This window comes from Lynx rufus, unplaced genomic scaffold (genome assembly GCF_022079265.1).
Source record: "Lynx rufus isolate CCGP_SWC_20201006 ecotype Redwood Valley unplaced genomic scaffold, mLynRuf1.p SCAF_15, whole genome shotgun sequence".
NCBI lineage: Eukaryota > Metazoa > Chordata > Mammalia > Carnivora > Felidae > Lynx > Lynx rufus.
The window spans coordinates 24,102,513-24,246,691 of record NW_025814829.1 but is presented as its reverse complement, the minus strand read 5'-3'; the positions used below and the strand labels follow the sequence as shown (position 1 = coordinate 24,246,691).

Genomic DNA, 144,179 nt, shown 5'->3' with positions numbered 1-144,179 from the left:
TACTTAAAAATAAAATCTTACGGGGTGCCTGGGTGGCTCCGTTGGTTAAGCGTCAGACTTAGGCTCAGATCATGATCTCACAGTTCATGAGTTTGAGCCCGCTGTTGGGCTCTGTGCTGACAGCTCAGAGCCGGGAGCCTGCTTTGGATTCTATGCCTTCCTCTTTCTTTGCCCCTCCCTTACTCACGCTCTGTCTCTGTCTCTCTCAAAAAAATGAATAAAAAAAATTTTTAATGAAATAAAATTTAAAAAAATCTTAAAAAAATTTCAGTTTTTCAGTAATAAAATAGCTGGACCATGAATCAACAATGATTCATTTCAAAGACTTAAACAATGTAAAGAAATCCTTAACTCAAGGTCTTCTTCAAACTTTAGGTTGAAAATCATATCCTAACTTCCATTTTCTGACTTTTTTTTCTCCACAAAGAACCTTGTGTGCCCTACGACAGCAGAAGGCAGTTTAAGCACAAAATCAACATTTGCTTCCAAAAGAAGCAAGTAGCCATAGTTTATGTTGAGAAACTACTACTGTATGGAGAAAAATGAAAGATGATGAGATAATCTAGATCATTCAAGAAGACAAGCCCAGAAACTGAATTGTCCGGATTATCTGTCATCATCTGAATCTGCATTGGTTTATTTCACGGATCAATCAGCCAACCCTTCATTTTTCCCCTTGGTTCTTTAAAACCAGTTTAGAGTGTCTAGAGCAATATATTTTTCACAGAAATAGAACACACAGTCTTAAAAATTTGTGTGGAACCCCAAAAGACTCTAACAAGACAAAGCAATCTTGAGAAAGAAGAACAAAGCCAGAGTCACCCTGCTCCCTGATTTCAAACTGTGGTAATCAAAACAGTATGGTATTGGCATAAAAGCAGACTCATTGATTAATGGAACAGAGTACGGAGCCCAGAAATAAACCTACGCATGTATGGCCAATTAACTTATGACAAAAGAGCCAAGAATTTACAATGGGGAAAGGCCAATCTCTCCAATAAATGGAGCTAGGAAAACTGGACAACCAGATCACCACTTATCTCACAATATTTAATCCCTTTAGATACTTTCCAGTCCTGATTTCACTTGAGCCCTTTGCAGTGCTGAATACCACTGACTGTGCTCGTTTTGAAATTTTCTCCTTGCTTAGCTTCTGGGGAGATAATACAGAGCTGTGGTTTAAAAGCCAGGCTCTGGAGCCGGACTACCTAATTGTGAATCTTGTCTACACCTTACCAGCTGTGCCACCTGTATCAAGATTATTGAAACGTCCTCTGCCTCCATTTCATTATCTTCACAACAGAGATAATAATAAGCGGCTCCCTCAAAGAGCTGCTGTGAGATGTCATGAATAAATACGTGTAAAACACCTAAAATAACCCTGGCACATACTAAAGAGCATGTGTTTGTTACGATTAGTCTATTCATATTTCTGGTTCATCTCTGAACCCCTCGTTGGGCCTCAGTTGTCCTTGAAGGTTCCGCCTTTTTCTCCCCAGTTCCCCAAGGTTTTTGTTTCCTATGATTCTCCGCTGTGCTTCTCCTCACTCTAGACACTCTCCCCAGGGCAATAGCATCCATGTCTCTAGATTAAGTGAGCATTTACATGGTGGAGGCTCCTTAGCTTCATTAACCACCCTGATCTCTCCTGGGAGCTCCAGAATTACATTTTGTAACTGATTACTGAACAGCTACATCTACAGGTACCACAGACACCTCAAACTCATGATATCGAAAAGTGAATTAATTCCCTTCTGGCCTCCAGCTTCCTAAGCCTTCACAAATTTCCATAGTCAATGGAGAAATCTAGCAATTAGGGTAGAGCACTCTTCATTGTTAATAGCAAAGGGTATTGCAATGTTAACCCAGTCCAGAAAGAAGGGCCAGGTACCATTTAAAGTGTTTCAGTGGTAGTCATCCCTCATAGACCATATGAAGGGTTTTGGAACAAAATGTGTGTGTCTTCAAGATAAATTTTGAGATACTTAGAGAAAAAGCATATGGCAGTCCAGGGCAGGGAAACTTCCTCTTTTGTCGTCCCACACTCATCTGAGCTAAAGCTCACTCCATCCCCTGTACCCAGCGGCAGAATACAGACAGAGAAGAGGAGGACTTGACCTGGAGCTTAGATCAAGGCTCTACAATTTAACAAACACATGAGAAGACTTGATTTTTTTAGGAAGAAGTGGCACATTCTAGAAAGTGGGAAGGAAGTAAAGACCATCAGGAGGGGAAAGAGTTAGACTAGAGGGGGCTGAGGTGGGGAGGGAGCAGGGTAACCTCAGAGAAAGTGGGAGTTCTCAACTGGGGACACTGCGAGGATCTGAACAGCAACGCCCTGTGCTCTTACTGCCTAAAAGGGGCTGAACAAAATGGGTCAGGGGCACAAAGCCTGTTTTTCAACCCACTCCAAACCCAATATGGTTTGGATTTATCACTAGTGGCTTTGTGTAAAGAACTATTTACAGGTTCTTCAGAGCTTAGTGTTTGTTTATTTCAGGAAGCAATTTTCCAAAACAGAGTCTGGAATAACGGAAGGGACCACCTCCCTTTCGCCTGAGTCACCAGCAGCAGAGGTGTATTTACCATGAAGATAATGAAGCTTCAGCTGTGGGGACACCCTTGAGCCCTTTCCAAGGCCCTTGGAGAGGCAACATACGCACCTGGTCAAATGTTTTTGTAAAATGAAACAGGAACATATATTTGTATTCTTTTTCCCTCTCCCAACTGCCTACTTCCTGTGCCTATAAAATTATAGAAGCTTCAAGCTTCAAGCAGCGTAAAACCTGAGTTGTCTGACTCTCTCGCTGCCCACCCCCCCCCACCCCCCTCAACAGACTTTGAAAATGACTCCAATATGGACTATGGAACTGTAAGGAATTAACAACTCCCCTAGAGAAACAATAACATTAATCACTAAAAATATTTCCCTTCTGAGAGAATGACTTATAGACACATCTGTTTGGGGCAAAAATAAAAAGCAGAACACCTGTTTATCACATGGGGTTCACTGATATGGGTTAATGGCCCCACATTCCAACCAATCTCCCTTAAAGGCCCTCTTCCTCATCTCATATCTGTCCAATTGTTCGCTAGGTTTTATCCATGCTACCCTAGAAATTTGCTCCCCTCTCTCCACCTCCATCAGGCTAAGAACAGTCAGAACTAATATAAGAGCTCATCATTTTTCCCTATGCCACTACCTTGGTCTCCACATGTATCTTCTTGCTTTCAGAATCAATACCTTGATACTCCATTCTCTAATATGATCTCTATGTCTAATATGATCTTTCCAGAAGCAACACCTGATTATATTACTCACTTGCATAAATATGTTCAGTGACTACCATTAACCACAGGTCAACCTCAACGGCCACTCTGCCAAACGGTGTTACGTTTCAGCTAATGCCAAGATTTCCCAAGTGCATGTAGAGGATGTTAGGTTATTTTAATTATTTGTCACGTGGATGAATTATTTCATTTTAATAATCATTTTAATGTGTGCTAGGAAACTAAAACTAGCATATCAAAGCCATGATTTCGTGGATATCATTGCTTACAAGGGAGTTAAAGCAGGCATCGCAGTGGTAACCTGCCTGTTACAGAAATTATAGACCTGGCACTCAAGTGCCAAGGAATAAAGCTTTTACACCAGAGGAAAATGAATGGATGTTCATTTTTTATATTTTTTATACTCATATATGTATTTACCAGAAGTCCCCCCACAAGATATGCATGATGACCCAGGAGAAGTACATCGTGAAGCAGCACAAGTTGTAACATTAAGATATAACGGCTGAGAACTTTCACTACCAAATAATGAAAGACATGAATCCTCAGATTTGGGCATCACAAGAAGTACCAAGAAGGTTAAATAAAAATGCATAGAAACACACAGCACACCCTACACATAGAAAAGATGTTCAGGGGTGCCTGGGTGGTTCAGTTGGTTAAACATCCAACTTCAGCTCAGGTCAGGATCTCACAGTCCGTGGGTTCAAGCCCCACGTTGGGCTCTGTGCTGACAGCTCAGAGCCTGGAGCCTGCTTCAGATTCTGTGTCTCCGTCTCTCTCTGCTGCTCCCCGCTCACGCTCTGTCTCTATCTCTCAAAAATAAACATGAAAAAAAGATATTTCAAAAAACACAAAGGAAGTGGAAGAATACATAGAAAAAGCAGAGTAAATAGGAGGCACAAAGTAAGATGGTAGAAATAAATCTAAACATAAATGGAGATAATCTGCTCAAATAGCAGACATCGATTGTCCAGTGAGACTTCAAAAATCAATTTGAGGGGCGCCTGGGTGGCGCAGTCGGTTAAGCGTCCGACTTCAGCCAGGTCACGATCTCGCGGTCCGTGAGTTCGAGCCCCGCGTCAGGCTCTGGGCTGATGGCTCGGAGCCTGGAGCCTGTTTCCGATTCTGTGTCTCCCTCTCTCTCTGCCCCTCCCCCGTTCATGCTCTGTCTCTCTCTGTCCCAAAAATAAATAAAAAACGTTGAAAAAAAAATTAAAAAAAAAATCAATTTGATACAGCATATAAGTGTTGGGCAAAGTAACATGGACACACGTGTTATAAACTGAATGCTGTGTCTCCCCCCCTCCCCCAACCCAAATCATACGTGGAAGTCCAACCTTTAGTGGAAAGAATAAGGTTAAATGAGGTCATAAAGGTGGGGCCCTGGTGTAATAGGATTAGTATCCTTAGAAGAAGAGATAGCAGAGAGCTTCCCATCTCTCTTTCCCTGTGTTTATGTGTGTGGGCATGCACACACCAGGGAAAGGTTGTGTGAAGAGACAGCAAGAAAGCTGCTGGCTGCAAGCCAGGAACAGAGCGCTCACCAGAAACTGAGTCAGCAGGAGCCCTGATGATGGATAAAAAAAAAAAAAATAAATACATAAAATAAAATAAAATAAAATAAAATAAAATAAATTTTTGTTGTTTAAGCCAGTCAGTCAAGTGTTTTGTTATGGCAGCCCGAGCAGACTGATTAGACCACTAGCTACACATGACGTAAAATTAAAGTATTGTTCATTGAGGAAACGTAGAGGCAGAGAGCAGCGGAGGGTACATGATCTTCCTGTCTTTCATTATCCCACAGAGACATGTGTGTAAGTGGGGGCATTGTAAATGTGTCACTTAAAATATCCAAAGACAGGGACTCCCTCTTTATCATTCATATCCTTTGTCCGTTTTAGTTTTAAGTTGTCTTTATTCTACTTCGAATTTTCCTCTGTGGATTGTGTGTGACGGGCATGGAATTTTATTTTATTTTTCACATGACTGATCAGTTTTCCACCACCAATCATTGAAAAGTTCATGCTGGGGTGCCTGGGTGGCTCAGTTGGTTGAGTGTCTGACTCTTGGTTTCAGCTCAGGTCATGATCTCATGGCTTTGTGGGTTTGAGCCTCACATCACTGCACTGGCAGCATGGAGCCTACTTGGGATTCTCTCTCTCCCTCTCTCTCTCTCTCTGCTCCTCCCCGACTCTCACTGTCTCTGTCTCAAAATAAGCCTTAAAAATTTTTTTTAAAAATTAAAAAAAAAATTGGGGCGCCTGGGTGGCTCAGTTGGTTAAGCATCTGACTTCAGCTCAGGTCACCATCTCACGGTCCGTGAGTTCGAGCCCTGGGTCCGGCTCTGGGCTGATGGCTCAGAGCCTGGAGCCTGCTTCTGATTCTGTGTCTCCCTCTCTCTCTGCCCCTCCCCCGTTCATGCTCTGTCTCTCTCTGTCTCAAAAATAAATAAGCGTTAAAAAAAAAATTTAAAAATTAAAAAAAATCATTCTACATGTTTCCAGGGAAGCTGGAAGGAGAGACATTGAACTTCTAGTTGAGGATAAAACGATGGGGGCTTTTTTTAATGAAAAAACACTTTTAAAAAAAATTTTTTTTAACATTTATTTATTTTTGAGACAGAGAGAGAAAGAGCATGAACAGGGGAGGGTCAGAGAAAGAGGGAGACACAGAATCTGAAACAGGTTCCAGGCTCTGAGCTGTCAGCACAGAGCCTGATGCGGGGTTCGAACCCACGGACCGTGAGATCATGACCTGAGCCGAAGTCAGACGCTTAACCGACTGAGCCACCCAGGCGCCCCCAAAAAACACTTTTTTAAAAGTAATCTCTACACCCAATGTGGGGCTCAAACTCACAACCCCCAGATCAAGAGTCACAAGAGCCAGCCAGGTCCCCTGGGATCTTCTTGATTGGACAAATGAATAGATGAGGAAGAGAAGCTGGCATTACTGAGGAGCCGGCATCAGCCTGAGCTCTCACTGAGCTGTTTGGCTGAGCTGTCTTCACAGCAAGCTACCTCACGTAGGGAGGTAATGAGCCTCAAGGGTAGCCTCCTTGTCTCTTGTCAATAAGCAAGAAACTTAAAATATAAGGACACCAAGTTTGAAAAGGTAAGATGAGAAAAGATATGCCAGGTAAATGCTAACAAAAAGAAAGCTCCACAATCCAGCCAAAAAGCGTTATTGGGCACAAGGAGGATAATTATCCAATGTTAAAAGGAAATACTTTTCCAGAAAGACATAATAACTCTAACCTTGTGTGCGCCTAATAACATAGTCTCAGATTATGCAAAGCAAAAAGTGGTCCAAACTACAGGGAGAAACTGAGAAGTCAACAAACACAGAGGAGAAATTTTAATATTCTTCGCTCAGTAATTGGTATATAAAGCAGACAACAATTAGAAAAACTACAGATATTTGAAAAACCCACAAAACAAACTTAATCAAATGGATATATGAAGAATTCGTCACCAGTTATTATGGGGCATCCCGACCGGGTGGAGGCCGGTGGCGTGGGTGGTGAAAGAATTCACTCAGGGCAGAACAAAAGAGAAGTTTATTGGATACAGTGAGGTGGGCAGGACAGCAGAGGAAAGACTGTCTGTGACAAGGTGGTGGTGAGGGGCCACAGTTATAGGGTGGCGTGAGGGAATATGGGAACATATAAATTTTCCCCTTTTTGGTAATCTTAGGAACTGTGCCTGGTTGTACCTGGTCAGTTCAGGCCTACAGTTATCTCCAGGTGGGTTGCTTAATGAGCCTGTTTGCATGCAGCTTGGTGGTCAGCTCAGGCCCTTCTGCCTCGATCAAGTTTCCATTGCTCAAGCCTGTTGCCTAAAAATGGCCTCTATGATAATTAGATAAATTTCATTCTTTCCAAGCATATGTGAAACGTATATAAAATACATCGCATAGGAGGCCACAAGAAAAATCTGAGCAAATATCAAACCATCAACATCATACATTGGATGTACTCTGAACACAAAGCAGTTAAGTACACATTGTTAATAAAACTAACAACACCACAAAAGTACAAATCTCATACATTTGGAAATTAATCAATGTTAAGATTTTATTCTTTTTTTAAGAAACTTTTTTAAGGTTTATTTTTGAGAGAGAGAGATAGAGTGCAGGACGGGGAGGGACAGAGAGAGAGGGAGATACAGAATCTCAAACAGGCTCCAGGCTCTGGGCTGTCAGTACAGAACCCAATGTGGGGCTTGAACTCAAGAACCGTGAGATCATGACCTGAGCCCAAGTCTGACGTGTAACCGACTAAGCCACCCAGGCGCCCTTTAAAGATTTTATTCTTAAGCAATCTCCACACCCAACATGGGGCTTGAACCTGCAACCTCGAGATCAAGAGTTACATGCTCCATGGACTGAGCCAGCCAGGCACCCTTACACTTGGAGATTTAAAAACACGTACCTATATGTTGGGCAAAATTTTGTTAGACTTTAGATGTCATTGTTCTTTGTATGTTAAAAATGTTTCTTAATAAAAACACCCTTCTAAGTAATTCCAGGGTCAAAAAAGTAATAACATAAAAATACAATTCTTATAACTGAAAAATAATGAATATATTACACATTGGAATTTGTGGGCCAAAGACTAGGGAGTTCTTAGAAAAAAATTTATAACCTTAAATAGTCATATTAAAAAAGAAAAAAAATTAAAAGTGAATGAGTTGGATTCAATGAATAAAGAGAACAATAGTGTAAATCCAAAGAAAGTAGAAGGAAGGGAAAAAAAAAGAACAGAGATTAACAACACAGAAGACAAAGAGACAATAGATCAATAAAGACAGAAGTTGGTTCCTAAAAAGATTAATAAGATGTCTATGTTTCTGGCAAAATTGATTAGATAAATAAGAGAAAAAGCACAAAGAAGTGTTTTGGAAACAAGAAAAAAGACAAATACTGAGAAAGACTGAAATAATGAGAAAATGCTATGCGGAAGTCCATGCCAATAAATTTAGAAAACATACATGAAATGGAAAATTTTCCCAGAAAAACTTAACTGATCAAAACTGATTCAAGAGAAGTAGAAAGCCCGAGTAGACTTTCAACCTTTAAATAAATTGACTCGAAGGTTAAAATTCTTCCTGTAAAAACAGTCAGTCATGGACAGTTTCACAGGAAAGTTTTACGAAATCTTCAACAAGAAGATAGTTCTATTTTACACAAACTATTTCGGTTACTAGGAAAAGACAGATGCATATGAACACAATTTATAAAGCTGAGATCACCTTCATGTCACATTCAGACAAAGAAAGAACGAACATAAGGAAAATGTATATAATCTCAATCATGAATATAAATGCAAAAATATGTAAAAGTAGCCCTTATAAAAACGGATAATGTTCAGTCATTCTTAATTAAAACAAATCTAAACTACAAGCTCTTGAAATAAAAAGGAACTTCCTTGATCTGATAAAGGTATCTAGCAAAATTCTATGCCAGCATGGTCCTTAGCTGTGCAGTGAGAAACATTACTTTTAAAGTCAAGAACAAACCAAAGATACGAGCTATTACAGCTTACAGTCACCATTGTACTAGAAGTTCAAACCACAGTAGTAAGGCATGAAGAAAGAGAAAGGTAAAAAAATTTTAAAAAGAAACTAAACTATAAAAGACTGCACGTGATTAATTATCACAGTTATAGAAAGTTCAGAGCATCAGTAAGTTATGAGAACAATAGAGTTTTAAAAAAGTGAACTTTATTTCTCTGTAACAAAAAAAAAAAAAAATAGTACCCAAATCCCTGAGATTCTTAGGAGTAAACCTTGCAAAACATGTTAGGGACCTTTTAAGAAAATAATCTGAAGCTAATTGAAAGAAGTAAAAAAAGACATGTATAAATGTAGAGATATATTTTACTCATTAAAAGATTCAACATTGTAAAAAAAAAAAAAGTGTTCATTCGTTTCCAATTAATCTCTGAACTCACTGTCATTCCAACCAAAATCTCTATTGTGTTTCAACAAGTAAATCCTAAAACTTACATGAAGAGATGTTTTGAGGCAAAAGAACAAAATAAAGTAAGTTTCCCTCCCATGTATGAAAGTGTATTATAAAGCTACGGTAAGAAAGATTGTGGCTATTAGAGTTAATGTTAGTTTAACGATAGGAAAATAGATAAATAGCAAGAAATAAAGACTTGCAAAATAGAACCATTCATACATGAAAAAGGTATAGGGCATTACACATGAGTACATGAGTAAAGAAAGCACAAACTTTTTTTTAAAGTTTATTTATTTATTTTGAGAAAGACAGAGACAGTGCAAGTGGGGGAGGGGCAGAGACAGAGAGAGAGAGAGAGAGAGAGAGAGAGAAAATCCCAAGCAGGCTCTGCGCTACCAATGCAGAGCCCGATGCTGGGCTCAAACCCATAAAACCGCAAGATGAAGACTTGAGCCGAAACCGAGAGTCTGATGCTCCACCCACTGAGACACCCAGGCGCTCCAGCGTGAACTTTTCAATAATTGGTGGAGGAAAAACTGATCAGTCATATGAAAAATAAAATAAAATTCCATGCCTATCACACACAATCCACAGAGGAAAATTCCAAGTGGAATAAAGACAACTTAAAACTAAAATGGGCAAAGGATATGAATAGGGAAGTCAAAGGAGAAATTCAATTACGGTGAACCAAACACACAGAAAACTCACTTGTAATCAGAGAAATACAAATGGTACAAATGCAAATTATAACCAAGCTAGCATTTTCACATATTAGGTCAGAAAAAAAAAAAAAAAAAAGTGAAACCCTGTGCTGGTATGGATGTGGAACAGGAGACACATACCCTGCCGGTGGGAGCCTGGATTCGCATACTTCTGAGAGCAATTTAGAAATGCATATTTAGGTTGAAGGGTGCACCTTCACAATCCTCAGCAACTCTCATACACATGCCTGAGAAAATAGGCAGAAGAATATTTATTCTAACACCTTTTGCAACAGTGAACAATTAGAAATCACCTAGATATCCACAAACAATAAAATGGATAAATAAATGGTGGTATATTCATACAAAAAAATGCCATACAACAATCAAAATGAATGAATGTGAGCTAAGCAAGTGAACATGGGCAACTCTCAGCATTGAAAGATGGCATGATATCATTTATATAAAATTAAAAAATGTATGTCAGTACTGTATTTTATTACATATTCATATGTAATAAAACTATAAAAAGACACAGAGGAAAAACAGTTGGTGTGTAACTGCATCCGTGGGAGGCAGAGGGTGAGGATGAAATGGGGATAGAATATATAGAAGGTTTTAACTGCATCTGTAACATTGTATTTTTAAAAAGTTGAATCATGACGTGACTGGCTGGCTCAGCCCAGGAAGCATGGGACTCTTGATCTCAGGATCCTGAGTTTGAGCCCCATGTTGGGCATGGAGCCTACTTAAGAACAAAAGTTTTGGGGGGTGCCTGGGTGGCTCAGTCTATTAAGCGTTCAACTTCAGCTCAGGTCAGGATCTCACAGTTCGTGGGTTCAAGCCCCACATCGGGCTCTGTGCTGACAGCTTAGAGCCTGGAGCCTGCTTTGAGTTCTGTGTCTTCCTCTCTCTCTGCCCCTCCCCCGCTCATGCTCTCTGTCTCTCTGTCTCTGCCTGTCTCTCTCCCATCTGTCTCTCAGAAATAAACATTAAGAAAAAATTTTTTTAAAAATTTTAGGTTGAAGCAAATATGGCAAAATATTCAAATTTGACAAACATCAGTGGTCAGCACTTTATGGTATTATTTTCTGTAACTTTCTGTTATATTTGCTGTAACATATTCCTTAAAATCCAGTAGAAAAATATTTGGAAATAAGGAATTTTTTTATATAGTAAAACCAATGTTGCCTGATTTATAACTTTGAATTGTTATGTTAGTTACTTAATATGATAACTACATATTGCATGATGTTAGAAATATTATTCTAACATTTTGAACTTGAGTAACGATGCCTCTTATACATTGATTTCATAACAGTGTTTTCTACTTACAGCGAATGAAGAAATCCTTTAAAATCAAACAGTGCCTTCTGAAATTGCTTCACTAGGGTAAAAGAGTGAAGACAGCAGTATTTAATGAAAATGAGGGAATGATAAAGGAAATTCAAACAGGCTGGTGTAGAAAATGGGGTTAGAGAAAGAGGAATCTGCTAAGGAAACAGGAGAAGACACAAATAAGAGGAAAGAGGAAAACAATTTAAAGACCAACAATAAAGGGAGTAAATTGAAAAGTAATGGAGTGGGTAATTCTTTATGTAATTATAGAAATTACTTGAACAGGCAGATTTAGATGCCAGATGTGATTTAATTTCACTGAGGCCACAGAATTTTACAGTTACTAATGTCTTCTTCAACACCCTTATTTCAAGATGGGGAGGGGTGCCTGGGTGGCTTAGTTGGTTAAGCTTCTGACTTCAGCTCAGGTCATGATCTTACGGTTTGTGGGTTCAAGCCCTGCATTGGGCTCTGTGCTCACAGCTCAGAGCCTGGAGCCTGCTTCAGATTCTGTGTCTGCCTCTCTCTCTGTCCCTCCCCCCCCCCACTCAAATATAAATAAAACATTAAAAAAATAATAAAATGAGGCATGTTTCTTCTGCTTTAGGTATTTTAATAGATAAGTGACATGGGGAACATAAAAATGGAGAGTTGAGAACTATTGTATTAATCCATTCTTGTACTATTTCTATTTCTGCTTTTCCAGCAGAACATTCTCTGTAACACATTCCTTAAAATCAAGTAGAGAAAGTATCAAAGAAGAATCTTCTCTAATTAGGCCCTAAAATAAGCTTGCAACCCACAAAGGAGGAACTTGCCTACACACAGTTCCATTGCGATTACTGTGATTTTCTTTTTTTTTTTTTAATTTAAAGTGAATTATATCACAGTTAAACAGGAAACCGTGTTTTGTTTTGTTTTTTTAATGGTTGTTCGATTTGTCTAGTCAGGAGGTAGCTAAAGAAAACCAGCAAACAAAAGTCAGCTTGGTTGGGGGATACACTGAGCTTGAAGTTTCTTAGTTTTGCTGAACTGTAAATGCACATTATTACCTAATGAAATAAAAGTGCCGAAGTCATGTTGGAGTTTTCCAGATAAACTTCACGAACAGCTCCGGGAACCTTATGCTTAGCTGGTGACAGACTGGAACATTAAGTGGCTGACAAGACTCATGAATGCCTCTTTGTTTGCACAGAGTTGTGCCGTAGTGAGGACGCTGTCCTGCCCAACACTTGCCATTTAAACCTCCCTTTGCTGAGGTTTATAACTTGGCTGGAACGCTTTATTCATCATACAGCCTTCTGTCAAGGGATTAGGTTTTTTTTCTTTAAATATTTTTAAACAAATTCTGAAAACAACACACACCAAGTAAAAGAAACCACACATTTTATGTAGAAACTGATTTTCTTCCTTCACGAATTATGTTCTCACCTTTTATTCTAAGACTTTTGGGGAACGGATGCAATTGGAAAAGTAGGTGCTTCAGGAAGATCTTTGATCAAAAACCAATCATACTCTTGGCAAGTATTTGTTGCATAGTGTAGTTTTAGTTCTAGATTTGGAACCTAGGAAGAGCTAGGACATTCCCTTTGGGAAAAGTGTCGTGATTTGTTTCCTTTTAGAGAGTTTTCTCTAAGAAAAAGAATCTGGGATCCTAGAGAATCAGTTAAAAAAAAACACCTTGTAGTGAAAACTGCATAATGTTGTTCTGAAACTACAACTATTAATATATACGTTTTAAAAGATGATGACAAAATAGTTTTTTAAAAGTTCCAGGAAATTGTGCATAATCACGGAAGTGTCACAGAACTCAAAGATTCGACAAGGCTTCTGAGGCCACTTGGCCCATCTTTCCTCCAGGCAGGACTGTTCCCTTCATTCTTTTACTCAGCACTTTCTCCAGTCCCTTTGGAATGTCTAAAGAAACACAATACAGTCCTTTGAATTACAATTGTTATTTTAGCATTTCATCAACTGGGGCAGCTTTGAGTAGAAATGATTTTTCTAAATTGAATGTTGCTTCTAATCTTCATTAGATTTAAATTTAAGGCGGTGACACTCTTTTTAATGTTGGAATTCTGTCTGGGGATGCTTATTAGCCTGGAAGGCAATTTATAGACTAAGTATTAGTTCCAACATTTACTGTGATTAGTTACCATGTTTCAGAAGAGACAGTTCTGTGTAGAGTCATGCTATAATGAGGTCATCCTATTTTTGAGTTTTTATTGCTTTATCACATGCAATTATTCCACAAAATAATTTACTATCCATTTAGATGTTCAGCTGGAAGTGTCTGGTGAAAAAGAGTTTCTTGAAGGAAAGAAATTGAGGCACAAAACACGTTATAGCTGATGGATCCCCAAGAGTATTTGCCAAGAGAGCTATTTAAAAAAGTAAGAGGCACCATCACCTCAGATCAGCAGGCACTCAAACTGAGACTCTCCCTCTCAGATTCCAGCCCCTGTACTCAAATCTGTGCACAAAAGTGGGCATAATGATAACAGCAGAATGAAGCGACCCAAATGTCCATCAAGATGGTAACACTAACTCTGTGGAATATTATGCAGTGATAAAAGGAATGTGCTGGTCTGGGAACATTTCCAACAAGCATATAAAGAACAGTACATGCAGCATGATTCCAATTACTAAACGAAATGAACCTCCACCACCCCCCCCCCCCCCGCCAAAAGTAAGAGACAGTTAAAATGTTTTATTTGTGAGCAACAGGAGTAAATAAACAAACTGAAAATCTTATTATCACTTAAACTACAAACTACATCTTCTGTCTTTTATAACTATTGCTCTTGGAGAGAGAATCCTCCACGTGAATCCTGCTGCCATGTTGTGAGGACACTCAAGCAGCCTTGGAGAGGCCCACTTGGTGAACAACTGAGGCCAAGAGAGTTCTAAGTAGAATGGACAACCCTATAAGCAATTTTACCAAAATCTCAAAATGCAAACTTTCTGAAAAGTGGGACAAATAGGCTTTACTTCTGTGTTTTCAGCGATTCATCCTGTCTCTGTCAGCAAATTTTCTTCTTGGAAAAAGACATTTAGGGCTGTGGAGCCATTCTTTTAGTTCTATTCATCAGTAAAAACCAAGTATCTAATTAGACTATCTAGAATCACTGTTTTTATATTGTAGTTGTTTTTATTATTTTTTTAATTAAAAATTTTTTTAGTGTTTATTTAGTTTTGAAAGAGAGAGAGAGAGAGAGAGAGAGGGAGAGAGAATGAGGGAGGGAGGGACAGGAAGGAGGGAGACACAGAATCAGAAGCAGTCTCCAGGTTCTTAGCTGTCAGCACAGAGCCCGATGCTGGGCTTGAACTCACAAACCTTGAGATCATGACCTGAGCTGAAAAGTCAGACACTCAACCGACTGAGCCACCCAGGGGCCCCATATTGTAGTTGTTTTTAAATATTCCCTCAGCTATAAATAAAATAGCCATTTCCTAAAGAGTTCATTTGAAATTCTGTGGTGCCCATCCACAATGGGCACAAAATGAATAAACATTCTAGGAGGATTGGGAGGAGGGAGGAGAAGGAGTATCGGTCTATCACATATAAATCTGTGTTTATATAAGTCATATAAACCATGGAAATGAATATTTCTTAGAGGGAGTAAAATGTAATCCTCAAAGCTTTTTTCTTCTTACCAAAGATCCAGAGTGGTTTATATAACCCTTCCCATTGCTATTTGGGAAGATAAAAGGAGAGGGAAGGAGAGAATGTGGAGGGGAAGAAGGATAAGGATAGGAGGGTAGAGAGGTTGAAAGTAGAAAGTGTGTAGAGGGGGTTGGAGAAGCAAAACAGAGAAGAACATTTGCTATAATGTCATTGGTGGAGAGCAAATCACTCCCCAGGTCCCATCTCCAGGAAGACTTTAGTGACCCCTCCCCCAATGCACTGTCATATCCTTTCACTATTGCTGCATAATTGATTAACCCAAAACTATCTCATACAGTTTCTCAGGGTCAGAAGTCTAGGGAAAGTCTAGGAGTCACTATGGCTCAGCCTCCCACGAGGCTGTTCACTTTCTCTGATGGCCTGCCAGGGACTGGTGGGTAAGCTTCTAAGATGGCTCACTCACATGACTGCTAGCAGGCAGCCTCAGCTGTTCACCAGGTGGACCTCTTTATAAGCTGCTTGAGTGTCCTTACAACATGGCAGCAGGATTTCCCCAGACCAAGAGATCCAAGAGAGAAGAAGCAGAAAGCTGCAATGCCTTTTATGACCTTGTCTCCAATGATTAGCTTATGAACACTGTCCTTTGTGCTTTTTTCTTATTCTTTAGAATTGAGTCTCTTTTTTCCATCCCAAATTCAAGGGAAGGGGAATCAGGCTCTATCTTTTGAAGGGAAAATTAAAGAATTTTGAACATATTTTAAGCCACCATGTCACTTACTCTCCTTGGGCTGGCAAAGGCGTTCTACTCTCTGCTCTCTTGTGTTGTATGGTAGGTATTACATTTACATCACTGTGACCCCATCATTCTTTTATTCAATTCATAATGAAAATTACTAGTAGAAATAATAACACACACACACACACACACACACACACACACACACACATACACAGACTATGGCCTGGACTGCACACAGTCAAAGTTGTAATGGATAAAAAATTCCTTAGAGAATCACATCTTTTTAACAAAATTATAGGTATAAAAATGTGACTCAGGGAAATTGAACCTGTTAAAAATAATGGCCACAGAACAAAACTTACAGTAGCAAGTTGCTGTTAGAATTTGATATAAACAAGAGAGTCATACAAAAAAAAATCTTGGTTGTAAATTTACATGGAAAAGAACTAATTCTGGTGAAAATAATCTCAGGAGAACATTAAAAAAAAATCGAAACAAAATTGGGAATGGTTTAACTACAGAGCAGAGACAGTTGACCAAAGAACGAAATTAGTCTAATGACACTCTCTCCGAAAACACTATCTTCACAATCAGCATTGTTGGTATAATTCTGATTAAAATGCTTGTGTTAGTACATAGAGTAAAAATGTTCTAGAGATCAAAACAGTGGAGGCTCAATATTTCTGCAGACCACACACCTGTGACAGGGGAGCTTGGCCGGCTCAGTCAGTAGAACGTGCAACCCTTGATCTTGAGGTCGTGGATTTGAGCCCCACATTGGGTGTGAAAATTACTTGAAAACAACAAAATGCCTATGACAGTTTATCTACATTACATGTCCTTTCGGTGGGGTGGCAGTGGATGAATAGCTTTTTAAAGTTTAACATCTAAGGCAGAAACTGGAAATGAAAAGATTGACAGAATTCACTACAGAAAAACAAGTACATCCAAAAAATGCAGTAATTAACATTGCATCAAAAGAGAAGTGATTACTTGGAAAGATGACTGTATTTGACAGAAAAAGAGTCAATATGTTTAATGTCTATCTCTCAGAAATCAATATGAGAAGAAGACAAACACCCTAATAATAAATCTTTGGTACAATCTTTCTGAAGGGCAGTGTAGCATATATATCAAAAGACATACAAAAATGACTTGGCAATTCACATTTAAGAATTTATCCATACCTAAGAATAATCAGTGAAATAGGCAAAGGTATACTTTTGAGAGCATTCCTTATAGCAGTATTCCTGAAGACAAAAAATATAGAAATAACAAAAATATCCTATAATAGAGCCTTGGTTAAAACCTAAAAAGTAGAGGCGCCTGGATGGCTCAGTCCAAGTCATGATCTCACGCTTCCTGAGACTGAGTCTTGCATTGGGCTCTGCACTGACAGTGTGGAGCCTGCTTGGGATTCTCTCTCTCTCCTTCTCTCTCTGCCCCTCCCCCACATGTGCTCATTCTCTCTCTCTCTCTCTCAAAACAAATAAAAAACCTAGAAAAAAGTTTTTAAAAATTAAAAACAATACACCCATATGATGAAATTCTATTATGCATTAAGTTGATGTTTTAGATGAGTATTTATTAATATCCCTTGATATTAATATCAGGGTGCCTGGGTGGCTCAGTCAGACTCTTGATTTCAGTTCAGGTCATGATCTCGTGGTTCGTGAGTTCGAGCCGGCATCGTGCTCCAGGCTGGCAGTGTGGAGCCTGCTTGGGATTCTCTGTCTCTCCCTCTCTCTCTCTCTCTGTCCCACCCTCCCCCCCCTCTCTCTCTCAAAATAAATAAACTTCAAAAAATAATAATATTAATATCAAGGTCTATTAACTATAGTATTACGTAAAAGAAACAAGTTATAAATGGGATGTACAATACAAGCTCGTTTTAGTAAAAAATGAATGAAAGGATAAACAAAGCCTGCCTCTGGGTGATGAAATTATAAGTGTTTATTTTTTCATTTGCTTTTTGTTTTCCTTTGTTTCATTTCATGTTTTGAGAGAAAGAGTGCTCATGTACAGGAGAAAGAATATTAAGCAGGCTCCATACCCAATGCAGAGCCCACTGTAGGACTTGATCCCACGACTGTGAGCTGAGCTGAAATCAAGAGCCAGATGCTTAACCAACTGAGCTACCCAAATGCTCCAGCTTTTTTTGTACTTTTTGTATTTTTTTAATTAAATTTTTAAAAATGTTTATTCTTTGAGAGAGAGAGGAGAGAGAAAGAGAGAGAACACAAACAGGGAGGGGCAGAGAGAGGGAGACACAGAATCTGAAGCAGGCTCCAGGCTTTGAGCTGTCAGCACAGAGCCTGACGCAGGGCTCGAACTCACAAACTCCAAAATCATGACCTGAGCCTAAGTTGGACGCTTAACCAACTGAGCCACCCAGGCGCCCCCATATTTTTTTTTTTAAAGAAATGACTGGATTCCTTTTATCATGAGAGAAAAATTGTGTTTTAGGTATAAAAAATGCACTCACTTGCAATTAGAAGGATGTTTTCTACATTTTTTTTTTTGTATTGAGGTAGTGTTCCTTAAGTTATTTATGGTATTTTCCTGCTTTTAATGAAAAGAAAAAAACATACTTAAAAAAAAAGTGCTGGCCAGGATTTGGGAACAGGCTGCGGTTACATCCACCTTCTTCTGATCCTGCCCCCACATTTCTGCTCCCATTTCCCACTCCCACCCCAACTCTAAAAAGTTAACCACACTAGCTAAAGTGGCCCATGGAAGATAAACAATAACATGTATTTCCAGTGAAATAAAAACTTAAATGGTGTAAGGGTATCCAACCGGCTTGAACCAACCGCTCTATGTGGATATTCACAAAAACATACAAGACTCAGTGGGGGAGATAATTGTTTCTGTTTGCGCACATCCAGGTGGTTCCTAGTACTTCCAATTCCAAACAAATAAAATATTCCATTTTATTTACAAGTGGTCATTATTCTGAATTATGTCCACCAGTGTAATATAACAAACAATGTTTTAAAATACAGTAAGAAATAGGTTTAAGCAGATTTTAAGTGGATTAGCGAAAGCACGAGAGTATTGCTTCTATTTTTAAGGAAACCTCTTTTATTTTGGAATGGTGGACGACTTTCTGAGCACATTTGCTTTTCTTTCCTTTTCAATTCCAGCTTTCATTTTGAATCACCTAACAGTGAAATGTTTAGGGCAAAAATAACGTTTTGACTTCTCTAGCTTCCATAAAGAATACCATTTTGCATGTCACAAGCTTTTGCCTTTTCTAATTCCCAAGTCAAGCTGTAATTTTCCTCTTCTAGTTTTATCCAGAACCTTTAAATTAGCAACATAAGAAACTAAACAGGAAGTTACATTTCTCTGATCTAGAAAGTTAGGAGGAAGATGGGCAACAGATGAGAAAACTAAAGTAGGAGAAGGAAGCCACCATATCTTGTTCCCGTTAATCAAAATCATACATTCAGAATTCTCCTATTATCCTGACTGAAAAGACCGAACATCAGAAAGAAGTACAGTATATTTTTTCAGCTGTCTGTAGATCATCATGAAAGGAATGGTCATTGCCTGTGTCTACCAATAGTTCCAAATCTATTTTGAAAGAGGTCCACAAAAGTTTAAGCATAGCTAACTAGTGCTTTAAAGGAAGATTTGATTTACATATTTAGTGGCCAAAAAAACCCCCACAACAACTTAGCCTTTAGGCCATGACTTGTTCAAATACCAACATGTTTGAAAATACCAACATATTTGAAATTACAATAATAACTGTTTCCATAGCAAATATGATACACAAAAACAACAGATTTTGGCTTTGTTTTTCTGAATGCTGTTTGGAGCCAGTTTTGTTTAAGAAGCTAATCTGGAAGTTCAGTTGACTAGAGCCGTGGCCTCCAGACTTTGGGGTTTCACAAAGCAGCCAAGTTTCCTAAATGAATGAATAAATAAATAAACTGGGGAGTAATGAACATAGGGCTATTAACCTTTTATTTTACCAATGAGGATACAATAAAACACCACCATAATCAATGATCACATTATTTCACAAGAGAAAGGACATTTTAACAGGAAAAAAAAAGCAAGAAGGGACTAACCTCATAATAAAAAAAATAAAATCATCCTTAAGAGGAAAAAATTAGTTTTATGAAAAAATTATTACATTTTCTCAGTACATATTTTAATAAAACATAATAGACTAGTATTCAGGAACCCCTGAGAACCACTACAGTATTAAGGAGATCAACTTTCCGTTTTTTATTCCCATATAAGCTAGTTACGTTATATTGATCTGTTCCACGGGTCTAGAATGTGTGTTAATATGTATTTTTTTTTGTCTGTTAATTCACTGATTCTTTCAACTATTCAACAAATACTATGTGTGCTCTATTATATATTAGGCACTGAAGGAGATTATAAAGCAGAATAAGGTTGTCTCTTCTCTTACGGTACACAGAAAAAGTTTTAATTTGAGCCCAAACATACCATAACAGAGCACAAATAGATCAGGGAAACCTAGGGACAGAGGGCAGGGAAAGCTACACGGCACAGGTGGCATTTAAGGTTTAATTGTAAGATGAGATTTTGATGGCTTATGTTGGTCTGGTGGAGGGCATTACGGAGGAAGGTGAAAATTATCCAAACCAATAAGGCTTGGAAAGGATCAAATATGTTGAAGATCTTGAGAGTAATTTGGCTTGCTATGAATAGGAGAGTACTGGGGAAATACGGATAGGCTATTTTGCAGAGAATCTTCAAAGTCAAGGCAAAGGTTTAGACTACATCTAGGAAGCAAGGCATTGCCACCAAGCAGATGAATGGGGATGGAAAGACTACTGAACTTGAGATCAGGGGGGCGCCTGGGTGGCGCAGTTGGTTAAGCGTCCGACTTCAGCCAGGTCACGATCTCGCGGTCCGGGAGTTCGAGCCCCGCGTCAGGCTCTGGGCTGATGGCTCAGAGCCTGGAGCCTGTTTCCGATTCTGTGTCTCCCTCTCTCTCTGCCCCTCCCCCGTTCATGCTCTGTCTCTCTCTGTCCCAAAAATAAATAAACAGTGAAAAAAAATTTAAAAAAAAAAAAAAAAAAAAAAAAGAGATCAGGAGCTGTGACTTTCAGTGTTAGCTGTATTCTTCCCATGGAGGCTTGAGAAATTCTTTTAACTTCTCGGAGCCCCAATTTCCCATCTGTAAAATGAGATTAATCCCTATGTTACATGCTATTTTACATGCTAATGAAATTAAATATGATACAGTATTTGAAAGGTCTAGGACAGCACTGGACGTGCAGTCTGAAACCATTAAAGTGAATATTGTTGAATCATCAAAATTCAGGTTTAGGAAGATGATGGGTTTGAATGTGTGGGTTCAAAAAGAGAAACAACAGAACAAACTGATGGTTGCCAGAGGGGTGAGGGTGGGAGATGGGCAAAATGGGAGAAGGAGAGTGGGAGGTACAGGCCTCCAGTTATGGAATGAATAAGTCACAGGGATGAAAGTATAGCATAGGGAATCTAGTCAAGGGTATTGTAGTAGTGACCAGTGGTGACATACGGTAGTTACACTTGTGGTGAGCACAGGGTAACATACAGACTTACTGAATCACTATGTGGTATACCTGACATAATGTAACATTGTGTGTCATCTATGCTTCCATAAAAACAGTAAAGAGAGAGAGAGAGAGAGAGAGAGAGAGAGAGAGAGAGAGAGAGACTGAATGGGAGTGAAAGAGAGGGGATGAGAAATTTGGGGGAAGAGAAATGAGTAAATGGAAGTGAGAGCTATTTGGATGGCTTGCATGGATGGGATGAGAGAGGAGAGCTTCAGGATGATGACGTTTAAGCATGGAATGGTGCTCTTTGCAGAATTTGGGAGACTGTGGCCAGAAGCCCTGTGAGAGGGCAGTGTGGGGAGTTTGTTTTTGATTGTTCAATTTGAGGTCCTAGGGCTGTATCTGGGTGGAAATGGCCAGCAGGGTTAGGAAGTTAGGAGAGGAGTGAGAAGTTGAGACATAGATTAGGGAGTCACCTGCATAAGGATGAGTGAGAATTGAAGCCATAAAGACACCATTGCAATGGCAAGATCGGAGTGTCGAGGAAGGTGGGGACCAAGGACTGAGTTTTGAGTAGCTCCTATACTGGCTGGGTGAGCAAACAGAGAAGGTGCGAAAGGCAGCAGAGAAGCGAATAGGAAAGAAAGACCAGTGTGAGAAAGGCCAGGTGTTCCCAGGAAGGCCATGGGGCCTGAGGAAAGGTAGATTGAAGAACAAAGGAGCACTCATAAGTGCCACATGCCACGGAGGCCAAAGACACAAGAGCAGAACGATCAAAACAAGGAGCTCATCGAGGACTTTTGTGAGAGCAGTTCAGTAGTGTGGTAGGAGCAGAAGTTACACTGCAGGAACAAGTGAAGAAGTTAGCTAAAAATATATGCTAATTTATATTTTGAATAAGTAATAATGCTTATGAATCAAAAGCTACCAAAGCATAAAAACAGAAAACTAGGTCTCTCGACTACTCCTCAGTTTCTTGTGCATTCTTCTAGGAATATCCAGGGTAATTCCATGAATACATATGACTTTTATTTTTTTATTAAAAATTTTTTTAAATTTTTTTTTTAATTTTTGAGAGAGAGAGAGAGAGAGAGACAGAGATGTCTTGGAAATCTCTCCATTTGTTGCAATGGATCCTTACGTGAAGGGTTGCTCCCTTCCTCTACTGATGGGCATTCAAATTTTTTCCATCAAGAAGTTGATAACCCAACCCCAAATCTTCCTGGTTGACTAGGTGATACTCTACAACTCTAGATCTTGATGACTTAAGTGGTAGGACTCCTGTATTTACTAACAAACAGCTACATCCATCCTCTTCTCTATTCCCAGTGTTGATTCGGTTCTTGCGTTCATGGAAGGATTCCATTTCCTGCTCTGTAACCCCTCCTAGCTTTTCCCAATAGTCTCATCATAAAGCTTTCTGGAAATAAAAAAAGTCACCCCTGCTCAAAAGATTTAAATCCTGAATGCGAGGCATCTGATTGATTTAGCCTTTAGTTATGATCTCGTAAAGTATATCGATGCCAGCCTCCCACTGAAGACTGTTGGCCCGGGAAGTATCTTAGAATTTGCCCAAACCCACCTCTTTGTTTTACAGCAGCGGGAACCAGAGAGCAGAGAAGTGACATATGTTCCCCCGAATCGTATGGCAGAACAGTAACGGAACCCAGGGTCTTTACTCCCAAACCAGCGTTTGACCCCGAGCCAGACCTTGGTTTAAGTAGGGGATACATAAAGGAAAAATGTCTTTGGGATCTGGGAAAATATAATGCTGTGCCTGGGAACATGAGAGCCAGCATTCACTTTCCAGTTTGGACTGATTCACAGTACTGATTTGGGGAAGTCATGAGTTTCAGTTGCTCAGTTACACATTTGGCCTCATACCACATGGGCCATGCAGAAACTGTTGTGAAGGTTGATGAGGTAATCCTTATAAAATTCTGTTAGCTATTCAGATGGAAGCCACAACTGTGTCCAGAAATGATAGAATGCTGGATATACAGCGTAAACTTTTCAATCCCATATTGGTTTATCAGATGCTGCAAAACTTCAGCCAACCAAACATCTTATTGTCATCAGCTTAATCTTTTCTCCCCCTCTATTTGGTCATTCATATTATATGTTTATTTACTTATTTTGAGACAGAGATAGAGAAAGTGGGAGAGGGGCAGAGGGGCACAGAGAGAGAGAGAGAGAGAGAGAGAGAGAGAGAGAGAGAGAGAGAGAGAGAACTCCAAGCACTCCAAGCAGGCTCTACACTGCCAGCTCAGAGCCCAATGCAGGGCTTGAACTCATGAACCATGAGATCATGACCTGAACCGAAGTCAGATGCTTAACCGACTGAGCCACCCAGGTGCCCCTCTTTGGTCATTAACCTGGTTGATTGTGCATCTGGGTGCTAAGAATGCATTGTTGAATAAGACAGCCGAGGAAGCAAATTTTAAATGAGAAAATGTGGGGATCTCAGGGCCAAGCAGCCCAGCTCTCCTTCACTGTCCTGTCTCTATCTCTATTGGCTAGAAGCCTTGTTTCTTCACTTACAGAAATCTTCAGTGTGTCCCCTCAAAAACAAAGAAACAAAGTACTACAAAGTTATTACTATTATTTTTTACTTATTCTAATTCCTTGAGTTTCAAAATCACACAAGGTCCTCACCATTTACTTAAATCCTCTGCACCTTGGTTTCTCCATTTGCCAAATGAAGATATGTAGATTGTGGTGAGGATTACACAAATGTAAAAGTGGGCCTGATACAAAGTACTCAGTAAGAGTTATCCTCTATCGCTGTAACCATTTGAAAGTGGGTGATAGTATATGTAAACATGCATTCAATTAAAAAATAACTTTGTAGTGCTTAATGGTTTCTTTGTTTCTTTGTTTTTGAGGGGATACACTGAAGATTTCTTTCTCTTCAAAAAAATTTTTTTTACATTTATTTATTTTTGAGAGACCGAGAGACAGAGCACACGTGGGGGAGGGGCAGAGGGAGAGGGAGAGAGAGAATCTGAAGCAGGTTCCAGGCTCTGAGCTGACAGCGCAGAGCCCAATACGGGGCTCGAACTCACAAACCGTGAGATCATGACCTGAGCCGAAGCCGGACGCTCAACCGACGGAGCCACCCAGGCGCCCCTGAAGGTTTCTGTAAGTGAAGAAACAAGGCTTCTAGCCTATAGAGATAGAGACAAGACAACGAAGGAGAGCTGGACTGCTTGGCCCTGAGATCCCCATGTTTTCTCATTAAAATTTTGCTTCCTCGGCTGTCTTGTTCAACATTGCTTTCTCAGCACCCAGGTATGCAATCAATATTAGCTAATGAATGAATGAATACATTTATGAAATCTGTCCAAAGCCAGAGAAACGGAGGATGGCCACAAAGAAGAAAGTGTGGCTCACATCATAGATTTTTCCAGGAGAAAGGAAATAGAGAGAAAGAGAATTATATATGTAGGAATAGTGTAACTTGCCTAATGGATAAAGAGTCAATTGCTGGAGATAAAAAAAATAAATAGCTGTGCAGTTGGACATGCTGGCCCAAAGAATCATTGGGTTTTGTTTTTGTTTTTAGTGAAGTCAGGTATCTTAAGAAGGTAGTGGAGAGCACTCGATTTTGACAGTGGTATTCTGCAGAGATTTCCAATTTTTAAAAGAGATCATTCTGCAGGTGTCACAAAGAACACCCTATTAGAGTGTCCGTCTCCCTGAAAATGAATCCTTCTTCTTTGTACTCAGGGTGTTTCTCTGTTAATAATAGCCTCCTACGATGACCCCAAGTTTCACAGCCTCCCTGAAAGTAAAAGCTGCTCTTTGTGTAGGCTGCCCTCCCCCCCCCCCCCAAACACACTCCTCCCCAACTGGGGTCATGGTAATGCCATTGCTACTAAATGTATCACCACTGAATCAAAGGACAAGTCAGAGCAACTGTCTTTGTTTCCTTCTCTTCCTCATCATGTTTATTTAGGTTGAAATGGTTTTCAATAAAATTTGACAAGCATTTACCCAGCACCCATTGTGAACAAAGCACTGTGCTAGGTCACATATGCAACATAAAGTCAATTAGGCATGGTTTCTGGCCTTGAGAATCTTGTATTGACTTGCAGATTATTATGACTGGCAAAATGTTTCAGTATCTCTCTTCAACATGTCCAGGCTATAGGTTTCTCTTAATTTGATTTGTTGCTCTAGAATTCAGTTGAAGGTGAATTTGAGTACATTGGATTTAACAGAAGTCTTGAAAAAAACCTTCTTGATCCCTCAGCTAGATGTTCTCTCTGCACTTTATAACTCTTATAGCACTTACCTCTTTTACATTGTATTATATTTATCTATGTACATGTCAGCCTTCATAATCTAGGGAGAGAACAGGAACCGGGAAAGGTGCCCAAGGAGTGGAGCCAGAAGACTGGTGCTTGTTTGGGAAGGCAGACCCAGATATGAATCAGCCATGAAATCTTAACCTCTATGACCCTCATTCCTGCATCTAGAATTGCAAGATAATAATAATTCCTATTTCACAGAATGGATATGAAAATTAAGGTAGTTAATGGGAATGTGCTTTGTAAACTAGTATTCACATGTTAATTTTCTTATCCCCTATGGGACCTAGCAAAAGGCCTTGCCTAGGAGGAATATGTTTTTAATATTCATTAACTTATTACAAAATGACATCAACCACCTTATGGTGGATTCTCCTTCTTACATTCATTTCCTAGCCCACATTATTAGCAAGACTTATCGGTAGTGCTCTAGTAGGTTTAGGGTGGGGTAATTGCAGGGATTAAATGGGATCAAAAGGGCCTGCTTGCTGGCGGAGCTACCCTTTTGGCTTGTGGGGTCCAACGCCCTTCCCCTCATACTTTATAAGTCTTGTTTCTATCTTAAGGGCAGGTAATGTCAGGGAGGCCCTAGTAGTTAAAACATGGGCTTTGCAGAAGGACAGTCCTGGGTTCAAATCTTGGATCTGCCAGTTTACTAGTTGTGCGTTATTGGCTAATTTTTAAATTTTTCTGAGCTTTGGTTTTCTCACCTGAAAAATGAAGAACACAGGATTTTTCAGTAATTAAAATTAGACAATGTTTTAAATGCAAAATGAGGAGGAATTAGTGAGTCACATCACCTTAAGCGTTAACTGCAAAGACATCCATCCTTAGTCCCTAAATGTTAATTGAGCAACTACTATGGGGGCTGAGCAATGTACAGGTGCTGGCGAAAAACCCTGTCACCAGTAGGAAAGACAGCCCATGAGAACAGGGTGCTCTGGGAACAGTAGGGGAACCTATGTGACAGCCCTGACTGGGATGTGTCAGGAACTGTCTGGGAAGGCTTCTTGGAGGAAGTGATCACTGTGAAGAGGCTTGTCAAGTAGGAGTAAGCCAGGTGGACAGAGGGACCACAGCGAGGACACGGAGACCTGAGAACACGTGCCCTTCTGGGAAAATGGAGAGCAGCTCTGACAAAATGAAGCCATACAGGTTTGTCGATGCCAGATCACGGTGGGTGGCAGTTTGCTGTGTGAAAGAATTTATGCTTTATTTGGAGGAAACAGACAGGCATTGGCAGATGCGCTCCCTCACCTAGAGAGAGCGCTTAAACGGAGAGCATCGAGTCAAGAAGAATATCCTGATGTAACGAAATTATCACAGGTGTGGAGCCTCGCAGGTTCTCAATCCTGGCGAAGCCCCGTCCGGGTGTGCCTGCATCAACGCAGCCAACGCCATTCATCTCTATAATTTCGTGGTCAACCAGCGAGGACACCTAACCCTGTAGGGTCACCTCGAGCTCTAAGCGGGCTTCACGCACTTCAGCTTCGCAGCAGGCTGTGTGACCCATAACAAGCATTTTAACAAATGTCAGCGCTCTTTGCCTCGCCACTGGGTCGCTAAAGTACGAGAGCTATTGCTAGGCCTTTCCCTCCCCTCCCTTCCTTCCCTTTCCTCTTCCAGCAGTGTAAGCAGCAGCCGCGGCAGCCAAACGCCAGGGACGAGGAGGATGTCCACTCAGGCGAGCGCTCCGAAGCGATGATTAAAAAACAGCCGCACCGAAGCCGGGGCGCGGGCGGGAGCGAGGCTGGGCATGCTCAGAGGGCCGGGCTGGCGCGCGGCCGGGATCTCGGCGGCCGGAGGGAAGCGGGGCGGGGGCGCAGGCCCGAGCGGCGCCGGCGCGCATGCTCAGTGCCCGCATCTGCTCGCTCCATCCAGTGCGGCAGCCGGAAAACCGCAGCGGCGGCGGCGGCGGCGGCTGACGGGGAGCGACCGAGCCGGGCGGCAGAAGGGGGGAAAAAATACGAGGGGGCATAGCTGATAAGGCAGGACTGAGAGCCCGGGATTCACGGCCTCTCGCGGGCCGCCGCCTTCGCCGTCCGCAGGGAGGAAGGCCCGGGAGGCGGCGGCGGCGGCAGAGACGGCGGCCGGAGAAGGAGGAGACGGCGACGGGAGGGGAGCGCAGAGGAGGGGCCGCGCCGCCGGCGGCCTGGGAGCCGCAGTGATTTTGACGTTTTCCTCCGCTCGGTCTCCGGCGGCCCCCGACCGGGCTGCGCTGCTGGGGGGTGGGGGGGGCGCCCACCCCGTCCCGCGCGCCCGGCTCGTCCCTCCGCCCGCCGGGGCCTGAGGGGTCTCCGCGCTCCGCGGGAAGGGAAGGGGGAGGCGGGGGCGTGCGGGCACCGCGATGGCGGGGACATTTTCCACAACGTGATTGTTAAAGCCTCCCCCCCCCTCCTTAAAATTCCGGGCCCTTCCAGCCTCCCCCCTCCCCCCCAGCCCGTGTGACTAAACGGAGACAAAGGGGAGGCGGCCTCGCTCACACGCGCGCTCGCGGGGCGGGTGGCTCGGCGGGGCGCCGGCGCGGGGCGGGCGGACGGACCGACGGACGGACGCTGCGCCGTCACATTCCTATGCCCGGGAGGAGCGGCGGCGGCTCCCGCGGGAGGCGGCAGGCTCGCGGCGCGGACAGCTGAGCTTCTCCTCCCCCGTCGCCGCCCGGGCGGGCCTCGCCCCGGCCCCGATGGTTTGAGCCCTTCCCTCGTCCGCTCCCGACCCCCGCGGCGGCGCGGCCACACCATGTGAAGGTTAGAGCCCGGACCTCCCGACGAGCCGCCGTGAAAGATGGGGGATGCTGCAGACCCCAGGGAGATGAGAAAGACGTTCATTGTTCCAGCCATCAAGCCCTTTGACCACTATGATTTCTCCAGGGCCAAAATCGCCTGCAATCTGGCCTGGCTGGTGGCCAAAGCCTTTGGGACAGGTAAGTGGCGTCTTCCCTTCCGTCTTTCTCCTTAGGATGTACACATCCCGGTTTTTTGTTTTTTTTTGTTTTTTTTTTTTTGTCTCCGATCATCGGATGCCCCCTCGGTGCGTGTGTTCTCGCACAGGTTCGGGGAGATGATGGGGGACTGGGAAGACAAGAAAGAAAGGAGAAATTAGGTTTGGTCTTCAGCCAGGTGCTCCTGAATGGTCAGGTGGGATTTTACCCAGATTTCTTTTATTGGGTAGCAGAGGTGTTTTGTTGTGTTCAGTAAGCTGTTTTATCTTGTTTTTACTTGGGGCGGTTTTGTGGTTATTTGCCTCGTCGTGCTGCGTACATTTCCCCCTCGGTCATAATTGTGATTACACCACCAAGAAATTTGAGCTGGTTTCTTTGATTATTGAAGGACGTGGACGGCACCTAGTACTATATTGATTTTGACATTTGTAATGATGGCTGCTGTTCAGGCTTCCTAGAATGTAAGGTGGCCTGTGTCGAAGTGCAGTGTTGATTTTTGTTGTCATTCTCAAAGCCTGTATCATCCTTCCCTACACATTCCAGGCTCTATTAAACCACTTATTTAAAACCAATATTCAGCTTGCTGATTGTGGGATGCTGTTTTCATTTCCTATTATCAGTGAGATATATTCCTTTTACCAACGGTATCTTGGTTTCATAAATTAAGAGAAACAAACACTCCCTACTATGGGATTTTTTTTTTTTTTTTAATAGTCGAGTTTCTTTGAGGGCATGTGCTGTTGACACAGATTGTACAGTGGGGTAGCAATTAAACATTCTCTCCGTTACCCAGTCTTTGCAAAATAACAGGAAAAGGGCCTCCTGTTGTAATTCCTTAGCTGTTGCTTCAGGAACCCATGTTGTAGAGCCCTGAAAAAATTAGAGAGCTTTTCATAGGAAGATGCTCGTGTAAGGAAATTTCCTCTGATAACTTCAGGGATCATTTTGTAAGGTTTCTCTGCCCTAGTTAATAAAGTTTGGATGTGTAAAATATTGGTTGAAAAGTTTCTCAGTTTTTGCAGATATTTCTCCAGATGTTAAATAAATCTAAGTTTGGGTGTTTTTTTTTTTTTTTTTTTTAATTTTTTGTGGGAGGAGAATGACTTATTTCCACTCTGAAGGCTGTGAAAATATGGGGGTTAATGCTTTCGTTCATTCTTCTTAAACATCATCCATAGCTGGATGTTTTCAGAGCTGCACATTTTAGTTAACTAGCAAAGGAATCTCAGTGTTTGGGAAATTATTTTAATTCATTTTGAAGGAAACTTTAACGTGATTTTATGTTTATGACAACTTTGTTTTATTTAAATTCTCATATTTTGATATTGAAGTAGAAAGATGTTAAGGTTTTAAAACTGGCATCAGGAGTAAGTGTAATTGAAACTCATCTTGAAATAATTTACATTTTAAAGATTTATTTGGAACTAAATGTGTAGAGTAACACATAGGAAGGAAGAAGCACAAAGTGTCCGTGTATTTTTATTTTCTGGCACCATTGATATCAGCAATGAGAATAATAGATGTATTTTGGTTTTAACGTAAGCAGCATGCTGAGGCTGATATCCATTTGGAGGAGAAATGAAAGCTATTTAAGTATTTTGGAAAGACAGAAGGAAATTTACGTGGTGACCTGTGTGGAAAAGCAATGTGTATGAAATGGAAGGTAGGGGAATAACACGGATACTTTCTTTCCTTCTGAAACTGAGAGGATGCTCATAGTACAGATGTCAGAATGTTGCCCTCGATTCACAAAGGCTACTAACCAGAAAATGGCCTACTTTCGGGATATATGTCAGGCAAGTTTGCCAGATTCTGGACCGCTTGAGGAACACATATTGAACACACTTAAAAAGAAAGGAAGTGAAAGGAATCTAATATCAATGGAATCTGTTGTGTGCCAGGCACTCTGCTAGATGCTTTGCATGAAATTATACATTAGGGATTCACAGCAAGTCTGGGATGTAGGAGTTTGTTCCCCATTTTTAAAAAATGAGGATGCCAGTGCACAGGGAGGTTAAACAACTTTCCTACTATCACACTTTTAGTAAGGGTGGAGATACGTTTTCATTTGACTGACTCCCAAGGGTATGGCATTGGTGGGGGCAGGGTATACCTGCTGTATGCCTAGTACTTTAAGTACATTGCTTCATTTACTCCTACAGCAACCCTCGAGGTAGATACTGTTCTCATTTTACAGATGAGGGAACAGGTTCAGAGCTTTTAATTTGTTTGAGATTAAACATCTGGCAGGTGGTGGATTTTGCATGCCAGCTCAGGTCTTTCTGACTCTGAAGTCTTTGCTCTTTATACCACTGTGCAGAGTGTGAAAAATGTGCACATAGTACATGTTAGAAGTCTTATTTATTTTTTTATTTTCTTTAAAGAGTGGTCAACTCTTAACATACTCTCTGAAGGCTTAGATGAATATTATTGGTACTTGGTTACATTTGCCTTGGCAACAGTTGGAATGGATAAAAAGATCATACTCAAAATGGAATGAGAACCAAAGTTAGAAGACCTTAAGAGGGTGACTTAGTAACAGAATTTAATACGTTATTGAGAATGTTATGTTTGTACATTTTGTTTATTCTTTAATCAACAGACTTTCAAAGTGTACATTTATATGGAGTGAACAGAAGAAAAGTCACTTCATTTTTTTTATGTAATCTTTTTTCTTCATTTTCTGCAAACATTTAAGCGGCAAATGTTAACAGACAACGTATTTCAAAGGTATTACCTAAGGGTATTCAGTTAATATTTCAAAAATATTAGCCCAACTTGAAGTTGTGATTTACCAAATTGCTTCTTTAACGATGATATAAGAATCTTCAGTTATTAATTTAGTTTCTCTCTATGAGAAACTTTCTAACTTTTGATATATTAAAAAGTAGTCAATTTTAGAATCATATGTGTTGGAAAAGTCATTTAAAATGATAGCTAGAAATCAATGATGGACATAGAATGAAGTTATTGAACCATACAAAATAAATAAAGCACTAGTATTGTAATACCTAGAAAGCAGTTGGAGTTTTTACTTCATTTGAAGTCTTATTTCTGAAGCTTTGAATTATATTCTTCTCATTACATTGAAAATAGTCCAAATAGCCCAAATCTTAATAGCTTATTTTGTTTTTTTGTTTTTTTTTAATTTTTTTTTCAACGTTTATTTATTTTTGGGACAGAGAGAGACAGAGCATGAACGGGGGAGGGGCAGAGAGAGAGGGAGACACAGAATCGGAAACAGGCTCCAGGCTCTGAGCCATCAGCCCAGAGCCTGACGCGGGGCTCGAACTCCCGGACCGCGAGATCGTGACCTGGCTGAAGTCGGACGCTTAACCGATTGCACCACCCAGGCGCCCCATTAATAGCTTATTTTGTAGAATAACACAGATACAGTTTTGATCAAATGAAGAATAAGTTTGTGTAGATGAATTTTAATAAACAGATGCTCATTACTTGAAGCAAATTCCAAAAGGGCAAGTTAAGCTGTACTGTCTCTGCTGTATTTGAACAGCTTAACCCATTTAAGCAATGATATTGCTGAGTTTGCTTTAAATGTTCTGCTCCTCTAAATCTTTTAGGGAAAATGGTGGGTACAAAACCTCTTTATGAAATTCTTGAATTTGAAATTCTTAACATGGAATTTAAGGCCCACTTCCTAGTGTTAATATATCATTTCAACTTTATCAACTATCATTCTCCCTTTTTAAAAAAATTTTTTTAATGTTTATTTGTTTTTGAGAGAGAGAGAGCGAGAGCGAGAGAGAGCACAAGCAGGGGAGGGGCAGAGAGAGAGGGAGACACAGAATCTGAAGCAGGCTCTAGGCTCTGAGCTGTCAGCACAGATCTGATGAGGGGCTTGAACTCAGGAACCGCGAGGTCATGACCTGAGCTGAAGTTGGACACTTAACCAACTGAGCCACCCAGGTGCCCCTTATTCTCTCTTTTTAAAAAAAAAAATCATTCTCCTTTTCATACTGTTTAGTTTAATAGTATAAAATCATTTGTCCAAATACATTTTGCTGTCAAAATCCTATGTAAGCTCTAATTTATATACATGTGTAGGTTGTGATGACAACGGGTGTCATTGTGGTTAAGAAAGACTAATAGCAGAGAGGCCAGTTAGGGAAGTTATTGCAGGAGTTAAGGCAAGATATCAAGAAAGCTTATAGTAGAGTGGAAATGATAAAGCTGCTAATATTTATTAAGTACTTGCTGTGTATCAGGCACTTTGCATGTATTACATAATTTTAATTCTCATAACAGCTTTTAAGAGATGGAAACTATTAATCATTCCAATTTTACTGATGAGGAGAATGAAGCTCAGAGGTTTAGGGAACTCATCCAGAGCCATTCAGTTTATAGAGCTGGGGAGGGACACAGAGAGAGACGGAGACAGAAAATCTCCAGCAGGTTCCAGGCTGTCAGTGCAGAGCCCAACTTGGGCCTTGATCCCACGAACCATGAGATCATGACCTGAGCTGAAATCAAGAGTCTGGACAGACTGACTGAGTCACCCAGGCAGCCCCATGTTGCCCAAATATCTTATCTGAGAAATCCAATAAAGTAGGTAGCTAATAATGTAGATATGGAGTATGATTGGTAAGTTGAGGATAGAAATAATAATTTCAGGGTCTTCTGTGCATAAAATGTAACTGAAATTGTAGTAGATGTGAGGGTGATGGAATGTAGGGTAGTGAACACTTTACTTTGAGAGGGGGTGCTGAAGAAAAGGAGGCAGAATTAAAGCAATCAGAGAGTTAGAAAGAGAATTAAGAAAGTATAATAATACTGAGGCCCTGGAAGGAAAAATTTCAAGAGGGTGGTCTCATTAACAGTGTCAAATGCTGTAGGTTTTTATTTTGTTTTTATTTTTTTTTAAGATTTTATTTTATTTTTATTTCTTTTTTCTTTTTTTTAAGTATGCTTCATGTCCAGTGTGGAGCCCAATGTGGGACTTGAACTCATGACCCTGAGATCAAGACCTGAGCTGAGATCGAGTTGGATGCTTAGCCGACTGAGCCCCCCAGGCACTCCTAAAGATTTTATTTTTTTAAGTAATCTCTACACCCAGTGTGGGGCTTGAACTCACAGGCCCAAGATCAAGAGTCACATGCTCTACTGGCTGAGCCAGCCAGGTGCACCTATAGGTTTTTAAACCATGCATGCCGTTCTGATAAGGGAGATGTGATACAGGTTGTGACTGTAGTAGAGTTCAGGAAATATATAAGGGCCATGTAACTGGAATGGTGACATTCAGAGGGAGGGAGAGGTAGGGAGGGGGAAAGGGTACCACCAGCGTCAGTGATCTGTGAAGGAAGACCTCTGAAGTGGAGGTGGTAGTTAGACTTGATCCTGAGGTGAGTCAGGCTGAATGGAAAGTAGGCATTGTAGATGGAGGAGATAGTTTGTGCAGGCATGGAGTTCTGAAACCAACATAGACCAGTAGGATTGGGGAGGTTTGTGTAATGAAGTGTAGTAGGAGATCCAGCTTGAAAGGTAGATTGGAACAGAATTGTTTGAAGAGCCAGGTTGAGGAATTTGGTATTTATTTTGTAGATAAATTATTCTAAGCATATTGGATTGAAAAAGTGCTATGACTAATTTGTTAAACACATACTTTGTGCTAAGTACAATTTTGAACATTTTATATTTATTATTTCTTTTAATTCTGAGAATGACCCTATTAAGTGGAAACCATTTTATTTCTTCTATAACTCTAAAGCAAGGTTTCCCAACCACAGAACTATGGGCTGGGTAATTCTTTTTTGTGGAGGGCCGTCCTATGCATTGTAGGATTTTAGCAGCATCCTTGGCCTAGTTGACAGTAGTATTCTCCACCGTCATTTCCAGGTGTGACAACCAAAAATGTCTCCAGACTTTCTCAATGTCTCCTGGGAGGCCAAATGACCCCAGCTTGAGAACCATTGCCATAACGATTTTAAGATATACATGCAATTTAAAAAGGGTTTTTGTACATTAAAGTCCAAATTAATTGTAAGACATCCTGATTTCAGAAGTATTCAAATGGAACATAAGAATTTAGGAAATTGGATAGTTTGCCCTTTTTGTTAATGAGCAAACAGGTTTAGAGGGCTTAAATAACTTGCTTTTGATCAACTTGTAAGTGGTGGAACCAGAATTATAGCCTAAGCCTTTATGATACTAAAATTTGTATTTTAACCTCTATGTTATATATGCTTTCTGTAGTTCATCACAATTTTATTTTTTTAATGTTTATTTATTTTTGAGAGAGAGAGAGAGAGAGAGAGAGAGAGATAGAGATTGAGTGCAAGCAGGGGAGGGGCAGAGAGAGAGGGAGACACAGAATGCGAAGCAGGCTCCAGGCCCTGAGCTGTCTACACAGAGCACGATGTGGGGCTCGAACCCATGAACCACGAGATCATGACCTGAGCCAAAGTCAGATGCTTAACTGACCAAGCCACCCAGGAACTCCAGTAGTTCATTACAATTGTATAGTATTGGAAGTGAAGGCATGAATGCATGAAAACCTTTCAAATATAAGTGTTAAGTTTGTTTTGCGGAATTGAAAGTTTATTTAATCTGGGGCACCTTGGTGGCTCAGTCCCTGAAGCGTCCGACTTTGGCTCAGGTCATGATCTTGCGGTTTGTGGGTTTGAGCCCTGTGTTGGACTCTGTGCCGACAGCTCAGAGCCTGGAGCCTGTTTCGCATTCTGTGTCTCATTCTCTCTCTGCCCCTCCCCCACCGTGCTCTGTCTTTGTCTCTCAAAAATAAATAAATGTAAAAAAATTTTTTAAAGTTTATTTAATCTTCAACAAACCTGGTATTTGATAAATTAGTACAGAAATATAAAATATATTTAGCATTGGTCTGTCATTTCAGAGTCTCCTCCCCCTCCCTAATTTAGTGCAGAGATGAATACTTATTTCGGTTAACGGAAATTCCATCTCTTTATCTAGTTTTCCATGTATACTAGTTTATGGACCTTTTCCATTGGTACATTACAAATAATAATACTTTATTTTTAATTTTATTTTTTTAATTTACATCCAAATTAGCGTATAGTGCAACAATGATTTCAGGAGTAGATTCCTTAATGCCCCTTACCCATTTAGCCCATCCCGCCTCCCACATTCCCTCCAGTAACCCTCTGTTTGTTTTCCATATTTATGAGCCTCTTATGCTTTGTCCCCCTCCCTGTTTGTATATTTTTGTTTCCCTTTCCTTATGTTCATCTGTTTTGTCTCTTAAAGACCTCATATGAGTGAAGTCATATGATATTTGTCTTTCTCTGAATAATTTCACTTAGCATAATACCCTCCAGTTCCATCCACGTAGTTGCAAATGGCAAGATTTCATTCTTTTTGATTGCCAAGTAATACTCCATTGTATATATATACCACATCTTCTTTATTCATCGATGGACAACAAATAATAATACTTAAATGTTACATATTTATTGTAGTGACAAGCTTGGTTCTTTAGCTGAGATAAAAGTTGTTTTCATTTATGACATTGATCACTTTCCATCCTGTGCCTTGCACAGTTTTTCCTTTCCTTCTTTAACATTGTTCTTCATCAACATAACATTTTAGATTAAAGGCCTGTACAGTAGTATCTTTGCAGTTCTCATACTACCACTTATTCCCTTTTTTTTCTGGGGCATTTTCCTGAAGTACTCTTTGTCTTGGTTTCCCTACTTGCTGCATAGTCATGGTAATAAGCATGTGCATGCTGCTTTGAGTTCACTAGAAGAAAAAATTGGGAAGCGTTAGAATTTATCAGTCTCACACTTAGGCTACCTTTACATATTCTGTGCGCAGTGTGGGATTATATTTCTTATAGTAACTTCAGAGAATTATTTTTATTGAAAGTATTTTTCACTACAAACTAGACAAACTAGAGGCTGGGCATATGTAGCAGTAGGGAGGCCACTGAGCTCGTTCTGTAATCCTTACAGCTGTACTCTGCGGTATTATGCCTAGTAATGTTTGTGGAGTATTCTATTTTCTTAAGGTAAAGAGATGGAATTTCCGTTAACCGGAATAAGTGTTCATCTCTGCACTCCATATTTCATAAACATAGGTTCCTGGGAGTGTGCGTGTACGATCTTAAAAAGGTATTTTGGAAGTGCCATATTCACCAATTCCCAGCTCTCTCCTTCACACCATTTTTCTTTTTTCTTTTTTAAAATGTTTATTTCTTTTTGAGAGAGAGAGAAAGAAAGCGGGAGTGAGCAGGAGAGGGGCAGAGAGAGAGGGGAACAGAGGATCTGAAGCAGGCTCTGTGCTGACAGCAGCAAGCCTGATGCAGGGCTCGAACTCATGTGACCTGAGCTGAAGTTGGATGCCTAACTGACTGAGCCACCCAGGTGCCCCTTCTTTTTTCTTTTTCTTTTTCTTTTTCTTTTTCTTTTTCTTTTTCTTTTTCTTTTTCTTTTTCTTGTTCTTTTTCTTTTTCTTTTTCTTCTTTTTCTTTTTCTTCTTTTTCTTCTTCTTCTTCTTCTTCTTCTTCTTCTTCTTCTTCTTTTCTTTCTTTGTTTCTTTCTTTCTTTTTTAAATTTTAGAGAGAGTGGAAGCAGGGGAGAGGGACAGAGGGAGGGAGGGAGAGAGAAAGAGAATTTTAAGCAGGCTTCATTCACCCTCTTGTGTGGAGCCCAGTGTGGGACTCCTTCCCACAAGCTGGGATCATGACCTGAGCCACCCAGGTGCCCCCACACCATTTTCTGTCTCTAAAATGGGAATTGTCTCTCTCACTCTTCTCTCTGCCTTTCCCCTGCTCTCTCTCTCTCTTTCAACATAAACAAATAAACTTAAAAAAAGTAAACATTAAAAAACACCCAAAAATCTTTTCAAATGGGAATTGCATGCAGATTCTGAGTACTTTAGGCTCTTGGATAAAAGACGTTTGATGAAACATTTGAAATATTTTAAAAGATGTTTGTCATCAACCACGGTAAGTTTCAAAGTACAGTTGACCCTTGAACAACATGGATTAGAGCTGCGTGGATCCACGTATATATAGATTATTCTCAATAAACATATAGGAAAACTTTTTGGAGATTTGTGACAGTTTGAAAAAACTTGTAGATGAACTGCATAGTCTAGAAATACTGAAAAAAAATTAAGAAAAGTTAGGTATTATGAGAATACAGTATATAATACAACATGTAAAATGTTATTAACTGTTTATATTACTGGTGTGGCTTCTGGTTGGCGGTAGGCTCTTAGTAATTAGTTTTTTGGGGAGTCAAAAGTGATATGCAGATTTTTGACTACATGGCGGGGGGGGGGGGGCGTCGAGTTGGTACCCTTAACCCCCTGGGTTGTTCGAGGGTCAAATGTAGATGGTTTCATTTTTTTCTGCTGGCATTTTCTACTGCTCTCCAGATTCTCTTTTTCAGCTGTCTTCTTGTTTTCCCTTCTCTTTTTTGATGACATTCAAATAAAGGGGTTGCTGACCTTGTTAATTTTTCTCTAATTCATACTTTTGTAGAACTTTGTAATGTAACAGATTTTGAAATAGCAGAAATTTGTCTTTTTTTCCAGCCACCTCCATTTTTTAAAAATACATACTAAAGATTGTGATGATATCTTGAAAATTTACTTTTTGACCCCAAAATATTTTTTGAACAGATGAGACAGGCACAGATTGAAAACTCAAAAGGTATGTCAGGGTAGTTCTAGTGAAAAGTCTCCTTTCCATCTGGACCCAGAGTCACTGCCATTTATTTAAAGCTAGGTGCCATCATCAGAAGTCTGCTTTTTAAAAGATCTCTTAAAGTACACTTAAAATGATTAAAATGATAAATTTTATGTTATGTGTATTTTACCACATTAAAAAAAAGATCTCTTAAAAACAGTAGAAAATGTATTGAAAAGAGACTAAGATTTGCAAAGGGGAAATAAGTAGGAAGTCATAGTCCAAGTGAGAGATGATGACAACTTGAATTTGGATTGCAGCAGTGGATATGGAAAGAAGTGGGTGAATGTAAAAGATAAGACTTGGTGATTGGGCATGTGGGAACAAAGATGAGATTGTGGGGAGTGTTAAGATTGCTTCTGTTTACTGAGAAAGGGAATAATGGAAGAGAGCCAGGTTGTGTGTATGTGCAAAGAACAGCATGGAGTTTGAGGAATATCTAAAATGGTGGTGTGTGCATTAGGCCTTAAAAATTCATATGTGGAATTTAGAAGATCTTTGGGATGAGACACATACATGGTTATAAAAAGAGTAACTGCCAGTCACTTTGAAGGAAAGTACAGAGGAGAGACAAGGGGACCTAACACAGGAGAGCCAGCAAAGGAGCCAGACGTAGAGTAACCAGAGAAGAGGAAAACAAGGCAGGGAAGTATGGAATCTCAAGCATAGGGAAGAGAACACTGAAGATGAGGGCGGTATAAGGTACTGCTGAGACAGATTAAGCAAGAAGTCTCATAAAATTCCATTGAGTTAACACCGATGAAGTTTTTGATGACTTGGCTGAGGACATGTTGAGGGCAATGTAGAAGCAAAACTGTGACCATAGTAGGTTGAAAGTTAATGAGAGTATCTTCACTTGTGGTAACAGAAAATCCAACTCAAATTGGCTTACAATATAGAGGATTTATTGGCTCATATAACCAAAAAAATTCTGAGATAAGTTGGACTTTTGATCAGGTCCCATTTCCATTTCTTTGTGATTTCCCTAGCTATGCCCTTCTTTATGTGTGAGTTTCATTCTCCAGCTGTCTTCTCTCATGGTAGCAAATGGCTGTAGTAGTTCCAGGCCTCACATCCATCCACGTCCATATATCACACTACTCAGAGCTCTTTCTTAATCATTGAAAGTTGTGTACTCTTCTTTTTTTTCTTTCTCTTGAAATAAACAAAGCCATTTGATTTTAGAAAATATCAAATATGTCCAGTAACAGTAAACTGCCATGTACTTTTCACCCAACCTCCATGATCATCAACTCATAGCCAATGTTGATTTATCATTTACATTGATTTTTCTGGCCACACTGATTATTTGAAGCAAGTCCCAGACATTGTATCATTTCATCTATAAATATATTAGTGTGTATCTCTAGTCAGGAATACTCTTTTTAAATATAACCATGGTACTGGCATCATCACAGCACTGTCTGTCATACCACTCCGTATCCTTAGTATTAAGATTTCTCTGATTGTCTCATAAATCGTCTTTATTTTTTTGTTTTGCACTTCATTTGTTCCAATCTATATCCAAATAAGGGTCATATTTTGCAATTGGTTGGTATGTCTCTTTAAGGTTTTTTTTTGAAGGTTTTTTTTTTTGAAAATTTTTAAATACATGGGCTCTTCCTCTGTGTCATTTTGTCTTGCTTCCATTTATTTACTGGAGGAACCAGAGTGTTTGCCCTTTAAAATTTCCCAATTCTGGGGGCGCCTGGGTGGCTCAGTTGGTTAAGCGTCTGACTTTGGCTCAGGTCATAATCCGACAGCTCGTGAGTTCAAGCCCTGTGTCAGGCTCTGTGCTAACGGCTCAGGCCTGGAGCCTGCTTCCAGTTGTGTGTCTTCCTTTCTGCCCCTTCCCCGTGTTTGCACTCGTGCGCACACACGCTCTCTCTCTCTTTCAAAAATAAAATAAACATTCAAAAAAATTTTTTTTTAATTTCCCAAGTCTGGATCTCCATGGTATTATTTAATAGGTTTCCATAAATTGGCAGTTAGATCTAAAGAACTCTGTAGATTCAAGTTTATTTTTTGGCATACTTCACAGGTGGTGTGTATTTTTACCAGGAGGTGCTTAATGTCTAGTTGTCTCTTTTTCTATCATGATTTCATATGTTAGTGAGAAAGGTCTTTTAAATAGAAACTTCTTTTGGGGCGCCTGAGTGGCTCAGTCGGTTAAACGTCTGACTCTTGATCTCAGGGTCGTGAATTCCAGCTCCACATTGTGGTCTGTGTGGGGCATTAAGATTACTTAAAAATTAATAAATAAAGAAAGAAAGAAAAAGAAAAAGAAACTTTTAGTATATGGTTACCCTTTGTGGGAAATTACCTTCATAAATGATAGCCTCCAAGTAAATTACCAGGCAAACTACTCCAGAGGTCACAGAAAAGAAGAGCTCACAGACCTAATTAAAATGGTTAAATCCTATGGTTTGTTAAATCAATTTACAATGAGAAGCAAGGAGAAAGAGATCAGGTAAGTTAACACATTTAAGATAGAGTGCAAGCAGGAAGAAAGAACCATACTCTGAATCCTGCAATATACAGTGTTTATATGTCCATCTCTTTCTGCTACATTAGCCTTCCCTAATGATGATGGTATGGTCACAGGACCAGAGTTGAAGTTTCAACAAGGAGGCCCACAGTGACACATAGGCCAGTGATACACACTTGCTCTATCAGACAGACACAGGGAACAAGCGTGCCAACAAGCATGCCGGGCACAGCTGTGGGTAACCAATAAGCCTGATGAATAGCCTTGGACTTTGTGTTACTTGGTCAGAGGACAAGTAGGCCAGAATGGGTGTTACCAGTAGGTGGCCAAATTAAGGACTCGTGGATATTAAGTATTCATGTATATTTAGTGTTCATCGTCTCTTGTTCGTTTGTCTCATGCATATTCAATATAGCATGAGTATTTAGGGCTTTACATATATGTTTAGTATATCATGAATATTTAGTGTCTAGATACCTCATGAATATTTGGTATCTTTTGGGGTTTTTTCATTCTTTTTTTCTTTTTAAACACACATGATACAATCCACTTACCTTTATTTAACATATTTGAATTCTATGTTTAACAAACTTTTTGCTTACTAGTGCTTATCTATACTTAAAAGCTTTCACCTATATTTTACAAACTACAAACATATTCTTTTGTAGAATTGAAGAGTCTAGAAAGTGAAAGTACATTACACTGAGGTACAGAGAAGGCAGAATAAATGCTACTTCCTTCCCTTAACTGGGGGGAATTTGTGCCAAACTGTGTGGGTCACTGGCCCCCAAGAGTCTGAAAGGGTAAAGAATAGGGAGAAAGAGCATTCTAAATAGTGACCAGAATATGCAAAGACAAAGGCTCTGAAGTGTAAGAAAGTGAGATTGTTGGGAACTGAATGTGGCTAGCAGGGATGCATAATACAAGGTGGTGGGTGGAGACAGGGATCTTCCTTCTAAGGTCGGAGGGAGGATTTTAATCCTTAAAGAAGTTGGAAATCATTGAAAACCCTAGAATTCGTGGTGGCGTGTGCGACATGATCAAATTTGCTTATTGCCTATAAGCAGTGGGTGGAGAATGCTTTGACAAGAGTAGGGACAAGAGTAGATGTGTGAAGACAATTAGGAGTAAATGAAGTAATTCACATGAGAAGCACTGATTGCCTGGGCCCAAGAGATGTGAGTTGAGACTGTGAGAAGGGGATGGATTTTATTTGGGAGTTGAAGGAGAAGGAGGCATTAATGATGACTCCTAGGTTTCTGGCTTAGGCAACTAGATGGATTGTGGTATAGTTTGTCGATGTGGAGAATGCTGGAAAATGAACAAATGTGGAGGAAAAGACTGATTTGGGACATTTTGAGGTTTCATAGTGTTTCCAGCATAATTTCAAACATGTAAGAATAGTACAAGGAACTCCTGAGTACCCTTTAGCCAGATTTATCAGTTGTGAACATTTTGTCCCATTTATCATTCTCTTTCTCCCTCCCACACAAACATGTGTGTATATATATACACATAATATTTTCTGAACTGTTTGAGAATGCATGAGAGACATTGTGTCCCCTACCCCCAAATACTTTATCCCCTAAAATGAAGGATGTTTCTTATATATAATCTCAGTAAAATTATAACAATAAGGAAACTTAACTTTGATACAATATTATTATCTAATCCACAGTCCAAATTCTAATTTGCCAATTATCTTAATGTCATTATTGCAATTTTTTTTTCCCATTCCAAGATCCAGTCCAGAATCATGCATTGCAGTTAGTTGACTTGTCTCTTTGGTCTCCTTTAACCTGAAATAGTTCTTCAGTCTGTCTTCGTCTTTTATGATGTTGACACTTTTATAGACTGAGCACCCTGAGCTGCATGCTGAGCTGGGGCTCAAGCCCCTTCCTTGGGCACTGTCTTAGCTCTTGCCAAACCTCCTTTGGCCTGTGGTACAGGCAGCCAGTTATCTGCAAGGGCCACCTGGGCTGCCTCCCCTCTTTAGGTTCTTATACCCTCCTTTCGAGTGTGGGCCCCTATTTAGCAGATATCCCCTCTGCCTTTGGTCTGAATGACTGGGATGATGGCTGCTGGTGCTGGCAGTGTCCCAAGAATACCCAGACAGTATGAAGAAAAACAAAGTGCACAGAGACGTACCTTCTCCCAGGCAAAAACTGATGGGAGATCCAGGAACTAGAGACCATTTCCCAATCCATTCCTCCTCCTGCCATCTTCTTTGGCTTTCTTTTTTCTTGTCCTTTTCTCTTCTCTCCCTTGGCTGACCCACCCTTGTACCCCCTCTCATCACTGCTGCCACCGCCACCTGTCTTTCCACCAACAGATGTACCCTCCTGCCCCCTTGCATGGAACCATCTCTGCACTGCCCATAGGATTTGGGCAAGAGTGCCCGGGAGGCACCCAGAAACCAGTTGGCATCTAGGTAGCCCCCAAGGACAGATGTTTAGCCAGAGGGACATTTCCTTAACCAAGATATAGGTGCTAGGCTGATTGCTACTGGAGTTTAGCAGACAGAGCTAGGAAACACACATATGCATACATAGCATAAAGTAAATATATTTCTTTTTCTGTATACAGATGGATACATAACACCATGTGTTCATACTGACACTTGGCATTTTAGTCCCAACACCACAGAGTTCGTTCTAGTCTTTCTAGTTCATTTCTAGTCCCTTCCTATATTTGTAGCTCCCCTTGTCAGTGAGAAACTTGGCACCCATTTTGAATTTGGGGTTTCTTTGTGACATCCAAGTGAAGAGTTGGGTAGGGTAGTTGGCTTATAAGGATCTGGGGCTTGGAAGAGGTGCTTTAGTCTCACAGGGTAGTGGGAGGAGTGGAGGAGGTAATTTAAGCTCAGGAATGCTTAACAGCACTTAACACGTCATTTGGTAAGTTGAAGGGTAGAGGGAGTTCACTTTTAATTGGCATCTCATTTGAAGGCAAAGCTCAGTGTTTAGGTACTTGTCATTCTTTTAGTAAACATTTGAGTGCCTGCTGTGTTCCAGGCACTATTATTCTAGGCACTAGTGACACAGGACAAAGAAGTATCCTGCTCTCCTTGAGGTTACGTTGTAGTGGAAAGAGGCAGAAATAAACAAACATATATTATAGGATAGTAATAGCTGTTATATGGAGAATTAAAATAGGATGACTGATTGGGTGGTCAGGGAGGGTATATCTGAGGAAGTGACATTTAGCTGTCATCTGAATAGAATGAGCTATCTATGTGAAGGTTAGATTGAGGAATGTTAGAAGCAGAGGGAATAGCGAGCGCATAGACCAAAAGGCGTGAACTTGGCATGCTGTAGCAACAGAAAGACTTGGGTGTCTGGAGCATAGTGGGCTGGGGGAGGGAGAGGAAGTTGAAGCCGGAGGAGGAGGAGCTGGTATGTGTGCAAAATATGGAGAAACTTGAACTCAGGGAAGTTAATTAGTGCACTCAAAATCCCCTAGCAAGTAACTGCTAAAATTCAGACTCACCTTTTAAACTCCATTGCCCATACTTTTCCCAAAGCCCCAATTTTCCCCCACTATATCATGCTGCCCCACCCCCCCCCTTTTTTTTAAATTTCAAAGAGCAGGGGAAAAGAGCAAGGGGAGGAGAGAGAGAGAGAAAGAAAGAAAGAATCTTAAGCAGGCTCCATGCTCAGTGTGGAGCCCCAGATGGAGCCCTCGACATGGGGCTCAATCCCCACCCAGCCCTGGCATCATGACCTGAGCCGAAATTAAGAGTTGGTTGCTCAACCGACTGAGCGACCCAGGTACCCCATATCGTGCTGCCTCCTAATGGTAGTGAATGTAGGTTAACTGAAAACAGGTTTGGTTTTGAGCGTTTTACTTCTTTGCAGAAGTAAAGCGTGGCCTAGGAGATAACTTTAAAGTTTTCCAAGCAGGTGCAAGGAATGAATTATGATTATTAGCACAGAATCTGGGAGTTGAGGGGAGTTTTGAAATATTAGAGTTGTTTTAGGACAAGACTAATGACTAATATTTTTTAAAGAATAACATTTTCATTCATTTGTCAGGTATGTATTGAGTGCTTACCATGTACCAGGCATTAAGTTAGGTGCTGGGGATTTATATCCTGGTGAATAAGATAGACCTGGTCCTTGCCTTCTGGTCATGTATAAGGGTACTCATTTTAGCACATCTTTGTCAATAGTGGGTTTTAAAAATAATTTTCCATTTTTGTAGGTAAAAAATGACTCATTGTAACTTTCTCTGATTACTGGTAGTGTTGGTTTTTTTTTTTTTTTTCCATGTTATTGACCATTTTTAGGTCTTGGTTAATTTTAAGTTCAAGGTCTATGGATTATTTTCAGTTGGAGTTTTTGAAACTCACTAGTTCTCTCTCAGTAATTGTTTTAGAAATAATTTTTTAGGTTTGGAAAATAAGGCAATATTCACATGACCGAGCATTATGATAATTTCTGAAATGCATTCCCCTCTTACCTCTCTACTCTTCATTGTTTTAAAGAAATCTGTATCATTTGCTGGCATATGTATGCAACTAGTAACTAGCCCATCTTTATAGAAAATTGCCTTGAGTAAATTACTGTCTACTCCCTTTACTTGTACTTCAAGCATTTCAGGTGATTGTTAATTTCAAAACTTAGATCTAGTTAGGATTTATGATACGATTAAGGTAAATTCTGCTTAAGTCCTGGCACACAAGAAAAACTTGTCTCTTATCCTTTGCAATTCTAGGAGTGGTGATTCACTCATCCATTCCTTAAGCATTAATTTCTTACCTTTTGTGTTCTGGAGGTGAGGGAGAGGGTGAAACCTTTTATCTTTGATTTTGTCTGTTTCCTAAAATGCTGTTTCAGTTCATTTGTTTCACAATGTGCTACAGTTCCAAACTTAAAAAAATTAGTTTTGTATAGTTAGCAAAATGATAGATATTTTTGAAGTCGTCTTTTAAGCATGTTTAGTTCTTTAAGACTTGTTTTTGAAAGTGACCTATTTTATATTACTCAATATGGAGTTTTGCATTCTTTTGGGGGAGTGGGAAAATCTGTTTTTGTCATATTTTTGAAATATTCTTTGGCTTGCTGTGGATCTTTTCCCTTTTTCTTTCTTTTTTTTTTTAATTTTTTTTTTTAATGTTTATTTATTTTTGAGACAGAGAGAGACAGAGCATGAATGGGGGAGGGTCAGAGAGAGAGGGAGACACAGAATCCGAAACGGGCTCCAGGCTCTGAGCTGTCAGCACAGAGCCCGACGCGGGGCTCGAACTCATGAACCGCGAGACCGTGACCTGAGCCGAAGTCGGCCGCTCAACCGACTGAGCCACCCAGGCGCCCCAATCTTTTCCCTTTTTCTTGTGTCGGGATCTTTTTAAACTCTTTTTTTTTTTTAAAGTTTATTATTGATTTTAAGAGAGAGAGAGAGAGTGAGCACACATGTGCATGAGTGGGGGAGGGGCAGAGAGCGAGGGGGAGAGAGAGAATTCCAAGCAGGCTCTGCAACATCAGTGCAGAGCTTGTTGTGGGGCTCGAGCTCATGAATTGTGAGATCATGACCTGAGCCGAAGTTGGATGCTTAACCAACTGAGCCACCCAGGCACCCTGCCTTGGGATCTTTTTAAAACTTACACCTTCATAACTTGGGTTTGTGGGTATGCCATAATAAAATGGAAGTAGCCCCTAGCTGCACGTCTTCTACCTTCTAGCCTTGTGATGTTGGCCAACCATTGTTATTTAAAATATATATATATATATTTTGTGAGAGAGAGCTAGTGGCGGAGGGGCAGAGAGACAGAGGGAGACAGAGGATCTTAAAGCGGGCTCTTGATGGACAGCAGAGAGCCCATTGTGGGGCTTGAATTCATGAACCTCGAGTTCTTGACCTGAGCTGAAGTCTGACCCTTAACTGATTGAGCCACCCAGGTGCCCAACCATTGTTACTTTTTAAGCTATTTAGTTAGATGGCTTAGAGCTAGGACTGCATTTATCAGCTGTGTGCCCTTGGCAAGATAACCTTTCTTGGGTTCCTTATCTATAAAATAGGGGTAAGAGAATTGTTAATATTGAATGACAGAAGGCATGTTTAGGACAGTGTCTTGACACACAAAGGTCCTTAGTGTTACTATATTCTAAATATATATCTGCATATTGTCTGATTTGCCGCTTTCACCAAGTTGTTAGAAAGATTAGTAAAAGCAATAGATGAATGTTAGGTAGATGTACAGGTATGGTAGAGAAATTTGTAATCCTGATGATGTTAGTAGTCACTTTTCTTTGCACACCTAATGTTTAGATACCAAGTCACCTATATAAGTCGTTTTCTTTATTGTTACAGTAAATAAAAATCTACTAGGCCTACATTTTATAATAATTACCTTAAATAAATTCTCTTTTAGAGTTGTACTACTAAATAGCTTCTTTTTAGTTCCTATGATACTAAATTTAACTTACCAGTACTGTATTCTGTAGTTTATACTGGGCTTATGTATCATGCTGAGGCAGCTATTAAGGCTGGCTCACTACTGGTTAATGTGGCTGTGAAGGAAGAAGTGTTTTCAATTATTAAATGAGGATGATATTTTTAGATGTCACCAAAATCCCAAATTGATACATCTACTCTTGACCTCTTTCCAGAGTCCTATATCCCCAGCTGCTTTTTGGATATTTTTGCTGTCGTTTCTAATCAGCATGTCTAAAACCGAGTTTATGATCTTGCTTCCAGAATTAGTGCTTCCTGATTTTCTTTTTTCTATTAATGATACCACTGTTTCCCAGGTAACCCAGGCCTAATGGTTTTTGCCATCTTCACCCCCTCCCTTTGCTTTATTCCTGAGTCCTTTTTGGGTTTGTTTTATAAGCAGTTTTAAAAAAAAATTTTTTTTAACATTTATTTATTTATTTTAAAAAAAAAAAATTTTTTTTTCAACGTTTATTTATTTTTGGGACAGAGAGAGACAGAGCATGAACGGGGGAGGGGCAGAGAGAGAGGGAGACACAGAATCAGAAACAGGCTCCAGGCTCTGAGCCATCAGCCCAGAGCCCGATGCGGGGCTCGAACTCCCGGACTGCGAGATCGTGACCTGGCTGAAGTCGGACACTTAACCGACTGCGCCACCCAGGCGCCCCGACATTTATTTATTTTTGAGAGAGAGTGAGAAAGAGCCGAGAAGGAGCAGAGAGAGAGGGAGACAGAATCTGAAGCAGGCTGCAGGCTCTGAGCTGTCAGCACAGAGCCTGATGCGGTGCTCGAACCCAAGAACCATGAGCTGAGATCATGACGTGAGCCGAAGTCTGGTGCTCAACCGACTGAGCCATCCAGGCGCACCCCTAAGCAGTCTTTCATGTCTTTTATTCTTGTCTTCATTTCCTTATTTATGTCTGATATTTACCTCCATCAGTATTGAAGGCCAGATTATTTGTCCCCAAACGTCATATCACTCTTCTTTAAAACTAAAAGTAATTCCTTGTTAGCTATTAAATAAATGTTTGGCTATTATATATGTGTTTAAAAGAGATATTACTTTTGTCTTATCTGAACCTCCCATCACAGCTTTCCTGCTTACTCCTATCCTACATGAATGCCTTTCTCCACCCAAATTGTTCAGTTTGGTATCTCTTCACATCCTTCCTTCCTTCCTTCCTTCCTTCCTTCCTTCCTTCCACTCTCTCCTTGCTCTTCCCTTTGTTTAGATAGACTTTTGTTTTTTGACTAAGCAAATTCTGCCTATTTTTCCTATCCTATTTCTTTAAGATGAAGTCAAGTCAGCCCAGTATGATGCTTCCTGCTTTGAACTTTAAGCACTTAATTGTTCCTTTAGAACAATTGTTCATTTAGCACTTAGTTTCTTTCAGTTGGTGCTCAATCATTCATTGTTTCTGAATTGCTTAACTTTATTTGTCTGTCTGGTCTTTTTGTACATTATTGGCTTCTTGAAGGTACGGATTATTTCTAATTCCTTGGATTTCCTCAGAACCATGCTGGTATATAATATGAACATGCAATCATTACTATAATATTTGATGAAAATATTTTTCTTCTTCTTTTCTTTTTTTATTTTAGAGAGAGAGAGAGTATGAGCAGGGTAGAGGGGCAGAGGGGAAGGGAGGGAGAGAGGGAGGGAGGGAGGGAGAGAGAATCTCAAGCAGGCTCCATGCTCAGTGTGGAGCCCAATGAGGGGCTCAATCCCATGACCCTGGTATTATGACCTGAGTTGAAAGCAAGAGTCATATGCTCTACTGATTGAGCCACTCAGGCACCCCATGATGAAAATATTTTTCTAAATAATAGGAACTCTTCAAAAACTTTAGGATGAAAATTGCTAAGAAGTATACTAATACTTTGTGAATACATTTAAAAAATGTTCACTTTGATTAGTACTATGGCTTATTTTGAGCTTATATTAAAGCTGCCTATTCAGAAGACTCCTAAAATCAGTGATGGGGGATGGTTGGCCTCAAAACCTCACTTTTCAAAGAGAAGGCAGGCAAGGAAATGGCTAAGTGTCATGTCAGACTAGCCAGAGCTATCAGGTTCTATGATTGTGGCTCCATGTTAACTTTTAACTTAGATGCCTGCCTTTACTTTTGGAAGACAAACCTCATTCTTGTGTTGGCTTTGATTAAGAGCACAGCTCACAGGTAAGGAGTGGGAAGAGGAAGGCAAGATACCTTGTTAAACAGTAAGAAGTGCTTTGTTTGTCTTGCCTTTTTAGTGATCTGGCTGCCATCAGATGCAAAAGCAGCTCCTGAGGTTGATTTAGAAGTAGATGTTGGGAGAGTGGGACTTGACATTCTTCAAGGGAAATGGCTAGCAGAAAAGAAACTCAGACGAATTTGGTTTCCTTCTCATGTCCCATTTGTAGACTCTCCTTTCTGTGTCTCCACTGAATGTGTTAGTTGGGTGTCCAGGAGGGATTTTTGGGGTAAGGCGGAGAGAACAGTGATTTACTTGGTTAAGGGATTTAAAAAAAAAAAAATGTTTGTTTATTTTTGAGAGTCGGGCAGGGGGGTGGGGGGAAGGGCAAAGAGAAGGGAGAGAGAATCCCAAGCAGACTCCACACTGCCTGCCAGTGCAGAAGCTGACGTGGGGCTCAAATTTGTGAACTGTGAGATCATGACCTGAGCTGAAGTCCAGAGTTGGACACTTAACTGACTGAGTCACCTAGGTGCCTCTAGGTTAAGGGATTTAAAAAAAAGTTTTTTTTTAACGTTTAAAAATTTATTTTTGAGAGAGAAGGAGACAGAGCATGAGCCAGGGATGGGCAGAGAGAGGGAGACACAGAATCTGAAGCAGCTACAGTCTCTGAGCTGTTAGCACAGAGCCCAATGCAGGGCTCAAACCCACAAGCTATGAGATCATGACCTGAGTCGAAGTTGGACTCTTGACGAACTGAGCCACTCAGGCACCCTTAGTTTAAGGTATTTTTGAGAGTAGTTCTCCCTTAAACTATAGCTGTAACTGCCCCTCAATAGATTCATCAGGCTAAGCAAGAAGGGTGAGAGACCAGAGAGCCTGAGATAGAGGGAGAGAATAAGTTAGGCAGCTTCTGCTTTGCAAGTGATTAGCTATACAACTTCAGTTAAGTGATTTTATGCTGTCAGTTGGCAAGGCCTAGCTTCCCCTGTAATAGCCGTTAGAGTGCGTTTTCTGGTTGACTGCTTGTATGTGAGAGTATTCGCTGAAATTAGTTTTTAGGAATCTTTTATCACATTCTATGGATTTGAGTGTGCATGTGGGAATACTTTCCCCAGAGTCATTAGACTTAGAAAACTTTTTCTTTGCTTTGTAATCTTGTTTTAGAATATACTTGGAACAATATCTTCTGTAAAGCAAATTTCTCTTTTCCATTCCAGATTAGCTGCCAAGCTCTAATAAATTACCTTTTCAGTTAAAGGGTATTGTTATTTTTGGAAGGAATCTTCTGTGACATAATAATTATTAAATTGTGTTTCTTTATAAACATATTGTAAGAATTTCCCCCCCTCCCCTTAATCTTTATAGAAAATGTGCCAGAGGAACTTCGAGAACCATTTTACACAGATCAGTATGACCAGGAACACATCAAACCACCCGTGGTTAATTTACTTCTTTCGGCTGAACTATACTGTCGTGCTGGGAGTCTCATTCTCAAGAGTGATGCTGCGAAACCCCTTCTGGGCCATGATGCTGTAATCCAGGCTTTAGCGCAGAAAGGTCTTTATGTAACTGACCAAGAAAAACTGGTAACTGAACGAGATCTGCACAAGAAACCCATACAGATGGTGAGTCTTTGTATACCCAAGGTTACTTAGTTTGAAGTGTATACTTTTGAGTGTGAATTGTATTGTAAAATGGAGGAAATTATGTTTTGAGATTGGATTGTCCTCTCTGCCTAGAGTTTAAAAACTTAACATTTTCTTATAAACCTCGTTTCCAAATGAAGGAAGATTTTAATAAACTATTTTGGAATGTTTGGTGCCATTCTGATACCCAGGAGAAACAATTAAATTCTTTCTAGCTACTTTAAAGTGATTTTTGTGTAATTTAAAAATTTAGTTTTCCCATCATAGAGACTATTTAGAGGAGATAGAAAATGTATCCTTGATTTTATTCTTGTTAGGAAAGAGATGAGATTTGTGAGTGTTCATTTGCATGCTTGAATGACCTCTTGGTGAATTTCTGCATATCATATATATTTTAGTTTATTTAATGACTAGTAATACATTCTTGTGGACAACATACAGAATGACGCTCTCTAAGCTGGCCTGGGACAAGCATGCAGGAGCTTTGTCATGAGTCTCTGGAGACAAATTCAAAGTTTAGGTTCATTGTATGTTGCTTCAGTTTGGTGTGCTACTTTCGCCTAAGTTCACAAAACGCTGAGCACCATCAAGCAGGGTATTAGAAGGAAAAACACATTTGATTAAATCATGCTCTTATATGAGACTAATAGAAAGGGAGGGATATATGTAGAAGAATATATTTAGAAATATATGAAATTATGAAGTTGAAGAAGGATGAACAAAAATTAGTTTAGCAAATCTAGTACTAAATGAGGTGGTGACCTACTTTCTGCCTATTTTCCTTCTTTAAAAAAAAAACAAAACTGTTTTGTTACTTAAGAGGAATAGCGAATAATGTCCGAAGAAAAATTTAGTTAATAAATTTATGGATTCATAATAGAATTATTAAGGATAACTAAGAATGTTTATTAGCTGATATGAGATTTTCAACTTGCATTGATGACTCTACATTCACCTCGTGGGTTACCCTCTGATTTTTATATTGTGCTTTGTGTCCATATCACATATGTGAATGGTTTGCCAGCACTAGGGGTGAGCAGAATTCCACTTAGTGTCCTCGCAGTACCTCACGTTTGACCTCTCCAGAATCACTGCACGGATTGGATGCTCCTGCTATGATTGTTTCTGCTTCCATTATTTCAAGGCCAAGTAGATCATTTTAAAGCACATCAATGACTTTGTGAATCTGTGTTTGCTTAGTAGCTGCCCTTTCAGACACCATTTGATCTATCAGGTAACTTAGTTGTCCTTAGGATAGATTCTGTATTTTAGGTCCTCTTTAATGAGAAAGAAACAAACTTAACATTTTCTACATTATTTTCTTAGTGCCGTTTGTGCATGTGAAGATAAAATATGAAGGTATTTGTACAGTCTATTAAAAAATGAGGGGTTTGGAAGACTGCCAGTTGCATTACCATCAGGTTTATTTCACACTATATTGATCCTGGTGATAGCTATGAACACATTTAAATTTGATTGCAGGAAATAGTGTTTAAGGAATGTGACGTAAGTGATACAGAATTGCTGTTTGTCTGCTTTTAACTTCTCTCTGTGGGTTTTTAGGACACTTCATATTTGACTACATCATCTTGACTCTTTACAGTGTCACCTTTATTGACCTGTGTTTTAGGTGTATACTTTCAGCTTTTCTCACAATTTGATTTAAAGCTTCTCCATTGCTGTGAAATTTTGATCGATGACAGTGTAATATTACCATTTTTCTAAAATGTATGTGAGAAAATGTCTCTGAGTACTGTTAAAGACTGTTCTTTAAGAAACTGTTTTGTTTTGTTTTAGAGTGATGAGAGCAGTAAGTTTCAGTTTTCCTTCTTTGTCCTGCCTTTTGGGAAGTATAATGAAAAATGGTGTGTTTAATTGCACTGGGTGTATTGACTACCAGTTCTGCCCCCCACTTTCATCTCCAAATTATCTTAGTGCTTTTGGGATCTTTTTATCTCTGTATGTTGCTTTGCAGACTTTTGGGAAAAGAGTTGCATGGTGGTAGCAAAAGTATCAACGTAACTAGAAGGCAAGTTTGACTAAGCAGTTTTTACTAATTTTGGGTAGGTGAAGATTGAGAAAAATGCCTTTTTTTTTTGAAAAATGAGAACACATGTTGGAGAACATGTGTTTTTTTTTTTTTCTTTATCACCGTGCTTTTATAGACCTGTTTTGAGAGTATAACCTTTAAAGTGTTTTCTTCTATATTTACATCAATGGGAAAGTATTTCAGAACTGCTTTAAAGCCAGTTAATAATTATAATGTATTAAAATTCATTCAGCCCATAATCATCATCTGTAGGATTGTTAGAAGGGATTGTAGTTATGATTTGCCTGTTGAATGTTATAAATATTGTAAGACACAAATGAAAAGAATATACACAGTGTTAGAATGCATACTGTTCTGAGAACTGACCTTAATGTGTGTTTGAATCAGCATTAAGTGTATGACTGAATGGTTACCAGAGGAGGAGTTGTATACACTAAAATCATAGGGGAATATCTTTCAACCAAAAGTATTGTAGCCCAAATCATGTTATCTGTCAAATTATTTGTCAAAATAAATACTGGTATTTAGGATAATGTGAAAATTGAGGGATTATAGCAAATGGAGCCAAATGCTGAAAAAGACAACTTAAGAGTACAGAGAAGATTTTGAACTTTCTTCCATAGCAAAATTAATTTGCATGTGAATTGTATTCAGTATCGTCAGGTTGGGCTGGGGGATTTGATCAGTGTCATAAAATCTTAAATTCACAGAATTTTATAGCCAGAAAGAATGTTAGAAATCAGAAACCAGTATATGCATAAAACTTCCCAATGATGAGGAACATGAGTACCTGGGAATTTTGACTAAGTTCTCCAGTCCTCTTGTCAGAACTGCGAAATTAGGACGTTTAGAAGAGGATTTGGGATATGTATTTTTAAACAGGTGTTGTGGGTGATTTTTATGATCAAGAATGTATGTGAAATTTTATCTAACCCAGGGTCATTTTGTATATGTGATACTTAGAATTTAGAGAGGTTAAGTAATTTGCCTAAGGTAGAACTGTTATGTAAGTAGCAAAACTAAACTTAGAATCTGCATGAACTAGAATTGTGACTTTCTAATTTACAGTGCTATAATCTGAAGTAAGTTTGTACAATTAAGTATCTGAAGTCATGTTTACCTAGCTGTCTAGCCTGGTTACAAATCAAACTCTTGATTGTGAATCAGTTTTCCAACCATTTTTGCATATGTGGGAAATAAGAGTTGATATTTGCAAAAGTCAATTAAGTAAATCTGTATATAGTATGTGTGGTATGAAATAATGAGATTGATTTTCGTATGACTTGCAAAATAACATTAGTCAAATCTTGTTTTGAAACAATCATTATATAAACAAAATTTATTTTGAACTGCTTTCTTTTAAATTTTTTTTAATGTTTATTTATTTTTGAGACAGAGACAGAGCATGAACGGGGGAGGGGCAGAGAGAGAGGGAGACACAGAATCCGAAGCAGGCTCCAGGCTCTGAGCCTGACTCGGGGCTCGAACCCACGAACCGTGAGATCATGACCTGAGCCGAAGTTGGACACTCAACCGACTGAGCCACCCAGGCGCCCCTGAACTGCTTTCTTTTAATGATTACCAAAAAAAGATTGAATATTTTATTTGCCTAATGGAGATTAGAGTGGGCTGTTAGGCCACTTGATAAGTAAGGCATAAAATGTTCTTTCATGAAGTGTCAGTATTGTTATAATGGATATTTTTGGATATTTAGAAAATATAAGCTAAAAAGTTGTACATTTGTGCTACTAGCCATTAAACTGCTTTATTGTAATGGGAAGGGCAGCGAAGCTGTGGTTAAAACATAGAAAGATGATAGAAATATTTTTTTACACTAAAGAAGGATATTTCTGTATGTTAAGAGGTGTTATTTCATTTTTCACATTTTGTGGTCTGTATTCAGCTGACCATTAATGTCTCCCTTGAATGACATTGAGAAAGAAGCCTGCAGGAAAACTTCATTAGCATGAAGTAGGTGCTCTAAATGTAAGTTTAAGCAACAGGGAACTGAGAGGTGGATGCAATGACTTCTGCTAGGGAGGATCTGGGAGGGCATCTTGGGACAGAATGACTAATAGGGTTTCAGTGGGTAGGAAAAGGGATGGGGTAAGAATGGTAACTGGGTTGAAGGAGTTGTTTGACTCAAGATTGAAGTGTGAAATTAGGTTCTGTATTGCAAGTTACAGTGTTGACTGCATGGAGACATAAAAGTGAGATGAGGCTAAAAAATAGGTTGGGGTTAGATCATGAAGAGGCTATGAGCTGAAGTTAAGGATTTTTAAATTTTCTTTTTGGTTACAAATCAGGATGTAAGTTTTCATATTTTTTTCTTTGGTTTTTGTTGATGGTGGTGGTGATGGTAGTGGTGCTTTGTTGATTTGTTTTTTCTCTGCCTATAGTAAATAAATAAAACATTGCAAAACACTGTGGAATACTTTGTGAGCTCTTATAGTGTCAACTTAGTGTAAAATATTGCAGTTTATTCTCAGATCTTTCTGATTTGCTTACATCTGTCTGTATACTTGTTCACTTCTCAGACTTTCTGGTGGTTCTTTTTATTTAGTTTATTGTGTCAGGCAGTGTGATTACACTTTATATACTGATCTCACATAATTTAATTCTTAGGATAACCCTAACAGGAAAATATATTGTCTCTGTTCTACTGATGAAGAAACTGAGGCTTTGAGAACCTAAGTAAGGTCACAGAGCAATCATAGTAACCAGTGAAGGCAGTCTTCAGACCATCTCTGTTTTAACTATAAATCCTAGTTCTTAAGTACTACGTGTGTGTGTGTGTGTGTGTGTGTGTGTGTGTGTGTGTATTTTATTGGTTGATTGTCTTTACCTGGATAATGGGGAAGTAATTAGAATACGATAGTAGGAATAGGTAATAGGAAAGTAGAAAGTGGAGAGGAAGAAGGAAGTAGAAATGGTGTGCTACCAGGAAATCTGACTGGTGGTTTAAATCTTGGCTATTTGTCCATGCTTCTTTTCAAAGTAACTTACCCATTCTGTTCCTGTCTTGAAGGTTATATTAATTTCCTCTGGGAGGGAGTAACTGTAGCCTTTGACTTGTTTGACTGTTAATAGATGATGAGGCAGAGTTACGACAGAGACTGTCTGGGTGGATATGAGTGTCTTGATTTTAAGAATGTGGAAGTTACCTAGTTACCATTATTTTTGCTGGACATATGAAAGGTGTTGAGAACAGAGAAGCTGATCTCAGGAACATTATGTTGTTCCTTTTTCTTTGTCTTCCTTTCTGCCTTTCTCCCTTCCAACATATTGAACCTGTTTGGGAGCTATTCTTATGGATTTCCATGGTGGCATCATTTGTTGGAACCCAGTGTAATTTACTCACGTAGAGGCTTAAAAAAAATTTCCTCCTATTTAAGAAGATTAGAAATTGTGCTTTAGAGGAAGAGGATTATATAAATGTAACATTACAATAGTAGTTGAGATATTAATTTCTAGTCACCCTTGTATAATGCCTTGCAAAGTTATGAGCAGAACTTGTCTGTGAAAAATTATTTTAAATGCTCCTAGTTGTTGGTGAAGAGGGTGTTTAAAATTCACCTGTGGTGCTGGATCTCAATTTTCTCTTTCCAAAAATCATGTACCTAATTTGGATTCCATTATTTCTAGGTAACATATTATATATACCTTAGTTACCAATTCATGTTATCTTTTGATATTTCATAACCATGTTTATTATGTTTGAATTAGTGTTTATTTGTAGTAATTTATTTAGAACTCCAGGTTTACTTTCTTGTAGGAATAACTTGATGACTGGTGTTTATTTTGCCAGATGATCTCACAAAAACCTTTTATATTCATAATAAAACTAAAGTCATTCAGGCCTTTTATTAACTTATTTAGTTTATTTATGGAGCTTCTGCTATGTACTGTGTATTACCTACTGTGATTAAAAAGAGTTTCTGTCCTCTAGGGTCTTACTTTCTACTGGGAATTATAGAAAAATAAATTATAATACATATATTTTAGGAGTATAGAGGCAGCAAACTTGGTCCTACCCTTATGCTGAGTTTTGAAGGAATTTACTAGATAGGCACATGAAGGGAGTGTTATAAGGTGGTATATATGAAAATATAACAGGATGTTAAAAGGAAATGTGAGAGCATCATGATATGCTTAGGGAAAAGCAAGGGGTTTGTTTGATTGTAGCTTTAGAAATTGGGTACGTATTAGAGAATGATGAGAAATGAGACCAGAGAGTTAGATGGGGACAGGGCATGAATGACCTTTTATGTCATGCCAAGTGTGTACTTTATCCTGGAAATGATAGGGAGCTACCAGTATAAGGTTTTAAACCAGAAGGGATACCATCAGATTTGTGTTACAGAATTTCACTCTGGTGGTATTGTGAAAGAGATAGCACTTACGAGGCTGTTAAAATAACCAGAGACCTGAACTAAAGCAGAGGCCTTTGAGATGCAGAAGACAGTTTGATTGGGAGAAGCATTTTTAAGGTAGAGAAGATTTTTGACTCATCAGAGCTGGGAAATGAAGGAAAAGAGAAGCTAGAATAGGACCAGCAGAAAGATTTTATCCTTTGTATCAACTCTAATTGGTGATTAACTACTAGCTGAGAAAAAATAGCTTCTTGGTTTCACTCTCTTCTGGGAGGCTAAGGGTCTAGATGTTAGTTAGCTTCTCCATCCTCTGTTGCTCCTGGTGCTTTTGAACCCTGATATTTTCATATAATGATGGTAAAAACAAACAAGTAAAGGGACAGCTTTGTAGTTTAGAAATCTTAAATCTCTTATTTTTGATGAAAAAGATAGAGGTGACTCTGTTTTGTCCTGTTTCTTTTTTCTTCTTAGTGACCATTGGGGAAAAAAAAGGTTGTACGTAAATGAAAGTGAGTCTTCGTGTATACAGAAAATGAAATAAGATTGATACGCATTTTGTTAGACTATCTTGCTGTTTTTTTAGTTTATGTTATATATTTACCATGAGGACAGATAGGAATTCATTTATTTAACAGATATTTAGTTCCTACTGTGTATACTAGGTTAGACACTGGTGAAGAAGTTGGATGATCTCTGCCCTAGGGGTTATGTGGGATTGAAAGAGCTGCAGTGTGGAACTGGGATGGGACCGAAGGTGCAGATTTGTGAGGATGGAATGAGGGATTAGCAGAATTGAGCATATTTGACAAATGTCAGTTGTTAATGCAACATGTGAGAGAAGTGGCTACAAGTTGTCTAGGTGAGGAAACTAACACCCCTAAAGGTGCATTAACTTGCCCAAGGCCAAATAGGTGATAAAGCATGATGGTAGGATTTAAACCTTGTGTCTGCTGCCTCCAAAGCCATGTTTATAACATTTATACCACATGGCCTTTCAAAAAGTCCAGCCAGGCTAACAAGTAGGAAAACAAGTGAGATTGTATGTAGAATCTAAAAAAACAAAAAGCAAAACAAAGAAGCTCATAGATACAGAGGACAGATTGGTGGTTACCAGAGGTGGCAGGTAGGGTATAGGCAAAAGGGGCAAAGGGGATCAAAAGGTACAAATTTAGAGTTATAAAATAAGTAAGACATGGGGAAGTAATGCACAGCATGGTGTCTACAGTTAATAATACTATATTATGTATTTGAAAGTTGCTGAGTTAGTAAATCTTAAAAGTTCTCACAAGAAAAAAAATTCCACATAACTATGTATGGTGACAGTTGTTAACTGAACTTATTGTGATCATTTCACAATATACACAAATACTGAGTCATTATGTTGTACACCTCACCTGAAACTAATATACTATTATATGTCACTTAGACCTCAGGTAAAAAAGCTACTGTTTCTATGGTGCTTAATAGTTTATAATGCATTTACATTTTTGTTTTTTCTGTAATGGAAAAGATAGGGCAGTTACTGTCATCTCCTTTTGACAAGTGAGGAAACTTTATGGATGGATTTGTTTAATAGATCTTTTTTAAAAAATTTTTTGTAATGTTTATTTATTTTTGAGAGACAGAGAGAGACAGCACGAGCAGGGTAAGGGCAGAGAAAGAGGGAGACACAGAATCCAAAGCAGGCTCCAGGTTCTGAGCTTTCAGCACAGAGCCTGATGCGGGGCTTGAACTCACGAACCACGAGATCATGACCTGAGCTGAAGCCGGACACTTAACTGACTGAGCAACACAGGCACCCCTAATCGATTCTTATTTAGTTCCTTCTGAAAGAGGTATAGAAAGAGGAAGTGAACAGATCATGATCAAATAGCTAGTTAGTGACAGAGCAGAGATAGTTCCCAGGTCTTCCTGACTCCTAACCCAATACTTGTTCTACAGATAAATTGTGCTGCCATACTTTTCCTTGTCCTTGTCGATTATAATGTGCACTGATTCTGGGGAGGTCTGCAGAGAATGTCAGCATGAAGTACAATGTCATAACAGTGAGGGACTGTGCAGCAATGAAGGGGAATCCCAAGAATAGGAGTAGTAGGGGGAAAAGGAGATTGTTTTGGTCACGAAGGGGACTGTCTTAGTCTGTTCAGGCTGCTGTAACAAAAATACCACAGATTGAGTAATTTAAGAACAAACTAATTTTTCTCAGTTCTGGAGGCTAGAGAGTCCAAGATCAAGGATCAGCAGGTTGGGTTCTGGTGAAGGCCTCCTGGGTTGTAGACTGCCAATTTCTCATTGTGTCCTCACGTGGTGGAAAGGGCAGGGATTTCTCTGGGGCCTCTTTTTTTTTTTTTTTTTAATATTTTTAATGTTTATTTATTTTTGAGAGACAGAGAGAGACAGCATGAGTGGGAGAGGGCAGAGAGAGAGAGAGGGAGACCCAGAATGTGAAACAGGCTCCAGGCTCTGAGCTGTCAGCCCAGAGCCCGACGCGGGGCTCGAACTCACAGACCGCGAGATCATGACCTGAGCCGAAGTCAGAGGCTCAACTGACTGAGCCACCCAGGCGCCCCTCTGGGGCCTCTTTTATATGGGTATTAATCCCATTCATGAAGGCTCTGCCCTCATGACCTAATCACCCGCCAGAGGCCTTATTGCTTAATACCATTCCCGTGGGCATTAGGATCCAACTTAAGAATTTGGGGAGAATACAAACATCTAGACCATAGCAGGTACTCTTTTCTTATATAAGTGATGTATCTCATTTAGTGACCATTGGCATATAAAGTTACATATTTTAAGAAATAGAGTGATTCACTTTGCAAAATACTGTTTTTATTTTAAAAATATTTTAGGATTCATTTTCATAACGCTGGTTTAGAAAAATAGAAGTTACAATATCTAAGTTTTTAAAAACACGTGAAATGAAAAATATTGTAACGTTCAGTATATTTTCATTATATTTCAAGTTTTGTTCTTATATCAAATCCATTTTCTTTTTTATATATTGAAACATATTTTGTAGTTTCTCTTTTTTATCTAGCTTTATTGACAAAAATTGCATATATTTAAGGTGCACAACTTAATGTTTTAGTATACATATTGTATATATTTATCATATTGACCCAAGTATTGTGTCAGGTTCATAAGGGCTCAATAAATGAAGTGCTAATTTCTGGCCACAAAGAACAGATGTTTTAGATGAATGGGATGGTGGACAACTTCTTAATTCTCCAGAGACCATGTATATACTTCTGACCCTGCTCCTGGCCATTGCTGATTTATCTAAGGGTGAAGATACCTAGTGTATGGTGGGCTGATTGGATTGTTTACTGAGAATCTCTGAAACCCTAAATGGAGGGCACATCACAGCACAGTGTTAGTAGGTGGTTGGAACTACCCCGTCATACCAAGGCAGTGCCCTAGGCAGAGAAGTCTGTGAGCCCCTGCTGCTGAGTTCCTTGGAACTGCTCAGTGTCTGTCGTTCCGAGCTTAGTGGTTCAGCTCTTCTGTAGGTTCTATGAACTATTCTAGTGTCCTCTCAATAAGTCCCAATTTTTGTTTAAATTAGCATAGTTAATTCAACATTTATATTTGGTTGCTTGCTATTAGAACTGTAGCTATACGTTAAGTAAAGAAAAAGCCATTCACTGATTTTTTTCCCCAGTTGAAGACTGATTTTAGCTATAGGGGTAAAATTGAATTTTTTTTTTTTTAATGTTTATTTTGAGAGAGAAGGAGAGACAGAGCGTAAGCAGGGGAGGGGCAGAGAAAGAGGGAGACACAGAATATGAAGCAGGCTGTATCTTGGTATTTACAATATTAATTCTGTAATAAACATGGGAGTACATATATCTTTTCCAGTTAATGTTTTGATAATTCACTCTGCAATAATGAAAGTTTTATATTCTTTTTGTTTGTAATTAATGCCATCTTTGTAACTCATTCAAAGTAGCAAAAGCTAAGATACTTAGGACGTTGTCTGATATTACAGACCTGCCAGCAATAATTTTTAATGTTTATTGAAGATTAATTAAACATATATTAGCTAGGACTTTTCATTTTTTGAAACAAGAAGAAAGATAAGTATATATTCGCTGTTGGTTACTAAGCTTCAGTAGATGGTACAGTAGAAGATAGTTTATATATGATACATAATTATTACTGTGTAATTATACATATACATATATAATTGGAGCACAGAGGTTGAGATGTTTCAGCAGGTTTGATATAGAAATGTAGATTTTTCTAATTTGCACAATTATAGTCCATTGCTATAGAGCAGTGGGTGTTCATAGCAGTTGTCTGTAGGTGTCCCTTTCCCCCCCCCCCCCCCCCCCCCCCCGTGTGTTGAACAGAGGGATCTCCCACCTCAACCCTGTGATACCAATCCATTTTTGCAGCTTGGTGGATTATAGCAGTTTAACAAATTGTTTTTAATTCATGTCAGTGATGTGGATTTAAAAAGAATAGATGATCATTAAAAAAAAAACAAAACTTTAACAACTGTGCCATTTGGACGCTTGCTTATGTTCAGACACCTGGATAAATGAGCTTCTGTAATAAAAAAACAATCTTTATAATACTCAGATTCCTTCCGAGTCTGTACTGTTTTGTGGCTGAAGAGGGTTACAGTGAACTATGTTACAAAGTGAGATATGTTACAAAGCTGTCCCAGAGATCTTTCTTTTCAGGAAGTTCTTCTGATAAACTTGCAGGAATGTAAGAATGCTGATTATTTTTTGCCTGAATCTGTACATTTTACTTTATGGTTAAGCTGTCAAACAAGTAAACAAAACAAGGTAACTTTAGAGAATGGTAAGGACTATGAAGAAAGTAAAAACAGGGTAATGTGATCTGAGGGAATTGTATGCTATTCTCTTTAATTAGAATAGTTAGGGGCACCCTTAAATGGAATGTATTCAAGCAGAGGTCTAGATGAAGATCCGGTTAGGCAAAAATAAGGGGAAAGAGCATTGCTGACAGAAGGAACAAATTCAAAGGCCCTGAATTGATAGGTTGTCCAAAAAATAAATAAACTTCATGTCTGGGTGATAAGATTCCTAACTAAGAATTTCTTGGAGGAAACATTTTCAGGAATTGAAGTTTTAGGGTTGCATTTATTTACCATAAGCTTATATAATTTGTATAATATGAAGTACATGTTTCAGTAAGCATTTGTTGAAAATTTCTCGGTGTGGGCAATGGGATGTAGTAATGAGAAGACAGACTAAGCCCTTGCTTTCACAGAGCTAATATTTTAGTAGCAGAGACAAGCAGTAAAAAGCTAAACAAATCGCAACAATTTCAGATAGTTAAAATGCTGTGAAGAAAATAAATCCAGAAGAAGTGGCTAGAAGAAGCGGAACATGATATTTTCATAGGAGGTAGTTAGGGAAGTCCTGTCTGGAAAGTTGACATTTGAACTGAGACCTGAATACCAGAGGGAATGGGCATGTGACAGTCTGGGAAAAGAACATTCCAGGCAAAAAGGAATAGAGTAAGGTTAATGGCCTTGATGTAGGAGTGAGTTTGGTATGTTTTAGGAACAGAAGGCCAGTGAGGTTAGTCATGAGCAAGATTGATAGGGAGAGTGGTATGAGACCTGGTTAAAGATTGTAGCCAAAGCAGGTAGAGCCCTGTAGACCACGACAAGAAGTTTGAATTTTATTCTGAGTGTACATGGAAATCATTGGAGGATTTTAAGTAGGACGATGAGTTTGATCTTGTTTACTTTTTAAAAAGTGCTTTCAGGTTGCTTTGTAGACAATAGGTGTAGAAGGTGAGGTTGGGGGCAGCAAGAAGGGTGGGGTGAAGCATGGGGTGAAGTGTCTGGAGAATCAGGAATTGTATTTTAGACATGTTCTCAGTGCCTTTTGGCTGTCAGTACTTGAATATGTGAGTCTGAAGTTCAGAAGTCCTGGGTGGAGATTTAAATTTGAGAGTCATGAGCATTGGAAGTCCATGGGACTGAATGAAAGCACTTAGGAAAAGAAGGTGAATAGAGAATCATTAAAAGCCATTATAGTAATTATAGCAGAGAAGTTTCCTTTCTCAGGATTGTCAGTATTTTAATATAGTAACATTATAGTAAGACAAAATAATTTGAGAAAAGACTGGAAAGAAAAGACACGTGTGTGAGAACTTTAGTAAGTACATAGTACTATGTGCTAATATAAAATCACTATTTCTTATGTGGTGAACCAGTGAGTTAACAGGTAAGAACATTCAAAAGCTTCTTCCTCCTATCATAAAGTTCTCCCAAGCATATTCTTTTGAAAAAATTAGTCTTAAGTGTTGAAAATGCAAGGAGTTGGGTGCTGTTATCTTAGTATTTGGTCAGGGAGCTGAGGAACATTCATGTTGTCCTTTGAGTAAGACTTGAGATTGCTTTGTAGGGAAATACTTGAAAGAAAAGGCAGAAAAAGCAAAGCAAGGCAGAGAAAACATTTAAAATGTGTTAGCTCAGGTTTGGTTCTGGCCCCCAGTACACAATTCTGGTGCTACACTGGCCCAAGTGAAAGGGCTCTTGTCCTTAGTTGTGTTGGCCTAGAACCAAGTAATAATAAGATGTCCTTTATTTTCCTGTCACAACCAAATGTTGGACTGATTACTCCAGTAGGGCAGTGGCTATCCTGCCTGTTTCAGAGGAAAAAGAACCTGAGAATAAGAGAGAGAAGCCTGGGCAAGGGTGCAGGGAGGGCAGGAAAAAGTGGAGAACTGTTCAGTGGTGGAAGGAGTGGGAGAACTTGAGTGAGAAGCAGAAGGAGGGACAGGCAGTGAGGACTGAAGGTGGGGAAAGGAGCTGGAGTGGGGAGAAGATAGCATCCAGGCAGGTGCTGCCTCTAGCTCTCTTGGAAAATCTCTAAAGAAGAGGGAAAGAACTTGGTTTTTCTCACAGATCTTCTTCATATCTTACTGGTCATAGAGAAGAGAGAACAAGAGAAGGACGACTGGCCTTTCCTTTACAGGGAGCAGGTCCTGAGCTCATGAGCACTGCTGACACATGGGCAGCCAACAGAGAAGAGGCAGTGCATGACCTAGTGGTGACATTGATATTTAAATACACCATCCCTGCAAAATGTGGGGGCCTAGTCAGTGTTTTGGAGTGTATTTCTTACCAGTATTTCTCTTTCTTGGGTATGGAGTAAAGGAAAGGATGGGGTTGCTCAGAAGAGAAAGAATATTTCCTTCTCCTTAAGTCAACTTTATGATTAAAAGGATTCAGATTTAAAATTTTTTGCCTATATGATAAAGCTACTTCAAAAAAAAACACTTAAAATTAGTTGGGGGAGACATGGTGAAACATCTTGTGTAATAATCTGAAAGGACATAGAATATTGCATTTATCTCCGCTTTTTCTTTTAGTGTCTTGTTTTTATTGAGATGTAATTGATATATACCACTGTATTAGTTTTAGGTATACAACATAATGATTTGATATATGTATATAAGCAAAACCTTGGATTGCGAGTAATTTGTTCTGTGAGTGTTCTGCAAGACAAGCAAACATTTCTAATAAATTTTAACTTGATAAATGAGCGATGTCTTGCAACATGAGTAGTACATGATGGCGAATGTCACATGATCACAACTGAGCCAGTGGTTATTCTCTCTTTCTCTCTGAGGGATTGTGGGTGATCCTCTCCCATGCTCGGATGCTTGGTCTCAGACTGCAGTGTTTGGCAGAAATCAGTGATTTTTCAGAGCATTGGAAGGTGCCCACAACTGGCAATAGTGTATTTTTTGTCACTTCAAAGCACCTATGGACAGTTATTTGTTTCACCATGCAAGAGTAAGCTTCATTCTAGGTCATTCTGGCTACCTGCAGACAGAGACCCTTTCCTCTGCTGCCTTATTGCCAGTTACATTAAATACAGTATATGACAAGAGGTTATTAATACTGTACTGTAGTCAACATCTGTGCAAGTGTATACAATGGCCCCCATGCAGAAAAAGATTTCCATTGAACCAATAGATATCAGTGATTCTGTTAGTGATAGTGAAAGTTGTCCTACACGGGGCGCCTGGGTGGCGCAGCCGGTTAAGCGTCCGACTTCAGCCAGGTCACGATCTCACCGTCCGGGAGTTCGAGCCCCGCGTCGGGCTCTGGGCTGATGGCTCAGAGCCTGGAGCCTGTTTCCGATTCTGTGTCTCCCTCTCTCTCTGCCCCTCCCCCGTTCATGCTCTGTCTCTCTCTGTCCCAAAAATAAATAAATAACGTTGAAAAAAAAAATTAAAAAAAAAAAAAAAAAAGTTGTCCTACACAATAACCCCCTTCTCTCCTGTCTCTCTTACACCAGCCACGAAGGTTTACAAAGGTAAGTGCAGGTTAATTTGTTTATTTTTCTTTATATTTTGTATTTTCTTTATTATTTTGTGTTACATTACAGTATTGTAATCATTTTATATGAATATTTTTGGGTTGTGGAATGAATCATCTGAATTCCCATTATTTCCTGTGGGAAAATTTGCCTTGATATACAAGTGCTTTGGATTACAAGCATGTTCCCAGAATGAATTATGCTTGCAAACCAAGGTTTTACTATATTGTGAAATGATTACCACATTTGTTATTTCTCCATTATTGAGACTTTTGTTTCTGTGATAAATGAAGAAAGATGGTACTGATACACTATAAGTACTAAAAAACTTTATCTGTTAAAGCCTGTTTTTGTAAACTTCTAGAAGTCATTTTTAGGAAAGATGTATTACAGATTTCAGTTTATTTATATGTGTTTGAGCCAAGGTGCAGTTCCTCAAATCAAGTTCTTAATAGGGAAAAATGTTTACTAGTTTACAGTTGTTCCACCCAAGCAAGGCTAATAGAAAGTATGCTTTTTATACAGAATCAGCTTCACAAAGACAGGGCCATGTTGATCATTTTTTCCTATTTCCAGTACCTGGGCCATAGAAGATAACTGAATCAGTGAAGGAATAAGAGATGTTAGTGAACATTTAAATGAAGAGTTAAGTATATTTTGAAAGAGAAGTCATTTAGAATTACCACTAAGAGCAGTGGAGATTTGGTTTTGGTTTTCCTACAGATTTGAATAGAGCGAACTGTAATTATTTCTAAAGTGAGTATTTATTGAGTTTCCAGCATTAGGTGTTCTGGGGGAGGCTCCTGAACTCAGGGAGTTTATAATAGAATTTGATTAAGTGATTAGATTGTTAGCTTTCTGCTTTATCGTTTTAACATAATAAATGTCTATTCACTTTCAGATAATCATCGGTAAAAGAGTATAGACTTTTGGTTTCAGTAGCCCCTCTCTACCTTTGCTTTTTGTGTTCAGCTGTGTTGTTAGAATATAACAATTAATATGGGTGTATCAAATCACCACAATGTACACTTTAAGTTTCTTACACTTTTATATGTCAGTTATTCTTCAATGAAGGTGAAATTAAAAAAAAAAATTAACAATTCTGTTTCATATGTAACACCTGTATTTTTACCAATTTGTTTTCATGAAGTGAAGTATGCATGAGATATAATTAGGTCTATTAATACTAAGGATGTATTTTAGGAACTAAATCCAGTTACAATATAGTTTAAATTTTTGCTCATATTCTTTCATTATGTAGTTGCATTGTATTGATCTAGAACTATTTTAATTATAAAAGCTGATACAGAGTTTTATTTTTTTGGCCAGAGCCATTTTTTGTAAGCATAGATAAAATTTAAAGAGTAGTAAGTGACCTGTGGCTTCTGCTCAGTTGCCCTGCATAAGATGATGAGTGCAGCGATCAGATTCTTTACCTCAGAAATCTGAACAAATCGTGGGAGGAATTTATTTGTTAGCAAATTAGGAAATTAAGCAGAGTCCTGAGGTAGAGTTAGGGCTGGAGGAGCCATGGCAAACCATGTTGTTAGGGATAGGGAGAGTGCCTAGAAAGGCTTCATAACCATCTTTCCATATTGGTGAATATAGATTCATACACTCATTTTTGAAGGCTTCCCAATACTCTGTGGCATGAAAATACCATAATTTAGTTGCCTAATCCTTTGTTGATGATGATTTGTACTTCTTCACACCAAAAGGTTTTTAAGCAAAACAATGACATGATCAGAGTTCAGTTTTTAAAAGATAGAAATAATGAGGCTATGTTACCTAGCTAAGCAGGCTAGTGACCTTTATTTAGTGTATATATTGTAGTGACCTTTATTGAAATAGGGAAAAGAGGAGAGGAAGGAATTGAAATGGGGGAGATAGCTATGGTAGAGTGAATAATTGATCATGGATTTAGTTTTGGACAGATTTAAGTTTAAAATGCCTTCAGGACTTCCACTAAGAAGACATGCCCTATGAGGTGTGGGCTGAAGACAGAGATTTGGGAACCACCTGAGTAGTAATGGTTAGTTGAAGCCATGGGGTTAAAATTCCCAGGGAGGGGATATTTCAGAATGAAAAGAAGGCCATGGATAGAAGCACAAATATTTAAGTAATGCATAGAATAGAAGATACTGTGGAGAAGAGTCAAAAGTGTAGGATAAAAATTGAACAACCCTGAGTTGTATCAGAGTCTTCTTGATCTATATGATACCTACTTCTGATTTTTTCCCCCAGTTTGCTAATCATTTTTTGGTCTTTTTATCTCAGATAGGGAAAATATTTTAGCAACCTGTTTAATAAATACAGAACATCAGGATATATGTATAGTAATCTTACAGATTTTTCTAAAGTAGTTTTGAAATAAAAACTAACAGTACTGTTTTTTCTTTAATTAAAAATTTTTGCGGCACATAGGTTCAGAAATTTGGGGGATACTTTGACATTTTATCACCTGCAATACTGTCTTGGTACCACTTGTGTAAAATAAGTTTTTCCTTCTCATCTTTAACAAAGTTTATGTCATACCACTAGCTTCCCTATAGTTATAAGAAGAAGGCCTTGGAGAAGGCCTGAAAATGCAAGGAAAACTAATTTTTAATCTTTTATTAAATAACATTATTAAATAATAGCATCATTTGTTGAATTTTAATGATCTAAATTAGAATTTAAGTTTAATAATGTCAATATTTAATGATTCATTACAAATTAATGTTTTAATGGATTTGTATATATCTTGGTCTACCCAAATTATGAAGGTGGCATTTTATATGGGCAGTACTTGTCCACTTTTTGAAGCCGTGCTAGTCACGTGTTGCCATCCAAGAGGGTAAAACAAAACTTGAGACTTTTGATCTCTTTGCATTTTTCTTCACCTTAGAGTTCACAGAGTAAAGATTTGACAGTTCTGTTGTAGGTAGGAGCATTTCTTGAGAATTATGTCATCAGGTTATTGGGGGGGTCAAGGAAAATAGCTTTGTAGCTGATTAGCATCCATTTTAAGCACACTGGTTCATGTATTTGAACTTCTTTCAAGTGAGCATCCCTGCATCTTAGCTGGTGAGGTACCTCCCAGATCTGTAGCTCTTTGCTTTTTCTGACGGCTGTTGCTCTGTGGGCTCTGGTCAGTGTCTGTGTGTAGAGGCCATGAGACTGGCTTAGGTAAAATGTAATCATTTAGTCCCACCACTACGCCATGTTAGTCTGGGCACTACTTGCCAACGGGCATTCATCTAGAAGGAAGTGGGTGACCTCTAGATACTTGGTAGGTTGGAGGAAAGGTATTTGTGCTTTTACTATGCTGTTTGAGTTTCTGCCAGAGCTATGTTCAAATGTGGTGAAACTTCCCCTGTTGTTTCTCTGTCTTAAATTGTCTTTGCATTTTCTTAAACCTAGGATTGGTAGTTACCAAGGAAGACATCATGACCTTCCTTTTTGTCTTTCTCATAGGTAGTGTTGGGAAATGAAGCCTGACTGGGTGGTAGGGCCAAATTAGAGACAGCTATGATTGTGTTGTGTTTCTTTTTTTTCTGGTAAAGTGAGTACTGTTGGGAGCATTTTTCATACACTCCCAGCTGAAAGAAATCTGCTGACAGACTTCCTTTCAGGCAGTTTTTTCAGGGTTAAGTGGAGCTTTTATTGATGCTTATTTTCATATGATAAAGCATATTTCAGTGTATTTTATGTAGCTTGTTTTAGATTTGAGATTTGAAGCAGTTTTTGACTCAGCATCACATATGCCTGGGAAACTTTCAAATCTGGAAAGCTGTAAAGCACAAACATACTTTGAAGTACACCACATGTGACTGGTTAAAATATACTAGGAATGTCATCTTGGTTAGCAAATGAAAGAACATAGCTGTCATTTTACATTGTTGGCATAAGGTGGCAATAATTATGTTGAGTGGTGGTGGACAGGCCTGAGCTGCCATGTATAAACTATCATAAAAATAAATCTTGCCCAGGTCACTATGGTTAGGACATTTGGAAAATACATATATTCTGTACTTAAATCTGCATCTGTTGGATATAATAATCTATTCTAGTGTTTTTTTTCATAAAGACAGGGTTTTATTATCTTGGTGCTGGTTGTTTCTTTCCTGCTTACATGTCTTTGATGGCTCATTGGCAACTCCTTTATTAATGGACTAGGCACGTGAAGGTGATGTTACAGAAATCTCCTAATTTAATTCCTTAAACTATTAATGGATAATACTGTTTGTTTGGGAAAACATAAAAATAAATGATTACAATGAAGTTAGAAGATTATCTTTAAATAATAGACTATTCTGTAGGTTAATTCCGTAGTCATATACTGACTAATACCTTAAGTAATAAAAACATTGTAAATCTTTATATCACTTAGAACTTTTTTGACTACTTTGGTACACATCTCAAGTGATGTTGTGAGGGGATAAATCAGGTATTATCCACATTTAACAGAGGAAGGTGAAACTCCATGAGGTCTAAATGACTTCCTAAGGTCAGATCTTTCCTTTTAAAAACAAACCTTGTTGAAGCATAGTTTAAATAAAATAAAATATACCTGTTTGAAGTAAATAGTTTTGAGTTTTGACAAATGTATGCATTCCTGTAACTACTATTCCAGTTAAGATATAAAATGTTTTTATCATCCTCCAAATTCCTTTGTGTCTCTTTGCCTTCGGACCATCACCCTACTCCAGGATCCCATTAATCTCCTTTCTGTCACTGTAGGTTATTTTTGCCTGTTCTAGAATATCATACAGATGAAAGCATAATGTATGAATTCTTTTAAAATTGGATTCTTTTGCTCATATTTTTGAAATTCATCCATATTATGTGTAGATTGTTCCTTTTATTGCTTAGTATTATTCCATTGTGTGAATATCACAATTTGTTTATTCACCTGTTGTTGTTGGACATTGATGTTTCCAGGTTTTTCACCTATTATAAGTAGGTGAGCGAACATTTGTGTTTCTCTTAGGTAAATACCTGGGAGTTGAATTGGTGGGCCATATTTATATAAGTGTATATTTAACTTTTAAGTAGCTGCTGAGCAGTTTTCCGAAGTGGTTATGCTTTTTATATTGCCACTAGCAGTGTATGAAAGTTCCATTTGCTCCAGATCCCTGCCAACAGTTTTGGTATCATCATTTTACTTTTAGCCAGTCTGGTGTGAATTAGTGTCTTCTTGTGAATTAATTTGATTTTCCCTGTTAACTAATGTAATTTAGTGTTTTTTTAATGTGCTTATTGGGTCATTCATAAATCTCCTTTGTGAAGTGTCTGTTTAAATCTTTTTCTGATTTTCTTATTGGGCTTTTTATTTTCTTATTACTCTGAGAGTTCTTTATATATTCTGACTACAAGTCTTCTGTCAAATACTGTACGTCTATTGCAAATATTTTCTCCTAATCTGTGATTTACCTTTTCATTTTCTTTAAAAAAATTTTTTTTAAATGTTTATTTATTTTTGAGAGAGAGAAAGAGAGACATGAGTGTGAGCAGGGTAGGGGCAGAGAGAGAGGGAGACACAGAATCTGAAGCAGGCTCCAGGCTCTGAGCTAAAACTCACAGACTGTGAGATCAAGACCTGAGCCGAAGTTGGATGCTCAACCAACTGAGCCACCCAGGCGCCCCTACCTTTTCATTTTCTTAATGGTGTCTTCTTTCAGGGAATTTTAAATTTTGATGGAGGCCAATTAGTTTTTTCTTTTTTCTTTTTGTTGAGAGCGTATGTTCACATGCACATGTGGGGTGGGGAGAGGCAGAGAGGAAGGGGGGAGAGAGAGAGTTCCCACAAGGTGCAGAGAGCAGTGGGGGTGTGGGGGGGAAGCAGGGCTCACCCAAAGCGGGGTTTGTGCTCACCCAATACAGGGGCTCAAACTCACAAATCATGAGATCATGACCTGAGCTGAAGTCAGATGCTTTAACTGACTGAGCCATCCAGGAACCCCTCTGTTTTGTCCTTTGTATGAGATTTGTACAGGTTTTATAAACCTTAGAATTTTTTTCTTTTTTGGCAAGAGTTTTAAAAAACTAGAGAAGCAAAATCTTTCATATTTGTGTGTATATAAACTTTTTTGGTGCCTTCATTTCTTTGATTAGATTTTAGTTTCCATCTGGTATTATTTTCCTTCAGCTTGAAGAACTTCCTTTAACATTTTTTGTAGTGCATATCTGCTGATGTCATCTTTTCTCAGTGTTTCCTTATCTAAAGATGTCTTTATTCTTCCTCCATTTTTGAAGGATATTTTTGCTAGTTATAGAATTTTAGATTGGCAACTTTTTCTTTTAGAACAATAAAGATGGCATTCTACTTCCTGGCTTGCCTTGTTTCTGAGAGAAGTCAGATGTTATTCTTATCACCATTCTTCTGTATGTATGTGCCATTTTCTTTAGCTACTTTTAGATTTCTTTCTTTATTATTATACAGTTTGGTTATGATACGCCTTAATGAGATTTTCTGTTTGGGATTTTTTTTTTTAACTACTTGAATCTGTGAGTTTGTAGTTTTCACCAAAATTGGAAGAATTTCAACCATTATTTCTTTGAATATATCTGTCTCCCCCCCCCCTTTTTTGTACTACATTTACATAGCTGTTGTCCCCTGGGTCACTAAGGCTCTGTTCTTTTTTGTTATTTCATGCTTTTTTTTTTTTTTTTCTTTTGGTGCTTTATTTGGGATAATTTCTCTTGATGTGTCTTCAAGTTTACTTCAGTGCTTCCTCTGCTGTTAAGCTCATCCAGGAATCTTTCATTTTTTGTACATTTTTTACACCTTCTTAAAGGTTTGTTTATTCTATTATGAGAGAGAGAACAAGCGAGCAGGGGAGGGACAGAGAAGGAGGGGAGAATCCCAAGCAGGCTCTGCACTGTCAGTGCAGAGTCCAACATGGGGCTCGATCCCACAACTGTGAGACCATGACCTGAGACAAAATCAAGAGTTGGACACTTAACTGACTGAGCCACCCAGGTGCCCCTCCTCTAAAGTTCTTAACGTTCCAGTCTACATGGTAAGTGAATGTTAGACTGAAAAATGACTTGGTTCTAGAGGATTTAGGTAGAGTGGTGTTTACTCTTTTTATAATAGTAATTATTTTTCAAGCATAGCATTATATCTTAAGGTGTCTGATTTAAAAATAATTAATAATAGTCTCCAGCAAGGGGTGCCTGGGTGGTTCAGTCAGTTAAGCATCTGACTCTTGATTTGGTTCAGGTCATGATTTCGCAGTTGTGAGATCAAGCCCCATACTGGGCTCTGTGCTGGGCATGGAGTGTGCTTGGCATATTCCCTCTCTCTGTCTCTCTCTCTCTCCCTCTCCCTCTCCCTCCGTCTCCCCCTCTCCCCGTCTCTCACTCTCTCTCTGCCCCTCCCCCACTTGTGCTCACTTTCTCTCAAAATAAAGAAGTAAACATTAATATATATATATATATATATATATATGTATGTATAAAATAATTGCCTTTGTCAAAATGGGTACCATGAACAAGCACATTGTATTCAGTGTCATGGAAGAACTAGTTTCTAAGTCTTCTAGTCATTACTATAATATGTGTTTCATGCATATTCATTCAGCAAATGTGATCACTAATGTGTGTTAAATGTGGAGCTTCATCATGGGAACACATTCCTTGCTTTTAGGACACTTAGAATCTGGAAGGGGAAGCAGACAAGAAACTAGGCAGTTACTTTATGGAAACTGCTACTGTTAAGTGCTGTGGAACCTATCAGAGGGCACCTAATCCTAATCTAGTCAGAGGTAGGGATTAGTGGTGAGAGGGAACTTTCTGGATACTGTGATGTTTTGTCTAAAAACTAAAGAAATGCATAGAAATTAGCTTAAAATTTTCTCATGGGTAAAAGGAATAGTTGACTGATGATTCCATTTAAAAGCACACAAAAGAAGATGTGTATTTTATTCATTGCCACATAAGTACTTGTGAAATTTTTAAAAACATTTTTAGACTTTTATGGTTTGGCAGTTCTGTGTGTGTGTGTGTGTGTGTGTGTGTGTACATGCATGCATGTGTATTTGTGCTTATATGAGTATCTCTGAGTAGGCTGCCTCATATTACTACTTCTTTGATAATTTGAAATATTACTGCAAGTTGAAAACAAGAAAGGCTTATATTTCTGGTCTTATTCCTGTGTTCTCCTTCAAAGGTATATTCTGGGGCAGCTGCCTCCTGTGATTATTTCCTTTCCTGAAAGACCCTCACGGGCATTTACTTTGTGTATGAACTAGTTAGGTTAAAAATTAAATTAATACTGACCAAAAATAAACTATTTTAAGTAGGATCCACACCTGATGTGGGGCTCGAACTCATGACCCTGCGATCAAGAGTCGCACGCTCCATGGATTGAACCAGCCAGGTGCCCCACTATTTTTTTAATTTTAACTGTGCCTATAACTTGGGGCTCTTCTTTTTGAGAGTGAAAACTTTAATTCAGTTAAAACTTTAAACAAGAAAGGTAAATTGGGAAAATTGAGCTACCCATTATATTAAATAATTTAGTACTTCAGTTTACTATATTTAGCAGTCTTCTAAAGGTATAAGTGAGATAGTTTGTGTTGCATGTTAATGTGTAGTTCAAGCTGATGTGTTCACATTTATAAAAGTATTGATTATTGTAATTTCAAATCAGTGTTTTAAGAGGCTTATTGGAATACTACTCAGCAGTAAAAAAGGAATGAAACTATGGATATATACAATAGCTTACATGAATCTCCATAGAATTATGCTGTTTTAAAAAGACACCCCAGAAATTTCGTAGTGGATAATTCCATTTATGTAACATTCTTTAAATGACAAAACTGTAGAAGTGAAGAACAGATTAATGGTTGTTAGGGTTTAAGGAGAGGGAAGGGCAGGAGGGAAGTACATGTGGCTAGCAAAGGGCAGCAGGGAGAGATCCTGGTGATGGAAGGTTCTGTAGTTTCATTGTATCATTGTCAGTATCTTGATTGTGATACTGTACTATGGACTTGGAAGTTGTTACCATTGAGGAAGCTGGGTAAAGGGTCCATGGAATCTCTGTGTTGTTTCTTACAATTGCATGTTTTCTCAAAATAAAAAGTTAATCACAAAAATGTTTTTGAAGAATAGATGTTTAAGATTAAAAAGAAATGCCACAGTTTGGAGCAGAAATAATTTCAGTAACTTTTGGCAAATGCTTCACTGCCAGCGAGGCTGAATTGTAGTGATTGAGTATTTTGTTTCTACAGTAGGACAGACTAGGGTTTGCACAATTAGCTGTTTGATTTTGGACTAGTTCTAAAACTGGAGCTATGGTTTTTTTATTGGTATTGAAGAATGAAAATATTGTCTACCTTCTGTGACTGTGAAGATTAAATAGAATAGTGCTTGTGAAGCATCTAATGTACTTGACCTATAATAAGAGATCAGTAAACTTTAGTAATTATGATGGGTTTTTATTGCCTGACTTCTATTCCTAGGGTTTTTAAAAAGTTGAATTTATTTCTATACAAATTAATTCAAAATAACATAGCTTTGTATTGTTTTTAAGGTTATTTATTTTGAGAGAGAGAAAAAACGAGAGAGAGCATGTGCGTGAGTGGGGGAGGAGCAGAAAGCAAGAGAGAGAATTGCAAGCAGGCTCCACAGAGCCTGTGGTGGGGCTCGATCCCATGAACCATGAGATCATGACCTGAGCCGAGATTAAGAGTCAGACACTTAACAGACTGAACCACCTAGTCACCCCTCTATGTATTGATATAAGAAATGGTTACTTAAACAAAAGTCCAGGGTGAGATGGCTTTATAAGTGAATTCTATTGAACATTTAAAGAAGAGTTAATAGCTATCCTTCTCAAACTGTTCCAAAAAAAAAAAGAAGTGGAAGACTTGCTTCCACATTCGTTCAATGAAGCCAGCATTACTCTGATACCAAAACCAAAGACACTACCAAAAAAAAAAAAAAAAAAAAAAAAAATACAGACCCATATCCTTGATGAACATAGATGTTAAAATCCTCAACTAAATATCAGCAAACTGAATTAAAAAATACATTAAAAGGATCATTCACCATGATCAAGTGGGATTTATTCCCAGGAAGCAAGGATGGCTCAATATATGGAAATCAATCAGTGTGATATATTACATTAACAAAATGGATAAAAATCATATAATTATCTCAATACATGCAAAAAAAAAAGCATTTGACAAAATTAAACATCCATTCATGATAAAAACTCTGAACAGAGTGGGCATAGAAGGAACATATCTCAGCATAGTGAAGGCCATATATGACAAACCCATAGCTAACAGTATACTAATTTAATGTTTTATGTCAATTATACTTTTAAAAAATATTGTGTTTTATATTTGAAAGTTGCTGAGAGTAATTCTGTCTTCTCACAAAAAATGATTACTTGTATATGATGAAACAAAATAATAGCTAAAAGGAATACAATTTATTTTCACTTCAGATCTAAAATTGCACAAGAATAAAATTGGTCTTGGAAGGATTCCTGGAAAGAAACCTGATTCATTTGGATGTTACTGATGCCAGGACAGTGTTGTGACCTAAAAACATTTGTGTCTTGCTTTCCATATTTATGGTATCAGTAAAGTGGCTTGAATTTTTTTTTTTTTAAGTTTTATGTTGAGATATATAGAGAGAGGCGAGTGGGAGAGAGGATCCCAAGCAGGCTCTGCATTGCCAGCGTGGAGCCCGATGTGGAGCTTGAACTCACAAACCGTGATTTCAAGACCCGAGCCGAAGTCAGATGCTTAATTCAGGTGCTGCAGTAAAGTGGCTTCTATTTGTTTTGAAACCCCAATTGAAGGCATTTCATTCTTAAAGCTGTTTTTCTTGATTTTTAATCTTTTTTTCTTTTTTTTTTGGCTTATTGAAACTTTCTCAGGTACTGCATCTGATGGTAGCAACAAGACTGACAAGTATTGCTTAATTGGAACTACATTAAGGTTTTGTATTTTCCTGTACCCATCTAATCACTTCGTTTTTGAACAAATAAACATTTGAAATACATTCCTTATGAGGTATAGTTTGGGAAAAAAGCCACCAATAACCTAGGAATTAAAAAAGTAAACAGAAACAACTTATTCTGTGGATGTATTAGCAGCTCCAGTTTTAGCCAGATATCACTCAGACAGAGCTTGCTCTATAAACATAATGTTTTGGGATAAGAGTATCAGTACAAGATCTGTAAATTCATCTTTAGACCTTACCTGACTTAGGTATAGCATATATAAGGATGTATGTATAAAATGTACTTAACTGATTTCTGTGAAAAATGAATATGAGTTTTATGTTTAGCAAAACTTTGTTTTGCTAAAAAGTTAAAAAATATTTGACACTAACATTCTGCCATATTTGCTTTTATCTTCTCTCCTCTTTCCTTCCCTTCCTCTCTCTTTCTAGAGTCTCTGCTAGTGTGTGTGTGTGTGCACACACACACAATCATTCCAGAATCTTATGAAAACAAGAACATTTTTCTGCATAATCACAGGGCCGTAATTACACCAAGAAATTAAATGTTACAATAATATTATCTAACACATAGTCCATATTTTTATTTCTGCAATTATCATGCCTAAAATGTTCTTTATAGCTTTTTCTTTTCCTTTTTCAAGCCAGGGACCAATCAAAGATCATCTGTTACTTTTGGCTGTCATGTTTTTGTTCTCTTTAAGTCTAGAACAGTTGTCTCCCCCCACCTTGTTTTATTATTTCATGACATTCATATTCCATAGAATGGAAGCAAGTTAGTTTGTAGACTATACCCTAATCCTGACTTGTCTGATTGTTTCCTCCTAATTAGATTCAGATTGAAATTTTTTGGCATGAATGCTACATAGGTCATGTTGTATACTTTCAGTTGAATCTCATCAGGAGGCATATCATGTCAATTGGTCCCATTATTGGTGATACTAAGTTTGACCATATTTTCTTTTGTAATTGGGAAGCATTATGTGGAGTTGATTGCATATTGTTCCCAGTAATGCTCCACCTAGTGGTTTCATAGTCTGTTGATGATCTGTGCCAAATTAATTACAGCATTGGTGGTTGCAATATGGGGATTTTTAAAATACTGTCATTCCTTTTACATTTCTTACTTGGCATTATTCTGTAAAGAAGAGCTTTGTCTTTCTCCCTAAATGATTATCATCATGAACTCATGGATGCTTTTTGTTTTTAATTCCTTGTATTATAATTCATTATTGTCATTTATCTTTTATTTTAAATATTTATTTTTGAGAGAGAGAGAGAGAGAGCATGTGCCGGGTAGGGGCAGGGGGTGGGGGGAGACAGAGGATCCAAAGCGGGCTCTGCGCTGACAGCACAAAGCCCAATGTGGGACTCCAACCCACGAACTGTGAGATCATGACCTGGCCGAAGTCCGATGCTCAACTGACTGAGCCACCCAGGTGCCCTTGTCATGAATCTTTTTTATACCCATGTGGGCCCATATTTGGCCAGTGGGAGCCCCATGCAAGCTGGCTTGTATAATCTTTTGACATCTCCCCATCAGTCTTTGAATATTTTTTTCTCTTTGACACGCCTGTATATTCCAAGCTCACTTTGTATTTTTTTTTCTTTTTTCTTTTTTTTTTTTTTTTTTGCCTCTGACTTGGAATCAGCCATTTTCTAAAGACCTTTAGTTTTATTTTAATGGGGAACTGTTATTTAGATACCAAGATCTGGGCACAAACGTATTTATTGCTACTTTAGTAGTTATTGCTTCTAGGCCCTTTATTCAAGTTAAGGCTAGGAAAAATAGATGTATATAATCATGAGTTCTTTATTGGTTATAATTCAAAACTGAAACCATAGGGTTCTTCCATATTTGAATCTTAAAATAACTACCTGCCCCCAGGACTCCTTCCCAGAGAGGTGCACCCCCAGCCTGATGCAGCTCTTGCCTGGGGACAGTTGCATTGCCACCTGTGCCCACCTTAATACAGCTTTACCAGCTGAGATCTACCTCCATCAGCACTATCTCACCGTCCACCAGCCATGCTCTAGTTAGAGTGCCGGAAGCATTTCTACAGTTGTTTTTGTGCACTTTTCAATGTATACTGCAGCTATTTCCAGCCAGGATGAGCTGTCTGCTTAGACAATCCAGGTTACCTCCTGGTTACAAAATGGCATTGCTTTTGAGTAGTCCACCCCAACCCTATTCTTAACATAAAACCATGTTCTTTTTAGAGCATGAAATGCCTTGTACTATTGTTATCCCATTTTCCAGATGAGGATAATTGAAGCACAGAGAAATTGAGGACTTTGCCCCAAACCATATGGTAGGTGGCAGAGTCCAGGTTGAACCCAGGCACTCTACTTAAATAGCTCTTGCTCTTCTTAATTTATGCTATCAGACCATAGGGTTTAAATAAGATGTAGTAGAAGATGAGACCTGACGAGTGGTTATTTTAAGATCATGAAGAAGTTCATTAATCAAATAATTTTGGATGTTTCTGGTAGGCTCTAGGAAGTCATGGAAGGCTTTTGCTTATAGAATGTTGTGATTAGAGATGCACTGTAGAAGGTTAATTTCTTGTGGCTGTGGAGACTGTTGAGGCAAGGTTCCAGTTAGGATGTTGTTCTGGGGCCTCTTTGGGGATCTAAAGAATCACCATCTCTAAGGTTTGGGCTAGGGAATTTGTAATTTTTTGATGATAAGCCAGATTTGGAACCACTGCTGTAAACTATTTCCTTTGTTTACCATATTTATTTGACTACTGGTATGCTGTTCCTTTATATGTCCACCCAGCAGAACCTCATTTAAAGTACACTTGCTGTTAGACGTTAAACATATTCCAGATGAAGTTGATGGAACTCCTCAGGACACATAATATCTTTCATTGGTCAGGGACTTTTAATAGATGTTTGAGCCGTACTGTTTTTTTGTATATATTCTTTTTCAGTAAAGATTAGTATCAGTTTGCTTCAAGTGATCTTGAAAATAGTTCACCATTGGGTACTGTGATTGTCAAATTCACCAAATGTAAATGACAGAATATAAACCAGATGCTCATACTACCCTTATAGAAACAGATTAAAGAGAACTCTCAGCTGTTTTGCTGTGTGCTCTATTTGTTAAATTTGGGCAGAACTAATGTTGAATCTCATGAGAGGGGTATTTTGAATCCCATGGACATTGTCTCCTTTGGCATAGCTGCCGTTTTCACCATTCCATCTGGTGATAGCAGAGCAACAGTGGCACTTTTGGTCCTGACCATGTTTAATACAGCTTGGGTACAACATCAGTATGTCAGGAACAACAGTGCCCTAATAACAACTAAAATCTTTGTTGGTCAACGTACATTCCTGACTTTGTCTTTAAAGCTAGTGCTTTTTGCTCTTTGGATCAACTCACTTTTGATAGGCTGGATTTTTGATATGTGAAGATTTCCTTATACCAAAGGACAGACCTTATGATTTAGAAGCATAAATTTTTGGGCGCGTCAGTCAGTTAAGCATCTGACTTGCGCTCAGGTCATAATCTCCAACGATTAGTGAGTTCAGGCTCCACGTTGGGCTCTGTGCTGACAGCTCAGAGCCTGGAGCCTGTTTCAGATTCTGTGTCTCTCTTTCTCTCTCTGCCCCTCCCCCACTCATACTCTGTCTCTGTCTCTGTCTCTCAAAACTAAACATTAAAACAATTAAAAGGCATAAATTTTTTTCTTGAAAATTTCAATTTTCATATCAACTATAGACATCTGTCTCTAAGATTCTGGCTACTTCAAGGTTGAAGGGTGATTTATTTTTCTAAACAATGAGTTATTTTAGATATTATTAAAAATAACATTTGCTTATTTCCATAAGTTTGCATTCTGCATATCTTTAAGCAGGAAATATCTATATATTGATGATAAAAAGAAAAATAAATAAATATGCTAAATTCTATTTTCCTTTTGAAGTTTTTTATTTTCAATTTCTTATGGCTCCAACTAATCTAGATAAAATATATATAGTTTATTTTTAAAGATCTTTTATGATCTTTCTTAGACATTCCTTAAAATACTAAAATACTTCACTACCTAGAAAACTAAATCACCTTTCACCTTGAAATATTTATAAAGATACTTTGCAAACATATGGAATGGATTACTTAAAGCCATAAATGGTGATTTATGGGGTATTTATACTGAAAGCGTGGGAGGAGAGCATCAGAAATTAATCTGATTTTTTATTTTGGCAATAGCTTGTGTTATATAATTGACGTACCATATAATTCACTCATTTGAAGTGTATAGTGCAGTGGGTTTTAGTATATTCAGATGTGTGCAGGCATTTCCACAATTTAAAAAAATTTGTATCACCCTGAAAAGAAACCCAAGCATCTACTTAACACCCTTTACTGTCACCCATCCTATCTCCCCACCCACCCACCCCCCCAACCCTAAGTAAGCATCTACTTAACTACTTTCTATCTCTATATATTTGTCTATTCTGGACATTTCATATAAATGGAATAATATGATATGTATTTTTGTGTGTATGTGATTGGCATCTTTTACTTAGCATATTATTTTCAGGTTTCATCTGTGTTCTATATATCACTCTTTATTGCTGAATTATATTCCATTGTATAGAATGTATATATTTTGTATATCCATCAGTTGATGGACATTTGGGTTGTTTCTACCTTTTTGGCTATTGTGATATTTGTGAACAGTTTTTGTGTGGACACATAGTTTCATTTCTCTTGGATATATAGGCCTAAAAGAATAACAGGATCAAATGGTAACCTTTGTTTCACTTTTTGAAGAACGCCAAACTGTTTGCACAGGGGCTACATCATTTACATTTTCACTAGCAGTGTATAGGAGTTCTGATTTCTCCACATTCTTGCCAACAATTGTTATTATCTGATTTTTAAATTATAGCCTTCCTAATGGATATGTAGTGGTATCTCAGTAGGGTTATAAGTGCTGTTTTACTTTTATCTCCATGTTAATTAAAGATAAATGAAGCTTACAGTAAGCTTGTTTTATAAATAAATGATAAAGTATAATTTTCTGAATTGGAATTAACTCTGACAAACCCCAGTCTGATATGTATATGCTGTGCATATCACTTTAGCAGAACGATTCAAATACTTCATGTTCATGATTGATTTGTTAAGTCTTAGCTCCTTCTTATACCCTTCTAGGACTACTTGGACATGGGCACTTAGAGCTACTATACCACAGTAGGCCAAGACCTGGATTCTTCTTAGGAATTTTTTTTAAGGTCCATGTCTAAATCTGATATAAGAATAATAAAAGACATGCAATACTAGGACTTACATCTTACTAATTTTTGAGACTAATAAATTTCTCACCTATAACACTTAAATGCTTCTCCTTATTTAATAGCTATTTTTATATTAAAAAAACTTTTCTGTCTCTCAAAAAGTAAATAAATGTTAAAAGAAATATATTTAAAAAAAAAAACCTTTATTTTTGAGAGAGAGAGAGCAGGGAAGGAGCAGAGAGAGAGGGAGAGAGAGAATCCCAAGCAGGCACTGTGCCGTCAGCACAGAGTCTGATGATGCAGGGCTCAATCTCCCCAAAATATGAAATCACAACCTGAGCTGCTGGCAAGAGTCGGGTGCTTAACCGACTGAACCACCCAGGTGCCCCTTTAATTTTTTTTTTTTTTTTTTTTTTTTGAGAGAGTGAGAGAGCATGTGATGAGTAGGGAAGAGGGGCAGAGGGAGAGAGAGAGAGAATCCCAAGCAGGCTCCACACAGGGCTCCGTCTCATGACCTGGGACCATGACTGGAAGTGGAAATCAAGAGGTGGATGTTCAACCAGGTGAACCACCCAGACGCCTCTGTGTAATAGCATTAACTTTAATTTCTAATACATAAATGTAACTTGTTTTGTGTAGAGTCCACTGATTGGAGGTAACAAAAATACAATTTTTGTAACACAGATACAGAACCTAATACTGGCCTTTGTATGATACTTTAAGCTCTATTCAATAAATTCAGTGGAATTCTGTAGCCTTTCCTTTTTCATTGGAACTGCTTTTTATTCCGTAAGCAGTCTTTATACTGCTGATCGTAGCATATTCTGCTCTGCCCCCCGGTGGCCTCAGTGCACAACTGTTGCTTCTGCCACGGCTGTTGGAACTGCAAGATTCTGTCTTGCCTCCTGCTGCAGTATGCAGCCCCATAGAGTGGGGCACTGGGAGGAGTCTGCAGTGTGGATGTGAGATGGTTATGGGCTCTAGAGCCAGACCTCTGGGTTTGAATCCCTACATCACTACCTCCTTGCTGAGTAACCCTGAACAGGTTACATAATTTTCTCATCCAGAAAACAGGTGTAATAATAGTCCCTCTCACAGGGTTGTTGTATTAAATAAGTTTAATACAAGTGCTGAAAACATTGCATGCTGAAAATATTACATGGCACATAGTATCTGTGTTAGCTGTAGTTGTTGTTATTCTGATCTTAACTCTTTAGGTAAGAAATTAAATATGTGTGCTTTATCTAGAGATATAAATTACTGTATATTGATTGTGACCTAGAGCTTATTATTTTTTTCTTACTACTGATCTTTTCTAGATTCATTATATACTTTCTGTTTTATATAGTTTTTAATTTATCTGTACCTCATATTGTAAAATTAAAGGGTAAAAAAAGTCATATTAAAATTTGAAAGTTTAGTTTAAAGAAGTGGGTGATTATCATATAGACATAACTATAAGGACAATATGAGAAAATGTTTTTATTTTGAAAATGTATTACTAATTATACTTAGTGTTTACCATCCTAATTTTTGAAGTAAACTATAGATTTTATATGTATGTTTTGCATACTATAACAAGGTAATTTCTAAGTAAGTTTTTTCTTTGCACTTTTTCCTTTCCTCTTTTTATATATATTATATGTATATATCCATACCTGTATGTATATACATATATGTATGTGTATGTATAGGGGTGTGTGTGTGTGTGTGTGTGTGTGTGTGTGTGTATTTTGAACATTATTATGGTACGGTGTTTTTTCCACTCAGTATTGTATTGTGCATATCCCTATTGTTAAATAGTTCAGGATACCATAAATAGCTCATTATGGTTGTAACATTGTTTCCTTCCTTTTTGTTATATATAATACTGTAATGGTCACTTTCATTCACATAGCTGTTTTTTCCTCTCAAATTATGTCTGTAGAATAAATTGCCAAGAGAAAAAATCTTGGTAAAGAGTACATGAATAGTTTTGTGGCTCTTGAAATGTTTTCCCACCTTTTTGTTCAAATTATGCTTTTTAATGCTATCAAATACTGATTTCTGAGAACTTTCTTCCTTAAATCATTGTGCTAGGAACAAAGATGAGAAAGACAGTCTGCTTACTAGGGCCAGAAGAGTTGAATGGAGAGGACACATACAAATAAATGACTTGAGTGAAAGGAGGTGCTAGAAGTGATAACAGTGTGCCGCTTCGACTCTGAAGGAATAACTGGGCTACCTGGGCAGTAGCAGTCTGGAAAAGACTTACTGGAGAGAGTAGAACATGAAAATATCTGAATTTGAAACAATTATTTATGTTTATTTTTCTTTCGTGCATATGTTTATTTAGAATTCCCAAAACATATTTCTTGCCTAACTAAATAACTTAATTTCTGCCAACTGCATGATACAATAGAAAGAGCCCATTAGATTTGGACAAACTATTTAATTGTCTGAACTTCAGCTTCCTCACATATAAAATGTGTAAGTGATATTTCCTTTAGAGAGTTGTGAGGGTTGTAGAAAGTATATTATCTCTGGCTTTATTTCAGAAGAGATTTGACATGAAAGAACTAATATATTAATGACATACTTAGCACAGTATCTGGTACATAAGTTAGACTTAATAAGTAGGAGTCACCATTGGTTGTATGATTGTTGTTATTATTTTTTTTTTTTCAACGTTTTTTTTATTTTTTATTTTTGGGACAGAGAGAGACAGAGCATGAACGGGGGAGGGGCAGAGAGAGAGGGAGACACAGAATCGGAAACAGGCTCCAGGCTCTGAGCCATCAGCCCAGAGCCCGACGCGGGGCTCGAACTCACGGACCGCGAGATCGTGACCTGGCTGAAGTCGGACGCTTAACCGACTGCGCCACCCAGGCGCCCCATGATTGTTGTTATTAAGATAAAGTATCTGCCTTTCTATAAGTAGTGCTAAATTTTTGATAGGCTAGTCTACTACCTCCTAGTCAAAACCACTTTCTTAAGCTCCAGTGTAAAGCTAGCTCCCCATTCCTTATGGTGACCCCCCAGACTAGCGTCTTCCCTTCCAACTTTCTTCAGTTCTTGCTAGTTGCCAGGTACCATGTTAGGTGTAGGAAGTAAGAATATAACTAAGATAATGTCCTTGCCTTCAAGAGTCTTACTGTCTAACGAGGGAAACAGGGTTGTATACAGGTAACTGTACTATGATGAGAGAAGTCAGTGATTCTCAGCCCTGGCTTCTGGGGAACTTTTTAAAAATACCAGTGCTCATGCCCTACTTGAGATAAGTCAGAATTTAATGCAGGTATAAACACTATTTTGTAGGAACCTGTACTCATTCTATAGGAAAAATAAGTCATTTTGATTGGAAAGTGAATTGGAAAAAGCCTTTAGAATGAAGATAACAATCAGGCCAATGTCAGGACTTAGTCTAGATTATAAGGAGGACAGCAACAGCAAGGGCATGGAAACTTGAAAATTGGTGACAGATTTGGGGAATGGCAGTCTTCTCTGGCTATTTTGAAAGGAGTGTGATTTGGGGGAAGGAAATGGTAAGTTAAAAGGCTGGAGTTATAGGTAGGGACCAGCTGTTAAAGTACTTTACCTCTGTTTAAGGAGTATAGACTTTAATATAAAGTAAATGAGGTAGACTTCGTGAGAGAATGTGATATGATGAAATCTCTGATTTGGAAAAATAACTAGTCCCTAGTTTATAATATCTTCAAAAGCAAATTCTAGATAGATTTAAAGCAATAGAAAAAAATAGAGGAAAACATTTCTGTATTTGTGGGGTGGGGAAACCTTTTGCAAATGTGAGATAAGTTCTGCGTCATAAAGGAGAATAGCAAGATTGACAGATTTTACCAAGTATCTATTTAGAACTTCTCTGTAGCTAACTATACTCCAAATAAAGTTGAAAATCCAAAGGCACACTAGGAAGATGTATTTGCTATCTGAATGACACGGAGCTAATATACCTAATATATAAAGAGCTCTTACAAATCAAGAAATAAAAACAGATGAACATCTCAAAGAGAAAAATAGGCAAAAGATATGAACAGGCAGTTTTCCAAGGGACAAAATACAGGTTGGTTGCTTAACATGTAAAAAGATGCTCATTATTATTCAGCGTAATGCAAAGTCAAATGAGGGTGTGTGTGTTTCTTTTTTTTAACCTTTCAGACTGACACATATGATAAAAAGTGAATGGTACCAAATGTTGACAAAGAAAAAAATGTGGGGAAACAGGCACAGTGATAACATTCTTGGTGGGAGATAAAGGTTGCTTCAGACTTTCTAAGGAGCAGATTAATGGTTATTTATGAAAACTTAAAATGTGATTGCTCTTGGGTCCAGTAGCCCCACAGTGAAGAATTATCCCTGGGGAAATACAGTGTTGTAGAATTGTTTATAATGCCAGCGAATAGGAAACGATGTAAATGTTTATCTATTTGGTGTGCATTAAATTTTTTTTGTAAGAATACTTACCAAACTGTTCACATTGCTAGGGGAGGAGGACCGGGAGGGGTAGTTTCTACTTTATGTATTTTGTAATGTTTGGAACTTTTAAGCATCAGGGTGTAACAACACTTTTGTATTTAAAAACAAGCAAACACGCACAACACAAAAAGGCAAAGGAAAGACTGGAGGTCCTGGGTTGCTGGACGAATAGGATAAGGAAAAAGCTGGAGCCAGGAGAATCAGAGAGTCCTTTGCCTTGTTCAAGTGTGAGAAATGTTGATGGTCTGCGTGGGAACTGTGGCAGTCAGAAAGAGGAAGACGGCAGATTTGAGAGACATTTTAGAAGCAGGATCTATAAACTTTTTCTACTATGTGGTTATGAAGCTTGAGGAAAGAGCATAGTCAAAGATGCTCTGAAGTTTGTAAATTGTATTATGGGTAAATGATTACAACATTATCAAAAATAGGAAAAACAGGAAAAGGAACATTCCCTGAATAGAAGAGAATGAGTGTCTTAAAGATCCTCACTAATTACTTCAGTGATAAGTTTGTTTGGTTCAGTTAGCTTATCTCTCATTTGTGCTTTCTTGTTAAGGCTTATCTTCTGTAGTCTTTAGTTCTGTTACTTTTTGTTAGGAATTGTTACTAATATTGTAAAATATATAAATAGCAGTTTCTAAGTGTAATTTTTGAACCATGTTCTTGTTTTATATTTTCAGAGTGCTCATTTGGCCATGATAGATACCCTAATGATGGCTTATACCGTAGAAATGGTCAGTATAGAGAAAGTAATTGCCTGTGCTCAACAGTACTCAGCTTTTTTTCAAGCCACGGATTTGCCCTATGATATTGAGGATGCTGTCATGTACTGGATAAACAAGGTAGGAATATGCTCACTTGAGTAAAAATGAGTCTCCTAACCAGAAAAAGTACAATCTTTATTCATATATTGCCACTCTGCTGTAGATTGCAGGTTTTGTCTGCTCCAAATTCTTATTCTGAAATATATTTTTTAATGTTTATTCATTTTTGAGAGAGAGAATGTGAGCAGGGGAGGGCTGGGAAGGGGGAACAGAGGGTCTGAAGTGGGCTCTGCACTGACAGCCCCAAGCGTGATATGCGGCTCGAACTCATGAACCATGAGATCATGACCTGAGCCGAAGTTGGATGCTCAACTGACTGAGCCACTGAGACACCCCTCTTATGTTGAAATCAACCCCTGATGTGATGGTGTTAGAAAGTGGGGTTCTGGGAGGTGATTAGGTCATAGCCCTCATTAATGGGATTAATGCCCACATGAAAGAGGCCCCAGCAAGCTCCCTTGCTCCTTCTGCCATGTGAGGTCACAGCAAGAAGATGGCCAGGAAGCAGGCCCTCCCCAAACGCCAGACCTGCTCGTCCCTTGATCTTGGAATTGCCTGCATCTAGAACTATGAGAAATACATTTCTGTTTATAAGCCACCTATTCTGTGATTATTGCTGTTACAGCAGTCTGAACAGACTAAGGCACACTCCATTGTTGTTTTTGTTTTAAATCAAAATGAAAGCTAAAGTTGTTTAAGTTACTTAAAATTTCCCATTACCTTTTGATTAAAAAAAATCTGTTAAAATGATGAAAATAGATTTCTGTATATTCTACAATATCTGTAATTACATTTAATAATGATTTAGGTCATATCAGATTATTAGAAAATTTCCAGCACTCAGAGTAGGGTGTTCTATACACTGTGGGTGTTCAGTGAGTATTTTTTGAATCTAATAATGAAGTAATTCCTATTTCCTATTCTCTGATTCTTAGGTTTGCTTGACTGAGTTGCATAAGACTGTATTGATTGTAGATTTCTCTTGGAAATTTTTATGGAACTGTGATTAGTTATTTATGCTCTGAAGATGCTTAAATTGTCAGCTTATTACTCCCTTTGCCAAATTGGGTAGTTAATTCCTCCTGATTTTCATTTGTTTGTAACTATCACTCCAGAAAAAAATGAAACCTTACCCATGAGCAAGACCTGAGCAGATCTAAAAGAAATTGTACCTTCAGGTATCCTTCCTTGAATGCTTGCATAACGAGAAGCTAAATGTAAAAAACTTCATTTATCATCGTTATCAGTATCAAGGTAGAAAGCCCATTTAATACTCTGCTCCTGGAGTTCCTTGATTTCTTCCTCCTTAGCTCTGGACAGTCATCAGAATGTAACCTTCACATCTTATTGCAAACATCTCATTCTTTTTTTTTTTTTTAATTAATTATTATTTATTTATTTATTTTTAATTTTAGAGAGAGTGTGAGCAGGGGAGGGGGGCAGAGAGAGAGAATCTTAAGCAGGCTCTGCACTGAGCATGGAGGGGCTTGATCTAATGGCCGTGAGATCAAGACCTGAGCTGAAATTAAGAGGTGAACACTCAACTGACTGAGCCACCCAGGCACCCCACAAACATCTCATTCTTAAATAATTCCTTCACTTACTCAAATACCCCTACTGTTAACAGTGTTCAGCTTCATCATGAGTTCCAAACCATTGCGGCTGTTAATTCTTACAGTCTCAGTTAAGATTTCTTTTTTGAACTAGATTCTTGCAAGTACTGTCAGTTACTTTGCCTCCTTTTCTCTCCCTGTGATTTATGTGACACAACCCTGGTTGAGCTCAGTTACCTGCTTTCTCTCTAGGGTGCAGCTATGTATATAAAGGAGAAATTTACACAAGGAAGCTAGTTTCGCTTTAAGTTTATAAGCACAGACTTCAAATAAACACTCAGTGCTTACTGCCAGGCCAACAAGTGTGTCCCTAAGAAGTTCACTTTCCCACACTTGAAAATTATTTCATCCTTTCTTCTCTAATCCTCAGACCTTCCATAGCCCATCCCTTGTTAACTGTCAGTTGAGGACCTTGCCCCATCCTTTTTTTGAGACCAGAGATGGGAAGTCATCAGGTGGGAATTTTCTTTTTGCTACCAAATCTGTAAACTTTTCCACATCAGTATTCATTGTCTTTCTTTCTTTCCTGCTTTTAAAGTGGAGAAAGTGACCCCTCCCCCTTCCTGTCAAAGACCAGTTTCTCATTACTTATTACTCTAGAACTCTGCTTTCTTCCCTTGTCTTTGTCATTGGTCCTCTGTTCAGTTCTTGTCATGCTTCCATGTGTGTTAGAGTCCCCAGGGAACTTGTTAAAATGCAGGGTCTGACTTTATGGGGTTGGGGTTGGGGTTGGGGTGGAGAGTCTGCATTTCTAAGAAGCTCCAGTGATGCTAATGCTACTGGTCTGTGGACCACACTGTGATTCCCTCACTCTCCTGCATCATCCAGTTCTCCCTCCCTATTGGACCATTCTTACAAGAATACAGACTTACACTAGTGTTTCCCATTCTGATAAAACTTCCCCAACCCAATTTCTCCATACACAGAACTTCTCCAAAGAGATATTTCCTCATTCATTGGCCTTCTCTGCATTGTCTCCCATCCCCACCCCTATACTGAGTTGGTTTGGGAGTTGGCTTTCATCTTGACAAATCGAGTGAATACTTCTCTGTACTCCTCTTAAATTCAGCCTTTACTTCTAAATCATGTGTGACCCTTCTAAAGTTTTGGTGGAGAACCCAAGGTGTTTACCTTGGTGTGGGACTCGAGTGCCACACCAGCTCCCCCGTAGCAGGCAGCTTCTTCAGCCTCTCAGCAGTTGTTCCCCCCCCTTCCTCCCCCCTCCCCCACCACCCCCTTGACACTTTTGAGTCTTTCCTACACGTGCATAGTTCAGGGCTCAGCCAAGGATTTGAGGGCAGTTTAGATGTGCAACTGGGGTGTCCCTCCACCGTGATTCCTTCTTTTCCAGGATCTTCCTCAATATCCAGCCATTCTGACAGTCTCCGGTTTCTCCCTCAGTTCTTCAATCCAACACAACTAGTTTTCTGCTTGGTTCTATCCATGTGCATTGTGTGAATTGAGGAGAAAGCCCTTGAAAAACATAGATTTCACTCAGCATATTGCCTCCTTTCAAAGGTCACATCCTTTCCCATTTCTGTCTGCTTTTGATTGCTCTCCAATACCTTCAGCAGTTGCTTTTTTTGTACTTTGTCCAGTTTATAACTGCTGTTCTGGGGAGCTTAGTGTGATACATGCTATTCCACTGTTATCAGAACAAAATCTCAGAATATCTTTTTAACAGTGTAACCTGAATCATGTCATTCCTTTATTAAAACTTTTAGGGGCTTCATTTTACACTTAAAATGCAGAATGCACCATGGCCTACATCCTGTGCATTTCTCCATTCTCAGCTTGGGGCCACTGTTCTCCTTTCACACTTCACTCACTTCATTCTAGCTGTCTGCCTCCCCACAGGGCCTTTGATCATGATGTGTCCCGTTCCTGGGCAGCTCATCTCCTGGTTTTTGCACGGCTTCCATTCCATTGTTTCTTTCTTTGTTGATAAATATTTTTTTTTATTTATTTTGAGAGAGAGAGAGAGAGAGAGAGAGGGAGAGTGCAGGGGAGGGGTAGAGAGAGAAGGAGAGAGAATCCCAAGCAGGCTCCACACTGTCAGCACAGAGCCCAGTGTGGGGCTCAAACTCACAAACTGTAAGATCATGACCTGAGCCAAAATCAGGAGTCAGACACTTAACTGACTGAGCCACCCAGCTGCCCCATCTCAGTGTATTTATGTTTTTAGTGTTTATTTATTTTGGGAGAGAGAGAGTAAGCAGGGGAGGGGCAGAGAGAGAGGGAGAGAGAGGATCCCAAGCATGCTGCATGCTCTCCACGCAGAGCCCGATGTGGGGCTTGGTCTCTCAAACCTTGAGATCATAACCTGAGCCAAAATCAGGAGTCAGACACTTAACTAACTGAGCCACCCAGGCACCCCACGTCATTTCTCAATTTAGACAGCACTTTTTCCTCACAACCTTGTCTGAAGTGGGCACCTGTCAAGTCTTATTTTCTGCTGCAACACGTCTTCTTTGCATCATAGCACTTCCGAGAGTTTGTAATTATTTTGCTTAATTGCTTAAACAAACTAGGATGATCTTGGGGCACCTGGGCGGCTCAGTTGGTTAAGTGTCCGACTTCAGCTCAGGTCATGATCTCACGTTCATAGGTTCAGGCCCCACTTCGGGCTCTGTGCTGACAGCTTGGAGCCTGGAGCTTCAGATTCTGTGTCTCCCTCACTGTCTGCCCCTCCCCTGCTTGTGCGTGCACAATGTCTCTCTCTCTCTCTCTCTCTCTCTCTCTCTCTCTCTCCCCAGAATGAATAATTACACATATAAAAAAGAGAACACTAAAAAGAAATCTAAGTAGAGTAATCTTTGTGAGGATAGGTACAATGCCCATCTTTCTTTTTTTAGTCTTGGTGCCTAGACTAGTGCGGTGTTTGGCAGAGAGATGATGTGTAATAAATAAAAGAGGTAGGTAAAGCTACAGAATTAAGCTAGGCCTTTTAGAACTTTGGGAATTTATAGAAAGATAAAGAAATCACTTAATTAAGAATGTTCAGCACCTTTATGCGGCCATATCCATCCTATTCAGTTATTAGATAGAGGTTGAAAACATTTGATTCAACCTGAACCTCCTAGTGTACTTTTTCTTGCTCCAATCTACGAACACCAGCTTTGTTACTTATTTTCTCATCATGACTTTACTCTGGCCTCTCAGATTTAGTATGTCCTTGTTCCTTTTGGCTCTTATTTTGGGTTACCCTAACCCAGTTGCCATTTTTTCTGGATAATACACCCATAGGTATAGAAAACCTACCATAGAAAAGTGAGAATAACATGGCTAAAATAGCATGATTGGCAGAAAATGAATTTGAATTTAAAAATAAGCAAAATCACAGAATACAAGATTGTACTAAATGACTGACTCATGCAGGGGTACCCACAAGTTATGAATACATGAACCTTAACATTATTTGGTTCTACCTCTCTTTCCAGTTTCATCTTGTAACCCCTCCTTTCCTCGCCATGTTTCAGCCATACTATTTTTTCAGTTCCTCAAACATACCAGATTTTCCCCACCACAACGCCTTTGCTTATATTGTTTATTCTTTGTCTGGAATACTCTTTTTTCTATTTTTACCATGGCCAGCTTCTCATTTTTAGGTCTCAGCTTAAGTTACTTCTCATGGAGGCCTTCTCCGACACACCCAGCCTTCCTAAAATAGGTCCTCCCTCTCACCCCCATTATTTTCTTCTTATCTCTCTATTTACAGCTCTCCTATAAATTGCCTTTTTGGCGGGGTGGAGTTGGGGGTCTCTTGCCCTTTTTTTTTTTTTTTTGGTCCTATGAGGATAGGGACCATTCTGGATTTATATATATCACTGTATCCCTAGCCTCTTAATACAATGTCTGTTACATAACTAGCATTCAGTAAATAGCTGTTGAATGTGTGAATAAATGAGTGAATAATGGTTTAAAGTATCAATATATGACCGATTGCGTTTTGAACAGAATTTAGATAAAAACTTTTTAAAAAATCATGAAGACATTTCCAAACTGATAGATCAGTTGTGACTACATAGCAGTGAATTAGAAAGTATTTCTTTTTTAACCTAAAAAAAAAAAAGAAGACACACACACAGCACCCCCCAAAAACAACAGAATAACTTATAAACTTTCCCAGGTTTTAGTTCCATCACCTCTTTCTGCCTAACTCTCCCCACCACACAATTAGTAAATTGATCAAAATATGTCAAGATGCATGTAAATTATAAAGCTGCTTTGTAGCACATAAATTACCAAGACAGAAAATGTTAGTGATTTTGGCAACATGTTGGATTAAGACTACAACCTCCTGCTTATATTATAAACACCTAGACATATGTTTGATAAACTGTAATTAGAAAAGTTTATATTACAGAGGTGAGCTTTAAAGAAGGAAAAGGAAGTTCTCAGGTGCCAGGAAAAGTGGGGCCTGGAAGTTTTGGTGGCTCTCCCACTGGGCTGTCAAGCATATGCTAGAGTTTTAAAGTCATTTGGACACAAGGAAAGGCCTTGGTTTTTTGCCTGCTGTGGGAAGTAGGAACTGCAACCTCTATTTAGACCCACAAAAGATGCACAGAAAGCTGGACCCTCCGTGAAAGGGAGCACATCAGCCATGCTTTTAACTGCCAGAAAATCCAAATACAAGCAGCTTAAAGGATTTATTGTCTCACATAGCAACATATCTGAAGGTGGGACATATCCAGGGTTAGTTAATTTAGGGACTCAACAGCAGCAACAAGAATATAGGGGCTTTCCTTCTTTTCTATTCTGTTACTCTTTTTTTTAATCGTTTTTATTTTGTTTTTTGAGAGACAGAGACAGAGTGCTAGTTGGGGAGGGGCAGAGAGAGAGGGGGACACAGAATCCGAAGCAGGCTCCAGGCTCTGAGCTGTCAGCACAGAGCCCGATGCGGGGCTCGAACCCACAGACTGCGAGATCATGACCTGAGCTGAAGTCAGACGCTTAACCGACTGAGCCACCCAGGCGCCCCTCTATTCTGTTATTCTTAATTCTATACAGTGTTTCCGTTTGTGGTTGTATAATGGCACCAGTGATTCCAGGGATCATACCCAGTCACAATAATGTCTAGCAAAGATGAGAGGGTCTTCTGGACTCTTTGGTTTACAAAGAAAACTTGCCCTCAGATTGTCCTCCCACCAGGAGGTCCTGTTGTCTAAGATAGATTCTTTTGCCGGTACCTAAACCATCTTTTAGCAAGAAGAATGAGGCTATCATGATTTTCTTAGGCTGATTATGAGTTTCCCTCTAAGTCTGGGAAAGAGACCTCTTTAACTGAACATGCAGGAAGATGAGCACTCAGCTGATGATCAAGGAAAATGGGAGAAGGCAACAAATTAACAAAATACTAGTACTAGGCCAGTAATAATCTTTCTGGCACCTGTCAGAGAAGCAAATTTAAAAATACTCTGAAAGTTCACTTCCACACCCAAAGGCAGCGGGGGAGGGAGAGTCTTTGTTGCAAATTCAAAAGTACTGACAATCAAAAATTATGAAACACATGGAGAAGTGAGGGTTACATTGCAAGAACCTCAGAGAGTAAGGACAGTCTGAAAAAGACTATAAAAATAAATGTGTGGTTTTTTTTTTTTTTTTTTACATTTTATTTATTTATGTTTGAGAGAGAGAGTAAGCACAAGTGGGGGAGAGGCAGAGAAAGTGGGAGACACAGAATCCGAAGCAAGCTCCAGGCTCTGAGCTGTCAGCACAGAGCCGGACGCGGGGCTTGAACTCACAAACTGTGAGATCATGACCTGAGCTGAAGTTGGCCTCTTAACTGACTGAGCCACCCAGGGGCCCCAAAAATAAATAGTTAAATGACTGGAAATAAAACATGGAATAAAAACTATAGGAAAGAATAAGGCCCCATGGGGACATAACAGAAAAATAACCAAAATGACTTCAGAAATCAAAAATGTTGTTCATTAAAAATCAAAGTTTAAAATAGAAGATTAGATGTAAAGAGGGAATTACTTGCTGAAAGGAAGTTACCCAGAATGAAGCCCAGAGAGATGAGATGGAATATATGAAATCAAGATTAATGGAATTACTAATTGGAATTCCAAAAAGAGATTACCAGAGAGAAGCGGGGAAGAGAGAATATATTTGAAGAAATACAAAATTTTCTACAACCATTGAAAGATACAAACTTTCAAATTCAGGAATCACAATGAGTTCCAACCAGGATAAATTAATACAGATCCATACCGATACATATCATAAATCTGCAGAACTCCAAAAATACAGAGCCTCTGAAAAGAATGGCAGTTAGACTGTAGTAGCCTTCTCAGTAGTAATATTTGTGCGCAGAAGACAATGTAGCAAAGTCTTCAAAGTGCTGAAGAAAAATAATAATGAACTTAGGGTTCTAGACCTTTTATTCAAGATTAAAGGTGATACTAAGATTTGTTCAAACAAAGAAAGGCAGTTCATTACTCACCTTTGCAGAACTACTAAAAGATTGTACTTCAGTAAGAAAGAAATTGAACCTAGAAAAAAGAGGTGGGATGTAGGAAGCGATGATAAAAAGCAGAATTGTTACACATTTGTGTAAATCTAAATAAGTATTATGAAAAATCATAATATCTCATTTTGAGGCCCATAAGAAGCAAACTATAATTCTGAATGAAAAAGCATGGAGATGAAAGGGTATGATTTGATTTAAAGGCTTTCTGAGGTTTTTGTATTGTTCACGAGGAAGGTAAAATACTGAATAACTTTAGACTTATACTAAGGCAAGGATACACATTACTATTTGTATTTTAAATAAAAAAAAAATGTTTAAAGTAATCTATACACCCATCGTGGGGGTGGATCTCACAATGCCCAGATCAAGAGTCACATGCTGTATAGATTGAGTCAGTCAGGCTTCCCGACAGAACAAACTGAGGGTTGCTGGAGGGGAGATGGGTGGGGGATGGGTTAAATGGGTGATGGGCATTAAAGAGGGCACTTTTTGGGATGAGTACTGGGTGTCATATGTAAGAGATGAATCACTGGGTTCTACCTCTGAAGCCAAGACTACACTGTATATTAACTCACTTGAAATAAAATTAAAAATAAATAAATAAATGAATGAATGAATGAATGAATGAATGAAATGAAAAAAATTAAAAGCTAATGTATATTTTTAAATTAATAGATATTTTAAATCTAATATATATCATTTTAACAAATTTATTTTTACCTAATTCATACTACTAAAGCCAAATATTGTTTTTTGTTCTCTAGTTCACTAGTCCTCAGCACTTGTTCAGATGGTGACCTCCCTCTGAGTCATGATGAGCTCTCTAATACATCACATCCCTTTAATTTTTTTCCTTGAGATGTACAAAAAAATATCATGATTCAACTTCAGTAGTAGAACTTTCTAACCAGCATTTGGGAACTAATTATTAATAATTATTAATAAGCTTATTATTATATTCATAAAGCTAATTATTATAATAATAAGCTAATTATTTTACTTTACTGTTTTGGGTACCCAAGTAGGTTAAGTAGCATGTCATGTCTTGTCATGTCTGCAACATGTCTTGTAGTTTTCTTTTATTCTATTATGAAAGTTAATGAATTATCAACATGTAAAATCTTCTTATAATCATGATTTTGGTATTTAGGATGACTTATACCGTTACATCACCTTAAAGTATTTTATTAAGGTTTGTTAAAGCCCTTATAGAGATTTAACTATCTGGTATAACTTTGAGGATATATTGTTTATAAGAATCTATGGAACATGTGCTATGTATCATGTACTTGGTATATTTTATATATTATTTCTGTTGTCCTCTGTGTTTTCTCAGTTGCTTATTTATTTAATTACCTATTTATTCTAATTATTTCAGTATTATCAGTTTCTGTGGGTCACAGATCCAGGCCCTGCTTCCTTGCATTCTCTCTGAGTCCGGCCAGGTTGCAGTCAAGGCATTGGCCAGACCTGTAGTGTTATCTCAACGTATGACTACAGAATGATCCACTTCCAAGTTCATGTGGTTGTTGGCAGTGTCCATTGCAGGCAGTTGGACCCAGGGCCCCAGTTTCTTACTGTCTCTGGGCTGAAGGCAAGGTTGGCAGGTTCTTGCCATGTGGGCCTCTCCACAGGGCAGCTAACAGTTTGGCAGCGTGCTTCATCAAAGCCAGCCAGAGTTGGCTAGCAAGATGGAAATTAGAATGTTATGTAACTTGATCTCTGAAGTGATATCCCATCACCTTAGTTGTGTCCTGTTGGTTAGAAATATAGGTCCAGCCCACACTCCAGGGGATCAGTGGGGACCATTTTAGAGCCATAATATCCCAACTGCTTTATGAAATAGCTTTTATTAAAAAGTATCTAAGGCTCAGAAGTATCAAGAAATTATTGAGGTCACAGCTTGTAAGTACAGGTTTTGAATCTAACCTTGGTCTTTTCTAATTCTACTGTCTCTTCTATTTTGTTTAACCAAACCGATGATCTAAGTAAGAGAGCAACTAGGAAATCTTAGAACGCTGCAGATTCACATACCAAAATAAATTTGTTGATTAAATTCCTTACAACCCCTTAGAAATATCATGAGTATAGAAGACTGTTAGTGACTGTTGTTCATTAAATTTATCATAAATTAAAATTCTCTATTTGTTTTTAGCCACTGAACTGAATTTTAGGCAATAGAAGAGTTCAGAAAATTATTGATTTAGTTTAGAGTTATAGTGGTTGATAATGGCATAATGTTTTCCAGAGTGCCAGAATTAATAAATTTGAACTTTATTATTATTAGAGTGACCTTAAAATTATTAGCTCAAAATCCAGAATTGTTTAAACTATTCTTAAGAAATATTTTATGCAGTACATAGACTGTTTCTTAACCTTTTTGGATTATGGACTGTTTGAATAATCTTTGGGAGATAAATTAAACCTTCTGCCAGAAAAGTTCTCATACAGAAATTTTTTTCATCTAATTTAGCTGTGGCATTATGACCGCACTAAAACCCGCTCATGGTTCAAGGACATATCTATGAAATTACAGATTAAGAACTTGATTCAAAGGGTTTTCTATATATATAAAATATATATATACACACACAACAAAATATTCAGTCACTAAAAAAAAAGGAAATCTTGCCATTCGCAATAGCATGGATAGATCTAGAGAGTATAATGCTAAGTGAAATAAGTCGGAGAAAATACCATATGATTTCACTCACATGTGGAATTTAAGAAACAGAATAAACACAGGAAAAAAGGAGACAAACCAAAAAACAGACTCTTAACTATAGAGAACAAACAGATTATTATCAGGGGGGAGAGGAGAATAGGTGAAATAAGTGAAGGGGATTAAGAATATACTTATCTTTGGGGCGCCTGGGTGGCGCAGTCGGTTAAGCGTCCGACTTCAGCCAGGTCACGATCTTGCGGTCCGTGAGTTCGAGCCCCGCGTCAGGCTCTGGGCTGATGGCTCAGAGCCTGGAGCCTGTTTCCGATTCTGTGTCTCCCTCTCTCTGCCCCTCCCCCGTTCATGCTCTGTCTCTCTCTGTCCCAAAAATAAATAAACGTTGAAAAAAAAAAATTAAAAAAAAAAAAAAAAAAAAGAATATACTTATCTTAGGGTGCCTGGGTGGCTCATTCAGTTAAATGACTCTTGATTTCGGCTCAGGTCATGATCTCACGGTTCTGAGCCTTGGCTCGGTGCTCACTGTGCAGACCCTGCTTGGGATTCTCCCTCCCTCCCCCGCCCCCCCCAAAAAAAAAAAAAAAGTTTGTCTTGATGAGCACAGAGTAATGTATAGAATTGGTGAATCACTGTATTATACACCTGAAACTAGTATAACTATAATGCTGTATGTTAACTACACTGGAATTGAAAATAAAATAAAATAATGCTTTGTGCCATTTGAAAAAAAACCCTAAAGTGTTTTTTTTCTTTTCTTTTCTTTTTTTCTTTCTTAGTGCAAGCGGGGGAGAGGGGCAGAGGGAGAAAGAGAGGGGGCGGGGGGAAAGAGAGGATCTTAAAGAGACTCCATGCTGTCCGTGCAGAGCCCGATACGGGACTTGATCCTGAGACCCTGGGATCATGACCTGAGCTGAAATCAAGAGTTGGACACTCAACTGACTGAGCCACCCAGGCGCCCCTCCTAAAGTGTTTTCTAACGATAAAACATTAATTTTAGGGAAAGTAATTTTTTTTGCTAATCTCTTTTATAAGAGATTAGAAAAAATTTATTAAAAAAATAAAGTTTTATTGTTTCCTAAGCATTAAAATTAGAAGTTGTTGAGTACCCTTTTTTCTCTAGCACTCTAAGCAATTCTTGACATATAGTAGGTACTCAACAAATATTTAATAAATTAATGAATTAATTTCAGAATATCAAATGAAACACTTGTAAAATACTTTTTTCTGGTTGGGAAAATGAAACTTTCTCATTTGAATAGTACTGATATTTGACATCAGAGATCTGACCACAGGCCTTTCAAGGTGCATGTTATTTTATCATCATATTTGAATATAAATTCAAATTAGTGTTTTTATATTTTAAGGTAAATGAGCATTTGAAAGACATTATGGAACAAGAACAGAAATTGAAAGAACATCACACAGTTGAAGCTCCAGGAGGTCAAAAGGTATATATTTCAAAGAAAATAAGGTGTCTTTATGAGACTATGTATGTTCACATGTATGTGTTGTTTGGGAAATACATATATTAATTAATAGATATGTTCATTAAACTGTTTTTTGGTGGTGTTGTGTGCCCTAGAAAGCAGGTCATAAATACCAAGTGAGTAGAAGTGCAAAATGAAGGTTAATCGGGTGGAGGTATTTAGGAAAAATTGTTAATGATTAGAACTCAATTTGTGGAGTACTTGGCAGAAATAATAGACTTTGCCTTTGGCAAAACGTATGAAACAACAGAAAACATTTTCAGCGTACCAGCCTTACAATGACTTCTCTTAAGACCAGCCTTTTAAATATATTCCAGTAATTGTAAGTTGTACATATGGTTATTCTGTGAAGAAAGAAGCAACATTAATATGGATTCATTCTTTAAAAATTTGTGTGGCTTTTAGAGTTTCCTTCTTTGAAAATTTGTGTTTTTGTTATAATGAGAGCTCTTTAATCATGTTGTGTAGCATTTGAATTGAGGTGTAAGAAATTATAATTATTCAGCGACCTTATTTTCCAATTTGGATTATTTAAAGTTTATTATTATATAGTTTTTCTATTCATTTTGGGCTAATGCTCCTGGTCACTGATACCTCTGTAAGAAGAGAAAGAGAAAAAAGGAAGGAAAGGGAAAGCTGTTTTGTGTATTATCAACTTCAACAGAAAACTTTGTGGGAGACCACCTAAAATTTTGTCAGAACTTGATGTTTCCGCATCACAGTGAATTCCCTCATTTAGCTTACTGACTAGCTCCTGAAAATACTATCCATGCTTGATTCTTCATCCTAACTTTGTTGATGTCCTTTCCCCCTAAAGGTACATGAGAATGGAAATCTTTTTTTTCATCACCCAGATCACATACTCCATTTCCCTGCCTTCTACCAGCTTCTGCCTCTCTCTTCCCTCCTGCTTCCTCACCCTCCCCCACCTCCCGCCATTGCCGTCCTTTCCTATTAGTTTCCCTCCTTTTCTCTTTCTCATCCCGTAGGAGTTGAAACCTCTGCCCCCAGTTTTGTGCCTGGAACTAATTGGGAGTAAGTTAGATGGCATCATCCTAAATTATAATACTAATGGCCTTTTTCCATGATTATTTAAATGATTAAATCCTATAGTATTGCATACACATCATGAACTAAATAGGGATTTTATATGCTGGCATAGGACCCAATAAACATTATTTCTGTTGGGGGAAAAATGCCATTTGTATTCCGAACAGAGTAAGTAAGCCTTACTTTTCTTAAAAGCTATATGGAATCTGGACACTACTTGTATTATACCTCTTTGACTTTTTTAAAACTATTTTTTAAGTTTATTTATTTTGAGAGAGAGAGCATGAGTAGGGGAGGGGCAGAGAGAGAGAGAGAGAGAGAGAGAGAGAGAGAGAGAGAATCCCAAGCAGGCTCTGCACTGTCAGCACAGAGCCTGACGAGGGGCTTGAACCCACGAACCATGAGATTGTGACCTGAGCCGAAACCAAGAGTTGGATGCTCAACCAACTGAGCCACCTGGACGCCACTACCACTTTGGTGTTATAATAGCACTTCCCATGCAATTTCACATATTAACCTCACAACCAATATTTGTTAAGTGAATGACTGAGTAAATGAAGGAATGAATGTGATTCATTTTTAAATATGTGGATTAATACATATTTTTATCTTAGCACAACACGTTTTTATTTTCAAATGAATTTTCTTTTTTTTCCCATTGATAGAATCTCTGTGAAATCTATGTGAAATTGACAATGTCAATTTTACATAGTCTTACTGCAAAGTAGGTATCATCATCATGAAGAATCACTCTGTGACAGCATAAACTAGGGAAAGCAGTCTCTATTACCTAACAGTGAGATTTTTGGCATTTGAACTAGTTGATTTCGCTGGAAATTTAATCATTTCATTCTTGATTTTTATTCCTACAAAAGCAACATTCTTGACCCTGTCCTCTTTTTAGGGATGAGAGAATGACTTGCTCCTCCTTATTGCTATGCGATTGGTAGGAAGTTGCCATGCCTTCCACCTACTTAAGCTAGCTTGCCTAGTGACCCAGATGCTAGCCATGTTTTCTATGATTTATCCAGCTATAGACAGAGCCCATGGTGTTGGGTGATATTTCTTACTTTTTGTCCTTGCCCACCTATTCCCAACTTAGATGTTCAATAAAATTTATTTTATGAAACTTTTTTTTTACAACCATCTTCTTGGTAAAATACATACAAGGGATACTTGCACTGTATATTGTTAATGCTGGATGAAAAGTAGAATTCCAAAGCTATTTCTTTAGATTGTTAAATCCGCTAATGGTGTATTTCTGACTGTTGGATTGGTTGGTGTCCTTAAAAGGAAGGCATTTTAAGTAGTGCCATGTTTTAGGAAAATGTTTTGTTTAAAAAGTTTACTAATGTTATTTTCTGTTTGTTTTTTTTTTCAAGTTGCTCTTTTGCTTCTAATATTCATTTTTATTCTAAAGAGGATGCCTAGTTAAATGTGAATTTCAGATAAACACCAAAAATTTTTTGGTGTAGTTGCATGAACATCTCATATTTTTATTTGCTAAATCTGGCAACCCTACGTAAAAGATCTCTAAAGTTTATAGCCATGACATTAAGCACAACATTCATTCTCTTAAGGGGTTTGTACAGAGTGCTATGGCAAAATGAGTATAGACAAAGTAGAATAGTTCTGCCACTGATTAAATTCATGACTTTTACCAAGGCACTTGACCTCTCTGGGCCTCATTTTCTTTATCTGCAAAAATTTTAAAGTTGAATTAAATGGCTTCTAAATTCTGTGACTAAAATGATTTTCAAATTTTTCCTTCTCAGTATATTAGTAAAAGTAAGGAATTCAAAGCAAAACGTTAGTGAAAATATTAAGCAGTTGGTTATCATAAAGTTTCATATATGTATATGTTACTTGTAGTTTTATGATAACTGTGGAATACCTAAGAAGGTTTTCTAGAAGATGTGGGACTTGAACATGGCCTTAGTAGGTTTTATGATATTTGCAAAGGAGGACACTAGGTCATAGGGAATAACATAAGTTACAAGTAAAATGTATATTTAGGAATTGGTAAGTAGACCATTTGGATATTCATGGGTTTATATTCCTAAATTTACAGTAGTAGCTCTATAGAGAGTAAAGTTTGTTTCTCACAGTATTAAAAGATACATGTCTACTCGGTGCAACATTCTTCACTTTTAAAACAGAAATACTGGTGAGATATTTTATAGAAGGGTGGGAATTGGATTAAGGAATTGCCTTTGGAGAAAAGAAATTAACTGAGTTCTAGTTGCTTTTCATTTAAAGGTATAGTCTCAAAATAGACCACACTTTCCCCAGTGAAGACAGTAGGTGAATGCTTCTACATCTTTGCTTGATTACTTCAGCCTATGTGAATTTCCACTTTGACCCGAGTTCCTTAGCAATTAAAAACTATGACCAACTCTTAAAATTCTTTTTATTCAAACAGTACTTTAGATACTATTGGAAAGAAAATTTTTAAAATAACATCAACTTTTTAAGAGTTTTGTTAAATCCAGTTGTTTTTGTTGTTTGTTTTTTAAGTAAGCTCTAAAGCTCTGTGTCCAATGTGGGGCTTGAACTCACAACCCCAAGATCAAGCAAGAGTCACATGCTTTACTGACTGAGCCAGCCAGGCACCCCAGAAGAAAGAGTCTAAAGTCAAATACATTTGGGAAATGCTGCCTTGTCTGTGCCCCTTTAAAAACGTTACAACCCATTTTAGTACATTGAAGGCCTACATAAGAAGCCTGTTTCTCAAATATATTTAATCTTTGACCTCTTCTGTGAATGACTTCTACTAACATCCTGTGGAATTACTGTTATTTGCAGCATGCTTTGGGGAACATTGATTTGTAACCTATAATTTTGTGATTGATGAAGTTGCCTATTTCATATATAAATATATACAACATTTAAAGTTCTAATATAGTACATCATTCTCAGATACATCATTTGATTTGATTCTTAGACTTATTTACCTGGTTTCTTTTTCATACCATTATTTCAGTCAAATAATTTTGAAGACTTCACCTGCCTAAATTAGATCATTTTTAAGGAATTCTACCCCTAAGATTCTATTCTATAATCATAGTTTATTCTTGTGTGGACTTCTGTGGTCAGTGCTGATTCTTTCTTTATACCTATTGCCAATATACTATTTTTCTTTCATAGTCATTTACTTGTGGTTACTGGTAAAGCAACTTCCCAATCTAGAATATGCCTCTGTTGTATTATCAACCTATTTAGTATAGTTAAATGAGGAACTTAGCATTTTAAACATATTTAAAATTCAGAGATGGTACGGTGATATTTTTTCTCCAAGCAATATTTTACAAAGATGGCTTGCCCTAGAGAGATGTAAATATGAGTTAGGTATGCTAGCACTATGATTTTCATCTTTGCCTAAGAACATTGTAGAACAGATTTCTTTAACAGATATATAGGTGTTGTTGGATACGTTTGGATACAGACTCAACAAAGATTTGGACTGGTATAGACTTAATATAACATTTTTTTTAATGTTTATTTTTGAGAGAGAGAGAGAGAGAGAGAGAGAGAGAGAGAGAGACACGAGTGTGGGCAGAGGAGGGACAGAGAGAGAGAGGAGACACAGAATCCAAAGCAGACTTCAGGCTGTCTGCACAGAGCTTGACATGGAGCTCAAACTCTCGAACCGTGAGATCATGACCTGAGCCGAAGTTAGGTGCTTAACTGACTGAGCCACCCGGGTGCCCCCTTAATGTAGGTTCTTAAGAACATTTATTTTGAAATATTTCAGACTTCTGAAAGGTTTCAAGATAGAAAAGAACCCTGTATACTCTTGACCCAGATTCATCAGTCTAACATTTTGCCGCATTAATTTTCTCTCTCTATATATGTGTGTATGCAGGTATGTATGTGTGTATATACACACATACATATACATCATACACAAACACATATGTATGTAAATGTTTCTGAAACATTTGAAAGAGGGTTGCACACATCATATCCCATTACCCCTTCGTACTTCAAGGTGTATTTAAGAACAAGGCTGTTTGTTTATATAATCAAAGTACAAGTGATTTAATGTCAGTATCATACTTTGATCAGACTTAGAGCCTATATTCCACTTTCGTCACTTGTCCCAGTTGCATTCAATTGTATATTATAATTTTTTTTCAGTACAAGATCATGTCATGTATTTAGTTGTCATATCTATAGTCTTTAAACAGGACTAGTTCTTTAGCTATTCTTTTTTGCTCGTGACCTTGACATTTTTAAAGAAATCCCTCCATTTGTTTTCTTCTGATATTTCCTCATAATTAAATTGAGGGGTTGTTTTTTTTAGACTGGAATGCTATATAAGTTGTGTCCTTCTCACAGTATTATATCAAGAGGCACATGATACCCATTTGCCCCTACTAGGTGATGTTGATTTTCATTAGTTGGTTAAGATATTGTCTGGTTTCTTAACTTCATGGTTATTATTTTTACTTTTACAGTAAGTAATTTGAGATGACATACTTTGATATTTACATTTGACCCTTGAAAAATGCAGGATCTTAGGGGTGCCAACCACCCATGCAGTCAGAAATCTGATTATAACTTTTGACTGCCCAGAAATTTGGCCACTAATAGCCTACTCTTGACTGGAAGCCTTACTGATAACATGAACAGTTCATTAACACAATATTTTGTATGTTATATGTGTTTTATACTGAATACTTATGATAAAGTAAGCTAGAGAAAAAATGTTATTAAGAAAATCATAAGGAAGAGAAAATACATTTCCAAGATGGTACTGTATTTATTAGAAAAACCCATGTGGAAGTGACCTGTGCAGTTTCAAGCCTGTATTGTTCAAGGTCAACTGTACTAATTTTAATTTGCTCAATACTACAATATGTATATAATAGTTTCAGAGTCTCTATATGTATACCAATGTGAAAAAGAAACCCACTAAGGAGTTTAAGATTTGTTTGCAATTCTTTTTTCTTCTTCTTTTTTGGTTTGTTTTACCCTTACAATGCTTTTATATGTTTCCCAGTTTTATTGAAATATAATTGACATATGGCACTGCATATTGGTTAACATCCGTCATCTCATGTAGTACAATATAATTCTTCTTTCTTTAGATTGATAATATATGGTCAAAATACTGTGTTCTGAAGTTGCTTGGGTTATTCCTTTGAAATATATTTGGGTTTATTGGTTTCTGTTTTCATTTAGTTGTAGTGACTTTTTTGCACCATCCTTGTTGATTTAATGTTGTTTTTTTGAATATATAGAACATTATATGATTTCCAAATTATATTAATTCCAAAAGTCAAAACTCGACAAAAGTGATAATCAGAAAGGTATTACTCCCTCCCTGTGTCTCTTCTACCTCTTTCCTACCCCTCACTCCCTGCTGACCCTTGTAGGTAACCAGTTGGTTTATCCTCATTTTTGTTTATATATATATATATATATATATATATATATATATATATATATATATATATATCACAGTATTATATATTGTTTTATATATAGGTAACAGATATATAACAGATATATATACTGTTTTATATATATATATATATATATATGTTTTTTCTCCTCTAACAAAATATATTTAATCTTTTGCAATTTGTGTTGTTCATTAACAGTATATCCTGGAAATTACTCCATACAGTCCCTAAATACCTTCCTCATCCTTTTTTTGCAGCAGCACAGTACTCTGTTGTGTGTATGTACCATAGTTTATTCTACCACTTTCCTATGGGCATTTAAGTGTTTTCTAGTATCTTGCAATTACAAATAATACTACAAAGAATAATGTCCTTCTGTATTCTTGGATTTTCAGGGTAAATACCCTAGGACTTGGATTGCTAGATTGGAAGGTAAATGCATTTGTAGTCTTGGTAGCTAGTGCCAAAGTCTCCAAGGGGTTTGTACCATTTTACACTCCTGTTGGCAGTGCAGCATAGCTCTCAGACCTACAAAAGAGAAGACATTTCGGTCTCACGAGTCGTGAGGTGACAGGTCACAGCTCTAACTCCTTAAAGAATTCCAACTTTGTGAGGTCTCCAGGAAAGGCCTGGTCAAACCAGCATCCTCCCAAAGTGGCTTGAGAACACCTAGAAGAAGTTCAGGAATTATCCCAAATCCCAGAGAGGTTATAGATACCCGGAGGATGACATAGAGCTATTTGGGGAGTATTAATGGCAAGTCCTAAAACAACTAACCAGAATTTACGATGAGTCATACATATGTGTGTTGAAGACAGTGCAAAGGAATGCTGGAAATGGGAACTATTCCAGAAAATCTGAACTGCCCAGGTTGGCCCCTGTCATCAGTAAGGACTTAATAAAAATAAGAAATTTTTCACTTGTTGTCTGTGGCCTTTTAAAATGTTTTGGTCTCATAATTACATCTGAAAACAGGATTTGAAGTTGCTGTTTGCCTAGTTCTCTGAAAAGTAATAGGAGGGGAAGTTGCTATTCACTTCAGAAATACAGTTGTCCTTCAGCAAGGAAATTTTGCTGTATATTTGAACTTATTGAAGTATGAGTTTATAACCATGAATAGCATAGATATTTATTTGTTCTTTTAGTATATTTACTTTTTTTTTTAGTCATATTTCCTTCAAATAGCCAATCTATATGGTTTTCCTGTTCCCTTGAATACGATCGCTATCACTAAATTAGGTCCGTGGAGAGGTGGGAAGAAGGCCAGAGCAGTCTGAATTAGTGAAAAGTCACATTGAATATTTTACAAGATATATGGAGTAACTTGAACCTTTACACCTCTCCTGTTTTGAATAATTGGCAATAAATTGCTTTTTATCAGTTTCCGTATAATGGATTTTTCTAGTCTCAAAAAGAAGAAAACCCGTTTTTGAAGTTTCTGTTATCCGTTGGAATCCTGACACATTCTCAGTGGCTTCCTTCTTTTTGCTTCTGCTCTTATACTTTTTATGGTTATCATAACTGCAGTTGCCAAAGACTTGTGGTTAAATGACAGATTAAAATATATGCAACAAAATTGTTAAGGTTATTCTTCCTGATGCAATAAGAAAAACTTACTGGACATGTTCTCTCTTTATGGAAAGTTGGAATTTTTCTGAGTCTTGAGATGACATTTTTTCTGATTCTTGAAGTTCTTGAAAATACTTTATTCATATTATTTTCCAAATAGTCTTATTTTTACAGTTAATTTTATGTAGGAAAAACTTTTTTTTTTTAATTTTATTTTTAAGTAATCTCTACATCTAGTGTGGGGCCTGAACTCACAATCCCGAGATCAAGAGTCACACTGACTGAGCCAGCCAGGAGCCCCTGTAGGATAAACTTTCTACATAAAAGTTGAATATGAATTTTAATTCAGACCCCATTTAGTTTGGTTCATTCAACAAATGTTTATTCAGGGCTGTTAGAAATTGTGCTAGGAAATACAGACTTAAACAATCACAAATTATTAATTCATATTAACTGAAATTATGGGTTTATTGTATTTATCATTTTGAAGAAATAAAATTATATTCTTTGGGATACCTCCAGATAGTAAAATTAATAACATTTATATTCTCTTTATGTAAGTAGCTACTTGCCCTAGAGACTCTGTAAAAATCTTAGTAAGAATTGCCAACTAGTCTTCCGTCCATTAATTAAATGAAATTGTCATATAGTTGAAAGAAATTATGTTTTTCAAGTCTGCAATGCGGTTTGCTTTATTCGTATATTTACTGATACAGTCTTTCTTCTTTTCCCTTGGGAAAGAAACACTGCCTGATCAGACTTGCTTTACTAATGTTTAAGAATGATAATGATTGCAAATCTAGCTCTAGAATCTTTCTACTTGCCTTTTTGTGATACAGTTTTATTTTTTATTTTTATTTTATTTTTAATGTTTATTTATTTACTGAGAGAGAGAGAGAGAGAAGGAGGAGGAGGAGGAGAGAGAATCCCAAGCAGACTCTGCACTGTCAGTACAGAGCCCGATGCAGGGCTCAAACTCATGAACTGTGAGATCATGACCTAAGCCAAAATCAGAAGTCAGATGCTTAACTGACTGAGCCACCCACGTGCCCCTGGATTTATTTTTTAATATGATGTGTGATTCTAGAACTCAGAAATAAAATTCTTTGCTGCCAAAGTATACAGAATATCCTGAATATCTGAAAAATGAATTTTTGTATTGGGAGAGGAGATAAGGGGAGGAGAAGGTGGAGGTCTTTATTAGTAGGAACCTGTATATTTAAAGTATTAATTAACATTTAAAAAATACTATGAGAACTATAACTTGGAAATCCACTTTCAGAAACTTTACTGTCACTTGTTAATTAAAAACCATTCTGATGAATTTTCCCTTTACCTTTTGCTTTCCCTTTTTTCCCTGCTGCTTCCTCTGAAGTCTCCTTCCAAATGGTTTTGGAAACTGGTTCCAGTAAGTTTGCCCAACTACTTCAACTTGCTCTCCAGAAGTGTAATTACAGAATGGTATTGTTTATGTCTTGCTGGTATAATCATTTCCTGTAATTCTGTTAGTCGCTGCATAGAGATTGGATTTTATGGTATTTGATCATAATGTAAAATAAAGAGATAAAAAAAATCTGGCCAAAATTTGGATTAGAAGCTTTAAAAATAGTTGAAGGTAACCATTATTTTGCTAGTCCTACTGATATTTACAGACTGTCGGTAAATAGGTGTAAAAAAAATGTATGGATAGAGATTCTCATTAGTTTTAATAACTTTAGGAGAAAAGTGAGTATGAATTGTATATGTAAATTTTTTTGTATTTTAAAATATTTTTGAAGGAATCATTTACTTTCAGCCTGAGTTGTAGGGTACATTTTTTGTTTGATAAAAAGTGACATATTCCTTGTGGTCCTACCAGTATTGGACCTAAACTGTATTCAGTTCTGATTTGACCTGAAGGGTGATTCTTTCAGGATTAAATCTGGGTGGATAGACCACGTAAAAAGTATTTTATGCCCTCAGAAATAAAAATATAACTTAGAAATACAATATAATGTTGAAAGAGAAAATATGATGCCCTTTTAAATGCTAAATTTCTCAGTTTGTAGAAAGAATACAGAATGTCTCCATGCAGTAACTTTATAAAGCCATATAGTAAGATAAAGTGCAAAAGACTCTATAATTCTCATGAACTGCAAATGGGAGTTGTACAGGACTTGAGGATTAAGTTGATTTACCTGATACATCTTCTAGGATATAAGCTTCAGTAAAATGTTTTAGCATACCACTCATAAATCCCTGATAGTCTATTCTAAACCATTGGCATTTAGTGCTAAAGCCTCACAAGGCTTTGTGTGTGTGCCTTGTACAGAAGTGCTACTTGGCAGCAAGCAGTAGGACAAGTTACACAATTCAGTTCTTTGTTTCATGACCCTGAGTGCTCGACTCAGTCCAGTTCAGACTGTAGGCTGAAAACAAGCTACTCCTAGAGATCTGCGAAGTTTGGGAATGAGCCCAGCCAGTTTGGAGGATTTCTGAGAGGGAGACTATTTTGTTTCTAGCTGGCCAGAGAAAGGGGTGTAAGGATCTGGAACTGTGGCTTACTTACCAAATGTGAGAAGGGTAGCTTAAGGCTAGAAGATGCTACTGGTTGATGTCTTCTTTCTTTCTCTCCTCTCCCTTCACCTCCTCTCTCCTCTTTTTTCATGGTTGAATTTTAAACTGTCTACTAGCAGCAAAGTAAGGGAGTTTTCTAAGGATATTAAAATCAATAATCCATTGAAGAATTTATATAATGCATGTATGTAAATTTTTTCTGAATATAGGTACTCTGAGTTTGGAACATACCATTCAGTGTGGATGCCTGGTGTGCACTGATTAAAAAGAACAAGCTCTCTGAAAATCTTCAAAAGGAAAAAATGTTCCATGAATCTTGGGTAGACAGAAATAGGAATAAATAATTCTTCATTAATGCATATACTTTGCTGAGGGATATCACTTCACCACCTAATAGTAAATATTCTTTTTCAGTAAATTATTTTTCTGTTCTTATTCTCACAAAAGTATTTTATTTCATAATTATATTTGAATTATAAAATGTAGAGATGACCAGTTCAGATGGAGTTAGAAGAAAAGTTAGTTTTGGTTACTTTTTAAAAAACTTAAAATGTCAGTAGCCAATATAATCATACATTTTCCTAATAAAGTACTTCGGTATGCATCTTCCTTAAGTCATCAGCATTATTCTCTTGGCTTTAGGAGAGCTAATAGCTAGTAGCAGGCCAGCCTTTCGTTATTGCTGGCTATGTGCCCAGCAGTGTGCATGGCACTTTACGGGCGTCACCGTACTTCCTCCTTCAGTGATCCTGTGAAATAGGTACTATTATTACCCCATTTTACCTATGGGGAAACTGAGAAACGAGAGTTTAAATGATTTGTCCAAGATCACAGAGCCAGTAAATGTCAGAAACAGGATTTGAACCTAGGTCATCTGACTCAAAGGCTTGTTCTTGTCACCACTGAGTTCTACAGAACATCTCGGTTTTTAGAAAACTCTTGTAAAGTTGTATCTGGTCACACCAGGCAGTCTTTGGAAAACAAAGATTTCTTCTGTTTTTCTGAGGGGGAACAGAAATCCTTACATTTGCTCTGTCATTGAAGAAAACCTCACTTGGGAGGGTTTTTTCAGTTCCACAGTTACTACACTTCATTTATGTTAACATTCAGATACCAAGCCAGAATATCTTGGTGATATTCCAGTTCCTCAAAGTGATATTTCTTATTGCCAAATTTCCTGTAGGAATAGTATCATATTCTTAGACCTGCTCCCCAATTTTGAAAATTCTTACAATTCTGCTCAAGTGGCACTCTTGCTCTTCCCATAAAATAACTTGTGGTCTAAATTCTAGCATTAAAATAAATGCATTTTATTATCTGCAAAAGGACAGAACTGACAATTTGGATGCAAAGTGTTCAGAATCTATTTTGTGATGCTTTTGTATTTAAATGTTTAGGCTAAATGTCATTTCATATAAACTGGCAATATCATGTTATATTAAGTACTTTGGAAGTATAATGCTGTTGCTCTGTATTTTACTTTGGTAATATTTGGTATTATTTAGAAAAGAAGGATGTTGGTGAGTAGTTTTTACTTTTCTTGATTTGTATTACTGATATAATCTACAATACTGGTTTTTTTTTCCTGTATGTTGGCTGCTAGTTACTGATTTTCATCTCTCTCTTTTTTTTTTTTTTTTTTTTTTATTGTAGGCTCGTTATAGGAAGGAGCAAACATTGCTCAAGCAATTGCCTTGCATTCCATTGGTAGAAAATTTGTTGAAAGATGGTACAGATGGCTGTGCTTTAGCTGCTCTTATTCATTTTTATTGTCCCGGTGTGGTCAGATTAGAGGGTAAGTGTTCCAGTGAAATATTGCTGGACTACAGAATGATGGTAACAGATATTAAGACAACAGTAACAGTATTTAGTAAGTAATGAAGGCTCTTAAAGAACCTTCTTACGTATCACCCTGAGGAAGATAGTTGAGTAGGTGTGGTAGTGCTAAGTCTTTTTGTGGAGTGACCACTATGTTTGTATGAGTGTGTAAACCAGATTCCACGTAATTGTGTGTTTGTTCTAAGCCGCTAGTTACAAAATGAATATGAAATGTATATTATCAAATTAGCCCCAAATCATCACCTTGCTCTTTTCCTATTTGAAGATATTTGTTTGAAAGAAACCATGTCTTTGGCCGATAGCCTGTATAATCTGCAGCTGATTCAAGAATTTTGCCAAGAATATTTGAACCAGTGTTGCCATTTTACCCTGGAAGACATGCTGTATGCTGCTTCATCCATAAAGGTAATTTGTTCTTGGGTTTTTTGGATGTTTTGCTTCAAGTTTTTGGAAAAAAATATAACTAGATATATAAATGGCATAGGTTAGAAATTAACTGTAATATTAGTCAAAAGAGCTTTTGAAAAAAGTTTTATTTTTCTGTTTATTTTATGTCTGTGTGTGTGTGTGTGTGTGTGTGTGTGTGTGTTTAAATACACTGTTAGCTATAGGTTTCTTTTACAATATAAAGCTAAACTTAAAGTTATAGTACAAAATTGATCTATTGCCCTAATGTTAGCACAATGGAGGATAAGCCACTACATGTTTCTGAGTCTTAGGTAGATGCTAATACAGCATAAAGGAGGGAGCATAAAGGAGGTTCTGGTCACTTTCACCGCTCAACAGGACCATAGAATATGTCCAGAAGAAGGAATCGTTCAGGTCCCAGGACTTGAGACAAAACCTAGGGAAAGAAAGAAGGGAAGGAAATGTGAAAATAGTCTGGAAATGAACCTTTTAAAAAGGACTTCAATTTCATGAGTGTGTGCTTTGCTTCAGAATATCATACACACACTGCCTGTGAGTCTTAGGCCACTGCTTACGGCCATTCTTTCAAGAACTATTTAGTGAGCACCTAGTAGTATTCTGGGTGCTTGGGATAATTAGGTGGACAAAACAAAGATCCCTGTTCCGGTGGAACTTGCTTTGTAGTAGTGAAGAGAGATGTGTGTCAGGCATAACTGCTTCTGAGTGAGTTAAAAAGCAGCCACTTGTCCCAGAATTTCCTGAGTGAGTTAAAAAGCAGCCACTTGTCCCAGAATTTCATGATGTGACACAATACCTCATTATTCTCAGCAGCCCATAGCTACAAAGTTCTCCTATGTCTTTTATAGACCTAAATTGACCACTTCTGTTTCAGGATTTTAGGAATAAATCATCTGATAATAGATTTTTTTAAGTCTGGCTGAGAGGAACAGCTTTTTTATCATTCCAATCACAGTGTCAGCCTTAACAGAAACTGCTAATGGACCCCTCTTACCATAAGATTAGTGCCTTGGGGTTCTTTAAATTCTTATTCTTTGATACCTATTTTTTCTTTGACTCATTTCTGGATCACCACAGGTAGAAGATAGAGCCAATGGTAAAGGCATTTCCAAAATAAGCCACTATTTCTGTTGACCAAAAATAGTGCCCACTCCCCACTATCTGATGCATCAGAATAGAAACGTTAATTTATTTTGATCAAAATGGAAGTTGGGGAATAACTATTTCCATATATATTTTGTTAATGCCTTTTCTTAAACTTGTCTGTTAAAAAATTTAAATACTACCTCTGTAATCCCAAAGAAAAGAAATCATCTCATTAAATACATGGTGACATAAGATCAAGTACATTTGTTTAAGTTGTCTACCTTGGACTGCCAACAAATAACATGTAGCCCTGATGTTTAAATTAACTTGGGCATGATCCAGATATAAAGACATTTTCTTACATCAGGCATATTTAAAATATATAACTGACAGATACACCTGGCTAGAATCAAAAAGACAAGAAATAAGTGTTGGAGAGAATGTGGAGGAAATGGAACCCTTGTGCACTGTCGGTGGGAATGCAAATTGCAGCCACAGTGGAAAACAGTATAGAGGTTCCTCAAACAATAGATCTACCATATGATTCCGTAATTCCACTACTGGGTATTTAACCAAAGAAAATGAAAACACTCTGGGGCGCCTGGGTGGCTCAGTCAGTTGAGCATCCGACTTCGGCTCAGGTCATTATCTCACGGTTCATGGGTTTGAGCCCCACATCAGGCTCTGTGCTGACAGCCCAGAGCCTGGAGTCTGCTTCGGATTCTGTGTCTCCCCCTCTCTCTGCCCCTCCCCAGCTCATGTTCTGTCTCTCTCTGTCTCTCGAAAATAAACATTAAAAAAAAATTGTTAAGGGGCACCTGGGTGGCTCAGTTGGTTGAGCGTCCAACTTCAGCTCAGGTCATGATCTCACAGTTCGTGAATTCGAGCCCCGTGTCGGGCTCTGTGCTGACAGCTCAGAGCCTGGAGCCTGCCTGGGATTCTGTGTCTCCCTCCCTCTCTGCCCCATCCCCACTCACGCTCTGTCTCTCTCTGTCTTAAAAAAAATTGTTAAAAAAGAAAATGAAAACCCTAATCCAAAAAGAAATATGCACCTTATATTTATTGCAGCATTATTTACAATAGCCAAGATTTGGAAGCAGCCCAAATGTCTGTCGATAGATGACTGGATAAAGATGAGGTGTGTACACACACACACACACACACACACACACACACACGTTACTCAGCCATAAAAATTAATGAGATCTTGCCATTTGCAACAACATGGATAGACCCAGAGGGTATAGTGCTAAATGAAATAAAAAAGAGAAACACAAGTACTGTATGGCCTCACTCATATGTGGAAGTTAAGAAACAAAACAAATGAAGAAAAAAAGAGACAAAAAACCCCCAGACTCTTAGATACAGAGAACAAACTAGTGGTTGCCAGAGGGAAGGTAGGTGGAAGGATGGGTAAAATAAAGGGGCTTAAAAAAAAAAAAAAAAAAAGTAACCGCAGAGAAGGCTTTGGTCACTTTCCGTATTCTTTGCTAAATTATTAGAATCACAACTTTGACTTCCATTGAATATTTGAAGACTTCAAACCTTTAAGGGATTGCTTGGTCTATGATACTGGGCACCTTGTTGCTTGGTTAACTTTAATAACAAGTGTTCATGAGAATAAAGGGAGTGAGCACTCTCTTCCCCTCTTGGTGGATATATAAACTGGTATGGTCTTTTTAGACACCAGTGTGCCATTGTCTAATCAAATTTGAAATGCACAGAAGTCGTGTATGACTTCTGTGAATAGTTAGAAACAGAAACAGTTAGAAACTTCTGTGAATAGTTAGAAACAGTTCATCTTAGGAAGGACATAATTAAAATATTTTGTCATATAGCCGAGCTGGTTGAAAGGAAGGAGGTGTAGGTATTTTTTATTGATTCAGAAAGCCCTCCAAGATGTTATTAAAGTGCCAAACATAGTATGATGTAATTTATATATTAAAAACAATTTTTTTGTATTTGTATGCAAATCAATGCATGGAAAAAGGTCAATTAGAAAGATAAACACAAAACTGTTAACAGTGATTTCTTCTGAGTGTGATTAGAATTTAGGGGAGAGTAGTTAAAGCATACTTTAAATTCTGTGTTTTTTGTATCTTAATTTTTTAGCATTGTTTACATTGTTTAAGAATGTTAATATACAGTTGTCTGTCTTTTTTTTTTTTTTAACGTTTATTTTATTTTTGAGACAGAGACAGAGCATGAACGGGAGAGGGTCAGGGAGAGGGAGACGCAGAATCTGAAACAGGCTCCAGGCTCTGAGCGGTCAGCACAGAGCCCGACGCGGGGCTCGAACTCACGGGCCGTGAGATCATGACCCGAGCCGAAGTTGGACGCTTAACCGACTGAGCCACCCAGGCGCCCCTACAGTTGTCTGTCTTAACTAAAAGGAAAGAAAAGCTTGTTTTTTTTTTTTTTTTTTTTAATTTTTTTTTTCAACGTTTATTTATTTTTGGGACAGAGAGAGACAGAGCATGAACGGGGGAGGGGCAGAGAGAGAGGGAGAGACAGAATCGGAAACAGGCTCCAGGCTCTGAGCCATCAGCCCAGAGCCTGACGCGGGGCTCGAGCTCCCGGACCGCGAGATCGTGACCTGGCTGAAGTCGGACGCTTAACCGACTGCGCCACCCAGGCGCCCCAAGAAAAGCTTTTAAGTGAAATTAATTTGGTATCATGCCTGGAATATGGTAACAGATTTATTGCTGTTTAATTATCATAAATCCAGAAAGAAATGATTTTTTTTTTAAGCTTTAGTTACTGGGAAAACTGTCTCTTACTATGCTGACATCTTGTGGTCAAACATGGTATCTTCCAAAAAAAAATACCAAAGTATTTTTTCCCCTGAGCTTTATTGAATATAATTGACATACAATATTGTATAAGTTTAAAGTGTGCAAAATGATTACCGCTGAGGATTAGTTAACACCTCCACCACGTAACATAATTACCATTTCTTTTTTGTGGTGATCTACTCTTTCAGCAACTTTTGAGTATACAATATAGTATCATTAACTATAATCATTAGATTCCCAGTTATTCACTTAGAGTTGGAAGTTTTTACCCTTTGACCAAAATTTCCCCATTTCCCCAACCGCCCAGTCCCTGGTAAATACCACTCTACTCTCTGTTTCTGAGTTCAGGTTTTTTAGATTCTACAGATAAGTGAAATCATACAGAATTTGTCTTTCTTTGTCTGACTTAGCATAATCCCTCACGGTACATCAGTGTTGTTGCAAATGGCAGGATTTCCTTCTTTCTCATGGCTGAATAATATCCCACTGTATATATGCATCACATTCTCTCTACCCATTGATCTGATATTGACAGACATTTAGGCTGTTTCCATATATATATATGTTTCCATATATATATATATATATATATATATGTTTCCATATATATATATATATGTGTGTGTGTGTGTATATATGTGTGTATATATATATATATATGTATGTATGTATCTTGGCTATTGTGAATAATGCTGCAATGAACACAGGAATACAGATTTTCTCTTCAAGATCCTGGTTTCCGTTTCTTCAGATAAATACTCAAAAGTAGAATTGCTAGACCCATATGGTAGTTCTATTTTTAATTTTTTGAGGAATTGCCACACTGCATCCCATAGTGGCTGTACCAGTTTACATTCCCACCAACAATGTACAAGGGTTCCCTTTCCTCCACATCCTTGCCAACACATCCTTGCCAAGATAAGATTATTCTTATCTTTTTGATGATAGCCATTCTAACAAGTGTGAGGTAGTTATCTCCTTGTGGCTTTGATTTGCATTTCTCCCATGTTTAGTGATGCTGAACACCAGAGTCCTTAAAATATTAATTTCTTATCAATTGACAATTTAGTTGAACACTTAGTGTTTTTCCAAAAGATCTAAACAGCTTTCAGTTAACTATACACTAGTAGAGTGGAACCTAGGACCAATACTTTAAATATAATTTTGTACTTTGGCTTTAGAAAATACCCTGTGGAGATAAGTGTAAAGAAAAACTGTAAATCATGGTGATCTTATTCCCAGAGATATTGCCTGTCAACAGTTTGGTATTTTGCCAGGTGACCTTTTGTTATATATTTATTCATTCAATAAATATTTATTGGCCATCTATTATGTACCAGGCACTGGTTTTGTTTGTTGGTTGGTTTTTATTGTTTTTGTTTTGTTTTGGGGAGAGAGAGCACATGATCAGGGGAAGGGCATGGAGAGAATCCCGAGCAGGCTTCATGCTCAGAGTGAAGCCTGATGTGGGGCTCCATCTCACAACCATGAGATCATGACCTGAGCCAAAATCAAGAGTCCTAAGCCTAACTAGCTGAGCCCCCAGGCGCCCCCCAGGCACTGTTTTAAAAACTGAAGATGTAATGATGAACACGAGCTTTGTCCTTCTAGACTTTATAGTCTGATAGTCTGAGGAACCCTGGAAAATACGGTATTAGATGAAGCTGGAGAAATTAAAAAGGGACCCAATCAAGTACCTTCTTAAAGCCCATAACCAGTTTCCCAAGAGCAGTGGAAGTAGAGGAAGGGGTGTTATACTTTGAAAAGTTTGTTTGGCTTAATAGTCAGAAAGCTAGTGTGTTCTAAACAAGAGGTGGAAACAGTTTGAATCAGAGTAATTATGATGAATATGGAGAGGAGTAGGTGGATTCCAAAAATATTTAGGATATGCAAAATTTGCAGGCTTTGGTGATGAACTGGATATGTGGAGGGAGAAAGAAGGAGGCATCAAGGGGGACTCCTAGATTTCTGGCTTGCATACTGGGATAGTGATGTCATTCAATGAGATAAGACTGGAATAAGGTCAGATTTGTGGGGAAGATCACTAGTTCAGTTCTGGACATTTGAGTTGCCTTTGGAATATCCAAGAGAATGCTCTGTAGACCACTGCATATGTAAGTACAGATGGGAGTTATTTGGTAGCTGACGGGTGTGGATGGCAGTTTACAAAGAGGGGAGACATCAGGAATATCAGATGCTGCTGAGAGGTCAAGTAAGATGAAGACTGAAAAATCTGTTTGATTTAGCAACATATGTAAATCATTGGTGACTTGAGCAAATGCTGTTTTGGAGGCATGATGCACCTGAAGGCCAGACTGGAGTGGATTAGGGAGAAGGAAGGATGAAAGGAGATCGTTAGCACAGGCCTACCATAGAGAAGTGTGTGAAGAGGTAAGAAGGTGGGAGTAAGGAAAAACCGGAGAATGGGGAGTTACTGAGTGACGGTTTTGTTTTTCATGTGGGAGATTTGAGCATGTTTAAAAGCCAAGTAGGAAGGATTCAGTTGAGGGGAAGGATAAATATATACGAGAAAGAAATATAATTAAGAATGTAAAGTTTCTGAGGAGGTAAGCAGGGATGGGATCCAACACATAGCCTTAGGGATTATGAGCATTCTCATTTCCTTTCTAAAAATATCAAATTTTAATGACTCCTTAAAATAGTATATATTGTATATGTTTGAATATTCTGGGAATTTATAGTTCAAAGCAAATGCTGAAAGTAGGAAACTTACCAAATTCTCTTCACCAATCATGCCTGATATTGTATAACACTCCAAACTCCTGCATTTAACCACCTACCTGACAAGTCCACTTAAATGTCTAATGAACATCTAAGAATATTAACTCAGAGTTCCTTCCACTACCTATTTATCCCAATCTTTTCCATTTCATTAAATGGGAAACTATAAGTTACTGAAGACAAAAACCTAAGTCACCCTTGACTCTTCTCTTTCTCTCATTTCTTACACACATAGTAGCCTTCTGGAACTGTCAGGTAAGAGACAAATATTTGAAAGTCACCAGCTTAAATATGAGAAAACAGAGAATGGATGAACTCTAAATGACAGTATATAGAACTCTGAGGATTATTCATAATTAACAGGTAGGAGGAGGGCAAGGCATTGGAAAACACCGATATTTCCAATGACAATTTTGAAAACTGAAATTTAATATGAAATAAGATCTCATCAAATATTAATCAGTAGTAACAATAAGATGCCAAATACCCACAATTTAAAGGCATACTATTTTAAGTATTATAAAAACAGATTTTGTATAGTGCTATATTTTAAACTTGCCAGATGCCTACAATTAAAATAACTTTTCATGGTTTATAGCTTTCAGGATATATACATCTTAAAATATAAGCTTGTAGTAGAAATGTGCTTTTGAGGACCCTCTTAGTCTTTTCTTGTATTTCTTATAATTTTAAGCTATTTTAAAAGTTATTCACGTTTTCAAATATAAATCATAAGAGGCAAATGACCTTGTTAACTTACTATTACCTTTTCAAAGTTAGGTAGATATATTATATAAATAATGTATTTCAAAATTAATTTTAACAATCTAGAGGATTACTGTTGAGTTTAGCATCATCAAGCCAATAGATTAAGGTTTGGAGAAATTTCTAGGGATCTGGAAAGAGCTTAATTTTTTTTTTTTTTTAAATGATAGACACTCTTTGGTGTCAAAGGCTGTTTTTCTTTTTACCGACTTTGGATGAAGAGTATCTTACATATTAAAAGTTCTACACAGAGGTATCAATGCCTGCCACATAAATTGGACTGCAATCCTGGAAATGTAGAGAAAAGCAGCAAAGAGGTTTTGAATAGCTGTGATAAATTTTACCTAAAAGTGTTAATACTCTGTCCCAGATTTAATAACCTAGAGTAAATATAGTCCAGTGATGAATGAGATTTAAACCTGTGTTTTAATAAGTAAAACAGAATAAAATTATATTTATCGTTACTTTCTTGGTCAAGTTTTACTTATTTTTGTTTCTGATTTTCTTAACTCTCTTATGTAGAGTAATTATTTGGTGTTCATGGCAGAACTCTTCTGGTGGTTTGAAGTTGTGAAGCCATCATTTGTTCAGCCTCGTGTTGTTCGTCCACAAGGAGGTAGTAAGTGTTCCTGTAAACAAACAAAGTTTATATAACCTCACCTGGTTATTCTATTTGAGAGAATCCTATTATTGTTATAAAACAGGTAAATTTTCTGAGATACAGGTGATGTAGGAGAGAACGGCTCTGAATTTGAAGCCTTGTGTGATGGAACTTTTAGCTTCAGCTGTTTGCCTACTTCTTGTTGTATCTTTTATCCCCATCTCTAGCTTTTATTCCCCATTAGATTCTGAATTTTTAATATTGTTCCCTAGAATCCACTTAAATGATGGCTTGGCTTTAATCTAGAATTTGAATTTACCATTAAACCATAAAAAGGTTTATATATATATATTATATATAAAGCCTGGTATGTTTTATTATTACAGTATCATGATGTATTGATTGCACATAAGGAAACTAATACGGAATAAGAGGGTCACTGTAAAGATCCCTAGAAATAAAGAACAAAAAAAATCATTTTTCTAAACAAACAGATTTTCCATTGGCTTCCATTATGAAACCAGAGGTTTATTTCTATTGGGAAAAAGGAATCCTAAATTATAAGTTTAGTTCCACTAAAGAATTTTCTTCCAGGGATGCCTGGGTGGTGTCTGACTTCAGTTCAGGTCATGATCTTCCAATTCATGAATTCGAGCCCCCTGTCAGGCTCTGTGCTCACAGCTCAGAGCCTAGAGCCTGCTTCACATTCTGTCTCCCTCTCTCTCTCTCTGCCCTTCCCCCCTGCTTGTGCTCGTCTCTCTGTCTCTCAAAAATACATAAACAAAAAACAAATAAACAAAAAGAACTTTCTTCCAGCATAACTATGGGACCAGTTCTTTCTGCTGCCAGTGGGTGTCCTGCCAAACACAAAACATGATTACTGTGCATCCCAGCTACCTAGCTGCTTTCCTTGGCTCCAGATTTTGGTATTTTTCTCGCCATTACCTTGTTTTCTTCCCTGTCTCCTCCCTTCTAAGAAAATTAAAAGAAGGAGATCAAGAAGAAGGAAAAAAGATGTAGTCAAAGGAGAGGCATGTAACTCTAGTGAGTAGAATGAGCTTGCTTCCAGCTTTCCATCTCTCAGGCAAAATTCTGTGAAATACGCAATAAAAAGAGTATTTCATCTGTTCCATCTCTAAGCTGCTTAAGGCAGACTCTGAATATTAAGCCATCCTGTATCAAAGAATACCTACAGATAAACTGAGATCTTCCCTAAGGCCATGAAGTGAAGTCAGGTGTCTTTAGTAATTATCATAACCAATATTTGTACAACTTTTCACAATTAATATAGAATTTTCACATACACTGCTTTCTCTGATTTTTTTTTTTAACGTTTTATTTATTTTTGAGAGAGCACGCACAAGCAGGGGAGGGTCAGAGAGAGAGAGGGAGACACAGAATCCAAAGCCAGCTCCAGGCTTTAGGCAGTTGGTGCAGAGCCCAATGTGGGGCTCGAACTCACGAAATGTGAGATCATGACATTAAAGTGAACCGAAGTCAGATACTCAACCAACTGAGCCACCCAGGCCTGCGCCCCTGCTTTCTGTGATTTTTATCTGTGAAGCCCACTATTCAAAATACTCAACAGCTATTACATTAGGTTTCAAAGGCAGAAAGTAAATGGAGTCTTCCCCCGAGTTATTTACAAAAATGTAAACTCTACCACTGGGTTTAATTATTGACCAGTGAAATTCTGTCTCCTGATTACCAAAATACCAGCTATTTCATAAAGGGACAAAAATGACTGTATGTAACAGATTCTATAAGAGCTTCAGCAAAATTAGACATTCAGATTTATTTTTTAAATATCTGTATTTATTTTATGTTAGGCCTCTTCCCTGCCCTACCCCCGTCAGTTAGCCTTAATCAAGTGAATTTTTTTTAAGCCAGAACAGTTTAGGAAGAGTTTTAAAATTTACCTTTGAAAATTATTTAAGAAGAAAATTTTAAATAAAGAAAAATTGGGATTAATTCATGAAATAATGTTGGAACATGCTAAGTACATAATTTTGAGGCTTTTATCTTTCGTTGTAGCTGAACCTATGAACGATATGCCTTCAGTTCCTGTCTTGAATGCTGCCAAAACAAACATTGTGGACGGTTCGTGTAGTTCTGACTTCACTTCAAGGTAGATTCCAGAGTGACTTTATTTTCACTATTTCCATTCTACTTGCTAATGAAATAAAAATAAAATTTTGTTACTTTTTAAAATTTCAGTTGCACTTTGAAATAAGTTTTAATTAACTTACGGAATTATAGCCTGTTTTAAATGTAATTGAAATTTACGCAGAAATGAGTGTTTCTTAAATAGGTTTTTATGAATCACACTGAAAAGTGGGAGAATACATTCTGAGTTCAGATAACCAGCTTAAAACCATACTTTCGCTGTAGAACTTGTTTATAATTGAGAACTGCTTAAATGTAGGCAACTTTTAGGCCTCGGGGAAATTTTAAAATTGTTTGTATTTAAAACTTTTTAATGATTTTTTAAAATATTTGACATTAATTTTCTCTCTTGTTTTCTTTGCTGGTTACTATAGCTAATCAAAGATCACAATAAAATGTTTACTGTAATACTGAATCTTTATATGCAATGTTTTAGTTTTTAATATCAGGAACTGAATTCAAAGCAAAGTAAAAATTTACTATCAGGATAATCCTGATTTCTGACCCAAACATGTGGTAAAGACATTAGTTTGTTTAAAAATGTTTTTCAGCAGATCCTATAAGTAGCTTTTTATGTGTATTTATCAGAACCTAACATTTATATTGACTTTGGACTCCCTAATTTATCTGATTTTTTAAAGTTTTAAATCGATGTATTTTGTGGTGTTTTAGAAATTCAAGCAAATCCATTAAAATACATTTTATTTATTTATTTATTTATTTTTATTATTTTTATTTATTTATTTATTTATTTTTTCAACGTTTATTTATTTTTGGGACAGAGAGAGACAGAGCATGAACGGGGGAGGGGCAGAGAGAGAGGGAGACACAGAATCGGAAGCAGGCTCCAGGCTCTGAGCCATCAGCCCAGAGCCTGACGCGGGGCTCGAACTCACGGACCGCGAGATCGTGACCTGGCTGAAGTCGGACGCTTAACCGACTGCGCCACCCAGGCGCCCCTAAAATACATTTTAAAAATGATGAGTAAGACATTGAAAATACTTTATGAATTCTTGGCTTAATGTAAAAATATGAGCTTGTGCTGAGCTGTCACCCACTGCTCACACACTCTCTCAAGTGGGTGTAAATGAGTGTGAAACTGGGACCTTGACAGAACCTTCAGAACACCCTCATCCCTTTGTGAGGGCTTCTTACCTCTGAACAGGCTGATGTCTGTGAAGTACTTCCTACAAATTAAGAAAGCATTTTCCTTCCCTTACCCTCTGATTTACTACTATGAATTGTCTTACTACTTCCATTAAGTTTTCTATTCTGTAACTATGCCTGAGATTTTCCAGGAAGAGATTAAGATATTGCTGATCTAGGAGCTTCTCTATGTTTTTTCCCATGGGAAACATTTTTCTACGTGTTAATTTCCTCATTGTTTTCTTGGGTTGGTTACATAGTGACATTTCCTTTCTTTGAAAATTTAGAAGGCGTTCAGTATTCTAGGTTCTAACTCTTGTACTATTAAATCTTTAAAATCTTTATGGGGTGCCTGGGTGGCTCAGTCAGTTGAGCATCTGACTTCGGCTTAGGTCATGATCTCACGGTTTGTGAGTTTGAGCCCCGTGTCAGGCTTCATGCTGACGGCACCAAAGCCTGCTTGGGATTCATTCACTCATTTTCTCTCTCTCTCTCTCTCTCTCTCTCTCTCTTCCTCTCTCCCTGCCCCTTTCCTACTCTCTCTCTCAAAAAAAAAATAAATAAATAAACATTAAAAAAATAAAATCTCTAAAACTTTCCACTTCAAGACTCGATTACCCCATAATTATTATTTCTAGGAATCTGAGTTGGACACTTTTCACATTTCTGACCCTGGAAAATGTCTTAAGACCCTCTGGAAAACTCTCTTTTCTGTTTCTCGGATAAGCTGAGTGGCTACCCTTATTCATTTTCCCTACAGATGGATGTCTAAATTCTTTTCCCTGAAGAGATACTGTGTAGCTGTCAGTCTAGGATCCTAGTAATCCTCTCATTTCCGAAAGTCTCCATGTGGTTCACTGGAGTTCTCCCATTGTAGAATTTTTCAGGAAGGAGGGACACCTGGGTGGCTCAGTTGGTTGTGTTTGACTCTTGATTTCAGCTCAGGTCATGATCCCAGAGTCGTGGCATAGAACCCCATGTTGCTTAAGATTCTCTCTCTCTCTCTCTCTCTCTCTCTCTCTCTCTCTCATTCACTCACTCACTCACTCACTCTGCCCGTCTCCCCTGCCTGTACGCTCGCTCACTGTCTAAAAAAAATAAAAATAAACCACTTTTCAGGAAGGAGTCAAGTTTCGACACTTTCTGATAATAATGCAGTCACATGTACAAACACGATTGCCTCTAAATAATGAAGTTATGAGGGGAAAAAAAAACACAAAAGGAAGACGGAAAAAGCAAAAGACATTTGTAGCAGCTACTCCACACACTTGGCTACTAAGTTGCTCAGCAGTTACACCAGATCAAAAGTCTCTATGCAGATGTGGAAGTGAAACAATTAATAGGAATTTAAAACGCTTTAGCCATTATTTGGAGAAGAAGAGAGTGAATATATTTTAATTACCAACTTGTATATTCAGGATTAGCCTCCCGTCATAGATGTAAGGGAGAGTAGAAACTGGGTGATTTTAGAGGCAGGGTTAACAAACAAACACAATGGGGCAATTGAGTATTCCCTGATAGTCCCTAACAAACGATCACAGACAAAACTGAGAGAAAATATGGTCTGCAGTTCAGGGAGGAAAGGCACAGGGAAGCAGATAAACATCTGCTTTGGAGAGAACAAAGGCACGAAAGTTCATCAGGTCTTGTTGCCTTTAGTGAGCTTCTGCTCACTGATTGAGCATTCATTGTTGTTTACTTTTGAACTTTTTGGTTGACTAGTGCATCTTCTTAGTTTACAATAGCCAAAAGATAATGTGATTTGAGGGATCTACAGAGTCACTACATACAACCTGTTCCCCCAATTTATTCTCAACTCATTGGGGGTGGGGATGCTTAACTTGTGCACTTGACTACATGGTAGGCTACGACACACTTGAAACTTGGAGAAAAATTTAGGCCAAATGTCATTATTAATTGGAGAACTAGACTACCTAATCCCCTGCGTTAGTTTGAATAGGGTGGAATTAATAGGAAGAAATAACAGGAAAGCTTCATATCTTTATAGGAATTGAAGTCTTCAAGGTGCAGCTCGCGATATTGATTTTGATGTAATTGTTAGAGATGTACAGACAGAGGTATGTGAGCAGGGAGGCTTCCAGGATCTTTTGCAAGGGTTTTTATTACACTTGTATTTTCAAGAGATTTAAATTTGACCAAGATATTTCAAACTGATGGATGACTTTCATTTAACTTCTTCATTTCTTGGTTTTTCTATTTGTAAAATGAAAATAATATGCCATATTTCACCTCACAAGGACACTGAGGTGTGTATGAAAATATTTCAGGCTCTTTGACTAAAAGACATAAAAGATAGATACATATATGCACTGCTACTTTGGTTTAAACAATATATTGTTTTCTTAATTTTTTTTATTTAGGATAAAGAATCAGAGGTGATGTTTCTAATTTCAGCCATTTTATGCAAAGTTTATATAAAAGAACTAAAACATGTTAAAACATTTTTAATTTATTTTACATTGCAGTGGGGAAGGAGCTGCATTTACACACTCTCATCATCATTTGCCTTCTAGACATTCACACCCCCAAGCTCATTCTTCAGCCTCAGGTAATATTTTTGAAAAAGCCTTGGTTAACTGGGAAATGATTGAGAATAAATGTAAATAAAAATATCCAGTCTTTTTTTTTTTTTTTTGAAGTGTTACATACACACAAATAGGTTGATCTGTTTCTCTGTACTTGCTTTCCTTTTTTTTATTTTTTTTAATTTACATCCAAATTACTTAGCATATACTGTAACAATGATTTCAGGAGTATATTCCTTAGTGCCCCTTACCCATTTAGCCCATCCCCCCTCCCACACCCCCTCCAGTAACCCTCAGTTTGTTCTCCATATTTACGAGTTTCTTATGCTTTGTCCCCCTCCCTGTTTTTATATTATTTTTGTTTCCCTTTCCTTATGTTCATCTGTTTTGTCTCTTAAAGTCCTCATATGAGTGAAGTCATATGATATTTGTCTTTCTCTGACTAATTTCACTTAGCATAATACCATCCATTTCCATCCATGTAGTTGCAAATGGCAAGATTTCATTCTTTTTGATTGCCAAGTAATACTCCATTGTGTATATATGTGTGTGTGTGTGTGTGTGTGTGTGTGTATACACACGTACCACATCTTCTTTATCCGTTCATCCATCGATGGACATTTGGGCTCTTTCCATACTTGGGGTATTGTTGATAGTGCTGCTATAAACATGGGGGTGCATGTGTCCCTTCAAAACAGCACACCTGTATCCCCTGGATGTACTTGCTTTTCTTAATAAAATGATATCTGCTTCTCCATATATAACTACTTACTTTTTAGTGCTATTAATCTGCAAATATTTGAAATCTGTTAAGTTGCTGTAAGTTAAAATTTTTTACATACTTTCAATGACTTTTTCTTTTTTGCATTTGAAGGAGGAATTAGAAGGTCTTCATCTATGTCCTATGTTGATGGTTTCATAGGGACGTGGCCCAAAGAGAAAAGGTAAACAGAGGGAATTATTTTTAGTATATTCACACTATCAACAAGTGCAGTTTTTTGAATTGCTATATTGTATACCTGCAACTAATGTAACATTGTCAACTATACTTCAGTAATTTAAAAAAGAGAGAAAGAAATGCTAATTCTGTTGATAGCTGTTGTTGATAGCCAAGTTGCAGTAGACTTTTAATTAGTACCTAATTTTGAAAAGGGCAATACAGGCAAATGGGGCTAAATTTGTTAAAGGTCGCCTGGTAGCCCTATGCTTACCTTGAGGACAATAGGATTATGAGAAATGGGAAAAGAAAGGAAGTATCATTTCAAATAATTATTAAAGGATTACCAAATCATTTCTGGGAGTGTTTAAGGATTTTCTCTTTCAATGTTTTTTTTAGATCATCAGTGCATGGAGTTTCGTTTGATATTTCTTTTGATAAAGAAAATACTGTACACAGATCCACTCCAAACCGAGGAATCACTCGTTCTATTAGTAATGAAGGACTTACTCTGAACAATAATCGTGTATCTAAAAATATTAGGAAAAATTTGTCCTTCAAGCCAGTAAATGGAGAAGAGGAAGCAGAAAGCATTGAAGAAGAACTTAATACAGACTGTCACAGTGACCTCAAATCTTACATGCCCCTTAATACAAATGAACTAAATTCTAATGAGAATATTCATTATAAGTTTCCAAATGGAGCTTTACAAAACAGAGTACTTCTGGATGAGTTTGGCAATCAGATTGAGACACCAAGCATTGAAGAAGCATTACAAATAATTCATGATACTGAAAAATCTCCCCATACATCTCAGCCAGATCAGATTGCCAATGGCTTCTTTCTTCATAACCAGGAAATGAGTATCCTAAATTCAAACATCAAGCTAAATCAGTCTAGTCCTGATAACATAACTGATACAAAAGGTGCCTTGAGTCCCATAACTGACAATACTGAAGTAGACACTGGAATTCATGTTCCTTCTGAAGACATCCCTGAAACTATGGATGAAGATTCTTCTTTGAGAGATTATACTGTAAGCTTAGACTCTGACATGGACGATGCCTCTAAATTTCTTCAGGATTATGATATTCGAACCTGCAATCCCAGAGAAGCTTTGAGTCCTTGTCCAAGTACTGTAAGTACCAAGTCTCAGCCAGGTAGCAGTGCTTCTTCTAGTTCTGGAGTTAAAATGACCAGCTTTGCAGAACAGAAATTCAGGAAACTGAACCATACTGATGGGAAAAGTAGCGGAAGCAGTTCTCAGAAAACTACACCAGAGGGCTCTGAACTTAATATCCCTCACGTGGTTGCTTGGGGACAAATTCCAGAAGAAACAGGCCTTCCACAAGGACGGGACACTACCCAGCTGTTGGCCTCTGAAATGGTGCATCTCAGGATGAAACTTGAAGAAAAGAGACGTGCTATAGAAGCCCAGAAGAAGAAAATGGAAGCCGCTTTTACTAAACAGAGGCAGAAAATGGGAAGGACAGCATTTCTTACTGTTGTGAAAAAGAAAGGGGAAGGGATTTCCCCTCTTCGAGAGGAAGCAGCCGGTGCAGAAGATGAGAAAGTATATACTGATCGAGCAAAAGAAAAGGATTTGCAAAAGGCTAATGGACAGAGGAGTAAGTCTCTGGCAGATATCAAAGAAAGCATGGAGAATCCACAAGCCAAATGGCTAAAGTCTCCAACCACACCCGTTGATCCAGAGAAGCAGTGGAACCTGGCAAGCCCCTCAGAGGAAACTTTAAACGAAGGCGAGATCTTAGAATATACAAAGTCCATTGAAAAGTTAAATTCATCTCTGCATTTCCTACAACAAGAAATGCAGCGCTTGTCCCTTCAGCAGGAGATGTTAATGCAGATGAGGGAGCAACAGTCCTGGGTGATTTCACCTCCTCAACCCTCTCCACAAAAACAGATTCGAGATTTTAAACCCTCCAGGCAGGCGGGCCTGTCGTCAACCATCGCACCCTTTTCGTCAGACTCCCCCCGTCCTACCCACCCATCTCCACAGTCTTCCAACAGGAAGAGCACATCTTTTTCTGTTAAGAATCAAAGGACTCCTAGGCCAAATGAATTAAAAATAACACCTTTGAATCGAACACTGACGCCCCCTCGGTCTGTGGATAGTCTTCCTCGGTTACGGAGGTTTTCACCAAGTCAAGTTCCTATTCAGACTAGGTCGTTTGTGTGTTTTGGGGATGATGGAGAACCTCAGTTAAAGGAATCCAAACCTAAGGAAGAAGTTAAAAAGGAGGAATTGGAACCCAGAGGGACTTTGGGAGAGCATGTACATAACCCAGAAGAAAAGGAGATCAAGCCTCTTGAGTCCACAGTTTCTGAAGTCCTGTCGCAGCCTATCACAGAGACAGTACGTCTGACACCAAATGAGGACCAGCTGAACCAACCCTCAGAGCCTCCTCCTAAACCTGTTTTCCCACCTGCTGCTCCGAAAAATGTTAATCTGATTGAAGTTTCCCTCTCAGATCTGAAACCTCCTGAAAAGACTGATGTATCCGTTGAAAAATATGATGGAGAAAGTGATAAGGAACAATTTGATGATGACCAGAAAGTATGCTGTGGGTTCTTTTTTAAGGTAATACTAATCTTCCCAGTTTTAGGCATTATCATTAGATGGGTGTAGCTTTTTTCGTTGTAGCCCCTTTTGTTACAAGCTGCCATTAACCCTGAAATACACTTTGGTGCTCCCCTTGGTGGACCATAGTAACATTAAAGCACAGCGAACAGGCCTCCTTTCACCACAGCCACCAGACGTGTGTAGATACACTGTTCTTGCTCCACTGCCTCTCTTGCTCACTTTCACAAAAGCCTTTTAAAAAATGTTCACCTATTTGGATTTCTTCAAAGATTGCCAGTTTGTGAAAAGCACATAACTTGGCATTGTATGTAAGCGTATTTTAGGTTTTGTTTTTTTCTTAATTTTCAACATCTTTCCTTATGTTTGTTTCTTAAAAATCTAAAAAAAAAAAAAAAAGATTTTAAATTGAAACAGCAAATCCTACTGGAATAAGAACCCAAGAATATTGAAGTGATTACAACTGCTAATTCTACTTTTGGTTATTTAATATTGGAAATTTGTAACTTATTTTAAAGTTGATCTCAGGGTGATTGCCCTTTATGCCTCTTTTAATGTTTAGAAATTTGAACATGAGTCATATTTTGTCTCTTAACCATGTAAAATGACTTTTTTAGTAGAATACGACTATAGACATGATTGGATACAGTTTACTAATTTTGGAGACCCTTGTTACCTCTGTTCCTTGCAGAGAAAGGAACCCAGAGGGGAGGAAATGCTTTAGTGTCCAACGGGCAAACACATCTACACCTTCATTTCCATTCCATCATTTATGTGATAGAACTGTGTAGGTAATTTTTTGGTGCTTTTTACTTGAGTTTTCTTTGTTGAGTATATATTTTAAGCAAAATTTTAATGCAGTTTTTTTTTTTTTTTAAAGATTTTTAAGTAATCACGCCCAACGTGGGACTGCTCAAACTCACTACCCTGAGATCAAGAGTCACATGCCCTTCTGACTGAGCCAGCCAGGCGCCCCAATTTTAATGCAATTTTAAAAACTGAGGGGAAACTCCCTACTTTTAAGTTATTTATTAGGGTCCAAAAAAATCTTGTCTTTATTTCCTTTTTATGGTTGTTCTTTGTGAACTTAATAGGTTTTGAAAACATGTAATTAAGTAAGTTTAATTCATTTCTTCCTCCATAATTTCTGCAATGTGTCCATGTACGGTGGGGTTGGAATAGGATAGTTAGTTCATATTTTCAGTTATAAATGTGACCACAATTGAAAATAAGAATACAGGTGCCTACAACATTTCATGTTTTTCAATGAATTCCTACTTAGGATGATCAAAAAGCAGAAAATGATATGGCAATGAAACGGGCAGCTTTGTTGGAGAAGCGACTACGGAGGGAGAAGGAGACTCAGCTTCGGAAGCAGCAGCTGGAAGCGGAAATGGAGCATAAGAAAGAAGAGACAAGGTAATAGACAACTGAATTAATGCTGATTTCTGGTGCTTTCTTTTCCCAGAGTATTGGTTGCTTGTACATTTTTATCCTCAGTTTGAGGCATTTCAAAGTAAAGTTCTCCAGAAACGTTGGTTTAAGATAACTTCACTGGTTTTTACACACAAACGTATTTTTTTTAAAGCAGTCATTTACTAATGGTATGTTTATGTATATTTTAACATTCTAAATTATCTCAAGTATATTTTAACCAAACCATTTTTTCCCAAGGTGCTGAAATATAATAATTCTCCCTTCTCACACCACATACTCTCCAGTGTCTGGTTTCTTTGGTATGCAGAATAAGAAATTTAACCATTTGGTTTCTTAGGCGTAAAACTGAGGAAGAGCGCCAGAAGAAGGAAGATGAGAGAGCACGCAGGGAATTTATCAGACAAGAATATATGAGGCGAAAACAACTGAAGCTGATGGAAGACATGGATACAGTAATTAAACCCCGTCCTCAAATAGCAAAACAAAAAAAACAGCGTCCCAAATCTATTCACAGAGACCATATCGAATCTCCCAAAACACCAATAAAAGGTCCTCCAGGTAACACAGCTTACCATGAAGAGTCTGTTCATAAAAAAAACACCAGCCTGCTCTGTCATACTAACTCAACTGTGCCTTGGTATGCTCAATTGGATCCGTTATTTGAGATGATGCATGCTCCTTATTTGGAAAACCAAAATGAGCAAAGCAAATGAGCACATTAATGACTTGATGTGTTATGTGTGCATGCATATATTCAATAGAACACATGTGAATGCTGAAACATGCAATTTAAATACTAACCTAGTAGGGAACTCTGCCCTCAGATATAATCTCTCTGAATTATTAACTACCCTCTCTATACTCGTACATTTAAGGATAAACATTGTGTGCATGGAAATATATAGAAACACACTGGTATAATAAGGAATATAAAAACAAGAGTTTATGAGTCCCTCCTTTAAGACAGAAATGGTCAAACGTCCAAATCTATAATTTTTGGAACTTAGAGAATGTGTCTTTTCTTAAAATTTAACATGCATAGACATTTAAAAAAATTTGCATTAAAACTAAACACTGTGGAGAATTTTAGAGTATTCCCATAGTGATTCTAAAACTGAGGGAAAACAACATAACATTGACTGTTTAAAGAGACCTCTTTTGTTAACTTTTTTCTTATGATTAAAGTATCAATGTATATTACCACTTTCCTTGTGGAATAAATCCTAACAACAGTTTTACTGTTATTTCTTAAAAGCTAATTTTATTTATTGCTAATTTTATTTATTTTTTAATGTTTATTTATTTATTTTGAGAGAGAGTGCATGTGCACATAAGCAGGAGGGTTGGGCAGAGAGAGAATCCCAAGCAGGCTCCACATGGTCAGCTCAGAGCCCAAGGCAGGGCTCGATCTCACAAACCATGAGATCACGACCTGAGCTGAAATCAAGAGTCAGATGCTTAACTGACTGAGCCACCCAGGCGCCCCAGTTCATTGCTAATTTTAATTGTGTGTGTGCTAATTTAATATAAATTGTGTATATATGCATGCAAGCATATTATGTGTTTAGATTAAAAGAAAAAAAAACTATAGAAGCTCAATTTTCATATGCTGGTGTTCTCTAATGAACAGACTCTTTCCTAGCTGCTCCTTTTAAATTTCTAATTTTGTTTTTATTCAGGATCACGAATTTATCGTGTTTTTTCAGTCTCTAGCCTTTCTTTGGCATCACTGAACACAGGTGATAACGAGAGTGTGCATTCAGGCAAGAGGACACCAAGGTAAATCCATAATGTGAACATTTTTCATAGAAAGAATATGTTCCCCACAGTTATGTTATATTTTATAATGAATCATAGCACAAATTTTTATAGTTTTGCTGACTGGGACTATTTGTGTTTCCGTTAAAAGAAATTTACATATAAAGAGGTCTATTCATATTTGACTGTTTTTTATCTTTTAGAATTTTAGTTCCTGACATTGATAAGGTACTTTTTATAAACTGTAAAACATTGACAGTAATTGCTGATATGGTTGTGATAAAATCAGTGTGCAGAAATAGTACATGTTTTATGTCAGTGCCAGCCTCTCTAGTTTATTTCCCGTGCAATATAGTTTTTTCCCCTTAGAATATTTCCGAAGTAGGTTGCCTGACTTAGGAAAGATCTCTTTTGTATTACTGTCTCTGTCAGATATAGATTAGAAACTAAAGGTCATATCTTACTACGTTATACTATAATACCCATATATAAAGAGAGTGTTTGTAGTGACAGGCATCAGCGTTGAGTTTTAATCTTTGCATTACCATCCTAAGCCAGTAACTGCCAATTTTCATATGGAAAACACTCATCCTTTCCGTCAGCAAGGACTTATGGAGTGCCTGCTGTGTCCAGACACTTGGATGTATAGCTATGAGTAAGACAGTTACAGCATCTTTTGACTTGGAAGCTTCCAGGGTGATTTGGGTTGGCACTGTCACATATACCCTTCTGGCCCCCAAATGTTCTTCTTTTGTTTGAGACATAAAAAATATTTTATTTACCATTTAGATCCGAGTCTGTAGAAGGCTTCTTGTCTCCAAGTCGTTGTGGCAGTCGAAATGGGGAAAAGGACTGGGAAAATGCATCAACAACTTCTTCAGTGGCTTCTGGAACAGAATACACGGGTTAGTGTCTGTCCATTTTTAGAGAGACATTTTAATTTAACACAGTCATGAGAATAAATACAGGCTATACTACCGTTTCATGGGCTCATCTCTTGGTCTAGACATGGGAAAGTATGATCAAGAACACTGAGTGCAGATGGTCCCTTACAGGGAGTTCAGTTTCAATGATACAGTTGCACTTAGGGAGGTAGTGACTTGTCCCAGATGAATTGAGATCAATTTCTAAACAAAATTAGCAATAACATTTACACCTCATCCGTCTACTTCTTTAAAATGCTGGCCATTTCTGTGTTGTGGTTTGGGTCTGAAGAAGTTTGAGAGAGGTTCTATTCAGCAATACATAGGTCCTAAGTACCAAGAAAAGGCTAGAATCCACAAAGGCCTCTCTAACATCGGGATTTCAGGTATCTAGAGTTGTGCATCTTTAAAACATGTTGGGGGGGGGGGCACCTGGCTGGCCTAGTCAGTAGAGCATGTGACTCTTGATCTAGGGGTTGTGAGTTTGAGCCCCAAGTTGGGCATAGAGCCTACTAAAAACAAAAAGTATTAAGGGGCTCTAAAAGATAAGAAGAATGCATTGGATCCAGGAGATCATCCAGCCTCACATGTCTCTATCAGGTCCTCTCCCAGCCTTTGTTTGGGTAGGCGTTATTGAAGCAAAAGCAAGTTGAAGAACAGAATGTAGGTAAGATGCTTTTAAAGAAGTGCAGCAGGAGGGAAAACGAGAAGAAATGTGAGCAGCCGTTGAGATCTGAAGTGTTAAAGGCACGGAAGGACATGCAGGGGTGGAGCGGGGGCAGTGGAGAGTGCCTCCGTCTGCTGGTGACCCACTGGAAATGGAAGCCCCGTGAAGGTCTAAGGAGGCTAGAACTTGCCAACTTTCCACGTGTACTTCACTCTGTTACTTTCCCCCTCCCTATTCAGTGGCTTTTAATAGCCTCCTCCCGTGGCCTTTAATGCTTGGAATTGGACAGTATTTCCATGGTTTTCCACTCTGCTTCTATGTTAGGTTCACTTAACAATCATGTTTACCAGGTTTGCTGTTCCAAACTTAGAGCTACAGAGTAGCAGCGATGTGCCCGACCAGCTCCTGCTGTAGGGCTAAACTGTTAAATTTTCAGGAATTATGCAAGCTGTAAAACCATTGGCAGCTTGATATTAGCCATGGTAGGAGTAATTTATATCCCAGAAATAGGTAAATGCTAATTTTCCCCCCAAAAAAACTGGTTTCTCAGCTCACTACTGAGCATAAGGCACAGTCCCTGCCTTCCAGGATAGAGTTTAGTTAGTATGAAGCGAGGAGACTTCATAGTAGAAAGTTCCCTTCATAGTAGGAATGTTCCAGGAAAATGGCAAAAAGTGCTTCTGTGCTTTCCAGACCAAGGAGTATCATTGGTTAAAGAAAGCAAATGCTTAAAAAACTAATATATGTGGAAGAAGAAAAAGATGTAGCTTTTTCTTGTCTTTTTAAAAGGTATATTTGTTCATGGATCCATTCTGCTTGAAGTTCACCAGTAACCTTATCAAATCTGAGAAAGGTGACGCAGACAGTGTGACAATCCTAGCGATGTCTAATTTGCAGCACTACTCTCCCAGAGCAGCTTTGGGAATATCCTCAAGATACATCCCTGTGTGGATAAGACTTTTCTAATGGAGTATACAGCCCGTCAGGAGAGGCCTTCAAACACAGAATTTGACTTCTTGTTATAGTGTTTCCTCAGTATAGAAACAATTGTATCATTTAAACATCGTAGTATTTCTCACTTAGGAATGGTATTTTTATTTTGCTTCTAAATTCTTACTACAGGACCAAAGCTCTACAAAGAACCCAGTGCAAAATCCAATAAGCACATAATACAAAATGCTTTAGCTCATTGCTGTTTGGCTGGAAAAGTAAATGAAGGTCAGAAGAAAAAAATACTGGAGGTAAGCATGTTTGCATAAAAATTAAATTTGGCAACAACTGTAAAATTGTAATTAAGAATCTTTCCTATCAATCCAAGAGAAAATGCTCTTCATCCCCTGCTGGGATTTCGACAGCATATAAAAGATCTGTAACTACGTTTTAATTTTAGATTGAATTAGTTCACTTTTCTAGAAGACTGCAGGCTTCATTAAGATTGGGATGGACTTGGATGATAATGTAAAATTATAAATTCTTTTTTTTGTCCAGTCACTCATTCATGTTTCATAAGTGTAAATAACATAATTTTCCTTTTTTAAAATGAGGCTGTATTGCAAAGGAGATCATCAGTGCCTGGTTTGTTAATGCTTGTTTGACTAAGATCAAGATTTGGCAGCTATTTCTACACCAGGGGTACCTGGGTGGCTGTCGGTTAAGCATCTGACTCTTGATATCAGCTCAGGTCACGCGCTCATGGGTCATAAGTTCAAGCCCCGCATCAGACTCCGCACAGACAGTGCAGAGCCTGCTCAGGATTCTCGCTTGCTCTGCCTCAAAGTAAACAAACAAACAAACAAAAAGTTTCCTACATGATAATATTCACAGAAAGCCAACCGAACCTCAGTAGTAATGTGTTCACATACATTTTTAATTAGAATGTAGTTTGCTCTTATAATATATCTTGCTCTTATATCTTTGCTCTTATAAATATCTTGCCTATTCAGAATTAGTTATATAAATTTTATACAGCAAAATGTTTAAGAGTTTTTATTGTTGTTTTGTTTTGTTTCATTCTAAAGGAAATGGAGAAGTCAGATGCCAACAACTTTCTAATCTTGTTCCGGGATTCAGGCTGCCAATTCAGGTCTTTGTATACTTACTGCCCAGAAACTGAAGAAATTAATAAACTGACTGGGATAGGCCCTAAATCCATCACTAAAAAAATGATTGAGGGACTTTACAAATATAATTCTGACAGAAAACAGTTTAGCCACATACCTGCTAAAACTTTATCTGCCAGTGTCGATGCCATTACCATTCATAGTCATCTATGGCAGACCAAGAGACCAGTAACACCCAAAAAACTCCTACCCACTAAAGCATAGGACTTGGGAAATATCTGCTTCAGAACATTTACGGTAAATTTGCACTTCATCTTTCCTGCCTATAGAGAATCTTTCTAATTGCCAACAAGACTTTTATTAATTGAAACTGAACACTAAGCTCTGTTGTCATGAACAACTGGAATGTAAACCACAGTATTTTGGAGCGCAGAAGGTGCTGACGTAGGTGGTAAGTCCAAGTCCAGGTGATGAAGGACACGTTTTGATTCACAAATGGAGATTTGTGTCATCGGGTTTACCTGCTTGATATTAGACACACTGAAGCACTGAATTCTCACGGACACTAGTTGGACTTAGGGTTGAGATGTGGCTAAGATTACAAACTGTATGTTTTATTTGTTCCTTTTTTTTTTTTTAACCTTTTAATGTACATGCTTGTCTTCAGATAGTTGATTTTGCTTTTTTTTCTCTCCTGGAGGTTTATTCTAAGATACCTTTGTATTTTGTTTCATGTGGAGACCATGAGCGTAGGAAATGCGCCTTCAGAGGTAACTTGCACCTTTCTTACGATGCTAAGAGAAACACTAGTGTTTAGTTTCACAATAACCCTCATGTTTTAATGGTGTTAGAGCATTTGCAAGAATTATTCTAAGTATTTACAATTCTGTATTTATTATTCACTCAAGTATTAACATTTCTCTGTTAAATAAGAGGAGGTTTTGTCAAGAGCTGCTAGTAGGTTCGCTTTAAACCACATGAGCTTAACCAAGAATGTGTATAAGAAATTGCTGATTAAATCAGTGCTGTTTTTACACCACTTCTGGCCAACTCAGAATAATTTAGATCGTTCTTTTAACAAAAAAGGCTTTCTATCTCTTTTAAAGTAAGTCACTTTATAAGCTGGCAGAAGTAAATGACACTTTGAGAGTAGTCTTTCAATCTGAAGATATAGGGCCTCTGTCACAAGTTCTCGAGAGGTCTTTCCCTTATATTTATAACTGACATAAAAATTATATTTAGGATTTTTAAACATGTACAAAGGGCTACATTTTAATTTTAAAATAGCTTCACATTATTTTACTTATATTGAGTTTTTCTTTTTTTATTCTCTTCAAGTGGAACAGCCTAAAGTACACACTTGAAATCTTCTCTTCATGATCTTTGTTCCTTTAACAATGTATATCAGAGGGTTAGTTGGGGAAAAACTTCATTCTCAGGAAAAGACTTGAATGATCATGTGACCCTGTTATGTTTCAGTGTTGTGATAACTGTGTAAACGTAGAGGGGAGAGACAGTATTGTATCATAAATGAGATGCGGGGTTTGTTTTCTTTTGTGGGAAGTAGAGACTAAAATATATACATTTCTCTAATCGAGGTGTTTAGAGAAATAACTAATATCTCATATGATGTATTTACTTATTTTAAAAGAGAATAGGAATGAGATGTCCCTGAACTGTACTTTTCTATTATTATAAGGCCTTTAGGCATCAGTGCATCTGGGTTATCAACATTTTCTCAAACGCTGTCAATATTTTACTGTAATTTATGTTCTTATATTTATGTATATTTGTTAAAACTGTAAAGAAAATTTCAGATTTTTTTCCAATACCTGTGCAAGATATATGTGTAGCTCAAAACTATTTGTGATCTACTGTTTGCATGTAAGAGACCAGGATATGTAACTCTTATATTTTAAGTGTATACATATTGTGTATATAATATATGAATATTAAGATTGGGGAATTGCACATTTTACCTTTCAGACAACAGTTTCTATCACAGAAGGAAATGATTGTCAGATACATGTTTAGATTAAGACTAGTTTAAAAAATAGTAAATCTAATCAAAATATGGTAAATAATAGTCAAAAGGAGAATAAGCACTTTACATTACTAAATTTGTTCTTTTCAATCAGATTTCCCTTATCAAATCCATCTTCTTTGTGATATTACCTGGCCATTAAATTTTTAAAAATTGGATGCAAGACAGTGGAGGGACTGTTTAAAACTAAGTAGGACCACCCTTTCTTAAATTTATGTGTGTTCAACAATGAATGTCCATAATGTCTAAAGGTAGAATGTGAACATTGCTACAAAAGTTCATTGCTCTCAGTATAATATTTTACTTTATTAATACAGAAGGAATATGGATATATTTCTTTAAGTCTGCAGATTTTTTTTTATTATGGTGCAGCTTTTTAAAAAAATTATGTTTTAAAAACTATACAAAGGAAAATTATGCCATTTCATGAAGTCTGGAGATTTCCATCAACCTTGTTGAAACACACTGGTGCTTTCATCATTAGAGGTCAAATTACTATGACGATTATTCAGTTAGGTTTTGCCAAACACTTGTCACGGTTTCCAGTGCAGCCTGTCAAATTCTGCTATTTGACACAGCTTTGGAAAGCTTTTCATTCCTCTTGACTTTTCAGTTTTGTTTTAGAATGACTGTTACAGTTTTTATTTGGCTGTTTAAAGCCAAATTCAGCTTTTTAATTATGGTTTCATGGACACTGTTGGGCAATGTACGGCGTATGGTGTGCTTACCTGTCCACTCTAGAGCATTGCTTACAGGTTTTTTTAAGATGCTGTGCTGTAAGATACTGTCCTATTTGCTATTTCCTGGTACAGTGTAGTTTTTCCCCTTTCATTTGAATAAAAAGCATGGCACCAAATGACTCCTTTTCTGTTTCCTGAATAAACTGTGTTTTTTTTCCCCTAATGTTTGAACTTGGGTGAACTCATCGTATGGTTTATCTCTTAACCTATGTTTAAACGTAACAGTTTGAAGAGGCAACTTTTAATGATATTAGGCATTATCTGAATACTGACTTAGGCAGTGTTAAAAAGTCTATAACTTTCTGTGCTAGTGGTGTATAAATGCTTCTGTTCATCTTACGTTAATTCTGTCCATGTGAAATCACTTTCCTTTGGTGAATCATTAAATTGTACCACAGTTAACACTCTGTACCTTTGAAATTGAATGGCTGATGAACTCACCGTAGCCAAAACAGTTCCTGATTTACTCTGTAAGTTTCACTTTGATTTTGAGGATTCTGTTCATTCAGACCGGAGCAATTAAAAAAAAAAAGACCTGATAACAAAACGACAAAATCTTCATTAATAATTATATACCTGAAGAAATAGCTGCCATTGCTAAACAGAAGCATGGCTCTCTACCTTTGATCCTTTGACAGGGTACTCAAAGCTCAGAACAGAGCCGTGCTTCCACAATACTTTCTAATGTAATTTTCAGAAATAAAAATACTTAACCATAAGACTCAGGCAGTATTGGAGAAGGACATAGAAACCAAGGTGCCTTAGAACCCACACATAATTTAAGAGGGTGCTCCACGATCTGGCTACTCGATAGTTCCTAACTAGGCAGAGGAAAATGTTCTGCAGTGCAGAGGAGCGTTTTTATTTTGTAACCTGTCCACACAGAGGTAATAAAGAATAACATCCAGTGAAAGAAACGTAGTTGTGATACTCTGACCTAGGAGTCAGGCATTGGAAAAGCACACGTATAAATTGAGTGTGAAGTTCTGTCATCTCTCGGAAGTGTATAAATGCTTAAAATACAAATCTGTATCTCGTTAAAGGACAGTTTTGCTTTCAAAAGAAGCAAATGAAAACTTCCGAGTCCTTTTGGGGAGGGAGTGGTGTGTGTGTCTGGGCTGGGGCATCCCAGCTGCTCTTCCCATGAGGCTATCTAGCCTCTAGCTTCGGTCGTGTGCTTCTGGCCTGTGTGGTGTGCAGGCCTGCGAGCACCTCGGAATTCCAAGTCCAGATGCTCAGACAGCAAGAATTAGTCTGTGCTTCTGTCCCATGTCACTGTGGTGTTGGCAACTAAACTCCTCTATCCACAGTGGCTTATATTTATGTCAGAAAAGGGAAAAAAAAATGACTTCTTTCACTTTCCATTGAAGAAGACACAAGCAAACAAGTTGACAAAAAAAATGTTTTAAGACCCACTAAGGCTTTTTTTTTTTTCTTAAAACATGTTAAGCAAAGTCACCACGGTACTTAAAAGCACTGATGTTTTTTCTGTTTAACCTCAATCCGTTATTTTAGGTGGCTATCTGTTCCTTTCTTCAGTAGCCTCTGTTGGCATCAGAAGCATCACAGGGCTCAACGACACACAGGATGGCATGTGTCGTTTGCTGTGCCACAGTTTACGATTATATTCAGCTGCAGTGATTCCTGACTCCACCCAGTTATTCATACTTTACAGTTTGCATGTTTACATGAGAAAGGAAGTGCGGCTCTCAAGCCTGAAGTAAATCGAAACTCTTCACGTTAATACTGCTTTAGGATTTAAAGTTTCTTATTATTTACTTATTTCTTTTGCTTCCTGTGAAGAGCCATTAACATCTCTATTTCACAGATGAGGTTGATGAGGCTTAAAAGGTCAGGAACTAGCAGGGACCCAGAGCTAGGAGGTGGCAGCATCACAGCTGGAGCCTAAATTCGATTTCACGTCCCCTTCACTGTGCCACACACTGCACGTTTTCCACTGCTGTAATAAAACTACTTAGAAGTCTGGGGGCGCCTGGGTGGCTCCGTCGGTTAAGCGTCCGAGTTCCGCTCAGGTCATGATCTCGCGGTTCGTGGGTTCGAGCCCCGCGTCGGGCTCTGTGCTGACACTCAGAGCCTGGAGCCTGTTTCGGATTCTGTGTCTCCCTCTCTCTCTGCCCCTCCCCCCGCTCGTGCTCACTCGCTCACTCTCTCTCTCAAAAATAAGTAAACGTTAAAAAATTTCTAAGAAAAAAATACTTAAAAGCGTGACAGTTGCACTGGTCACTAACGTATTTACCATTGAAGGAAAACTGAGAACTCGCCTAATAACTGTAACCAGCATCCACACAACAGCAGCCAATACCAGACTAGTGTTCCTGTGCTCTCAAACATCTCTTCTAAGGACAGAAGAATGGAGAAATTACAGGTATGGTGGAAATAAATGAATGCTGCCAGCAGGCTGATCAGATGTATCCAGAAAACCGTAATCAGGTGCAAGAGACCGGGTCACAAAGACACGGGGGCTCCTCCATCAAGGAGCCCGCTGTCTGGGGGCGGATGCGGTTAGACGTTTACAAACATCTGATAAACTCTATGCGCTAATAGAGTGTGGACCCAAAGTAAAAGGCAGGTAACCAGTAAGATGCCACATCCTAGTGTTCTTTCGACTTGAGTTTTGAACTGCAGAGACCTCGGTTCTGGCAGCTGAGTTTAGAGGCCTACTTTATGATCATCATCGCTTGACACAACTAGCTGATTGTCAACTGCGTCCTCTTTACTTCCTTAGCCAGAGGCACCTGTGTTGCACTGTTTTCTCTCCTCTGTTGTCCCCTCCCACCAGACACAGAAAGGCTGGCTGTGCAGTCCCCTCAGAGGGCTGACCTTGAACACTTGAGAGAACCACGGACACACCTGCACGTGAGGCAGTTCATGCTTAGCTTCTTTATCCTTACAGTCGGTGCCTAAACACAACAGGTGTTCCGAAGTTATTTGTCAAATGAATAAATGAAAGAAGGCTGCCTCGTACTGTCTGGGTCAACTTCAAAATCACGCCCAAAATTTAGTTTGATTTCTGCTAGGCCCCCACGAATTTCCTGCTATAGATACTCCTGCCCTAAAAATGGAAATTCGACGTTGACTTCCCTGCTCTGACTCCCTGTGGTTCACACATACCATTTCAGGGGACCCAAGTGCAGCTTGAAAATTCAAACCACTGGTGGCTGTGACAGCGACGTTCCGATTCCCTACTTTCTCTCTTAGCTCCTCGTACTCTGCCCCTGCCCGAATTACGGCTCAGTTCTCCTCCGTGCCCTGTTCGTTCTCCTAGTCTCCGTCCAAGAAGGCCGCCACTACCAGCTCCACTGACCCCTCGGCCCGCAATCTCCATTTCCAGCCCCGAAAGCGGCCTGTGGCCCCACTCGTGCATCCAACTTCCATCTTGGCCTTTCACCTGGAAATTCCATTGTCTTCAACCTCAAAAAACTGGAATCAACCTCCTAGTAAAACCGACTCCTTCCTGGCGCACATGTAGCCACCATGGCCGGAACCTTTCACGTTTTCTCTTACTCCTTCCTCTTTCCCACAGGGAAGGCGCCTTATGCCCGGACAACCATCAAATCCCATCAGTCTTCACACTTTTAAACTGTTCCTCATTTTCACTGCCACTGTCTTGCGTCCAGGCACTTCAACTTTGCAAGAGCGTCCAAGTAGTCCTTCCCTAGTTCTGTTGCCCCCCCCCCCCAACAGTCCCGCCAACCGGTACTCAATTTTCCTCAAACACTGCTTTCGCTTTGTCATCCCCACCGGTCAAAAACTCCCACAGGGCCTTATGATCACAGTATAGAACTCAGACTCCTGAGAGCAGCATTTAAAGCCCTCACAGGCTTGCCCCAACTTGGCTTTTCAGCGACATCAGAACATCTCATAGACACCCCAAGAGGCACACTAAAACTCAGAAAAAATTGACGTTTCAAGGTAACTCATCAAAGTAATCACGAGAAGTATCATGATAGGGGTGAGAGAGGAGGGGGCTGGGGTGTTGTGAACTGTAACCCTTTGGCACTTGGGACTACTAACGGTCTCACTCACCATGTTGTAAGTGCTTCTTCCTATACACACACCTGTTCTTCAGAGAGGCTGACCTGCTCTGACCTTGATAGAAGGCAGGATATCACAGCCTCACGTCAAAGATATGTACAGTTCATTTTCTTGGGTAGTGTGTGAGCTGCTTGAGAGGAAGCACCATGTCAAAATCTTGGTATCCATAATGCTGCCTGACAGACAGTCCTTGGGGCGCCTGGGTGGCTCAGTTGATGAAGCGGCCGACTCTTATTTCGGCTCAGGTCATGGTCTGGCAGTTGCTGGGTTGGGGCCCTGCATTGGGCTCTGTGCTGCCACTGTGGAGCCTGCTTGGGATTCATATTCTCTCTCTCTCTCTCTCTCTTTCTCACAAATAAATTTTAAAAAATTTAAAAAAAGAAAGAAGGTGCTTGCCCCGTGGTAGGAAGGGGCTGTTTACAGTCAGTCTGAATTGAAGGTGACCTTAGAAACTGGTTTCCCTGGTCGGTGGTGGAATCACAGCACTGGGGTGGGGCATCCCTATCCACGCACAGGGAACACTGCTGAATTCCTGCTGCGAATGACTGGAAATGCACAATAACTTTCCCACTCCAACTTTCTGTGAAGTCACTGAAAAGTTAATGGCAAGTCCCAGTTTAGAAGCTTCTGTGGGCAGAATCATTGCAAAGAGAAAATGTTACTTCCTTTCCAAACAAATTCTGGGTCCATTTTTATATTGAGGGACTTCCCTGCTGCTGGTCTTTTAAGTTTCTGATGGGTTGGTTTTTTTGCCTTGAACCTTTGAGCTGTGGCAACCTGCGAGGGAGGGCAGATAGATGGGAGCCTTACTTTCCTTGAAAGCCACACTCATCCCCTCACCCTCCACTTCCACCCTAACTCTTCC

The 144,179-nt window shown here is 38.2% G+C and overlaps 1 protein-coding gene and 1 long non-coding RNA gene across 2 annotated transcripts; one reads left to right on the top strand and one right to left on the bottom strand.

The window, feature by feature from the left end:
- The first annotated feature begins 27,725 nt into the window (after positions 1-27,725).
- Positions 27,726-139,374, top strand: CAMSAP2 (calmodulin regulated spectrin associated protein family member 2). The gene is made up of 17 exons (XM_047076706.1): positions 27,726-28,431; positions 50,601-50,860; positions 86,994-87,155; positions 99,270-99,353; positions 111,632-111,773; positions 112,083-112,222; positions 120,154-120,247; positions 122,267-122,360; positions 126,031-126,113; positions 126,965-127,034; positions 127,427-129,629; positions 130,912-131,048; positions 131,404-131,624; positions 132,773-132,845; positions 133,614-133,729; positions 135,537-135,655; positions 136,433-139,374. The coding sequence occupies exons 1-17, from the start codon at positions 28,293-28,295 to the stop codon at positions 136,736-136,738; spliced, it is 4,443 nt and encodes a 1,480-aa protein (XP_046932662.1). The 5' UTR covers positions 27,726-28,292; the 3' UTR covers positions 136,739-139,374.
- Positions 112,242-139,786, bottom strand: LOC124510038 (uncharacterized). Its single transcript, XR_006961575.1, has 4 exons — positions 139,700-139,786; positions 133,607-133,711; positions 120,142-120,260; positions 112,242-112,661 (listed from the first exon to the last, which is right to left on the bottom strand). It is a non-coding gene; the product is annotated as an uncharacterized LOC124510038 (long non-coding RNA).
- Between the last annotated feature and the right edge of the window lie 4,393 nt (positions 139,787-144,179).

Coding starts and splice junctions, on each gene's coding strand:
- CAMSAP2 (XM_047076706.1), top strand. CDS start 28,293: ATGGGGGATGCTGCAGACCCCAGGGAGATGAGAAAGACGTTCATTGTT. Junction 129,630..130,911: donor GCTGTGGGTTCTTTTTTAAG/GTAATACTAATC, acceptor ATTCCTACTTAG/GATGATCAAAAAGCAGAAAA. Junction 131,625..132,772: donor ACCAATAAAAGGTCCTCCAG/GTAACACAGCTT, acceptor GTGTTTTTTCAG/TCTCTAGCCTTTCTTTGGCA.